Raw genomic sequence first — 144,179 nt, 5'->3', positions numbered from 1 at the left:
AATTCTGGCCTTACTTCATGAACAATTGCCTGGGCTTGTTCTAATGTTTGGGGGCACATATTAACCTAGAAAAGCAATGTTGACACATATCCAATCCAGTTGTTCAACCAGCCTTTGTATCCAAGTGTCTCCGTTAGTAACAACAGAAAACAAGTTTCCCCCATTTAAAGTTACCAAAGCCAGGTAGTCTGTGGAGATTTTATGTAATTAATGTATTCTCATCTCACACTGGTGATCATTTTACTTAATTCTACAGTATTCCTCGGGTTTAAAAGTTCATTAAAGATATTGAAATGTGTTATATTGTTTTCAATCATAAGGCTCCATCCTCCCAAATTTTAAGAGAGAGGGTGGAGGGGGAGAGGAGTCATATAAAAGACAACAGAATTCCCAATGACACAGACTCAGGAACCATTTCCAATGTTCAAGAACTTCAACTGTCATGCTGTGCTGGGTAAATTCAGGCAATGTATCCTGGCTTTCTGTGACAGCCTCTTCCCAGGAGAACAGTGACTCTGACATTACAGAATTCTTAGAGGGTTAACAAGTTCAAATCCATGAAGCCCAGTACTCAGTGAGCAACTTCTATGCCTGCTATATTGTTACTACTCCAGAATCCTGGCTTTTCTCTAGCCATTTCCACACATAGAATCTCATAATTGCTCTTTGTCATGACCATATTTTTTATAGGAGAATAAAGGGAGAGTTCACCCAGTTCCATGCCCATAACCAAGGAAAAACATTGAAATGGGTTAGCCGAGAAGTCAAGCAGTGCTGAGAAGTCAAGCACTGCTCTGAAATATAAGTAGGTCAGGCGATGGACACACAGAGGAAATCTTCCATGATCCTCAGCAGCACTGGTGCTGAGAGCATGCATTATTTATTAACAAGAAACCCATCAATAAGTGAAAGGATCGATCCTATAAGCTCACGTGAGGAGACTAAGTGCCCTCATCCTGTTTGCTTTCCTAATCGTCAATGATTTCCCGTGAAGGCCATTTTAATACCGTAATAAAAATAAGGCAGGGCCACAAGATGTTTGTTTGGACCTAAGAGAACGTAAGAATAATCAAAAGGCTTGCTGTTTGTTCTGAGAGTACTAGAGGCACAGAGGCACGGTCCTGCAGGTACCGTGGCCTGACCTCTTACCTTGTCCTCCATGTTCTGTTTTATAACTTCCTGTACCAGCACATCCGCCAGGGTCTTGAAATCTGCAGCAAACTTCTTATTCTTCTCTGTGCCTTTCTTCTCCTCGATGAGCAGTTGGAAGAGGGCCTCCTGCTGCCGGCACGCCCTGGCGATGTTAGCAGCCTTCTCAGAGACGCGGAGCAGTTCCAGGAGGATGTCTGACATTTCTAGAGCCTGCTTCTCAGCCTCACCCACCCTCTGGATCTCAGCTGCAAGAACAGGAGAATATGAAAGAGAAAGCAGCTCAGGTGCCTCTCCCACTAACACCCAGCTGGCAGCGACCTGTCAGTGAGGCAGACTTGCTAGGGAATCACACAGCACGCAAGACTGAAGTTACAATCTAAATACTGAAACTGATTTCTCAAAGTCTTGTAAAGCAATGACACTCTCAAAGAACTGAATTTTCAGTGAAAGCAAGAGAAAAACCCTTGAGTGAGAGTTTATGTTACAGGGCCATAGCAAGACAGCATCACAATGTCACTCTGTGAGAATGGTGAGGGGTAACATTCATGCTGCCATATCTATGTGCTAAGTGGGTGAGCAGCAAGTATTGTGTCTTCCAGACTCTGAGACCACTCTTGGGCAAGCACCATAAAGCATCTTACAGCCAACCCCACTAAAAACGTTCCAGTGACATACCATTTGCCACCAAGTAGCAGCCTACACCCCAAAGAGGAAACTTGCACCTTGTTGGACTTGAGAAGTTCTGCCTTCTAAGAACCATGTAGTATGCCTATATATATATTCTGTTCTCTCTTTGTGTCCTTACTTCCTTCCCTTTCTTTCTTTGTAGCCCCAGCTGTCCTGGAACTCACTCTATAGACCAGGGTAGCGTGGAACTCAAGAGATTCATCAGCCTCTGCACCCCAAATGCTAGGACTAAAGGTGTGTGCACCATTACGCCTGGCTCCTATCTACTGGAGCTGCCTCAAAATGCTTCAGTGGTGCTCTTCTTGCTCAAAGTGTGAATCATCCTGCTTCCTTTGTTGTGAAGATTACCCTGTGTGGCATGCAGTTTGAAAACTGAAGCTTAGGGGTTGAGTAACTTCTAAAAAAGGTTACACAAGACTAAAATGTGGGGCTCACCCCCCACATTAGGGTTCTTCATAGTTTCCTCTATGAAAAGAAGCTTGAAGCTGGGAATCACTCAACTGTGAAAATGCTGATGTATGTGTGTGTTTGTGTGTGTGTGTGTGTGTGTGTGTGTTTAGGGTGGTGAGCTGTTATAGCCTGTTTGTCTTAAGTTTGCTCAAAAACAATTTTTTTTTTCTTATGGTCAACTTCCCGAGGAAATGTGCTCCTCAACAAAAATGAAGGAATGGTGACCAACACAGGGAAATATTCCTTGTTACTACTGTGGTTGTTTTACTGCCCGAGGTCGTCTCTGGAGGGCAGTAGTAGACAGGTGCTAACTCCTCCCTGACACTGGAAACAGGTTTCCAGGGAGCTGCTGCATTGCTGTACCAAGTCCCCACCCAGCATCCCCTCTCCTCAGCCAGTAGCATCAAGCCTTTCTTTAAACTTTGGTAAGAAAATAAGGGTTGAGATATTTCATCAAAGGTAGATTAAAATCATTTAGGCAAGTCTATTGTTGTTAGTGGTTGTTTTTATTTTTAGGTAGGTGTGTAGGGGTGTGTGTGTGTGTGTGTGTGTGTGTACTTACTTATGCTTGCCCTTGTGTTTCTAGAGTAAAGGCATAAGCATGCCTGATAAATACTCTATACTAAGCTACATTACTGGCTCTTGGATTTTTGTGAGGGTCTCACTGTGTAGTTCAGGCCAGCCTTGAGTTCAATTTGTCACTCCCTTAATTGGCAGTTGGTTTCCCTTTTACCCTCAGGAAAGCCCTTTTCTCGGCTGATCACACTCACTGTCAAGTGTCTTGTTAGGGACCTGTTCACGGTGCGATAATGTCCCTCTAAACCAGCCGCATGGACCTGGTAATGGAAACTGACAGAGGCTTCCATCACAACAAACCCCTAATTCTTCTTGTATTTACTTTCTCATTGAGACTGGGTGGCTCCTCACCCTCCTCTGTGCCCTTACCTGACCTCTCCTTTGTGGGCATTCGACTCTCGCATGTCTCCCTCTTATAATGACTTAGTCAGGCTGTACTAGGACCCACCCAGGTGACCTCATACCACCTCTAGAGGTCCTTCTTCCAAACAGTCATCTCTCAGTATTCTTAGGGATGCGGTTTTCCACAGACACCAAAATACATGTGTGCTCAGGTCCTCACATAAAATGGCTCAATATTTGCATAGAACATAGGCACATCCCTTACACTTTAAATCATATCTAGATTACTAACAATATTAGCTCACTGTAAATAAATAATGTCCAGCTGTATTTAGGAAATAATGACAGGGAAGCGGCTGTGGCTGTTCAATCCATACACAGAGTCATCAAATATTTTCCATTCAGGGTTGACCGAATCCAGGAAGGAGGGTGGGTGAAGGCACTAGACAGTACAGTCACATTCTGCAGTACTGGGATCAGGAATTCAACATTCCAGTTTTAGAAGAGCTCAGATATGGCAGAACATTCCCCTAATGAATAAAGGTTTCAGGTGACCAATCACTGGGTGAGGAGTTGTTAGGAATTCCGGGTCTGAGAGAAGAAGAGGGAAGGAGGAGAAAGAGACTTGGAAGGAAGATGGAGGAAGAGAAACTGATCCAAATTCTGTGTGGCTTTAAATAGCCACAGGTAGCTATGAATATCTTTATAAGGGGTGGATAATTACCTGACCATTTGTTTTATCTAGGTGAGCAGTTTAATCGATTTCAATTGGCTCTGAGTTCATTGTGTGGACATTTTGTTGGGTGAGAATTTACTGATATAAATCTGACTGATAAAATATAAGCCTCTATTGTTTTGATTTACCTAGTGATGGGGGATTTGTGACAGGTAACCATTGGGAGCAGATGCCTGGGAATGTGAGCAGAATCCTCAGCACGAGAACCTCGAGATGGGCAGTCACTGCATGGGGCTAGCCATGGAGGCGAAGGTGGGGAGACTACCAGGGCCAGAGCGTAGCCAGTGTTAGTGTGGGATGGTGCCTTATTTGTTATTTCCCAAAACACCCAGCCCTGTTCTTAGCACCTCTCCTGAGAGAGGCCAATACAACCCACCCCTCTGTCCTTTGCTTTCTGGCCAGATAGTAAAAAATAGGATACATTTTTTTCTTCACTTGTATGGTCAACAAGTTTACTCCTGTGAGACAAATTTTCCAGCTAGCTGCTACTCCAGTGGTCAGCCCACTAGGGGTAAAGTGAGAACAGCTTCATCACAAGCGTTTTTCTGTTATGATCTACCAAGCCATGGCTCAGCAAAACAGGCTTACAGAAGCTTCATCCTTCACACATAACACCCAAATACCAATACATATAAGCATATATAGAGGTAAATATAATGTGTCACAATGTCAGAGGTAGAATCTCTGACTTCAGGGAAATTTTCAAGTCTAGTTGCAAAAGTATTGAAATAAAATAAAATGGGACAGTCAAAAACAAAACTCAAAAAAAAAAAAAAAAAAAAAAAAAAAAAAAAAAAAGGCAAACAAACCAGAGTGGGTACTGGGCAATGGCTCAGTCTATAAAGTGTTTGCCACAGAACAGTAAAGAACTGAGTTTTCATCCTCAGCGTTCAGAAAGCTGAGCACGATGGTTCAGGCCTGTAACCCCAGCTTGTAGCAGAGGGGGGGCAGGGGGGTATCAGAGACAGGTCAATTCCTAGGACTCCCTGGTCAGGCAGATAAGAGGAACCAGAGAGCACAAGATTCATTGAAAGACCCTGTCTCAAAGGGAGAGAGTAACTCAAGACGCAGAAAGTTGTCCTTTGATTTCCCCATGCTCCTGCACTAACAGGTGTACACACACACACACACATACACACACACAGAAATGCAACCCACTCCCTAAAAAAAGTCCAAAACAACAACAAAAAAAAAAACCTTATTTACGAAGACAAGACTTGTGTTCTACTTCTCTCATCTTATTAAAACTTTGGAGGCAAGTTAGACCTGTCAGTAGGCTTGCCTGTGATCCTAGCATTCAACTGGGGAGGGGGGAGGTCAAGGTAAATTCAAAGCCAACCTGGGCTACATACAACCCTGTCTCAAAAGAAAACCAATTCGGAAGTTTAAAATCAGATCTGGCGTTAGAGTACTTGCTTAGCATGTATGAGCTCTGAGTTCGAGTCCCCAGTAGGAAAAGAAAAATAAAATTATCAGAATACTTTACACAAACTTAAGAGGCATTGAGCAATATAGTGTGAAAGGCATAAGCTTTTCTCCAGCGGTCAGCCCACTAGGGGTACAGTGAGAACAGCTTCATCACAAGCGTTTTTCTGTTATGATCTACCAAGCCATGGCTCAGCAAAACAGGCTTACAGAAGCTTCATCCTTCACACATAACACCCAAATAATCAATCAAACTGACCTGGATTCTAAACCCAGTTCAGCTGCAACCTAGCCGTGTGGCACTGGATGATCTACTCAGCCTCTCTGAGCCTCTCCTCATCTGCAGTTAGGAGGATAAAACTTACCTCGCAGTGATGTCTAAAGATGAGATGAGGCATCTGGAAAGGCACTAGCTCAGGCTACCCCGACACAGCAGCTACTCAGCGGCAGCTCTGTTAAGTACAAACTCACAGACAGGCAGGCAAGTTATGTGGGTCACTGAAACCTTCACTTACCATTTACTAGTTCATTAAATCCCAGAGAGTCTGGCAACTATTTTTAATGCTTTGATCAACCCAGATTAAAGTCCCTTTATGTAGGCCAGATCTGCTTACTTCAGTTTCTGGAAGTTATGGGTAGAAACTCTGGCCTCATGTCAAACTATCTGAGGGTAGCCTGGGAGAGACACTTTTCCATGAAGGGCATGCTTTGTTAGGAGACTCTAGGAGGATTCTAGGGCCCAGAGGTCTGAGAAGACCCTGCTGCACCGGAAGCTGCACCGGAAGCTGGTCGTGCCTCTTGGTTGTCCACAGAGACAGAAGCACAAGACTTCATCTCTATGAGGGCCCTCAGCAAAACGGGCAGCTCTCAAACAGCTGAATAATTCTCGATGTCTCTGTTGCCATCCCCTCCTTCTGACACAATCTGAGTCTGCAGAGGCCATGTCTGTGGCCCTTCTACCCCAACTGCATCCCATCCCCACGCCCCCAGCACTAAACACCCTAGTCTCTCCTTAATCACCTCCCAAGTCGCGGTGGTGATGTGAACCAGCCTATATACACGTCCTGCTACAGGCAGCTATGGCTGAAGGAGGACAGCCTTGGAGTCCATAGAGGAATGCAGCTGTCCAGGATCTCTCTAGCATGAAGAAGGTGTGGACAAGTCTCTGCTCGGCTCACAATGCCGCAGATTCTGCCCTTTTGCTATCTTTGGGGCTTAGTGATTGCAGGCTGTCCTGGAATAAAAGAAAGGCACCTGACCAGTGATGGCTTAAAAAATTAAGAGGACCTGGGTTCAATTCCCAGCACTCACATGGGTAGCTTACAACTAAACATCCATACTCCAGCTCCAAGGAATCAGATACTCTCCTCTGACTTCCATGTGCACCAAGCATGCAAGCAGTACCCACACATATGCAAGCAAAACACTGCTACACACAACGTAAATTTAAAAAAAAATTAAAAGGGGGAAGGGGGCAGGGGAACATAAGCCAGCCCCCCCACCAGGGATTTTGGAACAGGGTTCAATCTTGTGGAGAACTTGTTAATAGTAACTGGGTTGATACCCATGAAAATGCCCAATTACCCACCTGGCCACCTGGGCCAGGAAAAAAAAAAAAAAAGACTGAACACAAACTTCACCAGAGACTGAAGATCCTTTAAAGTTTCTAGAAACTAAAATGTCTCTCTGGTTGAGCTTTCTCAGAAGCCAGCATTATGGCGTGGCACTGTTTGTTCTCTGACCTGGATGGTATCTCTATGACTCTGTCTCTGTGCTCTGGCACACCGAACACTTTCATACGCCATTCTCCCTTGTTCCCAGGCTTTCCTCTCACTTTCTCCACCCCCTTTAAGTGTCTAAAACTCTTGGGAGTTTGTTCAAAGATAAGAAACTTAAATAAGCACCTCATAAAAAGATACCCAGTCTCTGACAACAAACAGCTAGTAGTCAATAAGCAGATGAGCTCTCTGTGTGGAAGATAGTTAGAAATGCAATTAAAAGTCTCATCAGGATACATGAGGAATCCCAAAATTAACCTGTAAGTCCCACCTGCCAGAGGACCGGGTAACTTCCTGGAATTCTGGAAGTTATAGGTTCTCAGAAAATAGCAAGCTTCAAGGGAGAGAGTATGGTAGCCTATAGGTTGGGTCTTTATAAACTCTTAGAACGCACATCGAGCTACTCGGCTGGGAGATTCTAGGGAATGTCCTGACCAAAATCCATGTCTTAGTATTCAATATTTAATAACTCTTGCTTTAAATGTGGTCTAATATGGTACAACTGGTTTTTCTCTGGGGAATCTCAGCATTAACACATGCCCAGTGGCACTGGCATTAAAAAGTCTGAAAAGTCTGCATCTGCATGAAAGCATGGAGCAATGATCTCTTCAACAGTGGCAGCACAAATGGTGCAGCTTCCAGGAAAGCTGCTCCAGTTTGTTGAATGTAAACATAATCCTCGATCCAGCAATGTCCCGTGTTCACACATACCAAATAGTATATGCACATGTACGTTAAAAGATATGTTCAACAGCGTTTGTGAACACCATTCTTCCAATGAGCTAACACTGGCAATAACTCAAATAGCCACCAATAATAAAATGAAGCCAGGTATATAGCATTCACACAACCGTGATGTATGCCTGTAAGAAGTAACAACATAGAGGCAGTTCACAAAGCATTCTGCCATTAAAGGCGGCAGCTTCGCGCGTGTGTGTGTGTGTGTGTGTCTCTCTCTCTCTCTCTCTCTCTCTCTCTGTGTGTGTGTGTCTCTGTGTGTGTGTGTGTGTGTGTGTGTGTGTGTGTGTGTGTCAGTGTGCGTGTGTGTCAGTGTGTGTGTTTAATACATGTGTGGAAAGAAAATGCTCCAGCAGAGTCATTTCTGAATTCTTCAGCTCTGGTCCTGGGCTGAGCAGAACAGGAGTATGCTATAACTCTTACCTAGATCCCAAACATTTGTTTACTTATCTGTGTTCTGTTTGGCAAGATACTGAGAAAACGCGTGATTTCTTACAACTCTCAGGGCACACTCAGAGGTGTTCAATACATGCTGATGATGAATACCCTCTTAGTTTTATCACTACAGGCTCCGCCCTTGCCGTGGTATTTAGCATACTTGAGTTTTATCAGCATTACCCAGGAGCTGTTCAGCACATGGGCCAAGTTTACGTACATTCCATATTGATTGTAAGAAGAAAAAAAAAAAAAAACACAGCTCTCACTGGCAAACAAATGGACTACATTTTTTGAGCACTGAACCAGAATGTGAAATTATACTGTCTCATTTATAGGTGGCCTATCCTTAATTTAGATAATAAATCACCAAAATAGTAAGTTAACTTACTAATAGCAAGTTTCTAAGCAGGGCCCATGGAGAAATGCTGCTTACTGACTTGCTGTTTCAGCTACTGTAGTGGCTATTCCTGGTTGTCAACTTGACTATATCTGGAATGAACCACAATCCAGAATTGGGAGGCCCACCTTTGATCCTGATCTTGAGGCACAAAGACTATGAATCTTAGGACACTAAGGCAAGGAGATCTCTGAGCTCAAGGTCATCTGGGACAAAGCAAGTCCCAGATCCAGGTGTGGTGCTACACACCTTTAATCTGGCACACACCTTCCGTTGGAGACCTACATAAGGACATTGGAAGAACGAAGGCTCTCTCTTAGCCTGCTTGCCTTGTGGGACTGAGCATCTGATAGATCCTTAGATTTCCACTCACAGCTGCTGCTGACCATTGTTGGGGAGTTGGACTACAGACTATAAGTCACCATACCTTACTATATAGAGACTACGATAAGTTCTGTGACTCTAGAGAATCCCGATTAACACAGCTACCTTTCTTCTGCTGCCATGAACCACTGTCCAGGGATAGTACCACTCACTGTAATGGAGTCCTCCTACATCAGTTATCAATTAGTAAAATGCCCCCACAAACATACCCACTAGACAATCTGATGGTGGCAACTCCACAGTTGAGCTTGCCTCTTCCCAGGGGTGTCAAGTCGAAGCTACCCATGTCCTTCTGAACTCTCCGAATACTGACTTAAGTACCAACTCATTAACAGTTCTTATTGTCAATATAGACCACTCAAACGTGTTGTAGGAAAAGACCCAGTCTAGCCCATAGGAAAGAGGTTTCTAGTCAACGCCTACAAATCCTAGCGTGTGTGTTCGGGAGATAGAATGTACATCCTGTTTAGAAGGCATTTACAGCTCTGGGGTGAGGAACATGGTTCCCTAGGATCCTCTACATGATCCTGCTGTGCTTCTCCCTTTGCCGACTGACTGTATGCCCATGACCATATGACTTTATTTTGTAAACATAGCGAAAGGAAAAGATCAAAGAAGCTGTTTGGAAAGGATGATGTCTATAGTCTGTTCCAATTCAAAACCTCCTTGACCTTTACAGCTACATCTTGTATAAGAGGTAGGAGAGCACCATTCAGCCTTAAGGAGGAATAAAATCAAATACTCCATTTAAATGAAATACCTAAACCGGAAGGAGTGAACGGTGGAGGACTACTGTTTAATGAGATCGAGTTCTGCAGATGGCGGTGCTGACGGCTACACAAAGTGGCAAGTGTTCTTGATGCCAAAAACGTATGAGAAAAATGGCTGAAATGATACAGCTTACAAAACAAATTTACATGGCCACAGGTATGCCTATCTCAAATGCACTTGATACTTATCACCTACCTATGAAGGCATAAAACTTTATTTGTTGATTGAATTTTTTAAAAGAGATGGATTAAGAGTTTTAAAATTTTAGGGAGGCTGGGCATTGAAGTGCATACATTTAATCTCAGTACTAAGGATGCAGAGGCAGGGAGATCTTGGTGAGTTTGAAGCCAGCCATGTTAACACAGTAAGACCTTGCCCATGTGTGTGTGTGTGTGTGTGTGTGTTCTTTGTTTAACACACATATATGTGTATGTGGGTGTGTGTGTATTAAATAAAGAACATTGTTGTAGGTCTCAATGCTGATTTTGCATAGCAATTACACTGATTTTTAATAGACAGTGTTATATTCCCTGGTGTAGTTATGAGTGAAGGGGTTAACAGATAAGAGGGCAGGAAGTGTCTTTACTGGGGCACTTCCTGGAGCACCAGACTCTCCTCACCCCGAAGCTGTCAAATGCCTTCTCAACAGGAAACACACTCCTTCTCCCCAAGATATACTAAAGGAGTTGTCAGCAGTGGCTGATTTTTCACTCTGTTAGAAATGTTTGCAGGGATTTTCTTGAACCAAAACTGAATCTGGAAAGGATGATTCATAATTCAAACCTTAGAACCATTAGAAACCATAAGCTGAAGGAGTGCTTTAGAGCGCCCTAAATGATGGTGATGATGATGGTGATTGTGATGATGACTTCTTTCTGTAGAAATAAATAACTTGACCCAAAACACCCCTCCCAAAGGCTGCAGGTAGTTATAGATCATTAGGTTCCAAAGTGCTATTGTCAGGTACGGCAAGACCCCACCATTCTTTTTTCTTCATATCCCAGAACCAGGTGTTTATTTCAGAGGCTGTTTCAAGATATGGAAGGGAGCAACACAAAATCCCAATGAATTATCAGAAAAGGAACTGATAAAAGAATATTTATAACATCATTGGTTTAAAAAGCTCAGAGCACTAAACAATATGTCTGGCTCATCAAAGCCACAGAAATATCCAAAGAGCACTCTTGCATTCCTGCTAATTTTAACCATGAGCTGCTTAATATCTATCTCCCTGATCTCATTTTTATTTTCCCTATTTTCTAGTAACAAGGTCTACAATCACTCATATTTCTTTTGTCATTTGTTTTGTTTTGTTTTTCAAGACAGGATTTCTCTGTGTAACCCTGGCTGTCCTGAACCTTACTCTGTAGACCAGGCCAGCCTCCGACTCAGATCTGCCTGTCTTTGCCTCCCAAGTGCTGGGATTTAAAGGCGTGAATCACCACCCCTTAGCTACCACTCATTTCTAAAACAGGCTTTCACTCATTCTGAATACAAACTGGGGTTGTACACAAGTCGGTAAATCCTGAGGAGTTGAACAGAGGTAAGTTCTGAAGTTTGGTAGTTCAACTACTCACTGCAAAGGCTGCTAACAGGGCTGCGGAGCCAGTTTGGGGAGATGGAGCATCAGCTTAGAGCACCGGCCTTATTGATTGATTGATTTATTAATTATTATAAGTAGCTGTCTTCAGACACACCACAAGAGGGCACCAGATCTCATTACAGATGGTCTTTGAGCCACCATGTGGTTGTTGGGATTTAAATTCAGGACCTCTGGAAGAGCAGTCAGTGCTTTAACCACTGGGCCACCTCTCCAGCCCTAGCCTATTATCTTCCTTCTCTCACCTGCCCATCAGCTCAGGCATTGTTAGGAAACAGCTACCTTTAAGAAGCACAACTCCACACTAATTGTTTGAAGCAACATTTTTATTTCCAAATAACCCAGAGGAAAGCACAACATTGAATCCATCTGACCTCATTAGGACACCAAAAGTATTTTAACGAGGGCATTTATACAAGGACTCCCTCCAACCTGGTAAAAGTCCACTGTGTGCTGTTCTTTAAAGTGGAAGATGCTTGTTTTTAATTGATTACTGATTTATTTTTAAGCAGTTTTGGTATAACATGAAATAGAATAAGGCATCATTTTTCTAATTATTACTGAAGGTTGAAGTAAAAGAGGAAATACCTATATATTGAGTTACCTTTATTGCTTGTATTTTAATGGCCTTTTGTGTCTGAGGAAATTAGCATTTTTCTCTCCAGTTATTCTAAGTATGACTGTAATCTAAACCTCCAGCAATTAACTTCACACTACAGAGCCAGGAGTCTAAGATGTAGGTGGTGTCTTAGTTCAAAAGCTTGCATAGAAGAGTACTTAGTCTGTTCAAAAAGTAAAGTGTAGCTTTATGTGTCTTACACAATCTTCTTCATGACTAAAATCAACTGCAACAGTATTATAAAAGCCCTTTAAAGTAAGTTCTTAACAAAACAGCAAACAGGCACGTGCGGGGGTTAAAATGGGCTTTCCCATTGCCTGTATTTCCCCTTTTTATTCTGTACTTTCAAAGGCCTGACTGAGGTTATCTAGCTAGTTCATCAGTCAAAAGTAGTCCCGGGGGTTGTTTTCTTCCTTAGATTGTTACCAGGTGGGTGGACCTAAGTCTTATCAACTGATTAAAGCTGGGGATTAAGAGCAAGGAACCAAAACGAAAAAAAGAAAATTTCATTCTGCACACGGGATACACACATAAGAATCCTGTCCCAGGGCCTCAAGCTTCAGTCCTTTTCAAGTGAACACCCTCACACAGTGGGCAACCGTCCACATGTTCCGGTCCTAGTCTAAAGGACGGAAATCTCCAAAGTACACACCGTGCTTGTTAACGCGTATTCCCTGGATTCTCTTCCACACCTCATGTCTGACAGTCCGTATGATTTTTACCAAAGCCAGGTTAAATAATTTAGGTGACACCCTGCTATGCCGTCCACACCCACTGCCTAGGCACGTCGCACAAAACAAACCATGCTTCAAAATGTAGAAGAAAATTACAAGCAAAGCTGTGAAGGTTTATCAAAATATACTCCATCTGTTTAGCTACACCCATCCGATGGGTCTCTAGAGGCAGTCAACACGTATAAGCATCTCTCAAGCAAAGGGCTCCCTACTTGACAGCTACGCCACCTACCCGTAGAATCTGGGCCTCCGCTTTCGACCTTTCTCAGATCAGCTCATTCAACCTAGAGGCTAGCTAGTGGTAGGACTGGAAAGAACCGAGCAGGGGAAGAAAGTTGCTTGCTACTCTGCCGGCGATCGGATATCTTTCGGCGGCTTCTGCAGAGCTAAGGGGGCGGTGTGAGCCGCGAGCTGAGCCTCTCGGTCGGGGTTCGGGCTCTGCGCCGGTGGGCACGAGCAGGCCGGAGAGGCCTCGCTGCCGCGACCCGGTACCTCACAGGCCCAGGCGCGGAGGCCAGCAGCCTTCGGCCGGAGACAGACTCACCTGCCCTCCGCAGAGGCGATGGAGCGCACGCCGCTCGCGGGGACCCAAGTGAGCGGAGGAGGCGACGCTGGGCACCGGGGAGGAGTGGCGAAAGCAAGAGAGCGGATTACCTAAGAGGGGATGCGGAGCCCCGAAGGAGGCTACAGCCTTTCCCGAAGAAACGGAAGAGGCGGAGGAGGGGCGAGAGAGGAGGAAGGGAGCGCCAACGCCTGGAGGTGGTCGCGCTTGGGACCTGGCGCAATCGTCCTTTGGCGGGCACAGCCGGAGGGCGAGCGGCCGGCCGGGGAAACCGCGGAGGTCACCGCAGCCAAGGCGGGGAGGCGCCCTGCTTCTCTTGGCTCTGGTAGCGCAGCCCAGTTTCTGCCAGGTCCCGGCCCCGCCTCTTTCCCCCGGCGGGTGGCCTCCTGCTTCTGGGGCGGGCGAGGGCATCCCACGCCAGCCTGAGTCTGGCGTCCGCGACGTCACAAGTGAAGCGTGGTCAATTTACACGACACGGCCGGAAAACGCAGGGTTTCCTTACTCACAGTTCATGGTTGCGTTGTTTCTCCAGCACTACCCACAAACTCTGTGAATATTCCTTCTCCATTCATTCGAACCCTCGGTGTTATGGGAGGGGGGTGTGTTTCACAGATGGTTTGAAGCTGTGAAGTTGGACTTCCTGCCAGCCATATTCGAGTTCCCCTGTCCTAATAGAAGCGTTTAGGTTGCTACGTGGTCATTTAGCCAAAGCACTGTCTTCTGGACAAACACTTCATTAGCTGTGGCTCAAGGCCCAGCCAGGCAAGAAGCATCTTGGGGGGGGGGGGGGGACACTCACCTCTCACTGCAACCCTGTAACCTAATGCTTAGTGTGCCTTAAGGATATTGTTGGGAACGGTGGTTGGTGATGGATGAAGGGCGGCAGGGGTAGGAATTTTAAAAGGGCGACATTCAACTGTGGGATAGAAGGGGTTCAGAGTCTCTGAGTGCACCGGGCCCTTCAGTCCTGGTGAGATTTATCCACCGGCTTCCCTACAGTTTATTCTGTGGCTGGAACTGGGAAGCTCTTCAACAATTCTAGCTTATGCACCACGGTACACCTGTGTGCTCTCCTACACGCAGCAAGAATCATAAAAGAATCATTGTAGACCGTACCCCTTATGAAAGTTATGGTATAAAAGGGTTAGTTTACTCAAACATGTAGTGGTATTTGGTGAAGCTAAGTTGGAACCTGAAAACGTGGCTCCAGCACTCCCATGGTGTTACCTAGTCATGGTTTAAAAACCTTTCACAGACTGCGTGGTTTAACTGTAAAATGTTACCTGCCAGATCACACATGGGACCTTTCAGCCCCAGCTTCTGCCGTTTTCATGAGTTACAGAACTGATAGGAGCGGTGCATTCGCACTGGGAAAGCTGAGGAGAGAGAGCTAGGGTTCTAGCCTGGCCAGGAATGTGGAAGATTGGCGCTGTGGACCAGGGGAGCCTTAGAACCGTGCTTGAGGAGCTTAACAGGCCATTCTGGTGGAAATGTAGAAGAGCAGAATGCCAATAGGACAGACAGACAGACACTTCTCAGGAGGTTTGGGGGGGGCGGACTTGAAGGGGAGAGGAATGTCCTGGAGGCCATTTGTGTTATGGATTCACTAAGACTCTAGGCATATCTTCTGCAAATGCAAGTGAAGCTAAATTCAAACGAGTAGTTCAAACTCAAAGGAATAATTCATTTTGTGGAGGGAATTTCAAGGTGGCATGGAATTTGTTCTTGTTGCGTGTCTCTAGGTTTTCAGTGGGAGCTCTTAGCAGACAGTTAAGCGGAGTGATGCGAAGATATTCATTTGGGTCAGGAAACGAGGGAGGGCGAATTTGCAACCTTGGACAAAGCCACTGACTACTGACAGAGTGGTACAGCGAAGGGAGAACTTCCCAGCTCCCTGTGCAAGAGGCGTGGTTCCTCCAGGGAGACAGCACACACTGAAAGCTCATCTCAGCCAGCTGGGTTCTGCCGTATTGGTAATCAGAGGCATCCACAGCTTAGTGGAGAACCAAGCTATGTATTGAGCCCACAGAAGAATTTAGTACTGATTTTGCAAGCATTCGAGTTTCCACCGTTGCAGTATTGTGGGGCTCATACCAAGATTCTAGACAGCTACTGGGGACAGGTAAGATGGAGTAGGATTGGACTCCGTTCATGGAACAATATCTTGGTGGGTAGTTCGGGAAGCTTAGAAGGTTAAGCTTAAGTAACAGTGGATTTAAGGATGCTGGAGATGTTAGCAACATGAAGTGTCTGCCATTGGAAGCTGCAGCCAGAGACTGGACTTGGCCCACAAAAGACCACATGTGCTGTAGCAAACTGTTACCAGATGCCACAGGCTCCTAGGTGGTACTGTACAGGCATCAGACACCTGATATAAGGCTTCGGGTTTGGCATACAGGGGTTTGATTTTGCCTTGGATTGGTCCTTCCTTGCTATGGTCTCAGTTACCCTTTTCAGGACAGAAATTTTTGCCCCGTGTCATTGCATGTTAAGAGTAGGTGACTTGCTTTTTTTCCCCTCCACTCATAGTTAAGAAATTGCCTGCAGTCTTACTTAGATTGTGGACTTTGGCTTTGAACAGCGTTGAAGCTATAAGACAATGTAGGCCTTTGCACTTCGATGGAATCTGTTTTTCACTATGAACTGGTGATAAGCCTATAGGGGTAAGAATGAAATATCATGGTTCAAAGATAAACTGTCTCTCCTGTGTTTAAACATTCAGTATCCAGCTGGACTCACTGCTTTGGGAGGTTATGGAACTTTCTGGACATGGAGGAAGAGTACAGTGGTGGGACTTTAATAGTATAACACCTCTGCTTCTGTTGAGAACTCTCTCCCTGCCCCTTCCCCCGCCCTTTTCTTTCTTGACCTGTGAGGATGTGAAGGACCCCCTCAGGTTCCTGCTGCACACTGATATCAGGACTCTACCATGCTTTCATTGAATGAAAGTGAGCCAAAAGGTATTCTTCTGCCTAGAGTAGTTTCTACCAGACATTTTGGTCACATGGGTGAGCAAAATATCAGAAGTAATTCATCACTCTTGAGAAGAATAAAAGGTTTGAAATTTTAAAGTCTTCGACAGTGGTTCTCAACCACTGTCACGACCCCCCAAAGGGATTGAAAGACCCTTTCTCAGGGGTCACATAGGAACTTCAGAAAACAGATATTTACATTACTATTCCTTATCAATAAATTACAGTTGTGAAATAGCAACAATGTTGTGGATTGCCCTGGTGCTGTTTGTATTTTAATGCTAAGTCGGCTTCCCCAAAAGAGGCTGCCTGGGATGAGGAGTGAATCGGGAACACAGGTTACTACCTGTGAACCTTCTCCCCATTTTAACTTATAAAATAAAGGCTAGTAGAACTGGTGACTGGCAGGGAAGAGAAGGTGGAGCTGAAAATTTTGAAAGAGGAGAAGGACAACAGAGGAAGAGGAGAAGGCTGAAGGAAAATGGATCTGAAGCCTGGAGAAACCTCGGATTATAAGGGATCTCATAGCTGGGAAATAGTGTAGTGTAGTAGTAGATCTGCCCAATCTTGGTGCACAGCTTGTAGTCATATTAACTGAATTGTGTTTTCTTTTTGGGTTGGAGATTTACTGCAACACAACAAAAATAATTTTATGGTTGGGGATTGTCCTATTTAGGGTTTCCATTGCTGTGAAGAGATACCATGACCAAGGCATGGTATCTTATAAGAGAAAACATTTAGTTGGGACTGGCTTACATCTCCATGTACAACTCCCCTTGACTGCAATACAATTCTTTCTCTTGGGCTGGTTCCACTCCCTACTAGCAGCTTTCCTTAGCAGTTATCCCATGGCTCTGGCAACTTTAACATCTTGTGGTATCCAAGGCAACTTTAACTTCACAGCTTCTTGTTCCAAAGTCTGGGATTCACACATCATCTTCTGGGCTCCTACAAAGGGTTTGGGTCACGTTTCCAGCTCTGCCCTCTGCAGCACTCTAGGCTCTGGTTGACTCCACTCCGATGCTGTTCTTGGTGATCATCCCATGGAACTGGTGTATCTCCAATATGCTGGGGTTTACTGCTGCAACTAGGCTTCACCAACAGCATCTCATTGGCATTCTTCATGGTGCTTAGTGTCAGCTTCTTTGCATAGCCCCTTCAGTCCCTTAGCAACTGAGGCTAAACTTCACTAATGTCCTTACCTAGCTTCTCACAGTGCCAAGCCTGAGCTGCTAGCTCTGACTGCTTCTTGCCTTCAAAAGTAGTACCACTTGGGTGCTTCTTACACATTACCAACTTCAGCTGTACCACAATGTATAACCTTGGCTATATCTGGAGCACAGCTTCTTTGTGCTCTCAGAAAACTAGCGATGCTGGTCTCTTCTTAATCACTGCTAATTTACCTCCAGCTGACCAGCATCAATTGGCCCAGTAACCTCTTCTTCATTGTAATCCTAGAGCCATGTGACCAAAGCTCTGGTTCTGCTGCTTTCTGGGGCTGGAACATATCTCCCCCCCCCCCAATCTATTACATCCTTTACTGCCTACGGTTGGATGTCCTAACACTTGCTCTGTAAACTTACCTTGAAATCAAAAATCTGCATGCCTGTCTTCAGAGTGCTGAGATTAAAGGTTTGTAACACCATGACTGGACCTAATCATTTTACGGCCACTGTGCTTCAAGATCTGAATCAAAAACGTGTCTTTTAGCCTCAAGATCTGAGTCACAGGTGTGCCCTCCATTTTTGGATTGTAGTTCATTCCAGACTAAAACTCCACATACAAACATTAACCATGTTATAATAACTCCTAACATGAGATATCTATCCCTTGTTAAACTGCAAACAAATAAACAATCTTAGCTGGGTGAGATCTTGGCCCCAAATCACCACTCTCTTAATCTGTTTATCTCCTTGAACACAGGATTCAGCTCTACTTTACTTCCCAGTGTCTATTTAATACTTGAATCTTACATTTTGTATTTTTCCCTTTTCACCTTGCTTGAAAATGCTCTTCATAAGAATAAACCACAGGCAGAGCCTATGTTAGGCTTTTTTGAGACCTCCATTAATGCAACCAACTCTCACTGTGATATATTTCCTCCCAAAAGGCCACACCTTCTAATAGTGCCACTCCTGATGGGCTTAGTATTCAAAGAGTCTACAGGGATGGGGGAAAGGGGAGCAAACCTAACATTAGGAATCATTTTAAACAGTTTTGACATTAGGAAGGTTGAGAACCACTGCCTCAAAAAGGAAATGTGGAGAAAAAAAAATTACTAAGTAGCGATTTGACCAGTGGACTTTTAAACTTATTTTATCTGAAAGCCACACAGAGTAAAATAAAGAAAAAATATTTAAAATTTGTAATTTCTAAAAGGTTAGCAAGTAACATTCTCATTTAGATGCCTTATGAAAATGTTCTGACACCAAATGGCAAATGCAAGTTAGTTAAATCATAAACGTAAAAACTACTAATGACCAGACACTGTTAAGGAAAGTGAAACCTTGAGTGATTCACTATCAAGTTGGCTGAGAGAAAATAATATTTAGGTGTGGTTTGGGTCAGCTACTTATGGGGGACAGATCGTAGCAACGGACAAAGTTTATGTATTACTGAGAAGAGTATGAATTGGCCCAAGGATTCTGAGGAGAGTTTGTTATAATGTGATTAAAAGGCTCACAAATATTCACACCCATTGACCAAAAATTACACTTCTGGGGATTTATAATAGAGAAATGCTCCAAGCCAGGGGTTAACAAACTTTTTTTTTTTTTTTTTTTTGAGAGGCTGGATGATACTTTACATCTTAAAGACCACTTTTGTCTCTATTTGTCTTTCCTATGTGTGCTGTAAAAAAATCAAAAACAAAAACATAAACCAACCTAGAACTGTAAAAATGGCTTACAAGCAGTATAAAACAGGTCAGTGGCCTGAAATTGACGAAGGGCCAGGAAGACAGTGTGAGCAAGCCTATCCCATGTGCTTGCTAAGACAAAACACCAGTGTGAGAAAAGGAGCCCACAGTAGTTATACGCACTGTATCAGTTGGGGTTCTCAAAAGAACAGAACTGATACAATGAATCATGTGGGTTGTATTAGACGAGCTTACAGGATGCGGTCAGGGAAGGTCTACCAGACGCTGTCTCACAAAAAGGCCAGCAATGCTACAGTTGTGTGGTTCACACAGCTGGAAGTCTCAGCACTCCCAGTCTGGCACTGGGGTGCTAGGGGATTACTGGAGAGCTGCTGGTCTTGTGTCTGTTGGAACCCTGGTGGTGTTGGATTTAATTCCTGCAGCATCAGGTAAGGTGAGCTTGTTGGTCAGAGTAAGGACAGGCAGGTAAAAGGCTATGTTTCCTTCTTGTATGCCCTTTTATGTGGGCTGCCTCCAGAAGGTGTGGCCCAGGTGGGGGTGGGGACTCTTGCTTCAAATGATCTAGTTATGGAAATGCCTCACAGAGTGCCCAGCAGTTTGGATTTTAGTTGATTTCAAATGAAGTCAAGTTGACATGATTAGTCATCACAACTGGATACAAAGAAACAGACAGAAACAAAGTTTTAAACAGCTTTTAAATTGTTAAATGTTAAGTAATGGTATCTCTTGCAAAATAGCATTTATGAGTTATTTACTGAAAAATACAATTTACAAGAGTATCCATGATATTCTCCAAAATATAACATTTATACTATGTTTTATGTATGTGTTTTGTGTATATATAAAAATGTCTTTATATTGTATTTTTGACCATATAGATACTGTTTATACATTTATATGTAACACTGAAAACATCAAAAAATTCATATATATACATATATATATATGTGTATATATATATATATATACATACACATACATACACACGTGGAAGAAGATCTGGAGGTATAGAAAGGTTAAAATGATTAGGGTGGGTAGGGGTGCTCAAAGGATGAGACTATACACTGTCTTTTCGCTGCGTATTCGACTCTTCTAGTAGGAATGTGACAATTTGTTTTGAGACAGACTCATTGTATAGCTCAGACTGGCCTCTTGTGCCTTGTATTTGCTAGGATTATAGACATAAACCTCACCCTGGACTATTTATAATAACCAAGAGGAAAATTGAGAGAGGGGAAATTCACTTGTAGGGCAACAAAAGAATATCCTGTTCTCCAGATGGAGTTGGTCACTTTCTCTTTTGAGCTTCCTGATTCCATAGCGTTTTTTCTTTCTGAGAACAATTAACAGCATAATTATTTGAACCTTCTATCATTGGACATTGGTTCCATAGTTTTACTGTCATAAATTTGACACTTATTCTCTTCTTGCTCAATTCTGCCTCAAAAGACAAATCATTAATATGCCTTTCTCTTGTGTAACAACTGTGGGTGAGCAAACAGGACATTAAAGGTTGGGGTACTTTTTTTTCAAAGTCATTTCAAGCTTCTGACAGGGTTCTGACTGTGGCTTCAGACTTGTACGGGCTCTAAAGGAGTATCTCTCCCTTCAACTACTTTAGCTTCCTCTGGGAACTGGTGATATGAGTCCAGCCATATTTCCTGCAGCCTAGCTCAATTAATGTTCTTACTGAGTGTCTGTTGGTCCATGTCCTTACTACTTCCTCCCCCAGCCTAACCAAACTAAACCTTAACATCTTAGTCTCTTTAGCATAATCTCCTCGGCTTCATCATCTGAATCGAGTCGGTTCCTTTATGATAGACTCGTGTCTATTAAGAGACACTTTAGTCAGTACACAACATAGACTTTTATTCATCGTTGGCACAGGTCATAGACATTTTACATGTGCGGTGATGATTTACATGCGTTGTGGGTAAGAATTTGAATTTCTACGGTGAGGTCAGTGTTTGGGAATGTAATACTCTTGACATTGTTCCCAACTTTTCCACAAGTGTTTGTAAAACAACACTTCTTTTTATTGAGGAATTGTGTGCTACAGCACAGCGGGGTCCAAATTTGTATGATTTTGTCACCTCTGTTTTCTCTCTTCCTCTTTTCACACAATCCTTTCTCTGTTCATTCAACATATGAATTCATTATATGATGTTCTGGCTTTATTTTCATACATGTAACTAGTCAAGGAGCCTGTGGTGCTTCTGCACTCATGGAACTTACAGTAGCAAGAAGGAACACTCATTTATTTTGTAAAATTCAACCAGCAATCCAGTAAACACAGCAACACATCTTCACATGCTATAGACATTTTCATGGTTGCCTTCCAGTTTTATATAACAGTTCTTTGAGATGGGGTAGCTCAGACTGGCTGGCCACACAGTTTCTTTATCTGTTCCCACCGTTCCCTTCAGGGATGCTGTGCCATAGATGGCAACATTCCTCCTGACTTGCTTCCTTTGGTGATAAACAGCAATGTGGAAGTGTAAGCTGAATAAACCCTTTCCTCCCCAACTTGATTCTTGGTCATGATGTTTGTGCAGGAATAGAAACTCTGACTAAGAATGTACTTGTAGTGAAATGTTTGCTTTGTGTGATAAACCTAGTGTTTCCTTTAACTCCTGTGAGTGGAGAAAAATATTGGACAATCAGAAAGAGCACTTGGTTGACTCTAGTCATATTTTTTTAAACTCACCTCACATAGTTTCTTTGTCATCATTATTTTCCCTGTTTTACTAATTTTTATTTTTATTTTGGTTTTTCCCTACTCTTCCAAAGTCTGTGAAGGATAGTTAATCATTTTCTCTATCTTTTTTTAACCTCTATTTCTTCATCTCTCCATCGATGGTGATTGATAGTTTTGCTGGGTATAGCAGCTTGGGCTGGCACTTGTGCTCTCTTAAGGAGTGCATGATGTCTGTCCAGGCTCTTCTAGCTTTCATAGTCTCTGTTGAGAAATCGGGTGTGAGTCTGATTGGTCTGCCTTTATATGTTACCTGACCTTTTTCCCTTACTGCTTTTAGTATTCTTTCTTTGCATTGGGCACTTGATGTTTTTACTTTTATGTGTCGGGAGGTATTTCTTTTCTGGTCCAACCTATTTGGAGTTCTGAAGGCTTCTTTTATGCTCGTGGTCATCTCATTCTTGAGGGTAGGGAAGTTTTCTTCTATGATTTTGTTGAAGATATTTACTGTGCCTCTTAGTTGATACTCTTCTCCCTCTTCTATTCCTATTATCCTTAGGTTCGGTCTTCTCATTGTGTCTTGGATTTCCTGGACTTTTTGGGTTAGGAGCTTTTTGTTTTTTGCATCTTCTCTGGCTGTTTTGTCTATGTTTGCAATGTTGTCTTCTGCCCCCGAGATTCTCTCTTCGATCTCTTGTAACCTATTGGAAATGCTTGCTTCTGTGATTCCTGATTTCTTTATTTGGTGTTCTGACTCTAGGGTTATCTCTTTTAGCGTTTTCTTTATTGTGTCAATTTCTGTTTTAATTTCCCTCTTCCATTCCTTTATTTCTTTGGTTCTGTTTTCCTCTAGTTCTTTGAGTTCTTTGAGTGTTTTTCTTGTTTCTTCTTTAAAAGCTTCTGAATCTTTTTGCTTTTCCTCCCTTTCTTGTTTAAGTATCTCTATCAGCATCTTGAGGTATGATTTCAGGTCTGTGTCTTCTTTTTCTGGAGTGTTTGGAATTCCAATGTTTGCTGTTATGGGAGAGCTGGGTTCTGGTGTTGCTAGATTGTCTTGATTTCCTTGGGATATACTCTTTCTCTTTCCTCTTGCCATTTTGTTGTCGGTGATATGTTCTTGCCTTTCCCTTGTATCTGGTCTGTGTCCCTGGTTCTCCACTGGTCCAGGTGTCAGATGGGCCGAGCCCTGTTTTATGCCTCAGAGTCGTCGGGTGTGAACAGAAGTTCCAACGTTATGTTTCTGGTTGCTGGATCGGGCACGGCAGGGCAGGGCAAGGCAGGGTGTGCACTTTCCGTGTGCCCTCCGCAGAGATCTCTCTGCTCCCCGGCAGCCCAGGTCTCCCACCCACCAGTTGCTCATCCTCTACCTATCTACACATTCTTAAGTATAACAATAAAGCTCATAACTATGCATAAGAATTGGGCCACTCATTTCCACACCTGTTCACTATTGATATTCTGGGTCTGCATTTGTCTTGAATGTTTCTGGGCATGGACGCATTTCTTTTATTTAACAGAAACCATTTTAAAATTTCCCCTATTTTATTAATGCTCCCTTAGTGTTGGCTGTTACTAAAGCAGTTCTGTGAGCATGGGGATTGGTCGATGACCTGGAAAATAAGTCCTCCTTGTCTGACAGAGCCCATAATTTTGGAGCCTATGAACAACAGCAGTAGCCAAACAGATGGTTAGACCTCATGGAATGTTCAAGCAGCCATTCATAGTTCAAGAAGGGGCTCTGTAGTTAAGCAGACTTGCTGCTCTATCAGAGGATGCCCATTCAGTCCCCAACACCCACAGAACAGCCCACACATCTGTAATTTCACTTCTAGGTGATCTGATGTCCTCTACAGGCACTAGGCAGCCATGTGGTACACGTACATACATGCAGGCAAACCCTCATGTGGTACACATACATACATGAGGCAAACCCTCATGTGGTACACATACATACACGAGGCAAACCCTCATGTGGTACACATACATACATGAGGCAAACCCTCATGCACATAAAAACTAAATCTGAAAAAAAATGATCAGAACAAGACTGATCAGAATGCCTTAGTGAGTTTAGAAAATGAGAAACAAATTGATCAGCTAGTGAACAGAACAAGAGCTGCAACACATCAAGCATAACAATGTTAAAATGCTTTTGTGGTTATGAAGTATAGTTGACAGTAGACAGTCAATGAAGTAAAAACTCTCTTATAAGTCAAGTTGGAAGGAAGGTACCAAAAAGATACAGGGAAGAGTTTGGGAAGTCAGGTGCATTTCCTCTGCTATACTGGCTATGCTTCAGATTGAATTTTTGGATTCAAGTCTGATTATGTCATATTTCCATTTAAATACCTCTAAGGTGGTTTCTCAGGCCTTGGTAGTTTCCCAAGGAAGGGGAAATAGAATATATAGTTATGGAGAGATAGGAGGAGGGTGGGTTAAATGGGAGATGAGTAGGAAAGAGGGGAAAGGGAGCGAGTATAGGAAGAAAGGCTGAGGCAGTAAGCCTACAGACAACAATTAACTCTGGAGAATAAAAGTTATTTTTACAGTGCAATCTATGTCTGACACTGGATGGCAAAGAACGTGAGATTAGACAGACCACTGGCTCAGGGGAAAACCAAATACTATTGTTCTGCTAAAGGAACACAAAAATGAGTCCTAATGGCAGCTTACTATACCCATAGATCAGTGCCTGACTCAGCCATCATCAGAGAAACTTCCTCTTGAAGTAGATGGGAACTAACAAGAGACCCACAACTGGACAACATGTAAAAAATGCAAGACTTTGGATAATTCAATCCAAATAGGAGGCCTTTATCAAACTACTGAAAGGATATATATGGCAAGGGTGGGTATATTTGGTGGGCCAGGGCAAAGGTGTGCCTGCAACAGATCTAGTGTATGAGGTTTTCTTGGGGAGGGGAGAGCAAAAGGGAGAGATAGAGGCAGAGAGGCAGGGACACAAGGAGACAGAGAGGGAACAATGGGAGACTCAGAGGAAGAGAGACAGAGGTATGCATAGGGCCTGCACTGGTTCAAAGAACATGGGGTCCCAGTGCTGAGAGGAAGAAAAATTAACATGAGGTCTCATCCCTAACCAAGAAGCTATTTTCTAGCTACATCTGCTTGCAAATGAAAACAGTTTTGTTCAATGGAGTCTCACTAAATATATAAACTACACTTAAGGGTAGGCCTCATCCTCAGCCACAGATGTCCAACACAAACTCAATGTTTCATATTGCTGTTTGGGCAATTGTTGTCTTACTAGTCTTTTGTTTATGTATTAGGGTTTTGTTTTTCTGTGTATGTGTTTGTTTTGCCTTTTCTTTCTTTATTCTGATTTGTTTGTCTGCCTGTTTTCTAGAGAGAGAGGGGGGGGGGCGGGCATGGACTTAGGTGGGTGGGGAGGTAGAGAAGATGGGTGGATTAGGGGAGAAGAGGTCATAATCATACTATATTGTAAAAATGTTTTCAATTAAAAAACAGAAAAAGCATTTCCATATATTAGCAATTCAGGGGCTCATTTTACTGTAGGTACAAAACAAGGAGAATGAGCTAGATTCCGTCCCTCAGTCTAATGCTCCATCTGGCTGCTTCCCTGCACATGGGGGATAAGAAAATGGTGGTGCCATTAGGAGAAGTGCTGTTGAGTCTTGTGACATGAGAGGTGGGTATATGTTATCTTTTGCAGATGTATACATAGCTCAGCATTGAGCTGTAGCCAATGAGTCAAGGCCTGTTTTCTAAACATACCTGTTGAGTGCATGTTGAACTTCATATAGGTTGACTATTTTAAGACCCAAATGAAGTATTATCTATTTCAGGGTCCCATGAATGAGATGAGATATCGGAGATCAGTGCAAAAGGAAGAGGTTTTGAAAGACTTCTGCAGAGGGGAGAACCTCACTCAAGTCTCGGGATGACACAACCCCCTAATAACTCACGAGAGACCGTCCTTGCTGCAATTACATGAGGTTTATTGATGAACCAGTGCACTGGGGTAGAGACTCATATCCCACATAGGGGTAGAGGAGTCTGATCCCAAGTGGTTGGGAGAAGGGGTTTTTAAAGGAAAAAAAAAAACACAACCCAAGGGGGGAGGGAGTACATCATTGGAAAATGCCAAAAATACCAGTGAAGAATCGCAGGGGAAACACTCGGTTTCTCAAGATTGTTTATAAGGTGTTATTTTAACTTTTATGTTTTTATGGTCAGTCAGTTCCTGAAACAGTCACGGAACTGGCTATCCTACATTCTGGCTCTACTCTACCTGCTAGGGGTCTTCTATTTTACCTGTTAGGGGTCAGGATTTATCCTGGCCTTTCAGTTTATTAGTCTAGTGCACTGGGGTGACCTACATCCAGAGAAGAGGCAACCCTGAGCCCTCCGTCAGTATAGTTTTTATACACTTAGTAACAGGTGGGCTACAGTGATGGTGACCAGGCATGAAAGCATTGGTGGGTTTAGTTGACTTTTAAGTCTATTGGCTGCTGCCAACATGGGTTGTATCTAATGACCTATGCCCTACATTCCAGGGCTGCCCAGATAAGACACTTCTCCCCAGGAAGTGCTGTTAATGGTGCCTGCCTGGGTCATATATCAAGGCTCTTTTACTACGTTCCAGGGGCTACCCAGATAAGGTTGAAGCATTCTTTGGAGGGTGCAGGGCCGGAAAAAGCCCTTAGTGGGAGAGGGGAGCTGTAAGACCCTTAGTGGGAGGAGGAAGCTATGAGGAGGGTGTGAGACTGTAATCGCCGTTAGGGTCCCTCACTATCAACTGTGCACTGTGTACCAGGTCCTTACAGCCAGTGAGAAGAGAACTGTGGGAAAGAAAGCTGGCTCACTATGACTTAGTTAGCTGCACTGGGCAAACTTCTATAATCTGACCCTCAGTTTTTTTTTTTTTTTTTCCCCTTTTTGGACATAGTTAAGCACATTATTAACTTTGGAATAAAGTTCTTCTTAACAATTATCACAATAAAATGGATGGTATGGCCAAGTATGCATCTTTTGCAAAGTACCTATGACCTCTTCCATGTGAATGGGTTCGCTAGAGGGAAAAGCAATGCTCAAGATAAGGGAATTAGGGTGAAGCTTGGCCCTACAGAGTAGCAAAGATTACCAGGTTATTTGCATAACCATTCCCAGTCTTGTGGATAGAAAAGATCAGGTATGCACATCCCTTCTGTGAAAAAATGTCTTTGTTTAAAAAAAAGAAAAGAAAAACCAACAACCTTGTTTCTCTATTGCTATTTGTAAAGGGGTAGGAGTGTTTGTGAACTCCTACAGTTGGGCTGCACATAAGGGTACACCAAGACTGCCTCACTCACTGGATAAATTACATCACTGTAGGATGTATGCTGTGAAACAGCTGATCGTTTTTCTTTTTAGTCCTTGGCTAGAAGTCACCTTGATTTTTTTTTTTGTGTGTATTTGTTTGTTTTTGATTTTTTTTGATTCTTCCTCAATAATTTTGAGAATTACATATTGTAAATTGTTTCCATTGTTTCAAAAATTGACTGGCCATAAAATACTTCATGGTATGTTAACTGTCTATCCATAACATATATCTGTCCCAGGATAGTAAAAAACAAAACAAAACAAAACAAAACAAAACAAAAAGCACTTCAAGGTTTTGCTTTTTTAAATCACTTGCTAACTTATCAAAAAAGGCCTTTCTGCTTCTAGTCTGGGCCACTTTTCTATTCCTGATAAGAGTGTTAAATATGGCCTGGTTGTTAAAATACTTTATTTTCCCCATGCAGCATCTCAGTGTTGCCTCTTGATATCTACACCATAACAATTCAACCCTGATGCTGGTTTCTGGATTGTTTCACATGCTATAGGGACTTAACTGAAGGATTACCTGGCAGCTTGACAAATTTTACACTCTTATTTTTTTTCTATACAACCAGGTGTACCCTATTGGGTATCTTTCTGTGCATGGGGTAAAGACTGTCTTTGTACTGTTCAAATACTGATTTCTGTGGCAGACATATGAGTGCAGGCTGGACTTCAGAGTTGTAAACATCACCCATCTTGGTGTTTTGTAAACACTCCCTCCAAACCTTCTGATTGGTTTAATAAGGAACTGAGTGGCCTATAGCAAAGCAGGAGACAATAGGTGGGACTTCTGGGCTGAGAGATTGGAACTCTGCAAGAGAGTGTGAGGTGGGAGTTTTGCTATTGAGGTTCAGGGGAGTTTGAGCTTATGAAACAAAGGAAAGGTAATAAGCCATGTGGCAGATCATAGACTAATATAAATGGGTTAATATAGGTGAATTAACGAGAGCTAGTTAGGAACAAGTAAACTAAGGCCTAAAGCTTTCATAATTAATGAAAGATTTCCATGTGACTATTGAGAAGCTAGCAAGTTATAAAAAGTCCAACAGTTCCATTACCCCAATCAAAATGTAAGCGTTATTCATACACAAATCTCTTGCATGATCAGCTAAATGACACTTACAATATGTAGTCTGAGGAAGAAAATCAGTGGCTCTTGAGAGAGAGAGCCCAGTTGGAAAATGTTTGCCATGCAAAGCCTGAGGACCTGGGTATGATCTAGGATACCCACGTAGAAAGACTGGCACAGTACCAGGCTTATAATCCCAGATCACGAGAGTCAGGGACAGATAGATCTTGAGTCTGGTAGTCTCTCCAGCCTTGCCCAGTGAGTTCCAGGTCCAAGTGAGACTCATTGTAGAGAAATTTTAATCCAGCAGTATGGCTGCTCTGGCAAGGGATCACACCCCAAAGACCTAGGTCTTGTTGTAAGACCCCGAGGAGTCTTAGCTCAGGAGCATAAACCACAGAACACAATTAGATGATAGACCACTGTAATAAGAAGAGGTTTTTATTCCATGTACATGTAGTTGCTCATCCTTGCAGCGAGAGTCAACCCCGAACTCAAAAGCATACATCATATATATATTGTGTGTGTGTGGGGGGGGTGAACTACTATTTTACCATTAGTCAGCAGTATAATTTTCAGGAAGAGGAGAGGAAGTGGGGAGGAAAGGAGGGAGAAACTTTGGCAGTAAGGTTGTTGACAATTCGCAGTTTTCCTTGGAAATCAGTATAGGGGAGCTGTTCCTAAAGCAGTCATTTTTGTTTTGTCTTAACTTGGCTTGGTCAGTATAGCTTGACCTGTACACTAAAAATTTGTTTTTACATTTTCAGAAACTTGTTTATATATTTTAAAACTTTTGAGGGGTTTTGTCCTTGTTTTGTTTCTCAGAATTGGGTGATTAGAGCATGAGCTAACTATGACATGCATTGGGACCCTTTCTAGGGCTTTCAGTATATTATGTGGGTTTTTTTTTTTTTTTTCTGAGAATTACTCTGGGCCACTGTTTTTATTTGTCAGGCACAGGTGGGATCTCACAGCCTTAGGATGACTGGAAAAGTCTCTGAGTCTGACTTTAACCATTTCTGTGTCTTTAGGGTCTCACATTCTAAGAATGGGGTGTTTTGGAAAAGTCTCAGAGCCCCTAAAAACTTTGTTTTTTACATCAGTCTGTGTAATCCAGCTGGAATGCAAACATGCCACACACCTTTAAACCCTCTGGTTGAAATACAAATATGACCTTAGTATATTCCTTTAAGGTAAAATTAGTTTGCAGAACAAGCAGGCATGTTGGAAAGTGACATTTAATTGAGGGTCAGATAAAGTGACAAATCAGAGAAAGATTTGACTTAGTGAGTCAGAGATAGGAAACACCCAACTCTCCTGAGAACAACAAAGGAAAGAGAAACTATTCAAGAGCAGCACTGGGAGAGAGTCATTTAGGAGTCCACGCAGTGTGTGCAGTGAGTTCGGGCAGTTCAGGGCGGGGCAGTGGAGGTAGCTGACACCAGAGTATAAGAGGAAACCAGAAGATTAGAACACATTACCACTTAGTGTAAGGCCAAGCAGAGCAATTCAGTGAGAGACTGAAAGAAGCAAGATTGAATCAGTTACTTGGAGAGGAGTTTGAGCCAAACAGCTGAGTTGAACCAGCCAGCCCAATTTAGAAATGACTAGAAAGGGAGAGTTTATTCAGCAGTAAATCCCTGTAGGTTTATGTAAAGAAGATTCGTGATAGGATAGTGGAGAGGTAGGCTAGGAAAGAATCTGGAGGAGCAGAAGAGATTGAAGGAGGTGGAGATTTGGGAGGAAGAAGACGGAGGCAGAAGTGTATGTTTCTCTTGGTGTATCTCTAGCTTGATCAGGTTGTTATTTTTATTTCTAAGGGTTTCTGTGAGTCATTTTATCTCATATAGAAGGGAAGTTTATATCTTCATCCATTGGTTGTAAGCTTATTGTGTAGAGGGTTTGTGGATTGAGAGTTTAACATATAAACCGGTTTGATAAGTTAATGGTTGTGGAGTTTTGTTTTTATCAGGCTGTGGAGAATATGAGCTGAGTTCTGGGCTGGTAGAGGTGCACCTGGGGTGAATGGTTTCAGCGTGATGGCCTGCAGCTTTGAGCAGGAACTGGTAGCCAAGTTCCAGACTAAAAGAGAGACAGCTGGGAGAGGGCAGTGTGGGAACTGCACAGTGTGTGCTGGGCTCCTCACTAGAGTGGTGTTTGTAGAGTGAGACCGTGGTGCCAATAACAACAAAACCATTTTAATGTTTACGGCAACAAGTCCTAGAGGATGAAACATTCTAGGCCTAGGTTAGCAGACAGATGCTGGAAGATTCTAGGCCTAGGCCAAGGGTTAGGTTAGAACTGAGAAACAGTTTGGGCTCAGCTCAAGCTGTGAGTTCTTAGATACAGCTCATTCATCCCTTCTTCAGGTAAAATCGACATTTATGTTTACAACTCATCTAAAGAACAGATGGACAGCTGCTGAGGAATGGTGCTCAGGTCACCTGTGGCCTCCACATGCAATTGTATTCATCAGTGCACACAGACTTGCACACGGACGAACAGACACATTCATGTACATACACAGGATTAGCATCCAACAGTCAAGAAGCAGCATCAAGCTCTACTTATTAGAAGTATACTTAAAATTCAGAAAATGGAAGCTCAGTGCAGGCTAGGGTAAAGACAATTTTGGAAGCTCATGTCTGAATGCCAGGATGTCCTTTAGGAAGGATAAAAATAGAACAGCTTCTGTGATATAAGGCACCACGTGAGCTAAGGAAATCAACATTATGTGAACAGGGACCTCCGGGAGAGATACATGTGTCAAGAATAAGGAGAGTAAATGGAAAACAAGGGCAGATAACTATAAGTTGGAGCCTGGATTCTTATGGCCCCGATTGAGCAGGAATTGAATGTGATAGGCCACTGTTGACTAATACAGATAAAATTAAGTCACGTATTAAATTAAAAATGTCTCCGAAGAAAGAAGAGGTATGTAAAGTTAATTCTCATGACAGTTTCCTTTCCTCAACATAGCTAAAATATTGTTAGTTTACCATGTACTAAATATAATTTTTATACTGCTTTCAGTTTGAATTATAAAAATTTAAGACTTTCGTTTCCTCAGTTAGTTTAGCTTCATTTCAGTTAGATTATCTCAATTTCTCCATTTGTCTAGTCTTAGCAATACACCTACACATAATTGTGAGATTATGTAGTAGCTAAGAATAAATAAAATAGGGTATCTTAAGATTGCTTCTGCATGTGAAATGCATATTGAGCCGTGCCTGGAGCAGATGTGGACTTTGGGATGGATTATAGGAGGTGATTAGCACAGTATTGGACTTTGCGATGGATTATAGGAGGTGATTAGCACAGTATTGGACTTTGCGATGGATTATAGGAGGTGATTAGCACAGTATTGGACTTTGGGATGGATTATAGGAGGTGATTAGCACAGTATTGGACTTTGGGATGGATTATAGGAGGTGATTAGCACAGTATTGGACTTTGGGATAGATTATAGGAGGTGATTAGCACAGTACTGGACTTTGCGATGGATTATAGGAGGTGATTAGCACAGTACTGGACTTTGGGATGGATTATAGGAGGTGATTAGCACAGTACTGGACTTTGGGATGGATTATAGGAGGTGATTAGCACAGTATTGGACTTTGGGATGGATTATAGGGGGTGATTAGCACAGTATTGGACTTTGGGATGGATTATAGGGGGTGATTAGCACAGTATTGGACTTTGCGATGGATTATAGGAGGTGATTAGCACAGTATTGGACTTTGGGATGGATTATAGGAGGTGATTAGCACAGTATTGGACTTTGGGATGGATTATAGGAGGTGATTAGCACAGTATTGGACTTTGGGATGGATTATAGGAGGTGATCAGCACAGTATTGGACTTTGGGATGGATTATAGGAGGTGATTAGCACAGTATTAAATGGGTGTTGAGCAAGAAAATGTGAGAGGTCTTTTGAGGAAATCAGTTAATTTCATTGAAATCACTGTAACAACTGATTAGCAACCAGAGAAGAGAAAAAGAAGCAAGTGTAATAATAACCAGTTCCCAAACAACCCTTAAGGCTTTCTGCCTCCTAACAAGTCCTTCTATGTGGTCTCAGGTTGCCTTGTGTGCCCAATAGAATACACAGTGGTAAATCACTTCTAAGATAACGTTATAAGAATACCTCACTTTGGAGTTGGGGTTTGTCTCTGTAGGATCCCTTGCTCTGGTAGGAGGCAGTTTCTCCATAAGAGCAGCCCCCTGGAAAGGCCCAATGAGGAGTTGAAGCTTGCCAATAACCCAAGAGTTTAGAAGTTATTCTTCCTGTCCAAGATGGGCATTTGGGAGATTTCAATCCTAGCCAGCACTCTGCAACCTTATAAAACCTTGATCCAGGATCACCCAGTTAATCTCTCTGGTTCCTGAGCTACAGACTCTAAAAGACATAAAGTTACTGCTTTAAGCAGATTAATATGGGGTGACTTGGAACAACAAAAGATAATTATAATATAAATGGATAACAAAAGATGATCCAACATAAATATGGACAAGAAAATTAAGTAGATACTTAAAATGGTAACAAGACAATGAAGGAAAAAGTGTTCAGCCATAAAAATAAAGATTCAAGCCACAATGAGATAACAATGCACACCCCAGCATGACCAAAATTAAGAGTAACACAAGATTTTGATGAAGATATGGAACAACCGGATCATTTTTCATTTCAGCTTCCAGCCACTATCTCAAGCAATTAATAATTACCCCATGGCCCAACCTCACAGGTATGCCCAAGATAAACCAACACAGACCATGTAAAATATTACATGAAAGTTTACAGCATCAGTATTCATTGTAGCCCAAAGTGGAGACAGCAAAATCCTCATCATTTCATGAAGAATTAAAAATAATACAAAACAAAATAGCTTTATATCTGGTGCTTGGGATGAGGTCAATTGGTAGAGTTCCTGCCTGCCATTCATGAGGTCCTTGGTTGAATCCCCAATGTCACTTAACCAAGGCATAGTGGTACACAACTGTATTCTTTAACACTTAGAAAGTAAAATATGAAGAACAGTTCAAGGTTATCCTAAGCTACGTAGCAATTTCTAAGCAAGTCTTCCATTCCTGCTGCTAGTTAGGATTTTAAAAAAAAGATTTGTTTACTTATTTTATGTATGTGAGTGCTAACAGTCAGTGTTCTTAACCACTGAGTCATCTCTCCAGCCCCACTTAGTTAGGGTTTTATTGCTGTGACAAGACACCATGATCAAGGTAACACTTAGAAAGGCAAACATTTAATTGGGGCTGGCTTACAGTTTCAGAGGTTCAGTCTGTCCATTATCATCATGGCAGGAAACATGCAGCATGCAGGCAGACATGGTGCAGGAGGAGCCAAGAGTTCTACATCTTCATCTGAAGGCAGCAGAAGTGGACTGTTGTTTTCTACAGACAACCAGGAGGAGAATGAATTCCACACTGGCAGAGCCCACCTTACACATTGATCCACTTCCTTGAACAAGGCCACACCTACTCCAGTAAGGCCACATCTAGTAGTCCCACTCCCTTTGGGCCAAGCATTCAAATACAAGAGTCTATGGGGGCCAAACCAAGTCAAACCATCACATTTTTCTTGTCCTCCTCCCTCTCCCATACAATCCCACTATAGTCAAAGTATTGTTCACTCAGAAAGGAAGTGAATGAATCTTGGAAAGTGCTATGTGGAGTAAAATAAAAGCTATTGCAAAGGTCCACAGATAGATTATACACTATGTGCCCAAGGCGGGCATATGTGCCATCAAACAGAGTTCCTCTGTGGTGTCTGCTTCCCTTGAAGTCGGGGCAGTAACTATGTATAAACTGTAAGCCAAAGTAAACCCTTTCCTCCCCAAGTTGCTTTTGGTCATGGTCTATCACAGCAATAGAAAGCAAGCTAGGTTAGAAATGGTGTCCTTATGGAATAATGAAAATGCTATACTATCAGTAGTGATGCTGAGGGTAGGGCTGATTTCTTAATGTACAAAGTGAAAATGCATGGTCCTTTTTTGTTTGTTTTTTTTTTCTAGGAAATTAATAGGGGCTATCAAGATAGTTCATTGGGTAAAGGCACGGCCTCTAAGCCTGACAACCTGATTTCATCACTGAGACATACATGGTGGGAGGAAAGAACCAGTTTCTGCAAGTTGTCCTCTGACCTCTGCATATACACCAGTGAACTTGAATGTGTATAGCTACACACAATAAAATAAATAAACAAAAGTTTCTATGTCAGAGAATTAAATCAAAATAGGGCCCCTCTACACATGAAGACTGTGAAACATAGGCCCTTTCACATGAAGTCAGGAAAAGGATAATTCGGCTCTACTTACAATAAAAAAGCTCATCTTTCCAGTAACATATGCTGTAACAGATTCTTTCTTTCCCTGAATTATTAGGACATGATGCCTTTCAACCGTGAAGCCAAATGGTAACCACTTGTACTACTACTGGAGGACTAACTGCAGGTCAGGAATTCTTTGTGTCTTCTACTCGTATGGTGTCTGTTGGCTTCCTCTGTTCTCTAGCTATTATTATATTTGATCCAGGGCAGAAAGATAATTTCTGACCAAGTATCTTATAATGTGCAAAAAACTAAGAATAACTTCTTTAAGGTCAGAGTATACTTCAGTGGATGACACACACTTTAATTTCCCACTCTCTGAAACTCTTCTCGGAATCCCTCATTTCTTATTAATATGACAATACTTTTTTGTTCATGAATTGCTTACAGCTAAACATCTTCGAGAGTCTAGAAGAAGCTGAAGAGTAGCATTTAATTGGGGCTGACTTACAGGTTCAGAGGTTCAGTCCATTATTATCAAAGTGGGAATATGGCAGCATCCCCGCAGGCCTGGTGCAGGAGGAGCTGAAAATTCAATATCTTGTTTGGAAGATAAACAGCTGAAGATTGCTTCCAGAGAGCTAGGATAAGGGTCTTAACCCCCCATCCCCCATCACACACTTCCTCCAACAAGGCTACACTTACTCCTACAAGGCCACACCTCCCTGGGCCAAGCATTTTCAAATAACCACAGTAGGTAGTTAAATATGGGTTTTATTTAATAAGCTGCTTTCCAGAGTAGGTATGCTTTCACTGAAAACAGCGATTTCTAGTTTGTGAGCATTCTCTTAATCAGATATTTTGTCTGTTAGCGGAAGACTGAGGGATCTGTAACTTTCCCCAAGATAATTAGCAATGTTTCAAAGCAAGTTCAGCTATGTAGAGTACTAAAAGATACTCAGCTGTCCTTGGTATCAAATGCATCTCATCTATTTCTGTCTTAAAGAACAATTAATTTAATTATTTTTTTCCTAGACAGGATCTTGCCCGGTAATCCAGGTGACCATTCTCCTGCTTCAGCTTTTTGGGTGCTGGAATTACAGGAGTGTGTCATCGGGTCTGATTTAAATTTACCTTTCATTTAAAAATTATTAAAATTACCCGAGACTCCTTCAGATCAATCAATACCTGCTGGTTAAACTTAAAAGCCGATCATGAATAACTAATTGGGCGTTTCCCATGACAGCCTAGTTAGTCTAGGGAGCAAACTCCCTTCCTTTTGATCTAGGTTTTCTCCCTTTTTCTTTGCTTTGGTTACCCACCTCTCTGCTTTGGTTTTGGCTCCTCCCTTCCCTCCTCCCCTCATCTGGTTACGCCCCTAGCCAGGCCCCGCCCACCCTTAACCGGATCCTAGCCCCGCCCCGGCCAAGTCTGGCCCGGCCCTGCCCACCGCTCTTACTCGGTTCCGCTCGCTCCTGTTTTGCCCCGCCTGTGAGCGTAGCGCAGCGGAAGTGCAGGCAGTGGGCCGCTCTGGCCCTCCGGCGGAATTGTCGTTGGTGACCCCGGCTCCTCTCTGTTCTAGTCGGCGGTGGGCGGGTCTGACGAGAAAAGCCGGTAGAGCCGCTACGCTCTGCTTCTTCAGCTCTGAGTTTTTAGGCCATGGGGCAGCAGTACGTGTGGCGGCTCCTGCCGAGGTGAGTTGGTGAGTGAGGCAGTACTAAGAGCCGGCTCTCCGGGGGGAAAAGGCTCGCGAGTGTCATCGCAGGCCTGGGAGATCTAGTCGCCCTTGTATGGCAGCCCTCTGCTTCCCTGGCTGGCTCGCTGCCGGCAGCTGCAAGCGTCCTCTGACCTTGCTTTTTTTTATTTTTTCCTTTTTTGCAACAGCACCTTTATTTTCCGACCTCTCACTTCTATTCGGCCTTGATGTCCCACGACTTTTCCCCCACCTCCGTTTGACTATTTTCTAACTTGGAACTGGGTGCAGTGTGGGGACGAGCCACCGTATTTTCTCAAGTCACACAGAAGTGATGGTTGTGTACCTGGTGTCTGGGTAAGGGACGTGGTTAGCTTGTCAGCCAACTGTAGTAGCAGCGCGGGTAATTGGGACTCCACAGAACAATGTTGTGGCCCTTTAACGTGGCTTGACGGGAGCATTAAGTGCAAATATTAACTTTTGAAAAGTACCTCTCACTGCAATCGGACCTCGGCAGAGGGAAATGTGGTAGCACCTATTCTAGGAGCTTTGGCTTGTGTAATTTCTTTTCCCCAGTATCATATACAAAAACTTCAACTGCCCCTCACTGAAATGCTTTACTGAAGTGCTTTTTGGGTGATGGAATGTTTACTGTCAGACATCTGTGTGGTCTAGGAGCACCTCAGCAGTGGAGGTGCACCCTTGTTCCCTCTGCACATTCCTTAGCCTTACAGTCAGTTGTGGAAGGTTCCTGCAAAGGCATAGAATGTTTTCTTGTTCTAAGTTAATAGTTACTCTTGGAACTAGAACAATGGCTCAGGACAGGCTGAGAGGACAAAATTCTGCTTCCTGTGTGGCTCATATCATAAATACCTTTAACTTCGGCTCCAAGGAATCTTTTAGTTTCTTCTGGACTCATTGGACACCTATACTCACATGGACACACACATATACATAATTAAATACACATTAAAAAGAATGGTGCCTTTTCAGTGGAAAGCACCAACATTGTATCCAATGATTTGATTCTCGGGTATTTTTGTTACACATTGAAGTTGCCTTGCTTCCCTCTTTTCTTTTGTGTTGAACAGTAAGGTGTGCTCACACATTCATTGTTTTTACTTGATGATGGCAAATTCTAAATTATTTGAGAACCATGCAGGAGAGGAACGTATATTAACAAAGCTAGTTTCATTATGAAAGATTCTGTCATTACTGTGGTTCAGCTTGTCCCCATTTCACTCCACATTTTAACATGCAAACTGCCAGAACCAAATTGGACAGTATTGATCCGAGGTCTCCCTTTTCTAGATCCAGTCCTGGGGATGGATATTACCCTAGCAAAAGGGATTGGAACCAGGGCCATGCGGTCAAGAGGAGCAGAGACTGTTTCTTGTAGGAAAGGATGTGCCTTGGTTGATGTGATTGGGCAATGCCATTGAACTTAGCCTCCCTTTGCTCCTCTGGTGTTGTCCTGTGTTCCTTCCACTGCCCTGCCAACTTAGCAGTTGGGTGGTTTTCTCTGTCTCAACATCATCTCTTTAAAGAGAACTTTCAAATGTACTGTACACTTGATTATTCTGAGTCCTATGCTGAATGCTTCAATTGCACTTCAGATGTGTGCACTAGATTCCCAGTGACCTCTATCACTCACTTTTGTCTTTTGGATAAGCTGACTAAGTTATGAGTTTGATCATGGCAGTGGTTTGTACAGTTTCTGTTGTTGGTTCTCTCCCCACTCTCCTCCCCTGGCTTAGTGTGCTGGCCAGCCCTCCTCCTTCACCCCTTAGCTCTTCTGCTTCTCTGCATTTTAGTCTTTTACAGCCATCTCCTCCCTACCACGCTGCAGCCTTCCCTTCAGACCCTTTTCTGCTCTCATGGTCCTGTTTTAGTTTTATGACCTACACTACATGTCAATCTAGCATCCACAAACATGCTGTGTTTGTCTGAGCCTGGGATACATTGCTTAACATAAGAAAATCCTGTAGGGCATTTTCTTACTTAGTGATTCACATTGGAGGGCCTGGCTCGTTATGGATGGGGACATCCCTTGACTGGTGGTCCTGGGTGTCATAAGAGAGCAGGCTGAATAAGCCATGACAAGCAAGCCCCATAAGCAGCCACTCCTACATGGCCCTTTCATCAGCTCTTGCCTCCAGCTTCCTGTCCAGTTTGAGTTCCAACTCTGTCTTCCTTCAGTGGTGAACAGGGATTGGAAAGTGTAAGCCAAATAAACCCTTTGTTCCCTAAGGCACTTCTGGTCATGATGTTTCATGAGCAGTAGAAAAACTAAGGCACAGAGTAAGTTCCAGTTCCTGTTTCCCTGCATATGCTGTGGCTTTCCTGCTATAGGATTCTGTTGTGCCCACATGCCACAGTTGTCTAGGCTGCTTCCATTTGTTTGCTTTTGTGAATGATGCAGCAGGAAACATGAGCATCAAACCGTATCTCTTCTTGTAGACTCAAACTTATACATTATGCTCAATTTAGCACTTGTACATTTTGCAGAAACTTGATGGGCTTACTTCTTCCAGCTCGAGTAAGTTCTGTGTGTGAGTGCTACATAAATCTTACTGAGTTTTACTTCAGTGCCTGCTCTAATTGGCTCAGAAGCTCTCAGAAGTTCCTTCCTGGTAATGGAATTAAATAAACGTTTACTAGCCTGGATCTCAAGGATTTGAATCTGAGTTTACTTTATGAGTAAACTGGAAAGCACTGTTCTGGGCACTGGTTATTCTGTAGGGAGAGTGGTATTCCTTCCAATCCTTAAGTAAATACTTAGAGTGGCATTTAGTTACTGACCTTGATAAGTGTTTTAAAGGAAAAAGTACAGATTGTGTAAAGCCAGCTTTAGATAGAGGAGGCTAGCTAATTCTGTAAAAAGATTGCTGTTAAGCAACATACCTGCTGCCCTCTGCCTACCTACTTTGTTTGACTCTTGATGCTTGCTGCCTCTGTCCTTCAGGCCTGGTGAAGACACAAACCCACATAGACCAAGCAGAAGCCTTTAGTGATGGTCATTACATGATAGCAGTGGGGACCAGGAGGGGACTGCTGGGTGAAGGAGAAGGCTCTTTGCTTCAGAGACAGCTTCTCGGCTCTGGCATTGATGCTGTTGGTAAAATGTAGACCCACGGTTCCTGCAACTATCAGGGTGGCTTTTAAAATCTTTGTACCCCCCACCCCACTCCGTTAAATGGCTGCTTAGGCAAAGTCTCTTGATTTAAGCAAAATGTTGTTTTAAGGTAAGTGTTGACTATGATAATAAAAGATAGTCACAAACCAGGCATAGGGTCTTCTTAGCATTCATTGTGAGCTACAGTGTTTGTATCTACTTCTAACAAATAGGTACAGGTTCTGGTGCCTCTGTAGTGGTCTGTGCATGTCCCCTCTTGATGTGTCCTCAAGTCCTCACCCCTCTGGGACGCTTTCTTCATTTGTTATTGAATGTTTCTGCAATCTAAAAATCAAATTTGTATTCATCCTATAAAGCAGCCAGTGCCCTTCTAAGTGTCTCTCCTTCCTATTCTTGTTTGAAGTCCTCTGTTTGCAGTTTCCACTGTTTACATCAGCCCTAGTTGCTTATTTGCCTTTTGTCCTATTTACCCTGAGGGCTGCTGGGGCAATCTCTTATCAACCTAAGTTGCTTGAAAAGTTTCTAATACAGCTGTGTGATTTTTGTAAGCTTGTATTTGCTTTATTGGATAATTTGTGAAGAAGTTTCTGACATCTTTCTTCTACTAAGATTGTGGTGATTTGTTTTTGTTTGTTTGAGATAGTTTCTCTGTAACTCTGTAGACTGGGCTGGCTTTGAACCTGCTTCTGCCTTCCCAGTGCTGGAACTAAATGCTTGCACCTTAGTGTGTATTTCAATCACCATGATTTCCATGTCCTGCCTTCAGCTTCTGCAGGTCTCTGATGGAGGAAATATTCTACATTTTGAGCCAGGTTCCCGTGTACACATGATTCTTGTCCAGGCCACAGTAGAGAGACTAATTTCACACCCCCTGCAGGGATTACATGGGCTTGGTAATAACTGAACAACGACTTCTGAACTCCCTGAGATGTGTGGAACCTGGAGGGCAGCTTTGGAGGTAGCAGAAAAGGGAGAGATGATAAGTCTGGAATTATTTGTAGCTTGAACTCTCAAATATCATATTTTGTTTTTGTAACAGGGATTAAGTTAAATGTTGTATCATTGAGCTACATCCCAAGCCCCAAGATCAGTTTTTAAATAATAGTTTAGTATGCATGGCACTAAATGGAAACACTGTGATCACTGTAGACAATAGAGGATTTAATTACAGTTAACTTTTCTTCCCTTGTCATCCCTTTGTGTCGGTAAGTGCCTTGCTAGTGCTTTGTACTTGCGTGTGGTAGGTGTGGGTTATCTTATTTTGATTCTAACAGAACTGTATCTTAAACTGCGATTTGAAGTTAGGCCCATATATTTCATGCCCTCATGTGTCTCAGGTAGTGGTTAAATTGTTACTTGACTTTCTCCAGTCTTGCAGCACCTTCTGTAGCTTTGAGCTGGCATTTAGGCACTGGCCTTATTAAGGACTCCGGAATATTTTGGACAACTTGCTTGTAGTTTAAAGTAGACATTTTGTGACACTTTAAACAAAGTCCCCATGCCTGTGCCTCACCCATAATTTAAAATTTAACTGGGGTTGTTATGACCAGAGTTTTGGAATATTTGCTGGACTTTTCAGCAAATCCTATAGTGTACCCACATGGGGAACACTTGAGTCATTAGCAAATTCTAGTGTGTACTCACATGGGGACACTTGGATTTTTAGTAGATTCCAGTGTGTACACACGGGGACACTTAGATATTCAGTAGATTCTAGTACACACACACACACACACACACACACACACACTCAACACTGTTGTCTTTAGCAGATCTAGCTTACAGATGCACGGGGGACATTGGGGTCTTCAGTAGAGTGAAGTATTGCATCCTTACCAAATTAAGAAAAATTATAGATTCCACATCTTCATACACAAAATGAATAACCAAAGTGTAAATTAAAAATTTATAGACTTTGATTTGTAAAATATATTTAGATTACAGAAAATTAAATGGAAAATTTTTGCAAAATGTTCAGTAACTATCTAATGGCATGTACAATGTTACACAGATTAATTTGAACACATCTCCACCATTCACTCCTCTCTCCTCCTAAATATGACAGCTGTCTATCTATCTTTCTGTGAGTTTCAGAATGCTGCCATTTTAAAAATATTCTACAGCTGAAATCTCACAGTATTAGTCTTTTCAGATTAAGTTCCTAGGAGTACACATTGTTTAATTTTCATTCTAAAGTTTTGTGGGATGTTTGTGTCAGTAGCTCATTTCTTTTTTTGGCTTATATTGTATGGATTTATTTAAGGACACCTTGGTTATGCCCGTGTTTTGGATTTATTCATGAAGCTGATAAAATGCATTTGTAAGTTTGTAAGTTTTCTTATTTTTTAAAGGTTTATTTTATATAGGTGAGTACACTGTAACTGTCATCAGACACAATAGAGGAGGGTGTCAGATCTCATTATAGATTGTTGTGAGCCACCATGTGGTTTCTGGGAATTGAACTCAGTATCTCTGGAAGAACAGATAGTGCTCTTAACAGCTGAGCCATCCCTCCAGCCCCATTTTTTGTTTTTTGTTTTTGTTTTTAAATAAGCGTCCAGATCATTTAAGTCAAACTCAGAGTAGGATTATTGGATTATATAGTATTGTAGAGAGCTATCCTCAAGTATAATGACAACCATTGTCTTCACACACACACACATACACAGTGCCACTGAGCCCAGGCTTGTTGACTGTTGACAATCTTCTGTAGAGAGTTTGAGAGACTTAGTGGACTCCCAGTTGAGATTCCAGCCTCTCCTTCCTGTACCCCCCCCCCCAGCCTTTTGGCTGTAATTCTGTGCTAATGGCACATGACCTTATGGTCTTGGAAGATAACAGATTGTATAGATCATGGAAGGCTAACAGAAGCAGGACTTCATCTATATATCTATGGGAAAGTTAAGGTCTTTGTTAGGACAAAACATTCTGGTGGTGTGGCTGCTTAAGATTACTCATTCTTAAGCACTCTGTAAGTAACCCTTTATACACGCTCTGTAAGTAACCCTAGCACAAGTGTTGATTCCCCAGGTGAAAATAATGGAATTATTTTGGTTAATCTTTGATGTCCTGTACGTAGGGGGTTGACATTTGTTTCCATCCTCAAGAAAGTTCCCAAAACACATGTGTGGAGGGTGTTAGGTTAGGAAGAAACTGCCAAAGTCCTTTATAATGGATGCATCATTTCATCACTGTGCCTGTCAACAGTGAATGAGTTTTAAATCTGCTTTTCAAGGTTTGTTTCAGTAACCTTAAGAGGAGGCTTTAAGGCCTTATAAAGTGTGTACATCACAACATAATAACCTGTTACCCTGCTCCTCTACATCTGTTTCAGGCTCAGCTCATTCAGAAGAGCCAGTGTTATTCTGCAACATCTGGTAAGTTTGCAGCTTCTTTTGTCAGGATTGATAGTTTATGGTACAGTTTAAGAGTGTCACCACTAGGGAAACAGACAGCATTGGGTGGGCAGGTACTGTTGTCAGTCTCCCAACCACTTGCCACCTCCTGTACACTCTGTCTTGTAAGGCTTCTATAATGAATGTGGGTAAATCCTACCATCCCGGTTTTAGATACTGACTGTACAACCTAATCTTGAACAAATTCTTGGTTTCTAGCTTGTCTTTTGATATATCACACACACATACACGATATATCTATATCTTTATATCTATGTATATGATGAAGATAGTATTTACCATATAGAGCTCCCAAATGTTAATTGTAAAAATTTAGCATGAGGGCTAGAGATATAGCTTAGCAGTGGTTAAGATACTGGCTGCTCATGTGGAGTACCGGAGTTTATTTCCTAGGACTGATGGGTCACAACAGTATATAAGTTCATTCCAGTGTATCTGATGCCCTCTTATGGCCTCTGTAGGTACTGTAAGAATTTGGTGCAAAGACATACATGCAGACATAGCACCTGAACACAATATGTAAAAATTTTAAGCTGATACAGTGTATAGTGTATAAGTGACATGATACTTTAGCAGCTGTTCTGCCTGTTGTAGCTTGCAAAGTTAAAAACTTTATCACATTATATAAATTTTTTATAAGAAAATAATTTTTATTCAGTTTTATATCTTTTGAGGAGCCTGATGAATACCTTAGTATGAATAAGCCCCTTGCTTTAGCACTATATACAGGTGCTATGCTTAGTACTTCATATATGTGTTAGCTCATTTAATCTCATTATAGTCCCATGAGCGCCTATAGCTCTCGTGTAGTTCTAAAGCCTCTTTAGTAAAGGTTTCTGTTGTCAATTTGTGGTAAGGACTTTGTGACCCTGGCACTTGTGTATGTGTGTCCGAATCATACAAAGCTGCTGTGTAGTTAGACTCATGTCCTTACAGTACAGTGCTCGCTTTGCGTAACTCATGTTTCTTGTACCCTCCCACTTTAAAACAGTGATGCTGAAGCTCTTAGGGCATTAGTGTACATACATACAGGTGTACATACAGATGCACGTTAGTGCATCTAATCCGCTTCTACATGACAGTCTATGGGCTGAGGACAGCTCTTTCAGTTCTGCAGTTACATGAATGGTGACGAAGTCATCCTGTAGACCCTGAGCCAGTGTATAGACAGCATTTTTCCAATACAGAGCATGCAAACCTGAAGCTTTGTGATTGGCCTTGCAGCTTGTCTGTCTGTACTCCAGTTGTGCATTTTCTTGTCCAGCCTTTGTTGCACTCATGGTTACCATCTTAGTATTTCCACATACTTAAGTGTGTGGCTAGTACTTGCCATTGTCCTACTAGAATTCTCACCTCCCCCTACGTATGTCAAGGCTCAGGCCAGAGGCTATTTTATCAATAGCTATTATATAGTAAGATTATCTGCTCTCCATTTTTTCAGCGCCTAAGGTAAAATTTGAAATTTGTAACAAACTACAAGATTTAAGAGTATTTCATCATCTAGGAGGAGGCTATATTGTAAATTAGTTGAGTCTTAGAAATAAAATATTAAAAATTTAGGAGGTATGCCTGGTTTGCTTGGAGACTCCATCTGTTTAATCTGAGAAACATTTGTTAGGCATATCTAGGTAGCCATTCCTCAGGTTATTGCTAGATAACACTTGATGTGATTTTGCAGTGGGTGTATGATGAGATTTAATGAAGTCATTCTTTGTTCACTTAGAGGATGTCCATGCACACAGAGGCCGCAGAAGTGCTGCTGGAGAGGAGAGGCTGTGCAGGAGTCATAACACTCAACAGACCCAAGCAACTCAACGCACTGAGTCTCAATATGATCCGGCACATCTACCCACAGCTAAAGGTCCATAATAGTCTGAAAGCATCATGCCCAGCCTTCTGAAGTCCACTGTAGGAGAACATTCCTGGTGTCTCACTGTCCTGCTCACTGTCTCAGGAGACACCTCTTCCTTCACACAGCTCTTAGGTTTCATGTTTCTGTTTGTGTTCTACCACTTTTCATCTCACTGACCTTTTAAACAGAGATCAATGTACTGAATGAAAAAAAGAAAGCAAAAGGAAGGACATGATTGCCTTATGGTGGACAAGAAGGTTTACTGTAGATAAATGGAGCAGCAGAGCCAGAGGCAGGATATTGGGAGAGTCCAGTAGACTAGCAGAGTAACCAAAATGGCTGCATTGTATAGGAAAGGGAAACTGGAGAAAGGACAGTCCAGTGCCTAGCCTAGAGCAGTTTAGGTTAGGGGCAGAGTATGCCAGCTACACCCTGTAAGAGGACTCAAGGATACTGGGAGAACCTGGCAGCCAGGTCCTCATTCGTAAGTTAAATAGGTACCTCAGTTAGCCATTTGTCTTGGATTTGAGACCTAACATACCCGTCTGATCTGCTTTACATGGCAGACTTTTGGATTGGAGACAGCTTTGTCTTTCTGTTTTTAAGACAGAGTCTAGCGAGGCAGCCCAGGCTGGACTCAAACTTAAAATCTTCCTGCCGGTGCCTCCTCCTTGCTGGGATTGGAGTGTGCTCCTCCATGTCCGGGAGTCAGCTGTTTTCTGTTGCTTTCTTCTAGACTTTGCTGCTTGTCACCCTTATTCCCAGCCTCTCCCGGTGCCTGCTAATTAAGTATTGTACTGAACCACATCTCAGTCTCTTGTTCTTTATATTTCTTAGCCACCCTTAGATCCTTAGGTAGGTTTTTAAGGTGAGATGCTTGGGACATTAGAAAGTATAGTAGTGAAAGTCAGGAATGCATTAAAAACTTGGATTTCTGCGCATTAACTCTATAGGCTGGACATGCACATCTCTGTATCCCATATTCCTCATCTGGGAGAAAATGAGGATGATGATCTATTTCTGCCACTGACCTGCACCCCACACTCTCATTGTGCTGAATTTATTACTTGACTTCATGAAAGTCTCATCACCCTCAAACTTAAAAAACTTTTTAAGAACTTGCCTTGTAAGAACTTGGGTAAACAGACTACTGTCCTTTATGAGAGGAAGGTGATTGATGCACAACATGTCAGCATTCTTTGGGTTGATTTGTTCCCTAGACTCATGACTGTACATCACACCCGTGCATATGTTTGTTTATCTTATCTCAAAGCTCTGACAGATATTTCAGACTGTACTCAGAAAATGAAATGAAATGGCTGGGACCCATTTTTCTGCATGTGTTTTACGAAGGCCACCTATGTGCCTTCGTATCTTAATAAATAGTAAGTATTAAATATATAGTAAATGAGCTCGTATTTACTATGCTCTCAAAAGCCACTGTCATCTTTTATGTTTGGGTAGAAGTGGGAACAGGACCCTGACACGTTCCTGATCATCATAAAGGGAGCCGGAGGAAAGGCCTTCTGTGCTGGAGGGGACATCAAAGGTAGAGCGCCTGCCCGCTATAAACTTACCTCACTACAGCTAATAAGTATGGAAATGCTTGGGATAATTTTTATTTGGCTTGCTTTTTAGAATTGTTTGTGTATGTTAACAATTCTTTAAAAGTTAAAAGTTTAAAATATAGAGAATTTGTTACCATTTGAATGAGGATTTTATTTTACTACACATGTCCACTGCTGAAGTTTAGACCTTTTGTTCTCCTCTTGTGGCATGTGTCTCACCCCTAATACCACCAACATCATTGCCATGTGAAGGACTTACTGTTTTCCAAACCGGCTGTGTGCGGACTCCATTACTTTCATACCTCTCACAGTTGAGCGCAGGTGCCTTCTGTGAATGGAGTTTTTTTTTATTTTTGCTCAATTCAGTTTATGTATCTAACTAACTAATAAAATTTGTTCTCATGAGAGTTTTGAACTCATTGCTGCCGCTGATGGTTGTCCCTGCTGAAAGGCATTTTTACAGTATGTCGCTTCTCATGGGATTGTTATGGGTTGGGGATTTTCCTTGGTGTTCTAATTTTACATATTTTTGATTATTTACAAATTTGTTTAATTATTAAAAGACAACCTTTGTTTGCCAAATTTGTAAGTTTATGTAAACCATTGCATTATGAGTAGAAAGGAGGAACATGTAGATTCAGGATCAGATTCACATGCTCACCCAGTTTAAAGTAAGTGAAAGTTAAAATTGCTTCATAAGGGAAAACTTAATTGCTTGAAGTGATATGTTAACTGAATTGTGGGTTTGCCCACAACATTAATTCTCTGGGTGTGTATGCATTATACATCTGTGCCTGTGTGTGCATATGTGTGACTGTGTGTATGTGTCTATATACTGATGACTGTGTATGAATGCTGGAATACTTGTGACTGCATATACATGTGATATAAAATGTGTATGTGTGCATGTGTATGTTTATGTGCGTGAGACTGTGTCTGTACATGTTCCTGTGAACCTATGTGTGTGTATATATGAGATACTATGTTTCTGAGACTTAGTGTGAATGTAACTATATACCTGTGTGTGTGGCACCTGTGTGTGTGTCTCTGTGCCTACGACTGTGGACTGTGTGTGTATCTGTATGCTTTTGCGTATGTGTGTGTGTACACTTATATGCCTGTGCCTGTGTGCTTTGTACCTGGGTGTAGTGTTTGTGATATGTCTTTGTGTGTGTGTACACATGTACAAATATATGCATACTAAGAGTCAAACCTGGGTCTTATACATGCCTGTGCTGTATCTTTTAATGAGTATATCATGAATATTTTAAAAACATTGTTCATTTCCCCTGGGAGTGCCTTTTTAGAGTGGGGCTACAGTCTTGGCAGTCTCTAATCAGACACCTAATGCACTGATTGAGGTTAGCTACTTTGAGTTGTAAGCAGTTTCTGAAAGTGAGTTGTTCTAGTTTGAGTCACTGTTCTGTGATGAAACCCTGTTACCAACTTATAGGAGGAAGGGCTTATTTTAGCCTATGGCTCCAGGGGAGTGTTGGAGACAGGAGGAATGGTAGTAGGCAGCCAGAGGGTATAGCTCTGAGAGAGCTGGGCTTACCTTCATCTTTAAGTGGGGTGAAGCTGTGAACCCTTAACACTTACCCCATTGACAGAGTTTCTTCAGCAAGATTGCAACATCCAGACCCTCCCCAAACAGTACCGAAAGCTATGGCCAAGTGTTCAGATAACTGAGCCTATGAGGGATGTTTCTAATATAAACCCAACCCAGGACTAACTTTATAGTCTTTTTTAGAAATACAGTAGAAACTCCAGAATTTTTCTAGCATATATGTGCAAAATAGTTCATATAAATTCTAGAAAATTCTACAATAAATAGATACTTTAAAAGGTGAATATAATTTAATTTTAACTTACATGTAACTAGTTGGTTTATATAAAATTAGCTTAAAATAAAATTAGAAGGAACTCTTGAGAAAGTTTGGGGGTCACGTTAGATGCTTAGAGTTGGTTGGTAAGACTCCAGCTCAACAAAAAGCAACAGGTAAGGTTTTACCCCTTAAGGAAAGGGTCCCGCATTAGCGTTAACAGCACAGTCAGGACAGATCTTTCTCAGGAGAGTACAGTTGGCCCTTGGTGTCTGACTTCTGCCTCACGGATTCAACTCACTGTAGATGGGAAATATTTGGAAAAAGATATTTGTACCAAACAGGTACAACTTTTTTCCCTCATTTTTCCCCTTGATACCACGTGGCAACAGTACACACTGGGTGTTATAGATCACATAGAGGACATGGACACACACAGTATGCTGCCATCTCCTCCAAGAACCTTGGGCATCTGTGGGTTTTGGCCCCTGGCTCAGTTAGTATGCTACAGTGGTCAGAGAATTTGGAATGCTTTGTAGATGTGCTGTCCTCTGTTACATGATACAGGGTAGGATAAGGCATGGGGGGCGTGTCTATGGAACTTGAATTTCAGAGCTCAGAGAGAAGCACAAACATAAGCCAATGACATTGTTCAGGATATGTTCTCTTAATAAATTATCTGTAATTGTTCTGGAGCCTTTGGATTTTCTGAAGGCTTCATTATGTAAGCATGAGTTAAACTTAGAACATGCAGAAATGTGATTGGTGAATAGGTCTAAGCTAATGCAAGTAAACCAAGTGGGACACTGCTTTCTCTGCTCCTTTTTTTTTTTCCCTCTAATGTGGAGAAGGACTCTTCAAATGAGGGTCTTGTGATCCAGGTCAGAATGTCCCCATGACTAGCTCTAAGTGGTGGGAGGGGAAGAACAGAGACTGTGACCTCCTTTGAGGTTCTAGTGTTTGTGACCTACTTTGAAGAGGGACTTAAGGAGCCAGGAACTGTGGGTAAAAAATCAGGTGTGTGTGTGTGTGTGTGTGTGTGTGTGTGTGTGTGTGTGCGCATTTACAATAAGTAAAAGAAAATTTTTCATTGAAAATTTGACGTTGGATCATGGGACTCTGCCAAAGGGTAATGTGTCACCAACATGGGTAACTTCAAACATTAAAGCTATCTCAAAGTTCCCTTTCTTTCAGCACTTAATGATTACAAGGTTTTTCGACATCTGAGACTGCATTGACTGGAGCCATCTTTATGATTTGTAATTCATTTTCTTCTTTTTCCTTCCTTCCTTAGCACTGTCAGAAGCTAAAAAAGCGAGACAGAATTTGAGTCAAGATTTGTTCAGAGAAGAATATATCCTGAACAATGCCATTGGTATGTGTGTGATCTGCTGTGAGCTTTGGACATGGAGTCCAGAGATGGGATGGCTCTGTAGTCTGTTAAAATGCCACCAATAGGCACTCTTTATGGAAACATTTATTATTACATAATGATCATCATTGTTTCCAAAATTTCCCAGATGCCTCTTTTTATACACATCTTTTGTCTTGACTATGCTTGGATTTTCTTTTAACTTAAGAATTGTTTTGCCTAGTTATACAAAAATTTCTGTAGAAACCTGGAAATATGTAATACAGAGGCCTTGAGTTCAATCCCTAGGCTTGAGATGACAGGCAGGCAGACAAGCAAGCAGGCAGACAGACAGACAGATGTCCAGAAGAGGAGAGAATATACAAGAGTGAGTGACTATGAGAAAGCAAGTAAGCATAGCTGGTTAGCAGCTATGCAGGCTCAGACTGGAAAGACAGAGACTTGTTCCACATGATCAGGGAGAACTGAGCTTTTGTAGTATTCTCTGCATGAATCTTTATGCTCAATTATTTTTAGAAGATTAACAAGATGTGTAGCTGCATGTGTGCTGTCCATTTCAAGAGCTACTGAACTTTCGAAATGTGGCAAAATGTAACCAAGAAACTGAATTTTAAATGTTGATATGTTGTATGAAAATTTAGCTACTCCACTTGTTGCTCCTGGTGGGTCATGCTTCCAGTCACCCACCCAGCAGCTCTTTGAATCCATGAATGAAACACACACACACACACACACACACACACACACACACACACATGTCAGTTAATGTTAATATGCCTTGACTGGACTGGCTTAAGGCTGGGCAGTTCTAATCCTCCGCCTGGCTATCATAGATTTCCCTCTGATACTCATGACTCAACTACCTATAAATCTATGATCTATCTTTGTGCCCTGTTCCTTCTGGGTGGCCTGCTATCTTTGCTGCCTAAGGCGCTTCTGAGCAGCCCTTCCCGGGGCTGCATTTCTTCTTACCTTCATTTTGGATGATCTTCCCTCTGCAGCTCTAAATCTGATCTATCTTCCTCCTAGCCTCCAGCCAAGGAGATCTCATTTCCTCCTCTCTGTACTCGCCCCTGCGACTCTAAGGGTCCAGCACCATCTCGTGTTGCCCAGCCATTGGCCACTGGCATCTTTATTGATCAGTCAAAAACCAGTTGAGGGCATGAACCTTCAGCATTTAGACACACAGATTTACGATTCAATCAAAGCATTAGAAGCAATCCCCAACATTGATAAATTATAATTTTAATAGAAATTGTTCCATGTGGCCAATAAGTACTCAGTTTTTTCATGAAATAAAAAGAAAATAGAAAACATTTAGGTAATATGAAGATGGTATTTGATAAAATATTAAAAGTATATATACAGGAAAGATATATATATATATATATATATATATATATATATATATATAGAAAGTCAACAGGTAAAATTTCTATACATTGTGATATTATAGTAAACAAGGACTTTGGCAGACTCTGGCTTCATGACCTGCATTAGTTATTATATTTGAAATATGTATGTCTGTAGTAGTTGCTGTGGGGTATGTGTCTATATCTCTACCACAATCAATTTCTTCTGTAGCTTCTAAAGAACTTCACATATGGACCTTGTGAGTGTGAAGTCTGAGCTGTGCTTTGTCTGTGAATGCTTTGGGAATTTCCAGATGGGTCAAAATACACATTTGTCTAGGCCTTCACCAGTAGAAGTTAGGTCTGGTTCTTCCTTCTAGCCCCGTACTTCCAGAAATAAGACTCAGACTCAAAATATAGTTACAAATACCTTGGCCATATAGCTAGACTCGTCTCTGATTAGGTCATAACTTAAAATAACTCATATATTCTACATTCTGCCACGTGGCTGTTCCCATATTTTCATCTCATGACATAATTTCAGGCAGATCTCCTGTGCTGGGCACTCTTCCAGAACTTTTTCTGCCTGCTAGATGTCCCACCTCCTATTTCCTGCCTAAGCCATAGGCATCCGTTTTATTATTGACTGGTGCAATATCCACACAGACACAGTTTTCTCTCTGCAGTTATCAGGCATAGTGTTCTTAGGAAACTGACAGAACCTGTACTTTATGTCTTTATTATGTTCTGCCACCTCAGAAGAAATCCTGTGAAAGGAAATAGAGACAGTAAACGTTTATGTGATTAACAGGGATATCTGAGGACACATGTTATCTTATAGATGAAGACACATGTATGACATACATGAAACACTCTTATCTAATATGTCTGTGTCATATATCACTCACATGTCTGTCACTCAGTGCCTCTTCACTTAATGGTGAATTGAGACTGGAGTCTGGGTCTGACCCTCCTGCTCTGTGTTTGTTCTTCTACCATGGGGGTCTCAGAGTGTCTCCAGGTGCTGTCACTGTATAGAAAGCAGACATGTTCTTTAAAGTACTGCTGGGCGTGTGGCCTATAAGGTAGATATTAGTTATTTTTCTTAGTTGCCAAATAATAGAAAACTTGCTATTTGTTTCTGACACAAGACTGAGTTGTTAAATGGTAATGAGTATTTTTACCATGATTGTATGTGACTTGATGTCTAAGTATCATTTACATTACAGACCATGTAATAGTCATGATATTTCTTTAAACATTATCTAAGGAAACTAGAGTACACATGGTCTGACTTTTAGAAAAGATGTGTTTTAGATTTTCTAACCAATGCTCTTTTCTCTAGCGTCTTGTCAGAAACCGTATGTTGCCCTTATTGATGGAATCACAATAGGTGGGGTAAGTGGACCTTTTTTATTTTCATTCTGTGAATGGGTAATATTAAAATAATAACTATTTCATTAAAATGAGACAGTGAATATAATAATATAATACAGCTCACTGGGACACATGCTCATTTCAGTTTCAGATTTTAGAAGATTTGGGATATAAAATGTATTGGAACACTTTGACTCTAACTCCAAAGAATGTTCTTTATGTTCTTAATTATGCTATAATCTATTTTAATATTTGTAGTTATCAAACTTTTTTAAACAATAGAATCTTATTTCAGTTTTAAACACGTGTGTGTGTGTGTGTGTGTGTATGATGTACAGGGGTAACATATAAGAGTATATGGGCAAGCATGTGCCATGGTGCATGGGTAGAGGTCAGGTCAGCCTTGTTTGTCAGCTTTCACCTCTGCCTTCTGTGAGCCGAGCTTCTTGTTTTCTACTGTGTATGTCAGGCCACTTGGCCTGCAAATTTCAGAGATTATCATGTTTTGTTTTGTTTTGTTTTGTTCTTGTCTCCTCCTAGGTTGCAAACGTGTGGCTTTCTGTGAGTTTTGGAGATTCATCCATATTGTTATGCTTGCATGCGAAGGCTTTGCCCACCGCACCCTCTCCCCGGTTCTGATTGCACTGTTTTGTTTACACGTGAAACTTTCCCCTCTTTTAGAGTATTGGGCATTGAACTCAGGACCATATATACCCTAAGCAAATGTTCTACCAATGATCTTCATCCCTATTCCTTGTTTTTTGAGACAGGGCTTTGGTATGTAGCTCAGGTCAGCCATGAACTTGTCATGTACCCCAGGGCAGCCTTGAGCTCAAGTTGTTCCTGTCTCTGTTTCCTAAGTGCTGGTTGGAATTTCAGGTATACACCGCCATCCGCCCTATTGCCCCTTTTTCTCCTTATTGACCCTGGAAAGGCATTGAGAAGGCCACCTGTATGAACATCTATTTATGTTTGGGGAGAGAGAGGGGCAAGGGTACCATGGTGAGCAGGGGAGGCCAGAGGACAGAGTGTGGGACGTGGTTCTCCTCCTTCCACCATGTGAATCCTGGCACTGAGGTCAGGTCCTCAGACTTTGGTAGCCAGGGTCTTTATACACTAAGGAATCTCTCAGCAACTGCTTTTTATGTCTTTGAAGTAATGGCTGACAATCCCATGTGGTGGCCCATAGGCACCTATAACTCCAGACTCAGTGGATCTGACCCCTTCTGACTTCTACAGGCATCAGGCATACATGTAGTACACATACATATATGAAGGCAATGCATGTGTACATGCACGTGCGCACACGTACACACGCTCACACTCTAACCACACCCCCCGCCCCCCAGTTTTTAGAAGGCAGTCTATTCCTTGATCCTTGAGGGCAGATAGTAGTATCTTAGCATGTTTGGTTGTACTCTGTCAAGGCAGCATTAACTTGGGAATGTAAAAGCCTTGTTATTGCTGGAAGCACAGGCTTGTAATTCTAGCACCCAGGAGACTGAGGTAGGGGATCATGAAAAGAAAGACAGACTGGATTGGGTTATGTGGTGTGGTCCTGTAATAAAAAAAGGAAAGGAAAAAACCCACCTGAACAGTTGTGCGGTGTCGAGAACTGCCCTGTGATGCAAGAAGAACTGGGAGAAACCAGAGGACAAATCCAGGCATACCCAAAGCACAGGAGAATGGAGCCTTAGGAAGGAGACCCATCAGTAGACAGACAGGCGGACAGGCAGACAGATGAAAGGGTGGAAAGGGCTGATGACTTTAAGGAAGGATGACTTCCATTCTGAAGGCAATGTAAATTGAGTGACTCACTGGGTAAAGGTGTTTGCTGTATAAGCATGTGAACCTGAGTTCCAAGCCTGTGTAAACCCAACAAGGTAGTTTTACATCTTTAGTCCCAGTGCTCTAGGTAGGATGAGAAGTTCCAAGGAAGGCCAGGTAACCTGGAATCTCAGTGGCAGACAGCAAAGGGACTGTCTCAAACAAGGTAAAAGGTGAGGACCAATGCCTAAGCTGTCCTCTGACCTCCACATGCGGGTTGTGCACACAAACATGTGCACACAAACATGCATACACTGTGAACTTGCATTCTCTTGTCTCAGCCTCCTGATGTTGTTGGAGTTCCATGTATAATCTATCATTGGCTACTCTGTTTAAAAATTTAAATGTATAGGTGTTTTTTTCTGCATGTATACCTATGAGTTACATGCATGCCTGGTGCCTATGGAAGCCAGAGGAGGGTATCAGATTCCCTCTTAAGATGCCAGTCTGTGGATGGGGACAGTACTTAGTCAGAAGAGGCTGAGAGGTCTGACAGGCAACTCAAGCAGCCAGCATTCCTAGGCTGAACAAGAAGCAAAGAAAACTGCATTACTCCAGGTTGGTCTCTCAGTTGAATACACACTGTGTCTGAAGCTCAGCTGTTAGCCACAGAAGCATTTTCCTAAGTTAGATAAAGTTTCAGTGCTAAGATTGCATTTTGTTAGTCAATTATATGAGATCTCAGAGGTCAGTGACAGTCTAGGCCAGTGGCCTTCTTGCTTTTTTATTTTACCAACTCAGTTGAAAACTGAGAATAACTTGAGGAAATTAAGACTTAAGAAGAATGTATTGTTAGTGAATCTTTGTTTTGACTTTGGTCATTAGTTTTGTTTTTTTTTTTTTTTTTTTTTTTTGTTTTTTTTTTTTAATTTAATCTCAGTTTAAAGCAGAATGTGACCCAGTATTGTATCCCCACTTACAAGTCTTGCTGTGTTTCAAGACCTAGGGAAGCTTAGTCCTTGGAACACAAAGCCATGTGGAGAATTCCTGTCAAGTTGTGTTGGCTTTTGTTCTTACTTCTTACACTTCTACAGCTTTAAAAAGCAGATTCTAGAAGATGAAACTCAAACCTTAAAAAAAAAAAGATGTATCTTAGAACAGTCCAGTGACTAAGGAATCCAGCTTGACAGCTCACTACTTCAGATTGCAAAGCTAACAATAGGTTATGGTACATCTTACAGCACATGGTATTCCAACCTGTTGAAGTAAGCCTGCAGTATCACAGTACCATGAGTAGAAAGAATGAACGAAGGTGAAGCTTGGCCTACTTCGTTCCTGATGAGATGCCGGCATCTCCTTCCAGGGCTGGCATTTCTTCTGACAGCAGCACAGAACCACCTACAGTAGGACCACCTTCATCAGAACCTAGACCAGGCTTGAGCATCCTGTAGATCCCATTAGCATGTGTCTAGGGACCTTCCAGACGAAAGCTAGAGGCAGGAGCGCTGCAAGATAACCTGACTCTTCGAAGGCACCATGCTTGTCAGCCTCTGTTAAGCCTTTTGCCTTAAGGTCTCAATAATGGAGTGATCAGGGCTTATCTCCAGGTGTTCCTTTGCTGTCAAGTATCCTGCTCTTGAGATGCCTCTGAGGCCGAGCTTTCTTGATTCCCTCTGTGTCTGCTGCCGCCCACACATACTGTGACAATGCAGCATGGGGATGTCACCAATCAGTGTGACACTTCACCTTTTCACCTTTCCAGCGGCACCTTTCATAATTTTGTTGAGGTTTTCAAACATTGTCCTTCTCTCTCCTGTCCCTTTTTCTCCTCTTCATCGTCTGTGAGTTCCAGTCTCTTTTGTAACTGACACTAAGGTCTGCCCTCAAATCCTTCAGCCCTTGCACAGGATGCCCAACAGTGCTCTCAGTCCTATAGGTCATGGCCTAGCCGAGCTTTCAGAGACTTTCCGAAGGCCGCGTTAGCCACCTGCTCCCTGACATCAGCTGTGAGGAAACAGTGGTGCTTCCTGTTCACCTTTGTTCTGGTGCAGTCATTCTGGAGAGAAACCATTGCACACCCAGGTGTTTAGTGTCACACAGCCCAAAAGCTGCTGCTGATTGTCAGCCTTTATGAATCCCAAGCTTTATATATTTTTTTGAGAACTGCCTATAAAACTTTTTTGTAGTTCTGTTTATTTTCTGTAGGTTCAGTGAGTGCTTCTAAGAATTGCTTCATCAAATTCTTTCTTAAAACTTTCAAAATTTTGTTTTGCTGCAGTATCTCACAGGAAATATTTAGAAGAAAGTCCTTAGAACCCAGCACACCTCTAATAACTTAAGTTTGTTAAAAATTTGAGCAATCCACAGGGTGGCGCCATGAGCATGATCTCTCCACACACACACACAGACACACACACACAGACACACACACACTGACACACACACACACACACAACACACACCACACACACACACACATAACCAACACACACACAACACACACACACCACACACACACACACACACACACACACACACACACACACAACATACACACACACTGCTGTAGGAAGTATTTTTTCCCAGTATGAAAATGATCTTTTCACTCTGATGTTACCTATCATGAGGAGTAACAGCCCTTTGAAGAGGAGATAGCTAATTTCATTATATTTCATATTTCTGAACTTAAAAGTCAGTATTACTAAGAGGTTCTTCATACAGTTGATCACATCATTTAAAAGTACTGTTTTTCTGGTATTCATGAGAATAAACATTTATGAGTAGATTTCTGAGATAAAAGTTAATACTTTAATTGAGAAACAGCATTTAAAATCTGGTTTGCCCTTTCAACTTCTGACGTGTCATTTCCTCAAGTAGTATATAACAGTGAGGTGAGTTAAAGCTCACATGGTATGCAGAGAGGGAATCCACATGTCTGAGATGCACGTGTGTGTGTGTGTGTGTGTGTGTGTGTGTGTGTGTATGTACTGTACCACTCCTACTTCTGTACCCTAGGAACTGGTTCCTGGAAGCCAGCTTAAATTACACACAGAGCATGGCATTGCTTTATATTTCTTGAGGTGTCTTTATACAGGGCTACCAGAAGGCTTGTGGTTATAGAAAACCAGATGAGGGCCATTCTACCATACAGATTGTTGTTAGAAACATCGGGAACCTGAACAGTCTCTTCTAAGAAAATCAAGATGTCTTTTGTATGCCAGGAAGCTAAGGATGAGTCAGTCACCAGAAATTCTAACCAAGGGGAAGGTACCAATTTTTAACCTGTAAAGCAAACTATTGTTGCCATGTTCTGGTCAGCTGTCCAAGGCGTGCCTCCACCACATCTTTTAGTCAAAAAGGCTACATGAGCCACATCTTGGAGATTTTTTAACTTTTCCTGGGATAGCTTCCATATGTATATTTTTTTTTCTTGTCTATCATTTTGTTGTTGTTAGACCCCAACTTAAAATTTAGAAGGGTTAGTATATGACCAAAATGGAAAATTAAAAGTTTTTAAGCCTTTGTCAGGAAGGCTTTGTTACTGAGTTACGGCAAATATATGGGTCCTGTGTGTTGCATGTAGGTTTAAACTACCACCTTTGGTCTGGGATCCAATATGCTAGCAGCCCCCACCTGGCATACCTTTTGCTCTACATACCCCCCATCTCCACCCTCACTTTAGCTTGGGGAGGTGTCTACACTACCAGTTCTCTCCCAGTTTCCCTTTTTTCCTTGACAATTTGCCTTCTTGATACAGTTGCTGGGTGCAGATATCTTCCACCAGGAAAAGCGTGTCCTTACCAATTTATATTCTCTGTCTCTTCACCCATATTAATGGCTAGTCCCACCTAGCTCCTGTCAAATATCCCTGGCCACCTGCCTGTAGTAGTGGCCACAGGCCCCAGCTACCCCTGAGACCTTACATGGTTGCTGTGTTCTTTCCCTTCCAAAGCATGGCAGAAAAACCTCTCTCTTCCCTTGTGGCTGCCTTTTTTCCCGTGAGACTCAGAAGTTTGGCCTGTATCTTCCTCCCAGAAACTGAACCCCTGGCTTTCGTTACCAACAAATCAAGAACCAAGACTATAACATCAGAACTGCTCCCTCCAAGTGTGTGTGTGTGTGTGTGTGTGTGTGTAAAGGGTAGTTAATGGAGTTCCTAGGTGGCCTTAGGGCACAGACCATCCATAGAGAATTATGACTCTGCTCAGTTAAGTGTGAATGAATTGGTTGCAGCTAGCTACTGTTATCAAGTGAGACTTGGTCCTGATATAAGAAGAAAACAAACAGTCCTAAAGTCACATTAATGCCTTTAAAAGGTCTGTTAGCTGTTGTGATGGTTTGTATATGCTTGGCCCAGGGAGTGACACTATTAGAGGGTGTGGCCCTTTTGGAGTAGGTGTGTCCTTGTTGGGAGTAGGTCACTGTGGGCATGGGCTTTGTCCTAGCTTCCTGAAAGCCAGTCTTCCACTAGCTGCCTTCAGATGAAGATGTAGAATTCTCAGCTCTGCCTGTACCATGCCTGCCTAGATGCTGCCATACTCTCATCTTGATGATAATGGACTGAATCATTAAACTTGTAAGTCAGCCCCAATTAAATGCTGTTCTTATAAGACTTGGCATGGTCATAGTATCTGCTCACAGCAGTAAACCCTAATGAAGACAGCTGTAATAGCAGCCCTTTTTAGTTTTAAAAGGTATTCTGTTCTTGCTACTGTTACTGACAATTGAGAAGATGACATGTTAAGAACCTTTTCTTATTATAATAAAGAACTGAACTTTTCTTAACATCATTTAGTGGAAGCTGGAGGCTTAATGGAACTTGAAAAAAATGAAATAATTTTATTAACTACATTGAAGATTTTTTTGTGAGAAACTTTTGAATTCTGCCTCTTTGCTACAGTTCTTCCCACTCTCTGAATTTTAAGTCTCCAGTGGTATATTTTTTTTTCCAATCATTTTAAAACTTTAGGAAAAGAATCAAGCCCCTCTTAAGACTGTAATTTTAGTCTTGTGTATACTGGCTCGCTTTGATGGCCTCTGCTATGTGATGACCCAGCAAAAAGGACCAGATGTGGCTCTTCAATTTTGGACAGTTCACTCTTTGAGTCTTTTCCTTTGTACATGGTAACTTCCTCGTATGTATGTGGATATATACACACATACATGTTCAACCCAATATAAACCTCTTCTCTTTGTAAGTTGATACCCTTTGTTACTTGTTACAATAACAACATTCTGACAAACACAAGTTCTCAAAGCATGATCAGGCTAGCGACTTTCTGTAGATGTCCAATCTCTTTCTCTCTCTCTCTCTCTCTCTCTCACTCTCTCTCTCTCTCTCTCTCACACACACACACACCTCAAATGAAGAACTCATTTTAACAACACATTGCAGAAATCATTAAGTATTGCTATGTTTTCCTCTAGCAATCTTGTCACAGTCACTCAAAGATCACTGATTAGCTTCCGTAATGCCAAGATATGAATCTGGGTGTGGATGTACATGCAGACAGATACACAAAGGGATACTCACTGCCTAGAATTATTAATGTACTGAGTGTGGTTTGCCACCACCTGCAGTGAGTAACAACAGAAGGGTGCAAATACAGTTTGGATGCTGCAGAATGTAATCAAAGTAAGAAATAACTTCATATTTTAAAGACTCAATTTATTCTTTTCATTATGTGCACACCTATATCTGTGTGTAAGTATGAGCATAGGAGGCATTACACATAACTGTAGTGCTATCATTCTGGTCAGTAAGATATATCTCTGATCAAAGAATCAATGTAAGATTGGCTATTATTTTTAAATAAAACATTTGGCAAATATATATTTTTAGTCTAACTATAGATTAGTTATATTAATATGTATGGTCTCTTATTTATTTATTTATTTATTTATTTATTTATTATTGGATATTTCTTTCTTTACATTTCATATTATCCATTTTGCTTATTTCCCCCTTGGAATCCCCCTATTTTGTTCCCCCCTAACCCAGGGTGTTAGCCCCCCCCCCACTCCCTCCTGTTGCGCCGCCCTGGCATTATTCTCCCAAACTGGGGCATCGAGCCTGCACAGTACCAAGGCCCTCTCCTCCCACTGATGCTCAACAAGGCCATTCTCTGGTACATATGTGGCTGAAGCTATGGGTCCCTCCATGTGTACTCTTTGGTTGGTGGTTTAGTCCCTGGGAGACTCTTGGTGGGGGATCTGTTGGTTGATATTGTTGTGCTTCCTATGGGGTTGCAAACCCCTTCAGATCCTTCAGTCCTTTCTCTAGCTCCTCCATCAGAGACCCTGTTCTCAGTCCAAAGGTTGGCAGCAAGCTTCCGCCTCTGTATTTGTCAGGCTGTGTCACAGCCTCTCAGGAGACAGATACATCAATCAGGCTTCTGTCAGCAGCACTTCTTGTTATAGAGCAATATTGTCTGGGTTTGGTGACTATACATGGATGGATCCCCAGATGGAACAGTCTCTGAATAGCCTTTTATTCAGTCTCCACTCCACACTTTTTCTCCTTATTTCCTTCTATGAGTGTTTTGTTCCCTCTTCTAAGAAGGACTAAAGCATCTGCACATTGGCCTCCTTTCTTCTTGAGCTTCATGTGGTCTGTGAATTGTATCTTGGGCATTCTGAAATTTTGGGATAATATCCACTTATCAGTGAGTGCATATTATGTGTATTCTTTTGTGATTGGGTTACCTCACACAGGATGATATTTTCTAGTTTCATCCATTTGCCTAAGAATTTCATAAAGTCATTGTTTTTGATAGCTCAATAGTACTCCATTGTGTAAATGTACCACATTTTCTGTATCCATTCCTCTGTTGAAGGACATCTGGATTCTTTCCAGCTTCTGGGTATTATAAATAAGGCTGTTACGAACATAGTGGATCATGTATTCTTGTTATATGTTGGAGCATCTCTTGGGTATATACCCCAGAGTGGTATAGCTGGGTCCTCAGGTAGCACTATTTTCAATTTTCTGAGGAACGATTAATTTCCAGACTGGTTATACCAGCTTGCAGTCCCACCAACAATCTAGGACTGTTTCTCTTTCTCCACATCCTTGCCAGCATCTGCTGTCACCTGAGGTTTTGATTTTAGTCATTCTGACTGTTGTGAGGTAGAATCTCAGGGTTGTTTTGATTTGCATTTTCCTGATGACTAAGGATGTTGAACCTCTCTTTAGGTGGTTCTCAGCTATTTGATATTCCTCAGTTAAAAATTCTTTGTTTAGCTCTGTACCCCATTTTTAATAGGGTTACTTGGTTTCCTAGACTCTAACTTCTTGAGTTTTTTTGTATATATTGGATATTAGCCCTCTATCGAATATAGGATTGGTAAAAATCTTTTCCCAATCTGTTGGTTGCCATTTTATCTTATTGACAGTTTCCTTTGCCTTACAGAAACCTTTCCATTTTATGAGGTCCCATTTATTGATTGTTGCTCTTAGAACATAAGCCATTGGTGTTCTGTTCAGGAAAAAATTCCCCTGTCCCTATGTATTGGAGGCTCTTCCCCACTTTCTCTTCTAGTTTCAGTGTATCTGGTCTTATATGGAAGTCCTTGATCCACTTGGACTTGAGCTATACAAGGAGATAAGAATGGATTGATTTGCATTCTTCTACATGCTGAAAACCAGATGAACCAACACCATTTGTTGAAGAGGCTGTCCTTTTTCCATTGAATGTTTTTAGCTCCTTTGTCAAAGATCAAGTGACAGAGGTGTGTGGGTTTATTTCTGTGTCTTCAGTTCTGTTCTATTGATCTACCTGCCTGTCTCTGTACCAGTACCACCCTGTTTTTTATCATGATTTCTATGTAATACAGCTTGATGTTGGGATGGTGATTCCCTGAGTTCTTTTATTGTTAAGAATAGCTTTTGCTATCCTGGCATAATTGTTATTCCAAATGAATTTGAGAATTACTCTTTCTAATTCTATGAAGAATTGAGTTGGAATTTTGTTGGGGACTGCATTGAATCTGTGGATTGTTTTCAGCAAGATGGCCATTTTTACTATTCAATTTATGAGCATGGGAGACCTTTCCATCTCCTGAGATCTTTTTCAATTTCTTTCTTCAAAGACTTGAAATTCTTGTCATACTTTGCTTTATGGTAGCCAATGCCCATAATCTCAGGACCTGAAGGAGAGATATAGGAGGATTAGGAATTTAACTCCTCTCATCTAGATAGCAAGTTTGAAGCCAGCCATGGCTTTATGAGACTCTGGGGGAAAAAACAAACAAACAAAGAAAAACAACAGCAAAAACAAAAGGGAAAAAAGGAAAGAAAGAAAGAAGGAAAGAAAAGAAAGGAAGGAAGGAGGAAGGAAGGAAAGAAAGAAAAGAAAGAAGGAAAGAAAGGAACCTACTTTTACTCAGGTGCATGGATTCGTGCCTTTAATCCTAGGCCTTAGATAGATATGGCAGGAGAACTGCTGTCACTTCACTGACAATGTAGACTAGTAGTGACTTCTAAACCATTCAGGGGACTGTGAAAATCTATCTGAAAATCAACAACTTTTACTCTCTGGAAGAGGGGGAGAGCTATTTTCTTCAGCTGTGTATCTGTTGTTAAGCCCACATGCTCCAGTACAGAGTCTCTCTCTCTCTCTCTCTCTCTCTCTCTCTCTCTCTCTCTCTCTCTCTCTCTCTCTCTCTCTCTCTCTCTCTCTCTCTCTCTCTCTCACACACACACACACACACACACCTGATATAATAACAGCAGGAACAGGAACACTCCTGCTCCTGGATTTCTAGGAAAATAATATGTACCAAAGGCAAGAGAAGGAGTCTGCTGCAGGAAACTTTTGGAATGTGCTCACATTTGGAATGTAAAGCAGGTAGGGGTTAAGTTCTGAAGTCTTAGCATCCTCTTGCATAAAGGCAAGCTGAATAATTTATCCTGCTGTCATTTTTGAAAACCCCTTAAGAGCTCAGCAGGGGCTTTACTAGAGCATCTTTACATTTTAGAGAGAGCTCTTTTATGAAAAGATCAGATTGCAGGCGAGTAGGGCTGGAAGAAGAGAGATTATTTAGGAAACTATTTTAGGGTCCAGGTGAAATGATATGAGGGTTCAGGTAATTAATGAAGAACAGGCAATGGAGTGGATTTCAGAGAGTGGGTTAGGAGAGATGTGACGAGATGTGACATGGGATGTATGTGAGAGATCACGGAGGAGAAAGAGGCAAGGGTGGTATTCAGGTTTCTAGTCAGGGCCATGGTGATGGCACTGTTCTTTCAGAGGTGGGAGGAAGCATGGGTGGGTTTGGAGTTGTGGGGAGCGGGATGGGAAACTCTATCTACTGGGGCTACTTAGTCTGAATCAATGTGTCTTACAGGATATGTGGGTTTGAAATTTGGGTTACTGCACAGGCAAGTAGTATAACTTTGAGATGCAGGTAGAATGTGCTTGCTCCTGATGTGTGAACTATCTCACAGTGGCTGATAAATGAGGGACATAGTATTAGAATAATGCAGAAAAGTTCATTTGGTTCATATGTAGGGTTTTGTTGGGGCTGGTTTTGCTAGACAAGGGGTAGATGGGATTGAGACTGTCAGCTAAGAGAAAACCTTAATTCATTTGTACTATGAACAGGAGTGGCTTTGTCTGTTTAAGAAAATTAAAAACAAATGTCTTTTCTAGGGGCATCTTCTACTGACCAAGTCTTAGTCCCCACAACTGGGGTGTTTTGTGGTGGCATTGCTGGCTCATAGCCAGATGTTCCAGTGCTATCTTGGCTCCTTGAGTTAAGCTTGTGCCAATATTTAAGCAGTGCCCTTTCTGCATTACTTTTATGTACATTAATCACCTACAGTGACTATGGAGCTGTGGAGCGGCCTTACTGGGAGCTTCAAATTGTAACCACCAGGCCATTTATAGTTTGAGTCAACACTATTATTCAACCTTTTTTCTATTCACTCTATGCAGTTTAATAGCGTATGAGGGGTTTTATTGGTTTATTTTAGGAATTCATTGTTTTACTGTTGAGAAGCCTAGTATAGAAAATAGAAGATTCTGTATAGGAATATATGGGAGTGTGAGTTTTGTTATATGCAGAGCTAAGTCCAGGATGAAATTCTTATGCACACAGTATTCTTAACCAGGGCAGAACATGAAGAGTCCACAGAAGACACTGAGGAAAGAGAGTGGGTGGAGGACTGGAAGATCAAAGCGAGCCAAGAGAGTGACCGTGTCTGAAACCTTCTTGTTGGCTTCGTGCTCCAGAAATCTTTGAAGATTCCTTATATTGCCATAAGCAATGCTTTTCAGGTTCATTCTATGCACTTTGTTCTCAGACCTCAAATTCCCCTGTTCTCCGAGGCAGTTCGTGTTATTTAATTAGAAAATGGTGGTGAGTGCTTACATATACTGGGCACTAGTAGCTTGCTAATTGTTTTTAGGCCTTTCAGAAGAGTAACTATGAATATATTTTGTTTTAAGATAAAATAAATAGGACATCAACTCAATATTCCTTATCAAAATTGAAGTTTAAGACTTATTTAATGTTTGGAATCTTTTTAAATGTTGAAAGTCTGTTAAGAAATGATTTGTTCAGGCCACTCCTGCCAGGAAATCAGGTGCCAAATGCAGATCTTCACCTCTCCCTCCATCCCACTAAGTCCAATCCCCCAGTCTCATCCCCAGCTCTGCAGAGCACCTGCAGCAGCTTCACCCCACTTCATTTGTAATCATTTCCCACAGATTTTCTCCTTGTTTCCTCTCCTTCATTGTTTATTCCAGCCCCCAATTTCTGTAGGCCCTCCCTGGGAATGCACAGGCCACTCTGGCTATGGAAACTGGTGGCTAAACCTTCACCTCTCCTTTTGTTCTTCCAAATTAAGTCCCCAGTCTCATCCCTCGCTCTGAAGTAGACCATCTAATGCAACGTTCCCCCTCCCCCATTTACACTGGATCACACAGTTCTCCACATTTCATTATACCCACTTGTTGTTTTGACCCAGCCTCCAACCCTAGCAGGCACTCCCTGGGAACCCACAGGCCTCTCTAACCAGGGAAGCAAGTAAACTAACTGCAAATCTTCACCTCTCTCCATTCCTTCAAGTCCAGTCCTCAGTCTCATTCCCAGATCTATATCAAACCCGCTATGGTCTCTCTTCACTCTCTGCTGTCATCCCCAGGGAACTAAGTAAGCAGATTCTAGTGGAACACCCTTCCTTTCTCCCTCGTGTGGAGGCCCCCCACAGCCCTTCCCTATTCCTAAGCCTCACACCCCAATACCTAGAAACACATTTTATGTGATATTTGTATCAAATGTCACCGTAAGAGCCATTATTTAGTAATGCAAAGTGGTTTTTTAGTTAGACCATCAGTTGAAGGTATAAAAGGTTAAACTTTAAGTGAAATGGCCTGAAGCAGTAGCTGATGGAACGAGCACAGGAAGAATGGAAGAAGGTGACATCCCTGGTAGGCTGGGCTGGAGTGCAGCCCTGCACAGGCCATGGGATGGAGTTTTAAAGATATATGCTGCACTCATTATTAGAACATATATAATATAACTGTGTCTCTGTGTGTGTGTGTGTGTGTGTGTGTGTGTGTGTGTGTCAGGGTACACGGGGAGACTGAAGAGTTTTGATAATCACTGTATCTTTTGGAAGAACATGTTAACACTTAGATTGAGAATTATAGTAATATTTTAGCTTGACATGTAAATAATAAAGGTCATAGTTATGTACTGCTTGTGGAATTGTGGTAGTTAAAAGACAAGGGGCAATCATTAGATAGAGGAGAGCTGAGCCAGGGCCTGTGAGTGAAGACCTGGAGTCTTCTGTGTCTAGGGCTCAACAGAAGCCTACCTTAAAGCTGATACTTTCTTTTAAAATTCATAGCAATACACTTCAGAAAAATTCTAAGTTCTTGGCTACAATATAACAAACTAGAAGTACAGAAAGTAAGGGAAAGACTCTTAAAACAACAAAGGAAATCATCACTATTACATGTCTTACTTTCATCAGAATTTTAAGACTTTATGGCTGTTTTGAAGTGTATGGTTGGTCTCATTTGGGCAGTGTTGTCAGTTGACCATGTCCTAATGCAATGATAAGAATAAACAGATGTGCCTACTCAGTGAATCTAGTATACCTTACAGGTGTTAACCACAAAGGACATAGGAACAAAATTTGTCCTTGATTGATGTGTATATGGCCATGATTATTAGACTTTAAACTTAATTTACAGTACAAAACTATATAAGAAATAACATAGGTGTTTAAGTGTTTTCTTAATGAGACGCTTAAAGGTTTTAATAATGTACAAGTGACAGAACTTAGGTGGCAAAATGTTATTTTAGGAAATATAGGATATTTAGGAAATTTTAATGAAAACAAAAAGATTCAGATATTGAGCCCTATTTAGCTAGTATGTAGCACAAAGAGCCTGGCATTGTTCTAAATGCTTTGCATATGTCACTGGTTAAGATGGGAATGAGAATGGGGAGGTTAGGAACAGCATGAATGGAGTAGAGCAAGGGTAAGGACAGTGACAACAGTCAGCACACAAGTGACATCAGTCAGCACACATAGTGACAACAGTCAGCACACAGTGATAACAGTCAGCACACACAGTGACAGCAGCCAACACTCACAGTGACAACAGTCAACACACAGTGACAACAGTCAGCATACAGTGATAACGGTCAGCACACATAGTGACAACAGTCAGCACACAGTGACAGCAGTCAGCACTCACAGTGACAACAGTCAGCACACAGTGACAGCAGCCAACACTCACAGTGACAACAGTCAGCACACACAGTGACAACAGTCAGCACTCACAGTGACAACAGTCAGCATGCACAGTAGTGACAACAGTCACCTACACAATGACTGTACTCAGCACACACAGTGACAACAGTCAGCACTTAAGTAACAACAGCCAGCACACACAGTGACAACAGTCAGCACTTAAGTGACAACTGTCAGCATACCCAGTGACAACAGTCAACACACAGTGACAGCAGTCAGCACTCATAGTGACAAAAGTCAACATGCGCATGGACATCAGTCAGCACACACAGGGACAGTGGTCTTCACATGTACCTCCCTTTCTAGCATTTGCTCTATTCGGTGTCTTCCCTCTTCCATGTCATTTGTTAAGCCTGAGGTAGACTTTCAACCAAATCTCATAGTAGCCAATTTGGAGGAGTTTTAAAATGTGTTTCATTAAATGCTGCATGTAAAAATAATGATGTTGCTAATTTTATTTTATGAAGTAGGTAAGTAAAGAAATATATTACATGTTCTTTTTCAAAATTACTAAATTCTCTGAAAAACTTGATCATTCTCTCTTGGTTATTGGTGCCAGTAATAAGAAGTACTCAGCTTCCCGGGAGAGTCAGTGTCCTGTAATGCTGAGAAGGACCAGAGCACAATACAAATTGCTGAAAGGAACTACTCACTTAGAGCAGGTTAGCTTCACATGTCAGAGATGCAAATTCATCTGAAATTGTGAGACTGAGAGTCATTGCAGCCCACATGCAAACAAATTTCTGTAGAATATAACCATAATGTAAAACCTGCTTGCTTTGTAATATTTGTGTGTTAATGCTGTCAATTTATTACCACATTTTAAAGCATCTTTTTTTTTTCTTTTTTTTTCCCCTTAGGGAGTTGGTCTTTCGATCCATGGTCAATTCCGAGTGGCTACAGAAAGGTCTCTCTTTGCAATGCCAGAAACGGGAATAGGTAAAACTACCAGAAGGTTTTTGCAATTACTTTTGAATTACATTCCTTTCTACATTTCAGATATTTTATACATTTACACATGAAGCCAAAGGACTCCATGTGAGATACCATGATAAAAGAACTTAAAAACAAAACCAAGACACGATGTGTTAGCTCAGGATGTATATCACATATAAGAATATTCACACTATGTAGTTAATCTTAGATAAGGGAAACTTTATTCACAGTTCTATCTGTGACACACTGTGTTAAGAAGAATCATCCCAGTGGGGTGTTTTGAATGAGCTCTTGTTTACTTACCGAGTCACCTTGGTCAGATGCCTGTGCTGCCTATGTTGATGTCCTGCCAGCATGCTGCCATCTTGATTGCTATTGCCTTACAGTAACTCTGGAAATCAGGTGTGATAACCTCCAACTTTATCCCTTCTCCCCAGGTTGTCTTGGTTAGACAGATCACCAATATTTCTGCATAAAATTTAGTTTGTAAGTTTCAACATAACGTTCAGCCACAATTTTTTTCACTTCTTTGATGTGTGTGTTCTATGTGTATGTGTTTGTATGAGTGAGGGTGTGTGCCTGTGTGTGTGCACATGTGTAGTGTGTGCCTGTGCTTGTGGAGGCCAGAGGTCTAACTTAGGTGTCTTTCTCTGTTGCTGTCTAACTTAATTTTTAGGTAGGGTCTTTCACTGAATCTGAAGCTGGTCCATGTAACTAACTGTTTGACAAACAAGCCTCATGGTTTTTCTTGTGTCCAGTCTCCAAGAGTTAAGATTTTAGGCATGTGCCACACCATACCTAACTCTGTACATAGGTGCTGCACATCTAAACGCTGGCACTCACACACGGCAAATACTTTATGGAGTGAATCAGCTCCTCAACCCAAGAATTGGCATCTCAATAGGATGGTGTCTTTAGACCTATGAGAAAGTAGATTTTTTTCAGTTTTAAGTTTTCAAGGTTTTTCAGTTTTCAGTGTGTAGGTCTCACACATACTTTACCAGAATGTGTCTTCTACTACTTTATATTGTAAATAACGTCTTCAATTTTTTCCTTCTCTTGCTTACAGATCTCTGAGCCTTGAGGGAGAGGGGTTCCAAAGTTTCCTTCACTCTGCACATTATCTTCTTCCTTGGGAGAGCCTCTCCTCCCTTGTCTTTTATTAGGTACCAGCCTCTGTAGTTATTCAGATTATAGTCCACACATTGAAAGCTTAAAAGCTAACACACACATAGAAGAGAAAAGTTAAAATTTGTCCTTTTGGTTCTGGGTTGCCTCACTCAGGATGATTATGTTCGAGCTTTATTGTGTAAATGTCAGTTGACCGGTATATTGGTATTCCAGCCTTCCTGTTCAGAAAGTCCTTTCTTGTGTAAATGAGTTCAAGACTGCATCCCACTTTCTGTGCTAACAGATTAAAGGTGTCTGGTTTTATCTTGATATATTTAGATTCTAGTCTGTGCAGAGTGATAGGGATCTACTTTATTTCATTATATGTAGCCACACAGTTTGACCAGCACTGTTTGTCGGAGATGTTGTTATTTTCTCCAGTGTGTATTTTTTACTTCTTTGTTAAAAATCAGGTGTCTGTAGGTGTGTGGACTTATGCCCGGTTTTTCAATTCAATTCCATTGATCAGCATGTCTATTTTTATGCCAGTACCATGCTGTTTTTATTATTATAGTTCTGCAATACAGCTTGAATTTGAGGATTATGATAACTTTAACAGTTCTTTTATTATTCAGGATCATTTAGCTATCCTGGGATTTGTGTGTTTTCATACAAAGTTAAGTTTTTTTTTCTATTTCTATAAAGAATTGGTGGAATTTTGATTGATTGCATTGAATTTGTAGATTGCTTTTGGTAAGATGGCCGTTTTCACTATGTTAATCATTGTAATCTATAAGCATGAGAGATCTTTCTTCAGTTTTTTTCTTTAGTATCCTAAAATTTTCATTGTACAAGTCTTTGACTTGCTCAGTTACAGTATCCAGTATATTTTTGTTTTGAAGATATTACGGAAGGTGCCACTTTTTCTTTCTCAGTATGTTTATCATTTGTATAGAAGAAGGCTACTCATTTCTCTGTGTTAATTTTCTATCCTGTTACTTTGCTGAAAGGTTTAATTAGCTGTACAAGTTTTCCTGGTGAAATTTTTAACATCATTTATATATACAATCATATCATCTGCAAATAAAGATACTTTAACTTCTTCCTTTCCAAATTGCATCCCCCTAATTTCCATCACTTGTTTCATTGTTCTAACCAAGACTTCAAGTTCTATACAACCTTGTCTTGTTCCTTATCTTAATAGAAATGCTCTTTATTTAAGTTAATGCTGGCTGTGGGCTTGCTGTAAGTTATCTTTCTTAAAAAGAATGGCCCATGTATTTCTTTCAACTATGCCTACTTCTCTGGGATGAAGCCAAGTTATCATGATAAATATTTTCTTGGATTTGGTTTGTTTTAATGAAAATTTTCACATCTAAATATATAAGGGGAATTGGTGTGTAGACTTTGTTTTGTGGTTGGGTCGTTGTGTGGTTTGGGTATTGGGGTATTAGTGGTATCATAGAAAGAACTAGAGAGTGTAACTTCAGTTTATATTTTGTGAACTAATTTGAGGAATATTGTTGTTAATTCTTCTTTGAGGGATTGGTATAATTCACTGAATCCATCTGGCTCCACTTTTTGTTGTTGTTAGGAGATTATTTTTTATTCACCTTACATCTCATTAACTGCTCCTCAACCTGGACACCCCTTCAACAATCCTTCCCTTGTACTCTGAGACAGTGGAGGCTTTCCTGGGTATCCCCCTCTTTGGCACATCAAGTCTCTGTGACTTGAAGTTCTTATCATGTAGGTCTTTCATTTGCTTGGTTAGAGTTATACCAAGATCTTTTATATTGTTCATGGGTATTGTAAAGGGAGTTGTTTCCTTAATTTCTGTCTTGGCTCATTTATCATTTGTATAAAGGAGACTACTGATTTCTTTGAGTTGATTTTGTGTCTGGATATTTTGCTCAAGGTGTTTATCAGCTGTAGGAGTTCTCTGGTAGAATTTTGATTCTTTATATTGTTTTCTTTGCCTCTAGCTCATTGGTTTCAGGCCTGGTTTTGATTATATCCTGTCTTCTACTCCTTTTTGGGGTCCTTGCTCCATTCGTTTTCTAGAGCTTTCAGGTATACTTTTAAATTGTTGATATGAGACCTTTCTCATTTCTTTTTGGAGGCATTTAGTGCTATGAACTTTCCTCTTAGCACTGCTTTTATTGTATCCCATAAATTTGGGAATGTTGTGCCTTCATTTTTACTGAATTCTAGAAAGTCTTTACTTTCTTTCTTTTTTTCTTCCCTGACCCAGAGATTATTGAGTAGAAAGTTGTGCAATTTCAACTAGTATGTAGGTTTTCTAGTGTTTCAGCTGTTGTTGAAACAACTTCTTTCATCTGTGGTGGTCTGATAAGATACAAGGTGTTATTTCAGTTTCTTGTGTCTGTTGAGACTTATTTTGTGACCAACTCTATGATTAATTTTGGAGAAGGTTCCATGAGGTGCTGAGAAGGTCCATTGTTTTGAGTTTGGGTGAAATATTCTATATACGTCTGTTAGGGCCATTTGATTGATAATGTCTTTTAGTTTCACTGTTTCTTTGTTTAGTTTTTGTCTGGATGATCTATCAGTTGGTGAGAGTGGGGTGTTGAAGTATCGCACTATTAATTTGTGGAGTTCAATGTGCTATTTAAGTTTCAGCAATGTTTCTTTTACAAATGTGGGTGCCCTTGTGTTTGGGGCATAAATTTTCAGAATTGAGATCTAATCTTGACAATTTTTTCCTTTGATGAGTATGAAGTATCCTTCCCTGTCTCCTTAAGTTAATTTTGGTTGAAAGGCTATTTTATTAAATATTAGAATGACTACTCCAGCTTGCTTCCTGGGACCATTTGCTTAGAAAACTTTTTTTCAGCCCTTTACTCTGAGATAATATCTTTCTTTATTGCCAAGGTGGATTTCTTGTATGCAGAAGAAGGATGGATCCTGTTTCTGCATCCATTCTGTTAGCCTGTGTCCTTTTATTGGAGAACTGAGTCCATTGGTATTGAGAAATATTGTTGATGTTGGTGGTGTTGGGGTGGTGGTGATGGTGTGCATGTGTGTGTGTGTGTGTGTGTGTGTGTTTCTCTGGTTTTTGCTGGCTATGGAGTTATTTATTTCCTATGTTTTCTTGGATGTACTTGTCTTCCTTGGGTTGGAGGTTTTTTTTTTTTTTTGATATTTTCTGTAGTGTTGAATTTATGCATAGACGCTATTTAAATTTGGATTTATTTTGAGACACCCTGTTTTTTCCATCTATGGTGGATTTTTGCTGGGTAGAGTAGGTTGGCATTTGTAGTTTTCTAGAGGTTGCAAGATACCTGTCTAAGCCCTTCTGGAGTGTCTTTTGAGAAGTTGGGTGTAATTCTGTTAGGACTGCCTTTGTATGTTACCTTGCCGTTTTCCCTTGCTGCTTTTAGTGTTCTTTCTTTGTTCTTTATACTTAGTGCTTTCATTATTATGTGGTGGGAGGATTTTCTTTTTTTGTCTAGTCTGATTGGTGTTCTCTAAGCTTCTTGTATGTTTATAGGCATCTCTTTCTGTAGGCTGGGAAAGTTTTTTCTATGATTTTGTTGAGAATATTATCTGGGCCTTGGAGCTGGCAGTCTTCACCCTCTTCTATCCCCACCATTCTTAGGTTATGTCTTTTCCTGGCATTCCAGATTTCCTAGATGTTTTATGTCAGGAGTTGTTTTAGCTTTAACAGTTTCTTTGACTGATACATCAGTTTCTTCTATTGTATCTTCTATGTCTGAAATTCTCTCTTCCATCTCCTGTACTCTTTTGGTGATGTTTTTATCTGTTGTTTCTGTTCTCTTCCCCAGATTTCCCATCTCCAGGATTCCCTTAGGTTGTTTTTTGTTTGTTTGTTTGTTTTTATTGCTTCTATTTCCATTTTCAGGTCTTGGACGGTTTATTTCCTTCACCTATTTGTCTTTTTCTGTATTTTTTTAAAGGAATTTATTCATTTTCTCTTTAAATGCCTCTATCATCTTTATAAGATTGGATTTAAGGTCAGTTTCCTGTGCTTCTGTTGTGTTGGATACCCAGGCAGTTGTGCTCTGAAGGTGTCATGCTGCCCTGGCTTTTGTTGATTGTGTTCTTTCAAGGGCCTGTAGCCATCTGGATGGCTTTGGTCCCTGTATGTTCCTGTTGTAGTAGGTATTTAGAGGGGGGTTAACCTTGATGGTCCTAGTGCAGCAGGTCTCTGATGGGTATCCTTTGGCTGTATGGTTCAAGTCTCAGGTGATGAAGGTAGGTAGAGAGGTGGCAGGAGAATGGAGGTCTCCAGTGATAATAGAATGTTCAGGGAAGCTGGGGATGCCCCAAGGACTCTGTGTGGGGAAGGGAAGCTAACCTGTATGGTTCAGGCACCACAGGCCTGACGAAGGTGAGGAGAGGTGGCAGAGGAATCTCTTTGGAGATCTTTAATTATTGCTTCTAACTCACTCGGGTTATGGGTGTTTTTAAATTGATTATTTTGTCTTGACTTAATTTTGGTAGTTTATTTATATCAAGAAATTCATTCATTTCTTTTAGATTCTCCATTTGAGTAGAATACATACTTTTAAATTGTCCTTATGCTTGTCTGATTTCCGTGGTGTCCGTTGCTATGTTCTCCATTTTATCTCAAATTTTATTCCATTGGACCTTCTCTCTTTATCTTTTAGTTTGCTTTGGTGTGGGTGTGTCATTCTTGTTGATTTTTCACAAAGAACCAACTGTTCAAATTGATTCTTTATATGATTTTGTTATTATTTGTTTCTGTTTTGTTGATTTTAGCCCCCTGTTTATTTCTTTCCATCTACTTTTTGGGGAGTATCATTTCTTCTTGTTCCAGAGCTTTCAGGAATGTTGTTAAGTTACCAGTATGGGGATTCTCTACTAAGTGTGAAGAACATTCTTTCCAGTAGCAGAAGAAAAAGTTTCGACTTTGTCAGTATTGTTTCTGCATCTATTGTTAATGGTAAATTATTTGGTTTTTATGTTCAGATTTACTCTATGTTACATCTTCATCTCATATTAGTAATCCTTTTAATATGTTGTTTAATTTGATTTGCTGAATGAGGGGTTTGCAGTCTTATTTATAATGACCTTTCTTTGAAGAATGCATATTGGTAACACTGTTTCCCTTTTATGGATTAGTTTGTGTAGAATTATTATCATTTTCTCTGTCTTCTAAATGTTTTGTAGAATGTATGGGTAAAGCCTTGGAGACTGGAGTTCTCTTTTGGAGAAAGTTTGTAATCATAGATTTGAAGCCTCTGGACCTTGGCCAGTGCAGTGACCCTGAACAGGCACTGACAGGATGAGTCTGCAGGGATTTGTACAGCAGTGTAAAGCTGCCCAGGATACTCTTGTATGTGTTAACTCCATAGTGTTCTGTCTCTCTTATTCTTGATTGATTATTAGTCTGTTCCTTTTGCCCCAGATCATTCTAATTTGAAGTTTGTCATCTATATTTTTATCTACTTTAGTTTTCATTTGCAGCTCCTTTTTTCTTGTCAGGTAAAAACAGGTTAATTGGCATTAAAAAAAATCACTCTTTATCTACACATTTGTTAGAAACTGCACTCCAAATTTTGAATTCCGCTTTATTCCCTGGCAAACACTATGTGACGAGACATTCCTGTGCTTCTGGGTTGCAGCTCCTGGTCGGCCACGTGGTCATAGGATGCACAGCTGATGCTCTGTGGTACATAGTGCTGTGGGGCTAAGTGATGGTGTCCGATGGGTTAAGTTTGTTCAGTGCATTTCAACTTAGGTTTTTTTTTTTTTTTTTTTTTTTTTTTTTTTTCTTGAGTAAGATGCTCACCATTACATAGTGGAGCTGGTTTGAATGTGTTCTATCAGACTAGGATGTTGCTGTGTTTCGAGCCAACGAGCTCCTGCACTTTGAAGTTATGATACAATCTTGTAGTTTACATTGTTTTCTGCATGTCTCTGGATATTCTTAAGACTTTCTCTTAACCAATAGTTTTGAGCTATTTGGTGACAGTGTATCTTGGTCTGGTTCTCTTTATCTTTCATGTTTATGTGTTCTTCTTGGTTCCATTCTCTCAAAACTGGAATTCTTTTCCAAATATTTTTCTCTCTTTCTGTTTTCAGATATGTTTTTTACACCTTATGTTAGACATACTCTTCCTGTGTGTGCACATGCATGCACACATCCATCTTTCTCTCTCTTCCTCTGTGTGTGTTTGTGTGTGTGTGTGTGTGTGTGTGTGTGTGTGTGTGTGTGTGTGTGTGTGTTTTGACAGATTGAACTCAAGGCCTTACAGTCCTAGGCAAGTGCTCTACCACTGAGAAATAGGCCCTTACCCTGTGTTTTTTTAAGATTAATTTATTTTATATATGTGAATACACCGTAGCTGTCTTCAGAAGACATACCAGAAGAGGGCATCAGATCCCATTACAGATGGTTGTGAGCCACCGTGTAGTTGCAGGGATTTGAATTCAGGACCTCTTGAAGTGCAGTCAGTGTTCTTAACCACTGAGCCATCTTTCCAGCCCCCCCCCCATTTCTTTATATAAATGTTGAGATATTGTTGTAAGTGCCTCAGGCCAGCCTGGTCCCCATTCTGTAGCCTTTGAGCCTGTGGTTCCTGTGCCTGCCCCTCAGAAGCTAGAACTATAGACTAGGTACCAAGCCCTGCTCTATGTTCATTTTAAATTATTTTGTCTAATTCTGTTTCTACATTTTAAACCTTTTCCTCTCTGAAAAGTCTAATCTGTTCTTAGTGTTCCTAATGCTTTCCAGTATATGTGTTCATCTCAGTTCATCTGTGGGATAGGATTTAAGTTGCTAAAAATATAACTTCTACGTCTCTATAATTTTTGAACATATGAGTGAATTCTTACATTTATGTCTGTTTCAATTGATTTAGTCTCACTGTGTATTGTATTTTCCTGCCATATTAGATGTCTAGGTTTTGTTTATGTCTTTGAGATAGGGTCTATGCGGACTTGACGGTGTTTAACTCAGAGATCTACCTGTCTCTGCCTCCTGAGTGCTAGGACTAAAGATTTATACTACTAGATGGCTTGTGTGTTAGACAGTGTTATGGCAACAGGATATAAGCTAAAGTCATCTGAGAGGAGGGAGCCTCAATTAAGAAAATGTTTCTGTTAGATGAGGCTGTAGGCAAGCCTGTGGGGTATTTTCTTAATTAGTAATTGATGTGGGAGGGCCCAGCCTGTTGTAGATGATACCATCCCTGGACTGGTGGTCCTGGGTTCTATGAGACAGCAGGCTGAGTAAGCCATGAAGAGCAACCCAGTAAACAGCACCCTCTATGGCATAAGCTTCTGCCTTCAGGTTCCTGCCATGTTTGAGTTCCTGTTGTGACTTCTTTCAATGATGAACAGTGCTGTGGAAGTGTGAGCCAAATAAACCCTTTCCTCCCCAGCTTGCGTTTGATCATCATATTTCATCACAGTAGTAGAGATCCTAACAAAGAAAGTTAGTGGTTTTTTATTAGGTCTAAAGTACAACTCTTCTTTTGTAGGGTGTTAGATACTTTTGAAGAGTTTCTGTTGTTTTATTTTATTTTTCCTCCCTTCCTAGCTTGTTCTGCTCCTATCCCCACCCTTTCCATTTGTTGACATTATGTATCCCTTACTGGTCCTGTCTGCCTATACTTGATGGCTGGGATTAAAAGTATGCACTGTTACTCCTGGTTTGAGGTTTTCAGTTCTTACAAATGTTCATGCACTTCCTTCTCAGATGAATGTAAGTTGTTTGGAACCCCTTTGATCTAGTTAGATGTTTTAGGTTTGGTTGGTTTTGTTTCCATGTAGGATGGGGGATGGGAACGATGAGTTAAGTCACTGATGAGTACTTCTGAACACAGAGGCAAGACCTTTCTATGTCTGCTGGGGCTCAGACCCTTGCTCTTTGTCTAGTTGGTGGATCTGGTGTTCTCAGGCCCCTCTGGGTTTGCACTTAGCTCCTTTATCCCTTCTCCAGGCTCAGATCCTCTCATCATATGCTAGCTACGAGGAGTTCTGAAGTGGGCCCCAGATGGGGAGAGCTGGTATAACTGGGATAGCATCAAACTGCTCAGTTTGTGTTTGGGGGCAGAGGCTGATCAGAGAAGAAACATAGTTAAAGACATTCAAATCCAGTGCTGAGGTTTGCCACATAAAGATACTTACTAGCCATGTGACCTTGTAAAAGGCAGATTTAGAGTTTGGTATTAGGGAAAGGCACAACTAGGTTTGAGACTGTCAAATTGAGCCTCTTTGACAAAAACATAGACCGGTTGGTTAAAAATGACATACTGATTCTCACATTTCTAAAAGATGAAAATCAAGGTGTTGGCAAGCTTGCTTTCTCCTGAGTCTCTTTCCTTGGCTTTTAGATGGCAACCTCCTTGCCTTGCCATGTCTTCACATGCCTCTGTGTGTGTTTCTTCCTGTAAGAATGGTTCTTTTGGATTAGGGCATCCCCCTTCCAGTACAATGTACCCAAAGCCCAGTCTTTAAATAATGCAGTTACATTGTGGGCTAATGCCTCAACATACAGAGTCTGGGGTGCAGTCCCATTAATAACAGAGTGATAAGCACATGGATGTTACTTAAAGCCACTGGGCTGAAGGAAGATAACCATAGGTGGGCATCCTAGTAGCAGCTCTCAGAGGTCAAGCCAAGGAGAGAAAGATAAAAAGTGCTCACTGTGTCAGGCTGCAGCCATGCCTTAAAGGATAAGGGGATGTTTCAGGAGAGGAAGGTCTTTCTGCATTCAGTATGCCACTGAAGCTCAGGTAAGTTGGTGTGTGCTCAGTAGACAAAAAGACAAAGAATGACTGTGGTTTAGGGGGTGATTGTGAGAGATGAAACTAAAAAGTGTTTGAACATTTAAGACTTGATTAATGTGCATTTTAATAAGAGAAAATGCAACCACTGAAAAGATTTTAATAAATAAGAAGTAAAACTCTACTTGCTTTTAAAAATATCACACTTCTTGAGCATGGTAACCCATGTCTGTAATTCTAATACTGGGGAGGGTATAGGCTGAGAAAGAGATCACATGTTCAAGACAACTCTGGGTTATGTCACAAGGCTCTCAGATTAACATGCTGTTCTGTATATACTCATTGGAAAGAAAATATATTTTGTCAATTGCATCGGGACCATTCACCTTTTGTTTTGAGACAAGGTCTCCTCACTGGCCTGGAGTTCACCATCAAGCTAGTCTAGCCGGCTCTGGTACCTCTCTGGTGTTTGCTTTTCCAGCTCTGGGGTTGCAATCAGATGCTGCCACATCTGGATTTTAAAATATGAATTCTAGGGATCAAACTCAAGGTCCTCAGTAAGCCACCCAGTCCTGCAGCACCAATATTGCGAACTCCTAATATATAAGACTTTCTACAGTCACATACATTGCTAGCTTCTAGAGCAATAAGAAGCAAGGATTGTGAAAATTTCCAAACTTAGCTAATAATTTATAACATTTTTTTGTGATTTTTGGGTTTATTGTATAATAGATAAGTTAATATTCCTAGCACAGATTCAGTCTGTACAGAATGGCAAAGTGGGTATAAGACACTATCTCCACTTCTGTTCTGAATTATTCTTTTTGCTATACTTAATTACAGGTCTGTTTCCTGATGTGGGTGGAGGTTATTTCTTGCCAAGACTTCAAGGAAAACTGGGCTACTTCCTTGCACTGACTGGATTCAGACTAAGAGGAAGAGATGTGCACAGAGCGGGAATTGCCACACACTTTGTAGATTCGGAACAGGTAATTATTTCGATGTTTGCTGTTTGAGATGATCATAAGTTTTTGATGTGTTTGGTTATGAGTGCTAAATTTATTGCTTTAGCCATGTGACCTTGAAGAAAGCACTTAGCCCCCAGCGCCACCCTACTCATATTCCTCACCTTCCCTTCCCTTGCCACACTGTCCAAGCAGAACAGAAACTATACACACCTGCCCTCCAGGGCTGAAAACATTAGTGTATGTTCCTGTCACCATGCTGGGCAGGGCACCTAATCCTTCTGTCTCTTATTCCACAAGCAAAACAGAACTACCTGAGCTGGTACCTTCAGTGGATATTTCTGAACATATAGTGTTGGTTTAACAACAAAATAGTGCCTAACTGGTATGTAAAACCAAAACTTATATAGTAAAATGATGAGTTTTTTAATCTTGAGGGAGGAATGTTCTAGAATAAAGGAAGGAATGTTATAAAATGATATTTGGAAATGTATATTATATGTTTAGGTTAATAACTGATGTGTAATATAAGTTTAGATAGTTTCATTATGTAGTCTGGCCTGATCTTGAACTCCTGATCCTCCTGTCTCAGTCTCCCAAGTTCTAGGATTACAGACATGTAATAATATTACAAATAATTAACGTTTTCAACACAGCTGTGTGAGGGAGTGTGTGTGAATGAATGTGTGTGTGCACACGCTTAGAATGGCTAAACTTTTTTGAATCAAAATTTATTACACTATATAGGGTGGCCCATTGTGTCTGCCTGCCCACCTTCTAGGATTTTTCTTCTTGGGGCCATTGATACCAGTGACTGCACTGACCATTGCTCTGTTTCATGTTACGTTCTCTAATCTGATCCATCTTCTCTGGTCTACCAGCAGTGTAGTTACAAACTATATTCTTGTAGTTTTTGGTTGGGTTCTCCTTATATACTTTATATTTAGAAGGTTAAAATTTTCTGCTTAGTAAACCTTGGTGTTTTCCTCACACTACATATTCTACACACTATATGGAAGTTACCCCAGCCACCATTGTGAGCCTTCGATCACAGTTGGAGTTTCAACCTTTGCTCCATGTTGTGGGTGTTTGTGGTGTCACTGAGTATCTGTCATGTCATTCCACTGTCCTCTGAAAGGATCGGTGGTTATTTGTAATGTAATTTAGTCAAAGGCAGGTGGAAGCTGGTTCACAGCCCGTGCCTTGCGCTGTCAGCTTGCCTAGGGATGTTACCTGCAGCAGGTAAGTATCCATTCTCAAGGCCTACAAACTACAGAAGATAATTATACTCAAAGGCTTGATTGAAAAAACAATTACCTGTTAGAAAGAGCCATAGGTTTTTCCTCAGGTTGTGGTTTGGCCTTGACGTGAGTATTGCCAGAAAGGGAATTTCAGTGAAATCATGGCACAAGAGTATATTGCCCACGTGGATAGGAAAATATTGGCTGTTTTTTAGACAGAGATGTCTGTGGGCTTTGTGCATTTTTTTAAATCATTCAGTTTGTTTACATCTCAAATGATTACCCCTCCACCAACTCCCCATCCCATGATATCCCACTTCCTGGTTATCCCTCAACTAGCCCCAACATCCCACATCGGCCCTCCCCACTACCCTTTGCCTGTATGAGGGTGCCCCCCACCCACCCACACTGTCCTGTGATTCTGTAAGACTATGATCCTGTGATCCTAGGGATTCAAAATGCAACTGGGGTGTGGGCTGAGTGGGATTGGGTCCAGAGCAGGAGGTTTGGTCCCCAGTACAGGTGGGACCAGGAAGGTGTGCAGGTCTCTGGCTGGGCAGGGAATCTGCTTCTCTGGGTTGCAGGGTTCCAGGTACACAGGGTTTTGGGCAGGGTTTAAGGTCTTAACTGTGAAGCTGGGTATGTCAGAATACCTGGGGATTTGAGCTGCACCTGGGTTGTGGGCTGCCTTGTGCCCTTTCTTAGTTAAGGTTTCCGTTGGTGTGAAGAGACACCATGGCCACAGCAACTGTTATAAAAAAAAACATTTACCTAGGGCTGGCTTGTAAGTTCAGAGGTTTATTCAGTTATTGTCATGACAGAAGCATGGTGTCATGCAGGCAGATGTGGTCCTAGAAAAAGAGCCAAGAGCTCTACATCAGTATCAGAAGGTAGCACGAAGAAAAAGACACTGGGCCTGGCTTGAGCATTTGAGACCTCAAAGTCTACCTACATTGACAGACTTCCTCCAACAAAGCCCCAGTTCTTAATGCTGCCACTCCATGGTTACTGAGCATTCAAATCTATTAGTCTGTGGAGACCCTTCCTATTTAAACTACCCTATCCCCTCACAAGTCACCTGACAATGCTAAAGTTAATTTACAATGAAATGTATACATAGGATCTTCCAAAGGCTTGGCCCTTGCAATGCCTCAGTTTTGAAGGAGGGATGCTAAGCTGGTCCCACAAAGGCTCCTTCATTTCCCATCCTTGTCCATCCTTCAGAGGTAGCATCTGTTGTGTGGCAATATGTGTACATAGCTGCAGTCCAAGTTTCTTTTAAGGGTTATGTGGAAAGAGCATGGATTCTAAGATAAGGATCCTGAGAGGGTTAAAGCTTTCTGTACTTCTGTAGAGTTCCATGTCTTGTTTTCTTTCCATTTAGTTGCATGTGTTGGAGGAGGAGTTGTTAGCTTTGAAGTCGCCTTCAGCTGAGGATGTGGCAGGTGTCTTAGACAGCTATCATGCCAAGGTAAGTGGTTTTGAGTCACTGGGAGCATGAAGTGTTTAACAGTGAGCAGTAGTAAGGACTAGTTTGTGGGTACAGAAGGCATATTAAGCATCATTTAGTTTAAGGCTTGGTGAGAGGACCAAAGGTCTGAGTGAGATATCAGTATATCGGAAGCTTCAAAGAAGGCTCTTAGATGTAAGATTGTGACATCATCCTCCTTCAGTGTGGGAAGCTAGCTGGAGCAAACTGAGTCCTGCAGAGAGCCCTTTAAGGAACCATGAAGACTTTTGCATTAGGTGGGGCATAGCACAGGGGTGGAGTTCAGCATATGCAGGGCAGTGGCAGGGGCAGGGCACAGGGTGGAGTGTTTGTTCAGCACTGCAAGAATGAGGGAAATAGTGGGAGAAAGGAAAACTAAGAAAAGGAAGAGGTGATGGAGAAACTTAGAGGCAGGACAGGGATGCCTGCCGTGCACTGGGGATTTCTAGCATGGGTACAGATTTGACAAGAAGTCAGGTCAGGTCTCATGTCCTAGACCCATTCCTTAAGTTCACAGAAAGAGTTAATGATGAACAATAAATAAAAGAAATTTTGCCTTCGGCACTTTTAGGAGCTTGTCTGTAGTTGTACAAGTTTTCTGAATTTTGAACATATGGTGGCAGTTATTTAAGAGAGTGTTAGATATAATTTGACTAGAAGTGATAATCTGTCTCAAAATGTATCTTGAATGTGAAGAACTTTTAAAGGGTTTAATTTTTTGTGTCACTTCAAATTACTTCTCTTCAAACAGTCCAAGATGGATCGAGACAAATCTAGTGTATTTGAGGAACACATGGACAAAATAAACAGGTACTTAACAAAAGGTCCTGGCTGCGCTGCCCCTTTGGGAAGGCTTTATTAACTCTATTTCTCTTTGTTGTGGTCATGCTGTTAGCGGTGCTCCTCAGTTTGAGATGGGTGGTGTCATGCTTTTGTTTTAATTTTCCTTTGAAAGTAATATCCTGCCTATTCCTCCAGAAGGAAATAAGCATTACTAGTTTATTCATTTTAGTGCAGAATTAGTGTCCTGTGGCTATTTGTATTTTAATGTTAATTCCACTTTGCCCCAAGGCCTGGATAGTCATGTGAGTCCAACTGAACATTCCCATTTTAATTAGTAAAATAAAGGAAAGCCAGTGATTGGACTGGGCAAGGGAAGTAGAGAAGACTGAGAGGTCTGAAGAAGGTCAGAGGACAGAGGTTAGAGGTCAAGGCAACATAGAGCTTCCCAAGGACCAGCTGGACCCAGGTGGGATATATTGGTGTTAAAAAGCTATGAACATTAAGGATTTTACAGATCTAATATCTCATACAGAAGGGCAGTTTGTATCCTTGTCTGTTTGATGCAATCTTGTGTAGAGAATTTGTGGATTGAGAGTTGAATATAAAAACTTGTATGAAAAGCTATCAGGCTGTAGAGTTGTGTTTGTGTGGGATTTTGGGGTACAGAAATACCCTGGGACAGAGGCGGAGAACAGTCAGTAGAAAACGGCCAAGGGAAGGGAGTTTCGTGGATGAGTTGAGCCATGGTGATGGCTCAGACCAGGCGCCAGAGGAGTGTGCAGCACGGAACTAAAACCAGGCTTAAGGAGCGAGACCTCAGGGCCGGTGAAGAGATAAACCAATTATTATTTTTTAATATTTACTGTAACACAGAATACCTCTTCTTTAAAGTCTGGTAGAAAGGCCAGAGGATAATAATTGAACTAACTTCCTCTTGTCTTCACTCACCTTCCTCAAAGGTACTGATTAAGCCAGTTGGGAAAGACTTTGTGCTGTGATCTGGGAACCTACCTAAGGGAAGAACAGGAGGAATGCAAATGAAGGGGAGCCGGTTTTTGTAGTGTGGATATGTATTTAAATTATAAGTATCAGCAATGCATGAAAACAAGCCAGAAGCCAAGAATAGATTTGATTTTGCACTAGTAGTGATAGATGCCGAATGCACTTACCCAGGGAGTGTGTGCAGGTCCTCTCTTGCAGAGCACACTGAAAAGTCTTCTTATTGAAGTGGGGTTTGGGGAAGACAGTGCTCAGGCTCACTGGTGATTTGGAAATAAGAAATCACTTGTCAATGGTGAATTTGTGTTTCTTTCTTTATAGTTGTTTTTCAGCCAATACTGTGGAACAGATTATTGAAAACTTACGGCAAGATGGTTCACCTTTTGCCATAGAACAGATGAAGGTAATGCATGGATTTTTTTTAATGCCCCAGCTGACTGTGGACACTTTGGGACAGGGAAGCCTGTCTGAGGGTTGTCAGTAGTCCATGGTGTGTGCTAATAAGCCTTTGAGAGCATCTTTCCTAAACCTTGACTAAACACTCTGGAGTAATAATAAGTATTAACATTCCAGCCTAGGGTTTCCAGCAGGCCTTTAGTTACTGGGATTCTGAATAAAAAAACACACAGCCTTTATATTTTTAGTCTGCCTTAAGCAGTATAGCACCTTCCTACCCTTCATGCGGTTATAATCCACTAACAACTCCACCCATGTCTCTTCTTTATTTACCAATTACAGTTAATGATGGGCAGGGTCACTTTGTCTTCTGTATGATTTTTCTCATCTTAGGGTCAGCCAGTCTTGGGAATCCCAAATTAGCACTAGAATATAAGCAACATTAGACCAACCCACTACAATACCCAAACATCATGTGTGCCTGCTGGATTTTGAGGACCACACAAAGCTGGTTTTATGTCCTCTGACTGTAACAGAAGTCACTGGTAGCAGCATTGCATTTCCAAATGCCCCTGTGCATTATGGAAGAAGCATGTAGAAACTCTTTTATTAGAAGAGTCAGACCACTGAAAAATATACAGACCTATATATTTATAGATATATCTATATGGTGATCTAACCTATAATAATGTTTAATATTTAAGATTATTTTTTTTGACCAAGTGGTTTAATAAAGAAGGGATCTTGTTTAAGCTAGCAAGTCTCCATTTTCTGTCACTGCTGAATTTTAAGTAGTGTTTCTCAGAGTTAGCAACATTTCTACACATAACTGATAACATTGGAAAGAAAACCATTTTGGGGTAAGTGTCAGGTGCACTGGTGCTTGATATCCTTGGACCTATCATTAGATTGATTATGGAATGAAGTATTTCAGAATTCTAGGCAGAGTAAAAACAGGTTATGTTTTTTAATATTCAAAGGTGTTTTAGCTTGTCTCCATCTATCGATTAATCTACATTGTGCTGCACAGCAGTCAGTCGGATGCTGATTCTGATACAGTAAGGCACTTCATTATATGATACATCAAACTGACTTTTCCTGCTGTCCACATCTGGTGTGATTTTCAGGTTTTTACTGTAAGAATTTGTGTGGCCATAAATGTTTCTATATATGCTTTATGATAGCACAGATTCATATATTTGTTGGGTGTATATCCATAAGTAGCATTACAGAAACCAACTACCTTGTGTATTTATACATATACTTATTATTCTAAACACTCTTCCAATATTGTTGTTTCTGATTACGTTTGAGCATTGGCTAGCTCCACATTCTTAGCAATATATAATGCCATTTCTTTTACATTTTGGTCATTTGGGAGTACATAAAATAACATTGCATTGTGATTTTGATTCGCATTTGCAATGAAGTCAAATGGCATCTCATATGTTTATTGACCATATAGGTATTTTTTATGTGAAGTACCTGTTGATAATGTTTGCTGCATTGCTGGTGTTTAAACAAACTGAGTGTAAGTCCTTCAGATGGCATCTGCATTGCACACATCTTTCTCCTTTATCATCTACTGTGTCTTTTTCTTCCTGATGCCACAAGAAGAACAGGAAAGTTTAATAGTAAATCCAGGTTGTCTTTTTCCTCCCTTTATTGTTTGTTCTTTTAGGCCCCTTTAAGTTATTGGATATACTTGAAAACTTTCAGATAATAAATTATTTTATATATACCAAGGCTCTTGATACCTTCCAAAGAGAAAAGTCAAATGTATGTTTATGTTTAGTCTCCAAGCACTTCTGCCAGTCTGATGATCTGCAGCAGGACCCAACAAGACTTAGACATAGTGAAGACAAAGTTGGAGTCACCCAGGATCTTCCTGTTCCCTCAGCACAGACTCAGTGACAACACTGTCCCTGGGGGCTAGGCATGTCATCACGCTGCACCTGGCACACATGACCATTCCAGGCTCCTTAAGGAAAGCCCATGTGGATTCTTCTGTACTCTTAATTACCATAGAGGGAGACACCAAGATATTCTATAACAAAAATAAATGTGCACAATAGCTTTCCACAAATCCAGCCCTATAAAGCATAATAGATGGAAATCTCCAACACAAGGAGAGAAACTACACCCTAAGAAATGCAAGAAAATAATCTTGTAACAAACCCAAAAGAAGATATCCACACAAATATAATTCCACCTCTAACAACAACAATAACAGGAAACAATATCTCTTAACATCAATGGACTCAGTTCCCCAATGAAAAGACATAGACTGGGTTGTTTTGCTTTGTTTTTCAAATTAGTTAATTAATTAATTTATTTATTCATTTATTTTTCCTAAAAGTACCCAGTTGGGCTTTAAAGGCTGCCACACACACACACACATCTACAGTAACAAGGCCATTCTGACTTTTGTGAAGTAGAATCTCAGGGTTGTTTTGATTTGCATTTCCCTGATGACTAAGGATATTGAACATTTCTTTAGGTGCTTTTCAGCCATTTGGTATTCCTTAGTTGAGAAATATTTGTTTAGCTCTGTACCCCATTTTTTAATAGAATTATTTGATTTTCTGAAGTCTAATTTCTCGAGTTCTTTGTGTATATTAGATATTAGCCCTCTATCATATGTAGGATTGGTAAAAATCTTTCCCCCGTTTGTTGGTTGCCTTTTTGTCCTATTGACAGTGTCTCTTGCCTTACAGAAACTTTTCAATTTTATGAGATCCCATTTGTCAATTGTTGATCTTAGAGCATAAGCCATTGGTGTTCCGCTCATGAAATTTTCTCCTATGAGTTTGTGTTAGAGGCTCTTCCCCACTTTTTTTTTTCTATTAGTTTCAATGTATCTGGTTTAATGTAGAGGTCTTTGGTCTAGTGTATAGAATGGATAAATTTACATTCTTCTCCATGCTGACCTCCAGCTGAACCAGTGCCATTTGTTGAAAATGCCCCAAAAGCTCCTAATACCCAAGAAACATTTCATAGACGTGAAGCTCAAGAAGAAGGAAGACCAAAGTGTGCATTCTTGAGTCATTCTTAGAAGAGAGAACACAATACTCGGGAGGAAATACAGGGGCAAAGAGTGGAGAAGGGACTGAAGGAAAAGTCATCTGTAGTCTGCCCCACCTAGGGATCCATTCCATATGGAGCCACCAAACCCAATCACTATTGCAGATGCCAAGAAGTACTTTCTGACAGGAGCCTGATATGGATGTTTCCTGAGAGGCTTTGCCAGAGCCTTGCTGATACAGATGAGGATGCTTGCAGCTAACCATCTGACTGAGCATGGGAACCACAATGGAGGAGTTAAAGAACTGAGGAGCTGAAGTTGTTTGCAAACCCATAGGAAGAACAACAATATCAACCAAGCAGAACCCTCCTAACCTCCCAGAGACTAAACCACCAACCAAAGAGTACACATGGAGGGACCCATGACTCCAGCCCCATTTGTAGCAGAGGATAGTATTGTTGGCATCAGTGGAAGGAGAAGCCCTTGGTCCTGTGAAGACTTGTTTCTTCAGTGTAGGGGAATGTCAGAGCATTGAGGTGGGAGTGGGTTGGTGGGAGTATCTTCATAGAAGCAGGTGGAAGGAGTAGGATTTTGGAAGAGTGAGATAATATTTGAAATGTAAGTACATAAAATACCGCCCCCAACCCAGTAGCAATAGAAAATTGGTTAAAAGAAATGAAAGTTCTGCGGTGCAGGTTTTAATATGGCTTTCATAGAGACTTAAGATAGCTTGTTACGTACAGCAAAGAATCAGTTGGGTAACAAGGAATGTTTTTCTCCAAAGGTAATCAATAAAATGTCTCCAACATCACTAAAGATCACACTAAGGCAGCTTATGGAGGGTGCTTCAAAGACTTTGCAAGAGGTACTGACCATGGAATATCGGTTAACTCAAGCATGTATGGTAAGACTTTTATATAGAATATTGTTATTTTCTAGTTAGGAAAATCATTGTAGGACATGTAAAATTCAGTAGAATAGGCAAATAGAAGACCATTATCAAGGCTTAAAGAAAAGTTAGAAAAATTGGGTCACTTGGACATAAAAATTGATCAGTCTTTTAAAAATGAACATGCAGGACCTATGAGCCAAATTTATAAATTAATTATAGGCATCAAAAAAGAAAAAAGCAGATCAAAGGTATAGAAAGTATGTTCAATAAAATCACAAAAGAAATATTCCAAGTCTAGAGAGGTGCCATCTGGGCAAAAGAGGCATATAGACCACAGATAGGACCAAAAAAGAAATTTCCCACACCATGTACCAGTCAAAGCACTAAAGGACCAAAACTGTCAAAAGAATGGTGAGAGATACAAGAGAGAAGGACCAAGTCACAGGGAAGAGTGGGTTATCAGAATAAAAGCTACAGTGTAGTAATTTGCAGTGTAGACTTTAAAAATCAGACAGGCTTGGACCAAGATGTGGCAACCCAGATTGTTTCGCCCAGCCAACAGTCCTGCATAATTGAGGGTGGGTGGGGAGCTATACAATAAGAGCAGGTGATTCTTGACCACCAAGTCAGCCCCCCAGAGGCAACTGAAGAACTGCTTCAGACTGAGGAGAAAGATTAGCAAAGCCAGGAGGTGACAGGGAAAAGTTGATGTTACATCAGTGGTTATTCAAAGGACGAGGAAGAAAACAAACACCACAAAATCAGCAATAAGTTAGGAATCAGGACACACACGTCAGCAGTAGCTAAGTATCAGTGATCTCACCTCCCCAGCTAACGATACAGCAGACTACATAAAACAGGACCCAGTATTTTGCTGCTTCTGAGAAATGTCCGTTGCTGGTGGAGGCAGAGATGGGAGAGTGATAGAGCACCTGCAGCCAATTAGTCCATGCAAAAAACAACAGACTTTTAATTTGAGACTTCAAATTAAAGCCAGTCAGAAACTATAAAGAAGGTCACATCATATTGATAAGGGAACAATCTATTGAGAAGACATAGCTGTAAACATGCCTACAATAAGCTTGCTACTCCTAATTTCACAAAACAAATACTACTAGACTTAAAGCCAGCTACCCCTAATACATTAATAGTAAGTGACTTATTACCCCACTTTGACCAAAGGACATGTCACCTAAAAAATAAACCAAAAATTATTGGGTCCAAACAATATCAAATGACCCTGCTATCTGCAGAATATTGAGCCCACACACTAGAAAGAACACTTTCTTTTCAGTAGCCTATGAAACTTTTCCCCGGTTAGGCCACATCTTGTGAGCCAATGCAAGACTCAACAAATAAAATTGAATTAGTTCCTTCCGCTCTTTCTAAGCACAACGGAATGAACTAATTATCAGATGTGATAGAAAATAGACAAGATCTGGGAAACTGAACTGCACACTGTTGAGTGATGATTGGATCATGAAGGAAAGAAATTACGGACATTGTATGAGAATGAAATATAACATGCCCAAGACTATGGGAAACAAGGTAACACTGGGAAGACAGTTTATAATCAGTTAGTGAGTTTTGGCAAGCCCTTTCAGAGTGGCAAAGGAGGCCATTAGAGCCATAAATTGGAGATAAGATGAAGCAGGTGGGCTGTGAAGTGATATTACACTTACACGTATACAGATTTTATTTTTCAAAATAGAACCGGACACTGAGGTTCATTTGTAAGATGGGAGATATTAGAGCAGGGTCACGAAGGAAGGAATTTCCCAAAGAGAAACAAGACTTTTGTAGATGAACCAACAACAGCATTTACTGAGCACTTAGTACCACTGCACCTTTCAGACACAGGTTAGAACCATATCATTATGAACTGATGTAGCCACTTCATAAAGGAAAACACTTGCCAATGTAACATGGCCACTGTGCAGTAGATAGTTCCAGGCATTTGAACTTCATGAACTCAGCCACTTGGTGCTGCAGCTTCCAGAGATGGTACTAGGAGAGAGCTATGGAACCCCATTCTCAAGTAAAGCTCTTGGGAGGCAGAGGAGGTGTGGAGACTGGGATGTAGGCATAACTGGACCTCAAAAGGAAGGTGTCCCTCCCTGGAGTCTTGAAAAGGAGAAGAAACTAGAGGCTATGTCAGCTGTGGGGATCTTGATGCAAACACATCATATCAGAAAGGTTCTCCTTTGCTAATGGAGGCTACGTCCTTACCTGAATGTAGTAGAAGCAGAGAGTGAGTGAGAAGTAGAGAAAGTTGAAATAGTTCATCATTACTTTGAGAATGGGGAGGACATCATGGACCATGAGCAGTTTTCTGTGCCTGTTTGAGACTTAGAATTATAAATCATGAATTTTAAATGAAACTATTCACACCCCTAGATTTTCCAATAGGAAACCAAGGATGCAAATAGTGTAGGGAATTTGCTGGAATAGTATAAAGGTTTGAAGGCTGAGGACATATTCCAGAGTAAGTGGCCATCTCAGTGGCTTCAAGGGCCTGACTAGAAAAAGAACAGAATAAAGGCAACATGGGTGGGGGAGACTCACAGGATGCCTGACCTGAGGAGGGGCAAAGATATGCTCAGTGGAGCTCACTGGCTGGAGTCAGTGAAGTTGGAGATGCTCTAAAGTGAGGGGTCTAGACTCTGAGTGTTGTGAGCGTTGCCATACAGGGTGAAAGGCCAAGGTGGGTGGAGGAGAGAGCACAGGAACTAGAGGCCCATACTTACTCCATCCACTCTGACTTTCTTTCAGGAGGGCCATGACTTTCATGAAGGTGTTAGAGCTGGTAAGTGATCAGTGTCTTCACTTCTTGACTGTCATGGGAGGCAGATTTGGGAGCATTCTCATATAACTTCAATGGGTGTTTTAGTGCAAACTACACTCTTAGAACGGTGTATGCTCTCTGTCTGTCTCTCTCTGTCTCTGTCTTTCTCTGTCTCTCTGTCTCTCTGCCTGTGTGTGTGTGTGTGTGTGTGTGTGTGTGTGTGTGTGTGTGTGTGTGTAACATATGGGAAGGTGTCTCTAAAACTGTTTCACGTTCACGTCTCAACACTATTGTCTGGTGTGTATGTATGTCAGACGCCCTTCTGCTCATGGGACTTATAACTTGTAAACATGCCCTGCTGTTTTTAAAAGGTTTATCAATTCTGAACCAGAAAGCTCTCAGCTGTTCCTCCTCCTTCCTTTGTACTGTTCTAGTATGAGTGGGCAGTGTTTGAATCCGCCACCCACTTCCTTCATGTGTAGCCAGTTATAATGTCTTGGGAGAGTACGTTATACTTTCCTTTTTTACTCATCAAGCCAGCAATTTAGAAAAAGCATATGTTGTTTTTTTTCTAGCAAATTTGTAACCATTCCTTTTATGAGTAGTTCTTATGTTTATAAAGAGCCTTATATAAAACAAGTTGTTTTCTTCCACACAAATTTTTCATGTCTCTTCCTGCCTCTGTCTCCCAAACTGATCAGTTTCTTGTTTTATTAACCATTTTAATAGAGTACAGTGCAGTGTGTGTGTATGTGCATGTGTGTATAGGCTATAGGGTTAGGGTATAAGTCAGGCTCTACCACTAACCTACATACTCTCTAACCCCAGAAAATTTTCTCTGAGTAAAAGCTTTGTGTTTTCTACACCATGAGATTTGGTAAATTCGTACTGTTATCGTAGAATTCTCTTAATTTGTAGCATGATCTATCTACCAGTCAGCACAAGGTGCAGTCCTTTTGGAAGGCTTATGGGGTTGATTCCAAGTGGGTGGCTGTATGATTAGAACAATATGCATATTTTCTACTAATTCCCTATGTGTTTTCGATGCATGCAGGTCAAAGTGGTGGTCCCTGCTTTCAGGAGACTTGGACTGCTTAAGAATTGTTCCTAGAGTATTTGCTAACTATGTGATGGTCCTTTTGCAAATACAAAATATTTTTTAGATATTTTAGATAAATATTCTCAGTTACTTAAGGAAAAAGGAGTTGAAGTAGGTCAACATTAGAATGTTACATCAAAAAGCAAGTACCTGTGAGGTGTGGTGGTGCACACCTTTAGTCCTGGCACTCATGAGGCAGAGCAATCTGGTTCTCTCTGTAAATTCCAGGCCAGCCTGGTCGACTCAGCATGTTCCAGGCCAGGCAGAGCCACATAATGGAGATACCCTTTCTCCAAAATAAAAACAAAAAGCAAAGGATTGCTTATCAAGCTACTTTTGTTTCTAAAATTGAAAAACAACTTTTATCATAAGACAAGGTTTTACTGTATAGGCCCAGCTGGTTGGCTTTCTGAGTACTGGGATCACCTCCATGTACCACCAGGTCTGGCTCAAACTTTTTGTTTTTAGTGAGACAAAAATGTTGCCTCTTATTTCAGCATAGACTCTCATTCTGAAAGCAATGTCTGTTCTGGGTAAAACTGTTTAGTATTCTTGCTGCAATTTGCTAACTATAAAAAATATGTCAGAAAATTATATAAAATAATCTAGCAAATTGGGGGTGTGGTTCTTAAGCATTCTTACTTTTAACATCTAGGATGGACTCCTCTCTGGCTACAGAAGATAAAAGGAACTGTTAGGGAGCCAAGGATTTAAAGTTCTGGCCCTGCTGCACTGACTTCCTGCAGGGGCTACACTTGCTGTCTTGCAGGAATGCAGCCCAGATATGCTTGGTGCTTTCTCCTGTGTCCTTTGATAGAATCTCCATGAGGTAGACAGTGCCAGCCAGACACTTAAAAGAGATGCTTTAGGAAGATGTCCCAGAACTAGTCTTTTGTTGACACTGGCTAAGAAACACAAGCTGTAGGGTGGAAATTAGCTATTTCTAATTTGCTTCAGAATCCCACTGCAGGCAAACATACAGTCTCCCATAGAAATAAGTCTGCATATCCATAAGTCCGCAGCTGTCCTAAGCAAAACACTTCTCCAGTACCCACATTTAACTGTGCATAAAGCTTTCTCTAGCCAACGTCCTTCTCTTTGGTTCACAGGTTACTGCTCCAGATGCTTAATGCTCCAGACTTAATTTGGGTTTTTCTAAGTGTCTATAGAATGTGTATATTTAAGGATGGAATACAGCCTAGGGACAGAATGCTTGCCTGGGGTACCTGAGGCCCAAGGTTTAATTCCTATATTGCCACCTCCAAACAACAATGCAAACTCGTTCCTCCCCCTCCCCATCCTTCATTAAAGTTATATATGTTAGGCATGGCTGAGATGTGCTACCATAACAATGCTTTTCTAGCTGTTTTCAAGTGTAGATTCATATGTACTTATAGATTACATGTGATTCTGAGGATCGGTGTGGAACTCCTACATACCCTTCATCCATGCTCTTGAATAGCATTTGCATAACTGTAGTGCACTAACACCAGAAAATAGGCATTCTTTTTATTTTTTTTTAAGTGCTTCATAGATCTCACACTTAGAATCCTCTGGGGATAGATTGTGGCTATCCTGAGTGATGTCTGTACTGAAATAGGAGTAGATTTGGTGATTACCTGATGTGGTGTGGTGGTCATTGTTTTCACTCAGAGCTATCTAGACTAGAAGATTTGGTTGAAGGGCAGAATCTATATTTAATTATGTATAAAATCTCCTTTCCTCTACTTCAAGTAATTAATTTTCCTCTCAAAACCTGGTTAAAAGCCAGGCCCTTGCATCAATACTGTGTTTAGCTTGTCTATAACATGGAGATTTCATTTATAGTTTTGTCTGAGGATAGAAGAGGAATGTTTGAGCTGCCAGATTAGTTGACTAGGTTTTATTAAAAGCATAAATTTTTCAGAAAAAAATGTGTTATAAAAATATGCCTAGTAAGACACAGTTGTTAATTCAGTAAATAAATCTGGTAAGAGCAGGAAAAGATGTGCTAATGTCTCTACCTTCTTTTGACAGTTCTTATTGACAAAGACCAGACACCAAAATGGAAACCAGCTGATCTAAGAGATGTTACTGATGAAGATTTGAATAGGTATTTTAAATCTCTGGGAAGCAGGGATTTGAAATTCTGAGGTTCACTGTGGAGTAGGGTCAGCACACCACAGCACAAAGACCGGGCCTGGCATCTTGCCCATCTTTGTGCAGCCTGCAAGTTGGACATGGTTTTCTCATTTTTAAATGATTGGGAAAGAAATGAAAAGACAGTGGTTGCCCAAAGTTTAAGCACCAGTGTTTATAACTTTTCATGATATGGTAGCTGGAGTTCAAACACCAGTGTTTTATGGAACCTTCCTGCCATGTAGCAGTGTGTTCTCTGTGGCTGCTTGGAGTGGCCATGGCACAGACTCTGACCCATAGCACCTCACGTGTCTGTCTCCTGTAATCTTCAGAAATGGTTTGCTGGACCCTGGTTTATAAGAAATTCTCAAGCGCTCCAGAGAATCCCGAGTTATTTCTCATTAAAATGGTAACTTTGACTTCTACTTTATATAGTAATTAACTAATTATGTACAGACTATCAAAAAATTAAGACCCCAAATTTGGAGGGTGTATGTTGATGCCTTAGAAATTTTCTCTTTTTAAACATGAATATATTTTAAAACAATACTGTAGCAGAAGAATTACTTTGAAAACATTAAAAATCTCATGCCAAAAAGAAAAATGATTGTATAAAGTTCTGTCTCCAGAATGCTAAATAACTACTAATCCTCGACCTTTCCCAGTCATCAGAACCTGCACCCGGTAGAAATGGAAATACTGTTCTTGTTATTTGCAGTATTTGCTAACTTGAAAAGATGAGGAATTAAGAAACCCTAGTCACTAAGACAGACATCCTTTGTTCTTTATAAATTTTAGCAAACATGTATGTGATAAGTGAAAAGCAGTTTAAAATATAAGTATCTTTAGTAATTGGAAGGTGACATACTTTTCAAATATTTTATGTACATGTACATTTGCCTGCATGTGTACATTTACACTGTCTGCCTGCAGAGCCGTAAGAGAACCCTAGGTCCCCTGAATTTGGAGTTAAAAGATGATTGAGATGCCATGTGTGTTCAGGGAACTGAACTCAGGTCCTCTAGAAGAACAACCAGAGCTCTAAACTACTGAGTTATCTCTCCAGCCCCTGGAGAACATTTTTTTAAGGTATGCAAGAAACATCAGAGAATTCCTGACTGAAACCTGCTCATTTCTAAGATTTCTAAGTCAGAATAATTTCTATATTAGAGTCAGCAGCTAATCATTTATTTTCTAACTTGTTAGGATTTCTCCTTCATCCCAGGTTCCTTAAAACTAAGAGAGACAAGAACAGAACTGAAAGGAGCAGTGGCCTGTGCCTGCTTCCATCCCTGAGGATACCACTTTTACATGTCCTCAGCTCTTAATCTACTTGTCATAAAGGATGTTTCCTGCAAACATTAAGAACATGTCTGAAATAGTTTAGTTGTCAACACTCCTAGATGAGACTTTAATAACCCATGAGCTTGTCTGTATAGATACATGTCCCTTTACTGTGCACATGTAAGCAGTACAGAATAGAGCTGAGACATCAGTGAACCACAACAAAAATATTTGCTTCATTAAATAACAGCCGACAGATAATTGCAATTAGACTTTTATTAGTTACAGAAAAACAAAACAAAAAACCAACATAACCATTTTCACAAAAAATATTTGGGAAAAAATACTTCAGAATTAACTCCTACAGTGAAGGGAGTTTGTCAACAAAGCTTGAGTTTTGGGACTAAAGTGACAGCTGATTCTTTAGAGCTGGTGTTATGGCTCCAAGGAAGAAACACCTGACTTGCTGGGTCATTTCACATAGACTTTCTATTTGTGTACTCAGGTACATTACTGTTTTTGACATCATTTATCATGTCTAACTTCTGGTTTCCAAAATAAATCATTCAGAAGTGTACTCTGTCCCCTCTCACCAAATGCCAATGGTGACTGACTAGGATGTGCCTATCATGTGACTTCTGTACACTTTTAGTGCTTGAGACAGCTTCATACAAATTTCTTTGGGTTTTCCTCCTTCAGAATTGTGCTTTCAGTGTAATAACCATAGGTGGGCTGTAAAGAACTGATAAGGCAACAAGGATGGGAGGATTCTAGCGTCCAAGGCCTCTAATCAAAAGGCAGCAGTACAGAGATACAGCGGGAGGGGCAGTAAGCACACTGGCATTTTCAGTCTCAGTAAGTAAGGACGTTCCACATGTCCCTGTCTAGTAGCTACCGAGTTGTTCAAGCTTCTGTTTATGAGCCCCTCCTTCTCCTCTCCTCCTTAATGAGACCTCAAATGAGGCTCAGTTATTTGAATGTAAAGGCATGAAAGAGGGCTGATTCCTCATGAAAGATTCCTAATTCTAATCAAGGCCAAACTATATCCTGGTACTATCCAGTGTGGTATAAGTTTCTTCAATTGTTTTATCACACATAGTTTACCCACTACTTACTGTGTAAGCCTTGTGGTTCCTTGTTCCTGGGCTGACATACAGTTCTTATGATATGTGTGTATATATTAATATAGCAGCAGGGAACAGACCTCTAGCTAGATGAGGCCTTGGCAGGCTCTACCCTTAGACAAAGAAGAAATCTGAAGTTGAAATATTCAATCCATACCCATTACATATATAATTTTATTTACTTAATTATGTTTGTTAAATAACAAGAAACTTTGCAACAGGTGTCTTCATATGAGAAACCAATTGAATAAGAAACAAGCTTTTGCCTGAATCATCAGTACAGACATTGGAAAGTGCTCTATGAACTAAAGATTATACTTATGGGAGGCATAAGAGCAGGAGTAGATGCTTACAGTTCTGTAAGCCGTTCTGAGCGCTGTGTGTGGTGGGGTGCTGTGTGTGGTGGGGTACTGTGTGTGGTGGAGCACTGTGTGTGGTGGAGCACTGTGACTTGCTGGATTTAGTGAACCTAACAGAATGAATGGGTGTCTGAAAGGAAACTGAACAATGGCCGTCACTCATTTTAACAACTTATCTGCTTGGAGAATCCACGCGGTTTGACTTATTTTTCAATAGATTATTAAAATACTAGAGGCAGCATTTCCCACTATGAATAAAGTCAAGTGCCTGTTTAGCTCATAATGATACCAAAAGCCATTCTTCAATGGCTTTGGATTTCAAGAATGCTGATAAACCATATCCTTGAAGGACTGGTGTTGATGGGCTCCATTTTCTCTTACTCGGTGTTTAGCATAGCTTGGTAATAATTCTAGACACTCAGTCCTCTTCTGTTGACTTTGTTCTAAGTCTTCCGTTACTGTTGAGCTTCAAACAGTTAAGATTTAAAAAATGAAGCATATAATGGTCTTTTAAGTGCCTAATTTATAACAATTCTACAATATTGCTAAAAGTATTCTGTGAGCATGCATGGCTGCTAAAACCCACACAGGTTCTCCATTCAGAAGGAGATTATGTGGCTAAGAGTGTTCTGGGGGCACGAGTGACTGCTGAATCCCACAATTTCCCTTGGGGAAGTGTGGGAGAATTCTAAGTCCTCTTGTGTGAACTACACATCCACCCCGGTACCAGCACTGCAGTGAGGCTTTATATATGGTTAACCATGAAAACCAGGCTCAGATTTTCACCTTGCAGACTAAATTTCTGCCATTTTTAAGATTTACTGAATAAAAAGTACCAAAGAGCTTTTCCCAATGTGATAAACTGTCACGACTTCTATAAATTATCTGTTAAAGATGGCTGTAACATGCAAAGTTTATATCATCCATTAATAGCTGTGGCATGACCCTGAGGCTGAGAGTGGTTGCTAACCTTTCCATCTACGAAAATAGACTTCCTTCTCAGAACAACAGTCAAGGCATCCCTCTCCATGGTGGTTTTCTAATGGTAGGCTACAGGTGTCAGGAAGTGGGCAGTCCCTGACACAAATGGTTTTGACAACAGACATGCTGTGGATCTCTATGGCTGGAGTTCTGGTCCTTTTTTTTTTTTTTTTTTTTTTTTTTTTTTTTTTTTTTTTTGATTTTAAGAAAACTCCCTTTTCATGTCCTGGGCTTTTTTTTTTTTTTTTGGTATAAATTAACAAAAATAATCATTTTAAAGCCAACCCCTTAAAATAACCATTTGGAATTTGGGCACTTTTTAGTCAACATTTTCTTTGGTGATGTCATTCCTGACCCTGGAGGAGCATGGTATGACAGACAGCTAATGGCTGGGTTGTGTAAGACCTCTTTCCAGGCCACCTATAACCAACATTTGAGATCAAGCAGATATACATTGATGTTAAATAGGAGAACTGCTTAAAACTATATTTCATTATAAGCATCCCTACACTACTATCATAGACATGGTTCAACATCTAGTTGGAGTTTGAAAACTTATGTATTTAACTAGCACCAACTACATCCAGAGCACAGTCGAGTATCATCAGTCAATGATGGTTTCAGAACCCTCACTCTCAATGTACGGGATGTTGTAGTATTGGATGTTTTCACATGCCCACTGCTGCAAGGCATCCTCCACAATTTCGTTAGCCAGACGGTCTGCAAATTCAAGGATCACGGCACCAATCACGGCACCGGGCTCTGGGCGTTTCTTCCCATCCTTCTGGTCTTGCTGTTGTTCATCTGGGGAAGGTGTCCTATATTGGCAGCTGTCATCTGGCATAAAGGCCTCTTCGCTCTCATTTAGCTTGTCAATGTCCAATGTGGTAGGAAATGGGAATGTTTCCTTTGACTTCATGCAGCCCATGATGTAGAGCTTTGGCAGGTGAAGGCAAGCTGTGTTAATGAGGACTACTTCAAGAGCATCTTTGGAAAACAGTGCAGGGCTGTCCACAGGGTGTTGACCTGGCCTTTCTCTCAGGCCCCTTTGGCAAGCACTGGTCCCTTTCACTACTCTTCACGTCTTGTTTTTAACCTGTTAAGAGAAGGGAGTTTTCACTAAGGTTCTGTGTGATGTAGAAGCTCTTAGTCCCTTGAAATAAAAGTGAAGTTCTCAACAAACAACCTGACCAGCCAAAGCTGGTGAAATCACTCAGGAATGTCAGGACATGCAAACATTTTTTTCAAGCTCTTGAAAAAATTTAAAACTAAACGAAATAAGATTTTACATTAGTAATGGGTTATTCTTGGGCCAAATTCTCACAACTGGCTATTTTTTTCCTTTTTAATTCTTTTACAGTTTATACATATATAAAGTACTTTGATGATATTCTCCCTATTACCATCTTACCCCAGCTTTTCTGTATGTGTGTCTGTCATTAGTTCATTCCCTACTGCCACGTGCCCAAAGCTGTGCAGGCTAAGGCAGCCACTTGTGCCACAGGAAGTTAAAAACAAAACATGTTTCTTTAAAGAAAGTTGGCCAGAACACAACTCCTGAATTGTGTGTAGCTGAGTTTTGCTAACAATGGTAAACCTGCATAGTTAGGAACAGCTTTTGCTTGCAAAGTCTAGAATGCAAACACTTGTTCTTGGCAGCAAGTGTTTGCCAATTCCTGATCCTTCTACTAAGGGTTCTTTTACCATATTTTTATCCTATTCTTATGTGGTGCTTAAACAGAAAATAGGTTGTACTCTGGTGTGCCTTGTTTGCATCCTAAGTAGGTTTTGTTATTGAATGGTCATAGAGAGGACTTTAGGGTTTATATAAGTGACTACTTTAAGGAACTGCAGCCATATGCACTCTCGCAGGTAAAGTCCCTGAACGAAGTCAACACAGACCTCAGAAGGAACCCTAAAAGTCATAAAATGAAGATTATTGTTTCTAGTACCACTGATCCTTAGAAAATAAAACTACTGTATATCTACTTACTTTTAATAGTTTGTAATCAAATGAGGCTAGGAAAAAGTTAACCTTTCTTGGACTTAACTGCTATACATTTATTTTCTATAAATACAAGGTTTTTCTCTTAATTCTACTCCCAATCCCTACCACTAAGTAAGGATGATAAGGGAACAAAAGGAAATTCCAGGCCTCTGTCTTTACATTTCTTATCTTCATTTTCCAGATTTCAGGGATATCTTTCAAAGGGAATAGAGAATGTGTTTAGTGTCTGTCTTATTCTGCTGAGCTCCTTGAAAAATGGGTCTACCTTGGTTACACATCTCTAACACAGAGCAAGATAGGAAAGGACAAAGCAGTATGTTCTCTCCATCATCTACCAGTCATTTAGAAATTTTTTCTAATAAGTATCACCTCGATGAACCCCAGGAAACAAATCTTAAAAGAACAATCATAGATTCTGTTGACGAATCCAAGGAGTTTAAAGAAGACAAAATTAGCTCAATGAATGTAGAATGAACACAAAGAGAAAAGTTGTGAGTACTACTCAAGAAAACAAAAGTAAGCCTGAATGAAATGACAAAGGCAGTCTAGGATTTGAAAACAAAATTCAGTAGAAAGACAGAAGCATTGGAGACTCAAACTAAGATGAAGACAGAACTGGAAAATAAATTCAGAGGAAGGTCTTACAAATAGAATGGTTTCAGTAGGAGATCAGAAATATCAGTTCTTGAAGACAAAGGAAACTACACAAGCAAAGATCATGAAGAAAAATAAGTATAAAAAGGGCATTCAGGAACTGTGGGATACTGTGAAAAGACCATATCTAATTAAAGGGATGAAGGAAAAAGAATTCAAGTCAATGGCTAGAACAGATCTTAAGAATATAAAAGTAAACTTCTCTAAGGAAGGAAGACATCCTTACAAATATAAGAAGCATACATAACACCAAAGAGACAAGACCAGAAAAGAAAATATACAAAAGAGAAAAAGTCACATAGAAAGGAAAACTCACCAGAATAGCAGCTGATTTCTTTATGGGAGCTTTGTAAGCCTTAAGAACCAGAAGCAATGCATAATTCTAAAATCCATCATTCTGATGGCCAGCCTCAACTACTGTACCTAGGAAAACTATGTAACATGATGGTTACATGAGGGCAAAGAACTTTTCATGACACAAACAGCCGAAACAGTTCATGTCTACCAAAACAATCCTAATGAATACCAGAAGCAGTACTTAAGGCTGAAGAGAAGATTACACATGACAAAGACTAAAAAGAAAACAAATGAAGCTATAACTAAATACAAAGCATGACCAAGAAACAGGAAAAGCCAACACAATTATTGCTGTATACACACATTTGAATAGTAACTTGAAAAAAATAATGGACTCAATTCTACAATCAAAATACATAGGCTAACAGAGTAGATTAGGAAACAAAAGCCATGCTTCTGTTGTTTATAGGAAACTCAGTTTTAGGAGCCACTTTGAGTTAAAAGAATGGAAAAAGTATTCTAAGCAATGAGACCAATAGGAAACAGGAGTTGCCATCTAAATATCTGATAAAATGAGACATCAAACTAAAGCTAATTTGAAGAGATGAAGAAGGTATTTCATTCCTAATCAAGGGAACAATTAACCAAGGAAACATTACAATACTAAACATGCATGTTTCAAACTCTGGTGCACCAAATTTCATAAAAAAGCATACTGAAATTAAGAACAGATTAATACTAACCCAATAGTAGTAAGTAATTTCAGTAACCCATTTTCTACAATAGATATCTGATCTGAACCAAAAAAAAAAAAAAAAAAAAAAAAAAAAAAGACAAAACTCAAGACTTTTTTTTTGTTTGTTTATATTGAATGGACCTAACACATATATAGGTTATTGTGCCTAAACACCAAAGAATATATATTCCATTCAGCATCCCATGGAAGTTTCTCTAAAATACACTACATCCTAGGACACAAAACAAATCTTAAAGTAATTTCCATGTGCCCTATTTGATCACTATACAATAAAATGTAAAACTAAGAGCAAACAAATTTCTAGTGAATGCAAAACTCATTAAATTTAAACAACTCAGTGGATGATGAACTGACCAAAAAAAGAAATCAAGACAGATGCTTTTTTTTAATTTATGGAACTAAATGAAAATAAAAACAACAAAATCTTTGAGATTCATTAAATACAGTTCCTCAAGGAACATTTTAACTATATAATGCCTACATTTAAAAAAATAGAAATAAATTACTTGATGTAACTCAAGAATGTAGAAAAACAAGACAAACCCAAATTCAGTAGACAGCAAGGAATAGTAAAAATTACAGCAGAAATTAATGAAATAAAAGCAAAGACAATATAAAGAATAAGTAAACCTAAGAACTGGTTCTTTGAAATGATAAACAAGATTGACATACTCTTGGCCCTACATAGCAAATAAAGAAAAAAAAATTACAGGATCAGAAATGAATAATGAAACCTTTACAACAGCCTCTAAAAAAAAAATCAGAATCTTACAAGGGAATATTTTTAAGACCTGCACTCCATCAAGTTGGAAAATCTAAAAAAACAAATTCTAAATACAACAAAACATTAAAGTTAAGCCACAAAGAGATCAACAACCTAAAACACAATGAATAAACTGAAACGGCAGTAATAAACCTTCTGACAGGGAGTGGGGCAGGAGAAAATGCCCAGGCCAAACGAACTAAAAGCAGAATTCTATCTGATTTTCAAAAATCTACAGATAAACAACATCAGATGGAACGCTTCCAGATTCCTTCTATGGTTATGAAGTCAGTATTACCCTAATACTCAACCAGGTACACACACATACACACCAAAACTGCAGATCAATTTCTCTGAGGAATACAAAATAATTATGACTAGAATACAAACACATATCAAAAATATCAACTATGATCATCAACCATGCAGGATCAAATTGACTTTATCCTAGAAAGGGAGGAATGATTCAACATACATAAATATAATAAAAGAAATAGGTTGGCTTAAAATCATATAATCTCAATAAATACAAGGGAAAATGAGAAAATCCAACATACTTTCATGGTAAATCCTAAAAGAATAGGACTGGAGGAAACATACCTTCACACAATAAAAATGACCAAATTACTAAAAGCCATCTGTAGATACAATGCAACCCCAATCAAAATATACACAACAGTCTTCAAAAGGGATAACTTCATACAGGACCAGAGAAGGCACCAGAGAGCTAAAGCAATCCTGACCAAAACTATCAGGGCCAGGGGGGATAGAGAAATATTAATAAAGCACCCTGGTACCAGCACAAAATCATACATATAGACCAATGAAGAAAACAAAAGACCCAAACATGGTCTTTTGGGCCTCTTTGTCATATATTAGACATCTGGTAGTTGAAAAAAGACAGAGGCCAAAAATGAGCACTGGAGAAAATGTAGTAGCATCAATAAGTTAATGCTGAAAAAACTGATGTCCACATACAGAAGAAGGAAGCCAGACTAGTGCCTATCATGCTACATAAAAATTAGCTTCAACTGAATCAAAGACCTGAGTTTAAAACCTGAAGTGCTAAAACTATTAGAACAAAACATAGGCATCACCACACAAGGTATAAGGGTAATATAAGAAATCCATCAATGTAATCCACCATATAAACAAACTCAAAGAACAAAATCACATGATCATCTCACTAGATGCTGAGAAAGCATTTGACAGAATTCAACACCCCTTCATGTTAAAAGTCCTGGAAAGAACAGGAATCCAAGGTCCATACCTAAACATAATAAAAGCAATATACAGCAAACCAACAGCCAACATCAAACTTAACGGTGGGAAACTTGAAGCAATCCCACTAAAATCAGGGACAAGGCTGCCCACTCTCCCCCTACCTATTCAACATAGTACTGGAAGTCCTGGCTGGAGCAATTAGACAGCAAAAGGAGATCAAGGGGATACAAATTGGAAAGGAAGAGATAAAAACATCACTCTTTGCAGATAACATGATAGTGTACTTAAGTGACCCCAAAAATTCCACCAGAGAACTCCTACAGCTGATAAACAAGTTCAGCAAAGTAGCTGGATACAAAATTAACTCAAATCAGTAGCCTTCCTATACTCAAAGGACAAACGTGGAGAAAGAAATTAGGGAAAAGGTACCCTTCACAATCATCACAAAAACTATGAAATACCTTGGTGTGACTCTAACTAAGCAAGTGAAGGACCTGTATGACAAGAACTTCAAACCTCTAAAGAAGGAAATTGGGGATGATTTCAGAAAATGGAAAGATCTCCCATGCTCATGGATTGGAAGGATCAACATTTTAAAAATGGCCATCCTACCAAAAGCAATCTACAGATTCAATGCAATCCCCATCAAAATTCCAACCCAGTACTTCATTGAATTGGAAAGATCAATGTGCAATTTCATATGGAATAACAAAAGACCTAGAATAGCGAAATGCATCCTCAACAACAAGAAAACATCTGTGGGAATCACTATCCCTGACCTCAAGCTATATTGCAAGCCAATTGTGCTGAAAACTGCATGGTACTGGTAGAGAAATAGGCATGTGGATCAATGGAATAGAATAGAAGATCCAGGAATGAGCCCTCAGGTATATGGTCACCTGATTTTTGACAAAGGAGCCATAAACATTCAATGGAAAAAGGACAGCCTCTTCAACAAATGGTGCTGGTCCAACTGGCACTCAGCATGCAAAAGAATGAAAATAGACCCTTTCTTATCTCCTTGTACAAAGCTCAAGTGTAAGTGGATCAAAGATCTCCACATTAAACCAGACACACTGAAACTATTAGATGAGAAAGTAGGGAAAACCTTAGAACACATAGGCACAGGAGAAAATTTTCTGAACAAAACACCAATGGCTCAAGCTCTAAGGGCAAAGATTAGCAAATGGGACTTAATGAGATTGCAAAGTTTCTGTAAGGCTAAGGACATTGTCAAGAAAACAAAATGGCAGCCAACAGAATGGGAAAAGATCTTTACCAACTCCACATCAGATAGAGGTCTAATATCCAAGGTATACAAAGAACTCAAAAAGCTAGTCACCAGAGAATCAAACAACCCTATTAAAAAATGGGGTACAGAGCTAAACAAAACATTCTCAGCTGAGGAATATCGAATGGCTGAGAAACATCTGAGGAAGTGCTTTACATCCTTAGCCATCAGAGAAATGCAAATCAAAACAACCCTGAGATTCCACCTCACACCAGTCAGATTGGCCAAGATCCAAAACTCAGATGACAACAGATGCTGGCGAGGTTGCAGAGAAAGAGGAACCCTTCTCCACTGTTGGTGGGGTTGCAAACTAATACAACCACTCTGGAAATCAGTCTGGCGATACCTCAGAAAATTGGACATTGTACTACCTGAAGACCCAGCTATTCCACTTCTGGACATTTACCCCAGAGACACTTTAATACACAGCAAAAATATATGCACCACAATGTTCATAGCAGCTCTATTTATAATAGCCAGAAGCTAGAAAGAACCCAGATGTCCTTCAGAAGATGAATGGATACAAAAATTGTGGTACATTTACACAATGGAATACTACTCAGCCACCAGAAACAATGACTTAACCAAATTCTTAAGAAAATGGGCTGCATCTAGAGAATATCATCCTGAGTGAGATAACCCAGTCACAAAAGAACAGACATAATATGCAGTCACTGATAGTGGGAAGCTAACCCCAGAGGCTCACACTGCCCCAGAAACAACTCACAGACTGTATGAAGTCCAAGAAAAAAAGAAAAACAAAACAAAAAAAAAAAATAGTCATGCTCACTCCTTACCCACCAAGAACACATTGACAAAATTCCGGGTTGTACCCTGTATTACATGTACTGACTGCTCATTATTAAAAAAAAAAATCTTAAACACCAAGAAAACTTTGACTATTTCCAGGTTGCATCTTGTTTTACATGTACTTTTTGCTCATTGTAACTGGTGGGATCTTGATCACACTATCAAACCTTTAAAAAAAAAAAGTACTGAAAAAAATGTATTATATACTTTTATGCAAAAAATGCTTAAAATCTGTACATTTATCTTTGTTCTTTAAAATAAAGTTGTTAAAAATTAAAATTGTAAAATGAAAAGTAATTAGAAAAGTCTTTTGATGTCGCAATAAATAATACCAAACATTAATTAAAGCAGAAAAAAAAAAAGCCTGAAGTGCTAAAACTATTAGAACAAAACATAGGCATCACCACACAAGGTATAAGGGTAGGAAAGGACTTTCTGAGTAGGACTCTGTTTGCCCAGAAATTAAGGTCCCCAATTGACATGTGGGACCTCATAAAACTAAAGAATGTCTGCACAGCTAAAGAAACAGTTGTGTAAAGAGGAAACCCATGGAGTGGGAAGAATCTTCCAGATATACATCAGACAGAGAGTTAAGAAGCATAACATAAAAAGCAAAAATACCAAAGAAAGAAAAATGACCCATTCATAAATGGGTCTAGGACTTGAACAGACAGTTCACAAAAGAGTAAATGCCAAAAACAAGGTTTGCCAAAGGTCTTAAAGAACCACACTGTGCATGGCTTAGATTTCTGAGTCACGACTTGAGCCAGTGCTTATGTCCTTTCCCCAGGTGTCATATTGACATGTGATCCCTCACATTACAGTATTTAAAGTGGGGATTCTTGGAAATAGTATTGGAGTTGTCCTAGTCAAGGTTTCTATTCCTGAACAAAACATCATGACCAAGAAGCATGTTGGGGAGGGAAGGGTTTATTCAGCTTATACTTCCACATAATTGTTCATCACTAAAGGAAGTCAGGGCTGGAACTCAAGCAGGTCAGGAAGCAGGAGCTGATGCAGAGGTCATGGAGGGATGTTACTTACTGGCTTGCTTCCCCTGGCCTGCTCAGCTCTTATAGAACCCAGGTCTACCAGCCCAGGGATGGCACCATCCACAATGGCCTGGGTCCTCCCTCCTTGATCACTAGCTGAGAAAATGCTTTACAGCTGGATCTCATGGAGGCGTTTCCTCACCTGAAGCTCCTTTCTCTGTGATAACTCCAGCTTGTGTCAAGTTGACATAAAACCAGCCAGTACAGGGTAATACTTCCTTCATAAAGAAACCTCAAGTTCCTGGTCCTTCACTGCCATGAGAGAATAATGCATAGAGGTGCCATCTGTGAATCAGAGCCCTTTGATTGCAGACTCTGATCTGCTGGTGTCTGGGCTAAAATTAGCTTTCTACCATACAACTGTGATAAGTTCCTGTTATTTGCAACTAGTCTATGGTGTTTTGTTGAAGCAGTCTGAACAGACTGAGGCACACATACAGCATATGTCTCAAGTGCTCATGTCTGTGATTATAGCACAGAAGTATCCATAGACAACAAACACATAAGGAGAAAGTCACATTCCAGTAACACTTTAGTTATAAAAAGAGGCAGCCAGGCATCAGTGTAGGGATAGCAGAAGTAGGCTCATATTAAGAATAAAATTGCCATCTAAACAATAATGGCATAATCCAGACATCACTCAACATATTCACAACAAGCAACATCCAGTACCAAAAAAAAGTTGCAGAGAAGTGAGAAAATGGCCTATGGTCAAGAAAAAAGGGAAGCTGTTTGTCCTAGTTAGGCTTACTATTGTTATGATGAAACTTTATGATCCAAAGCAGTTGGGGACGAAAATATTTATTTGGCTTCCACTTCCACATTGTGTTTCTTCATTGAATTCAGGACAGTAACTCAAAGAGAGGAAATCTGGAGGCAGATTTCAGTTGTTACAGTTGGGTGCTGCTGCAGGGGTGCTGCTTACTTGGTTTGCTCCTCATGACTTGTTCAAACCTTGCTCTTATAAAACTCAAGACCACCAGCCTGAAATGGCACCACCCACAATAGACTGGACCTCCCCCATTAATTGCTAATTAAGAAAATTACTATAGGCCTGCCTACAGCCCATGGAGGCATTTTCTTAATTGAGGACCACTCCTGTCAGATGACCTTAGTTTGTGTAAAGTTGACATAAAACTAGCCAGCACACTGCTAGACCCCCAAATGCCACAGCATTTGATAATTAACAGAATTTAATATAATTTATTCAAACTTTCAAATAGCTAATTAAATATATTCAAAGACATAAAAAAGTGATCAAAGATTAAACAGGATCTCACCAGCAAAATTAACATCGTACAATTAAAACAAAAGAAAAATGCAGGAACAAAAAGGTACAGCATCTGAAGTCAATAATCTAGGGATTTACTAAAATGTGAGAAATGAGAGGGAACCACTAAGAAGAAAATATCATTCAGTATTCAAGCTGTTAAGCATTTAGACCCAGAAGATGGGAAAGGGGGAGCATAGGAAAGAGAGAGGGGAAAGAGGAGGAAAGAAAAGAGAGGAAAGAAAGAGGAATGAAAGAAGGAAATGAAGGGAGAAAGGGAGGGAGGGTGGGAGGATAAAGCTTACTGAAAATGAAAGTGAGCCAAGCATGGTGATCCTCTTATTCTCAGTTGCTCAGGAGGCAGACTAAAGGATTCTGAGTTTGCAGCCTACTTAGGAAACTATGCCTAATAAAGGTTGTTTACAAAAAAAGGACCAGAGGAACTTTATGTTAGAGTCTCCTTATGGTATGAGCAGTTCAACCTCCAGCATCACAATTCAAAGGGGCAGCTAAAGCAAAGATAGCTGTCCACATTCCACATTTAAAAAAATCACTCAGAAGGAAACAGACAAATTATTGTTAGTCAAAAACTAAAGTCCCAGGAAACAAGGCCTTCTAAGCACAGCATGTCTGACTGATGCACATATGAACTCCCGGAGACTGTGGCAGTATGCACATGTCCTGTAACAGGTCGGTACCAGATGGGGTGCCAGTGCTGAGAGAAGTGGATACAAGACCCAATGGTAGCCCAGAAGCTATCTCCATCTGATAACCACTCACAGATAAAAAAATAGTTTTCTCCCAAGAGATGGATGAATAAAAATAAGTAGATAAATAAAATTAAATTAAAATTAAGCAAATGTAGCTAACTGATGTGGGGCCAAGGCAGAAAAACAGAGAAAGCGGTCTTCAGCAAATGATCTAAGATATGAATACACACATGCAAAGAAACAAAATAAAATGAACTCAAAATTTTGTGTAGACTTGAAACCTAACATGCTTATCACAGTATTAAAACAAAACAAAACAAAGAAACAAACAAAAAAACCCTATATATAAATTCAGGTTTGGTCTAATATGAAAGGCATAACCAAAAGAAGAAAAGCACACAAACATAATTCTACCTCTAACAACAAAAATAACAGGAAATAACAATCACTATTCCTTAATATCTTTTAACATGAATGGACTCAACTCCCCAATAAAAAGACATAGACTAACAGACTGGATATGTAAAGAGGACCTAACATTTTGCCCCATACTGGAAACTCACTTCAGTGACAAAGACAGATACTTTCTAAGAGTAAGAGGCTGGAAAACAATTTTCTAAGCAAATGGTCCCAAGAAACAAGCTGGAGAGTCCATTCTAATATCAGATAAAACTGACTTTCAACCAAAAGTTATCAAAAGGAAAAGAAGAACACTTCATACTCATCAAAGGAAAAAAAAATCTACCAAGACAAACACTCAATTCTGAACACCTATGCTCCAAATGCAAGGGCAAGCACATTCATAAAAGAAACTTTACTAAAGCTCAAAGCATACATTGCACTGCAAACAATAATGGTGGGAGACTTCAACACCTCACTCTCATCAATGGACAGATCATGGAAACAACCTAAACAAAGACACAGTAAAACTAACAAGTTATGAACCAAATGGATTTGACAAATAGCTATAGGGCAGTTGAACTCATCCTAAAACAGAAGAATATAGCTCCTTTTCATCACCCATGGTAGCTTCTCCAAAACTGACCACATAATCTGCTACAAAACAGGCCTCAACAGATACAAGAAAATTGAAATATTCCCACACATCCTATCAGAGCACCATGGACTAACGCAACATACACATGAAAGCTGAACAACTCTCTCCTTAATAATTACTTGGTCAAGGAAGAAATAAAAGACTTTAGAATTTAAAGAAAATGAAGGCACAACATACCCAAACTTATGGAACACAATGAAAGCAGTGCTAAGAGGAAAACTCATAGCTTTGAGAGCCTCCCAAAAGAAACTGGAGAGAGCACACTCTAGGAGCTTGACAGCACACCTAAAAGCTCTAGAACAAAAAGAATAAAATAAGCCCGAGAAGAATAGAAGGCAGGAAATAATCAAACTCAGGGCTGAAATCAATCAAGTAGAAACCAAAAGAACTATACAAAGAATCAACAAAACCAGGAGTTGGTTCTTTAACCAGCAAGACAGATAAACCCCTAGCCAGACTAATCTGGCACGGGGTAGTATCCAAATTAACAAAATCAGAAATGAAAAGGGGAACATAACAGAAACTGAGGAAATTCAAAAAGTCATCAGATCCTACTACAAGAGCCTATACTCAATAAAATTGGAAAATCTGGATGAAATGGACAATATTCCAGACAGATACCAGGCACAAAAGTTAAACCAGGATCAGATAAACCATCTAAACAGCCCCACAACCTCTAAAGAAATGGAAGTAGTCATCAAATGCCTCCCCCCACAAAAAAAAAAAAAAAAGAAAAAAAAAAAAAAAAAAACAACCCAGGACTAGTTGGGTTCAGTGAAGAATTCTATTAGACCTTCATAGCAAACCTGATACTAATACTCTCCAAACTATTCCACAAAATAGAAACTGAAGGAACACTGCACAATTCGTTCCTATGAAGCCACAATTATGCTTATACACAGAAAGACCCAGCAAATAAAGAGAACGTCAGACCAATCTCACATATGAGCATCAATACAAAAATAATAAAATTCTCAAAAAACAAATCCAAGAACCCATCAAAATGATCATCTATCATGATCAAGTAGGCTTCATCCCAGGGATGCAGGAATGGTTCAATATACACAAATCCATCAATGTAATCCACTATATAAAAACTCAATGTACAAAAGCCACATGATCATCCCATTAGATGCTAAGAAAGCATTTTGCAAAATTCAACTTCATGTTAAAAGTCTTGGAAAGATTAGGAATTCAAGGCTCATATCTAGACATAGTAAAAGCAATGTATAGCAAACCAGTAGCAAAAATCCAACTAAATGGAGAAAAACTTGAAGCAATCCCACTAAAATCAGGAACTAGACAAGGCTTGCCCACTCTTTTCCTACCTATTCAATATAGTACTTGAAGTCCTGGCCAGAACAATTAGACGGCAAAAAGACATCAAAGGGCTACAAATTGGAAAGGAAGAAGTCAAAATACCACTATTGCAGATGATATGACAGTATACTTAAGTGACCCCCCCCAAAAAATCCACTAGGGAACTCCTAAACTTGATGAACAACTTCAGCAAGTGGATGGATATAAAATTAACTCAAACAAATCAGTAGCCTTCCTCTACTCAAAGGATAAACAGGCTGAGAAAGAAATTAGGGAAAAACACCCTTCACAGTAGTCACAAACACTATAAAATACCTTGGTGTGACCCTAACCAAGCAAGTGAAAGATCTGTATGACAGGAACTTCAAGTCTCTAAAGGAAGAAATCAAAGATCTACAGATTCAATGCAATACCCATCAAAATTCCAACTCAATTCTTCATAGAGTTAGAGCAATTTCCAAATTCATTTGGCATAAAAAAAAAAAAAAAAAAAAAAAAACAGGATATCAAAGCCTATTCTCATCAGCAAAAGAACTGTTGAGGGAATCACAATTCCCAACCTCCAGCAGTATTACAGATCAATCCCATAAAATCTGTATGGTATTGGTACAGAGAAAGGCAGGTAGATCAATGGAATAGAATCGAAGACTCAGAAATGAACCTACACACCTGTGTTCACTTGATCTTTGACAAAGGAACAACAACAACAAAAAAAAAAGGCAGCATTTTCAACAAATGGTGCTGGTTCAACTGGAGGTCATCATGTAGATGATTGCAAATCGATCCATTCTTATTGTTCTATACAAACCTCAAATCCAAGTGGATCAAGGACCTCCACATAAAACCAGATACACTCAAACTAATAGAAGAGAATGTGGGAAAGAGCTTAGAACACATAGGCACAGGGGAAATTTTCCTGAACAGCACATCAATGGCTTATGCTCTAAGATCAAGAATTGACAAATGGGACTTCTAAAAAATGCAAAACTTTTGTAAGGCAAAGGTCACTGTCAATAGGACAAAATGGCAACCAACAGAATGGGAAAAGATCTTTGCCAATCCTACATCTGATAGAGAGCTCATATCTAATATATACAAAGGATTCAAGAAGTTAGACTCCAGAGAATCAAATAACCCTATTAAAAAATGGAGCATAGAGCTAGACAAAGAATTCTCAACTGGAAAATATCGAATGGCTGAGAAGCACCTAAAGAAATGTTCAACATCCTAAGTCATCAGGAAAATGCAAATCAAAACAATTCTGTAATTCCACCTCATACAAGTCAGAATGGTTAAGATCAAAAAATCAGGTGACAGCAGATGCTGGCCAGGATGTGGAGAAAGAGGAATACCCTTCCATTGCTGGTGGGATTGCAAGTTGGTAAAACCACGCTGGAAATCAATCTGGAGATTTCTCAGAAAATTAAAAATAGTGCTATCTGAGAACTTAAGTTATACCTCTACTGGGCATATACCCAAAAGATGCTCCAACATATAACAGAGACACATGCTCCACTATGTTCATAACAGCCTTGTTTCTAATAGCCAGAAGCTAGAAAGAACCCAGATGTCCTTCAACAGAAGAATGGATACAGAAAATGTACATTTACACAATGGAATACTAATCAGCTATTAAAAACAATAACCGTGAAATTCTTAGGCAAGTGGATGGAACTATAAAATATCATCCTGAGTGAGGTAACCCAATCACAAAAGAACACACATGGTATGCACTTAATAGCCCAAAAGCTCAGGTTATCCAAGATATAATCCACAAACCACATGAAGCTCAAGCAGTTGGAAGACCAAAGAGGGAATGCTTTACTCTTTCTTAAAGGGGGGAACAAAATATTTACAGGAGGAAATAGAGATGAAATTTGGAGCAGAGTGAAGGAAAGACTGCCCCACCTGGGGATCCATTTTATATACTGTCACCAAATCCAGACAATATTGTGAATTGCATGAAGTGCATGCTGACAGGTACCTGATATATCTGTCTCCTGAGAGGCTTTGCCAGAGCCTGAGAAATACAGAGTCTGATGCTCTTAACCAACTATTGAACTAAGAATGTGGTCCTCAATGGAGGAGTTAGAAAAAGGGTTGAAGGAGCTGAAGGGGTTTACTCCACAGGAAGAACAACATATCAATCAGCCAGACCCCCTCCCAGAGCTCCCACAGGGTAAACCACCAACCAAAGTGCACACATGGAGAGACCCATGGCTCCAGCAACATATATAGGAGAGGTTGGCCTTATCAGGCATCAAGGAGAGGAGAGGGCCTTGGCCCTGTGAAGGCTTAATGCCCTGGCATAGGGGAATATCATGTTGGGAAGATGGGAGGGAATGGGTGGGCAAACTCTCTCAAAGAGGCAGGGGGAGGGGTGATGGAATAGGGAATTCCAGAGGGCAAATCAGGAAAGTGGATAATATTTGAAATGTAAGTAAAAATATCCAATAAAAATAAACTCAAAAAAACCTAAACAATCTGAGCAAAATGTACAAAATATCACTGTAGACTCACAGAAGGCAGGTAAGCATGTAAGAAAACCATACCTGCCTTAAATAATGCAAATATACACACACATACACACAAACATACATACACAAGCACACAGGCACACACACACATCTTGTACATATAGATTTATATAGTATCAGTTTCTATGTTAATATTCTTAATAAAGTTATAATTCATCAAAAAAATACTTGAAGGAATTATAGAGGGCTCAGTGAGTAAAAGGTCTTGCCATGCAACTGTGAGGACCCTGGTTCAATGCCATTACCAAATACATAACAAACCCAGTACTGGGTTCTACAAGAAAGTAAGCTGAGCAAGTCATGGGAAGCAAGCGCTCCTCTATGTCCTCTGCATTAGCTCCTGCCTCCAGGCTTCTTCCCTGCGTAAGTCCTTGACCTGACTTTATTTTGGTGATGAACAGCAATGTAAACTATAAGCTGAATAAACCCTTCATCTCCAACTTGCTTTTTGGTCATAATATTCAGTTGTAGCAAAGGAAACCCCAACTAAGACAGTCCTGGAACAAAGTGAGATGTATGTATGTAGCTTCTCATCATTAAGTTAAGAAAGAATGATGTAGAATCTCAGACAACCCACCCCCCCCCCCCCCGCCATGTCACATATGTTGCATATACATGTGGTAAATTCGTTTCACATCAAGATGCCTTTTAGGGATTCTTAAGCACTATTCACTCACAAGACAGCAAAGAATTTTTTATTTCTTCTTCTCTAAATTCAATTATAGGCATTATGTTACAAGGTGAAACCAATTCAGATACTTTAGAACAAGTAGGAGGTGCAAATAATGGGAGGAATTAAGTGCTGAGCATTACCTTAACTTCCAGACAGCAGCCTGTCTAATCCTGACCTCTGGAAAGCAGCATTAGTCTCATTTGGAGACACAGGAGAACTCAGGATTCAAATGCACTTGGACTCCAAGTCAGAGACCAAGAACTCAGGAACTTTTTCAGTTTAAGGTTTAAGAATTCTTCCATAGCGCATACTTGATACTTCTTCTAAGAAGTTAGCATGATCTGCTGCTGCCTGTAGCTGATGTTGCAGTATTTCAGGAGAGAGAAAGTTCGCTAAAACATGTTTAAAAGCACTGGCTTTCCCACTCCTCCTTGGAGCTGGCCTGTTTCCAGCATCTATGTTCACCTGCATCTTCTAGTCCTCAGCTTGAAACACCCCATCTCCTTATCAGTACCTAGAACCCTCTCCTTACACCACAGGTTACTTTCAAGGATGGGGGACACTCTAGCTTCTTCCTACAAACTTCCCAGAATTCCCCTGACCCTTCTCCAGAAGCTCCATGCTGTGGAGTCTGGACTATGGAAACTAAGTATTGTCTGCCCAGTGAGAACATTCCTTACTAGGCAAAACCCATTTCCCTTTTATTTGACTCAAAACATTGCCCTACATCAGAGCACTTGAGTGTTTATTAAAGTGTGGTCACTAGCCACATACCTGTGTTTACAGTATGTTAGATGTTGGAATAAGCCGTGGATTTCACTCTGCTCTCTTTCTCTTATACAAAGGCCACAGAGCAGAAGTGTTTGGATGCAGATAAATGCTTACAAATGTTCTGATGACATACTTCACAAGACTCTGATGACATCCCTGTGTCGTTGCAATCTTGCTTCATGGATCTATTACCTTAAACCCCTTATGAAAAACGTGATTTTGGTCACTCTTCATTTTAAAGAAATGAATTAATTCTTAAACTATAGTGTTTCCATACCACACACTGTTTAGAGTTATAAACTATTACCAACACTTTGAACGTACCAATGTCACGATACCCCAATTTAGTGCACAGTCTTCATTGTGCACATGCTGTGGGGCACAGGGACTGGTCCTAGAACCTAACGTGTGGTGATGTGTTAGAGAAAGCAAGCAGCTGTCTTCCTGCCTTGTGAGCTTCAGCTGGAAAGGATGGATGAGGAGAGAGAACTGAGGAACCAGCTGAAGACAGACGCCTGTGCATTCCCATTCTGGTCACTCAGAATCCAGCACCCGAGAGAACCTGGGGTTGTGAGCACAGGGATATCCCAAGAGAATCTCTTGAAATCCCATGAGGAGATGGTCTCAAGAAGCTGCTGTTGCTCACACAATGTTGCCCAATGTTAATCTCTGATACTAAATACATGAGGAAATGAATTAGGATTCCTAAGCTTTATAGACCAGTTTGACATCAATCTCTGGTAAAACTAGACTTGAGCAGGCAACCCTTGGGCGGGGGGTCAGTATTTCTAGGAGTTGGAAGTGACTGGTTACTCTGATAAATTACAAGTAAAACTTAGAGTCTGTTTTTAGCAAGACACTTGATTAAACTTAACTTTCATGAGACCTTTACAAAAAAAGACCAGTCTATGAACGAGGACAGTTTAAGTGCAGAATTCATCTGGCTCACAAATTTGAGCAATATTTACTAGAGACCAACCAGACTTCTAGCCACTACTGTACTTGGCTTTTTCAGCACTTTGAATTTCAGCAACCATCCTGAAAGTGGATGGCATTAACCTCATTTCTGGAAAAGGAATAATATGTACCAGACTTCAAAACCCAGGAGCCATCTGTGCTATGCCACTGGCTTCTATCTGTGCAGCCTTCAACATGAAAGGGCCTATCCTGTGCATTACATTGACTTGCAAGTCGAGTAAACCCCTCAGGTGTAGATTGATGCAATGTATGTCAGGATCAAAGTTGAGAGAGGCCTATTAAAATGGAAATTGGAGGTTTAAAGTAATATCAACCAAGAGAGAACGAATTCCACTCAAGAACCACCAAGCTGCATAGGTTAAAGAGGAATCTGCTAAGATGAATTTGTATTCATTGAATATACACCAAATCATGTAATTGCAGTGATGAGCACATTGCTTAGCACATGTGTGTAGAATTTCTGTATGAGAAAGAATGAGCAGAGTGCAGACTTGTTAATAGTCCAGGAACATCAGTTGGCCTAGGGTTGCATGTTACCACAGGCAGACTCAATGAGTTGATGCTAATTAATATACTTTTACCTCACTCTAAGGTAAATGCTTGATAGCAACAGTAATACTCAACTTTAAAGATGTTGGCCCAGTGCTGAGCTCATAATAGGTGCTCAGTGATACTGAATGGACAGATTTGTAGCACGTGACATATTCCACCCGACTACTTGTTAGCATAGATTCTGTAAATCCAAATGCACATTAAAGCCTGTTTTCCTAAGCCAGGTGTAATGACCAACACCTTTAGTCCGAGCCCTTGGGAGACAGTGGATCTCTGAGTTCAAGACCAGTCTAGTCTACAGAGCTACTTCAGGACAGTCAGAGTTACAAAGTGAGACCTTGTATCAAAAGCCAAAAATAAATTAAACAAAAAATATGTTTCTGAAATTACGGCATCTAAAACATTTGTAGAAAATCGCTGTCACAGCTGATTTGATTGTTGGTGTTTTCTTTTGCCATTGCCTTTGATGCTGGCTTGTGTTGTCTCTTCATTGTGTGTGGTGGTGATGGGATACGCAGCTCTACGTGAATCATAAGAACTCCTCAGTGATTATTGTTCAGAGTCATTACATGACTCTGTTTGGTTGGATTTGGCTGGGTGTAGCAGTTATTGAACCTCAAGAGATCAAAGGACTTCTTATAAATATCTTCCAAACAGTCAGTGCGGTAACCCTGGTCAGAGGCGCATGCGCACTGTCACTGAGCAAAGTAAACTGAAACCGGCTGCTACGTTCTCTATAATTGCTTCTGCAAGAGCCCACTTTTGAATACTAATATTTGACATGGTTAATTCTTATTAATTTGTTGGAATTGTTTATTAATAATACAAATAGATAATTTTAATTTTCCACAAGTAACATTTCACTATTAATGGTTTGAAATGGGTGATAAGCAAACCAATTTGAAATAAAATATGAGCATGCGCCATTGTATTATAACACTATACACTTTCTCGACAGTTTAAGTAAATTTTTTAAAAATGAAAAATAATAAAGAGGAATCTGCTTGAGAAGAACAAAGATGTGTGAGTTTTCAGTCAAACTCAGAGTATTTGCTGGATGGTAGACAGGCATGTGCTGTTGGCTCAGGATAAGCTGGTGTGTTTCACTCAATTTTGGTTACTCATTAAAGAAAAGTAACATTTTCTGTCTTCTGAGCACCAGTACGAACTGTGTGGATAAACAATTTAATCCTCACAACAGCTGAAACAAACACAAACTAGCTCTGTATCACTGCAAACTTTTCATTTCTCTCCTGTTTTCTCCAATTTCTTTTTCTTTCCTTTTAGGGAGTGAGGGGGATGAACTCCGGATTTAAAGTTTTAGATTTTCTTTTCAAAAAGAAGTGGAAATCCTGAATGTCCTCTTGGAAGTTGGAAGGTTATCGGCTAGGGCAGGGCTAAGGAGAAATGACTAGATGTCAGCTCAGTGTAAACGCAGCCTTCCTGACAGAAACAGGATATTAACTCCGAACAGTGAGCCTCCTCGCACTAAAGTGGCTAATCAAAACCTGGCTTCTATCAGAAGCAGCCTGTAGACAGTATATAGGTATATTGAGACTGCCCAAGGGCAGACCACAAGTTTAAAGTACCCTTGTTATCTCACAGGGTTCCTAAAGTTATTTTTCTTTCACGGCAAACAGAAAAAAGAAAGAAAGAAAATAGTAAATCTGAGGTTACTATTTTTCCAGAACCTTTCTTCTTAAATAACTTAAATAACACCATTTTCCATCCATACATACAAGATAGCCATATCAGGAACTCAAACCCCATTCAAAGGAATGACGAATTATCCACCTGCTGATCTTGATTTGTGCTTAGCTGTAATAAAAGTAGAACCTTTATCTCCCTAAAATTTTACCAAAAATCTCCATCTGATTTATATGGGCAGCGGTGGATCTTTAAAAAAAGAGGTGGACAGTTTACTCACTAGTTTATGATGTTATGCTGCCTTCAGTAAAAGATGGGGGAGGGGTCAAAGCAGAGATAGAAGAGAAATGCTGCCTGCTTCTGTAGCTTTCCCTAGCAGCTGGGCTCCCACTTGTCTATTCTTTCTTTCTCTTTCATTTGCATCGTTTCCCCAAAGATTCAGTCTCCCACAGCTTCCAAGAGTACAGGCACTCTGCTAATCATGTGCCTCTCTCGGCACAAGCCTGACAGCTTGACTTGAGCATGCAGTGTCCTTACCTGGAAGCCTTCATTCACTCTTCAGGTGGGAAGGAGGATGAACCTACATCTTGCAATGAAACACTTTAATTTGAGGGCTCGCACAAGATCGGGAGGTGGAGCTAATGGCTCAATTAAGGGACCTAGGATGTGAGGATGTGTTCAGGACAGCCGGCTGCGAAATGTTGGATAAAATTAACGGTTGCAACTCCGGCTTTCCTGAGTTGGAAAGTTAAAAGGTCACAGCATCTGAGCAGGACACCCCCAGCTCCCAGATGTTCACTTACCCTACACTGCGGCGGGCCTGCTGCTCCGCCATCGCAAGTCTGCGCGGCCTCGGCCGAGGAGGCGCAGGCTCTTGACTGTTCTCATTCCCCTGGCCGCAGCCTGGGCTCCCGGGGATGGGTGCTGCTCCCCAGGGCGCTGGTGTCAGGGCGGGAGCCGAAGACTGAAAAGGTGCGGCTTGGCCAGGCAGCTCAGACAGCGTCTCTCCCGGAGGAGGGTGGGCGTCCTTAGGTTGTGCTCCCGGCTCCTCCCCCTGGGTCCCCCTGCCCCCGCCCCTCGCCCCGCACTGCTCACGAGTTCGCGTCCCGCACCCTGCAAGTGGAACCAAGGGACCGGCGGCCACGGAGCGCGTTGGCACTGCTAAGGGCTACGTCCGCCCAACAGCGCTCGGTCCCAAGCACGACCAAAGAGACCCAAAGGGCTGGGCCACCGCTCGCATTCCCACCCGGGTACCCAATCCACGCGACGCCACCTCCCAGCAAGATCTAGAGCACCAAGTGTGAAAGCTTAGTGAGCTAGCCGCCTCCCTCTCCTGCCCCACCTCCCCAGAGCCACCTGGACAGAGACATCACCTGATCTCCGTCCACGTGGGAGCAGGCGCGGCTAGCCCAGTGCTGCAGCGTGGCGCCGGCCCGGTCTCCTGTCGCCTGGCCCCCGGCCTCCCCTGAAGGTTCCCCTGTTCAGGTGCCAGGTTCGCAGTCAAACGTGTTTTGATCCCAATGCCACACCTCGCAGCTCTACCCCAAGACAGCGCTGAACCTAAGTACTTTGCCCGTGTGCACTCAGAGCAAAAGTGCACGGAGCACTTTTAAATTTTAAAAATGTGTCCAGTATTGCACTTTTCTATCCTCGCGTACCCAGCAATCGAAACGCTTGTTTCTCAAAACAAAACATCACGAAAGACTATATGCTTACCCTTTAAGGAGGCAAGAAGAGCCTCAAAACATTTATTCAGCTAGACCTTATTGTCACTCATTTCATGTGACGCCTGCATCTGTCTGCGTGATTCCCAGGGATAGCAACAGCCCCAAGAGAATGACAAAAGAACCATTATTTCATCCTGTTCTACAATGGATTGTCAATGCAAAATTCATGCCCCAAGGGACCTCAGTGAAAACTCTCCCAGATCCTTGCGTTTCAGATGCTGAGGTTGAGCCCTGCCTTAGGAATGTGGAAAGGATGCAGAGATGAATGGATTTCTGGGAACCCAAAAGCCAAAGGGGCAACCTTCATGTTCCATGAGAGACCCCGACTCAGTGAAATTAAGTCCAGAACAGTTGAAGACGCTACCCAACCCTCCACACACACACACACCAGCACTTTCCTCTCTCCTCCTCCTCATCCCCCTCCAAAGAAAAGCCTGAAGCCTATAGGCTAACATGAACGGGGCTCTTTGAAGATCCACTTTAGTAAAAAATTAACTCAGAGGGCAAAGGTTCTGAGAAGTCCCTCCAGACCTAGCTCAGCTTTAAGTGACTAGCAATTTTAGTTTTTGTTCTGTGTAAATCAGCCAAGGTAATTTTGATCTGAAAATATTGTATTGTGCCTCAAAACATAATCAATCTTGTCATTTAGTGTGATTAATGGCATCAGACAAACAATGTAAATATTGATTTGTTTGATAAGCAACTATTGCAATGCATAAGAATTGATTATATATAAATGGAACATGCATTCACATACAGGTCAAACACACCATGCTAAATAATTATGGTCAAATACAAGGTTTCATCCTTAGGCTTAATTCCTGTGTTTTTTTGCTTGCCTTTATCTTTCTCAGCCTTAAGATTCAGTCAACCTACGTTGCTATCATTTCAAGTGATCTCTAGCCTGATCCTGAGTGGTGCATGTTAGGATGGGCTCTGGGAGAGAAGAGAGAAATTTGTGGTGATCCATCCTAGTTAGCAGGGCAGAGAAGAAAATGTTATCCTCTGGCTTCCATACTAATGGAATTACTTTCTCCCATGTGTGGTGTGTGTGTGTATGTGTGTGTGTGTGTGTGTGTGTGTGTGTGTGTGTGTATGTGTGTGTGTGTGTGTGTGTGTGTGTGTATGTGTGTGTGTGTGTGTGTGTGCATGTGCCTGAGTGCACACGTGCTCTCGCACACTCCTGTGTGTTTGTGAAATATGAACATGAGACATTGGCAAATCTTGAAATGATCATTGTTGCCACATACATTATTCAGATGTCACACTGTATTACATGTCTTGTGTTTTTTCTTGGGGTATATGTGCTTTTCAGTGTGACTCAATTTCCATTACCACACTGCCTACAGTGTTTAAATCAGTTTGTCTGATGCTATCAAAATACTCCAGTCTCTCTGTGGAACTCCGTTCTCCAGTCTGTACACCACGAGAGGACGGGGTGAGTCTCACTGTGGCCATTAGCCAAGAAAACAGTTTTGTTTTATTAAAGATTCTCCTCAGAAATCAAATCAACTGCCAAAGATCTGATAAGTTGGTACTTGAAGAACTTCAGGTAATTCAGCATAAGAGACTGTTTGCCTACCTAGAAATATTTTATGGCTTAGGGTTTGTCACTTAGCTGTTGGCCTCTGATGGAAAACAAGCGACTGTAACTCGTAGTCAGTGGTAAGTTCTAGTCATGGAGCAGCTAGGAGTTGAGACCAGCAAAGCCCATCCAACCCTGACAATCTTCCATGCATCATGATTTCTGTTTTAAGCAGAAGGCAATGGGAAACACAAAGCAACTGCTGATGTGTGCTTCCACTTAAATTTGAACCCAGGCCTGAGCCAACGCTTTTCATATTGCTTTCCAAAACCACACTGGCCTGTTAAGGTTCTAAGGAACTGTTAGCATTTTGTCTAAGCTTATCCCCACAGTTACCTGGCAACAACCAGGTATGCCTGACACTATAAAAGGAGCTACTTGCCCCCTCCTCGCTCTATTATTCTCTCTTGATCTCTTGCCTTCCCTTCCTCCCTTTCTCCCCATTCACTTTGCCCCCTTTTCCACAAGCTCATGCCTGGCCTCCATTTCTCCTCCCTCTCTCCCTCTCTTTGACATTCCTCCCCATGCTCTGAATAAACTCTATACTATACCATCATGTGTCTGGTCCCTCAGGGAGAAGGGATGCCTCCGCATGGGCCCTTGGAGTCACACCCTTCCTCCATACCGCATCACACCTCTATAGAACATACTCCCCCTCTCTATATCTTTTTATAAACACATCAGTAACAATCTCTCCCATCTAGCTCATATTCCCTCAGCTCATGTAGGCAATATCCCCTGCTAAGTTGAGTTACCAGGATTTGAAAAATGGGCTGCTGCCAAAGCTTTTGAATCTCTAGTGGCTGATCACATGGTGTAAACAATTCAGTAAAGCCTTCTAAGCCAGGTGCTATGGCATAGCTTACAAACACAGGACCTGGGAGGATGGGGAGTAGGATTAGGAGTGAGTCCAATCTTGGCTACATACTGAAGCCCATCTCAACAAAACAAAGCAGAACAGAACAGAAAGTATCCAGTAGTTTGTTTTTCTGTTGCTTCTATATTTCTGAGTGAGGCTCTAGCTCACTTTCTGTGTGAACGCCATCAGCAGCAATGGTGTGCAGCCTCTGAGGTATGAGACACTTCTGAGATGACTAATGAATAAGCTATGAGGCGACTCATCTAAGGTATAAAAGCAAAATCAGTTATGCTTGGTGGGAAGTGAGAAAGCTTTCATCAGGCCATGGAACAGATATCTCAGTTGTTAAGAAAGGGAGTAAGTGCCAAGAGCAGGGGATGGCCATGTGCATGAACATTTAAAAGGGAAGAAAATGAAGTCTAAGTTGGGGCCCACAAGCACCAGGCTAGGTGATTTGTTAAGACTGATAATAGAATCCTAGAAAGATCTTGAGTTACAAAGGCAATGTAATAGAACATTCTTGAACAGATGGATTTGCAATGGCAGTGCTGTGCATGAGCATAGAGTTTAGTGACACAAACCAGTCATGCTGCTGAAATACCAACCAAAGCGCAATGGTCTGGGGGAAAGACGTGGGCATGCTTTGCTTGTCCTAACAAGTTATTTCCCTCTATAGCCCATCAGTCTGAGGTTATTTCTGCCTCAGTACTCTAAGATTCTTAGGCTTAATGGGACTACTTCTTATTGGGTTTGAGTTTTCATACTTTGAGGAAAAAGGAGAAGAAACACACACACACACACACACACACACACACACTCCCCAGTTGTAAACATATGCAATGGAGATGAACACAAAAGATAAAGGAATCCTCTATGTCTGTCCCTTGAGTGGAATGAGGTAACTGAGGCAGAGGGAAATGAAGATTTAATAGAAATATGCGCATTTTCAGAGCTTTAACACCTTTTTTACACTGGGGCTGGGGTTTAGGGATCAGTCAGGGAAGTGCTCACTGTCTGGATTGTGAGGACCTGAGTTTGGATCCTAAGTACCCATCTAAAAAGCCTGAGGTGGTCACTCATACCTGTGATCCCAGACCCTTGGGATCTGTGGGGTCTTCCTGGCCAGCTAGTCTTGCAAAAATAGAAGCTCCAAATTCAGTGAGAGGCCCTGTCTCAAGAAAACAAGGTGGAGAATGCCAAAGAAAGACACCCAATGGTGTCTATACACATATGCCACACACTAATCAAAATTTTAAAAAGCTTGTAACAATAAACATTAATTCTATTTAATCACAATAAAATAAAGATTATTTTTTCATGGCAAAACAACTAAATAGGCAAGGTTTGAAGGCCTCTGAGAGCCCAGGGTCATGTTAAGAAGGGACCCAATGGTGACTTCTTAAGAGGTAGGTAGCCACCCACTGCTGCTGCACTTACCTTGTGGCCTCATTATCTGGGTTTCCCGACATTTGGTAAAATCTCTTAGGCAGTATAAATCTCTTATTGTTTTATCCTTTTATCTTTTATTTGAAGCTTTGTCATAGGAACAGTAGCTGTATTAGGTGACACATGTGTGACTTGTTTGCTAAGTGCTTTGCCCCTTTTGGCGGGCTCCATGAAAGTTCTCTTAAAACCCTGAAGTCCTAAGAACCCCCTAAAATCTTTTCAGGTCTGAAATAAATCACCACTTCAATCTAGGGACTAGCCTCCAGATTAAGGACAGTTACTGATAGGGATGGATATTTTGATTAAAATTCTGTCTCTAGGGAATTGCTGAATCAATTCCAAAGAGAATCTAGTTACAGGCAAATTTCAGCTCCATCTGATGTGGGGCCACCCAGTTTTTGTGAACAAGAAATTCAATTTAGTTTATCAACCTATTAGATTCCCAGCCAGCCTGATCTCTGAGTTGAGATTGACTACAAGAATTCCAATTTAAGTAAAGAAAGCTCTGACCCTAATGATAAGATTACTAGACATCTCCATCCTAACTGCGTCACCTTATAGCCACAAAGGACAAAGTAACCAGTTTTCGCTTTTATAAAATGCACATGCATCTGTTCTACAGGCAACACTGATTATGTTTTCTCTTTAAGAGAAAAATTAAGTGAAGCAGTTTTCACATTTATACATTCTAGCTGATAGCGTACAAGGAAGGGGGATCAAAGGAACAAAAAATAGTGGGAATATCACTGGTATCAAACAAACAAACAGACAACCCCAGGAAACATGTCATTTGTGAAGGGATGAAGGTGAAGAAAAGGTTAGGGGGCCTAAGTATGTCTTTGTTCAGTTCCAAAGCCCTTGGCAGTGCATACTTGGTGGAGAAAAAGTCATCAAATATGATTCTACTAAATATCGAGGATTCAGCTTTTAAGGCTGCATGGCCAAAATGGTTCCCACCCTACACGGTAGAGCACTTGGAGATGAGGACATTGTAGCATAAATTGGGTCACAAAAATAAACCCTCCATAGCAGAGTGAATAGCTCCGATGGTTATTATTGTTAATGGAGCTATGGGAATATCTATGAGAGATTGTCTAGATTAAGGCTAGTCTCTGAGAATGTCTATAAAGGATTGTCTTTATTATCTTGATGTGGGAAGACCTATCTACCATGGGTAGGACCATTCCCTAGGCACGGGATTCTGGACTGTATAAATAGAGAAAGCAAGCTGATCATGCATGCATACATGACTCTCTCCTGACCGCACATGTAATGTGACTGTGTACTTCAAGCTCCTGCCACACATGACTTACATCATGAGCTAAATAAATCCTCTCTCTCATAAGTTGCTTTTGACTGGGTCTGCTGAGACAGAAAGAAGCTGGTAGTGAAAAATGGGTTTGTTGTGATAAAGCTGACCCTGTGGCTTTTAGGCATGTGAAACTGTTTTGTGAGAGGAATGTATAATAATTTTGAACTTTGAGATAGAAAAAACACTGAGTGTAATAGACAGTTTAATAGAATGTTCTCGTGGCATCTCTGAAGACAACAGTGTACAAAGAAGTGCAGTAACGGACAGTGAAGCTCTGGTTCATGAAGATTCAAACACACAACCAAGGACTGTCATGAGTATCTTGTCAAGGAGCCTCTCTGTTTTGTCTGTGCCCTAAGAATTTAAGTGAAGTTAAATTTAAAGTTGGTAATCTAATTTGTTTAGTGGAGGAAAGGTGTTGAGCATTTTAGTTTGAGTTTTACTGCTGTGAAGAGACACCATAACCAAGGCAACTTTTATAAAGGAAAACATCTGATTGGGGCTGGCTTACAGCTTCAGAGGTTTAGCCCATTATCATCATGGTGGGAAACATGGCATTGTGCAGGCAGATTTAGTATTGAAGAAGGAGCTGAGAGTTCTGCGTGTTGATCTGAAAGCATTCAGGAGGAGACTCCCATTCCACACTTGACAGAACTTGAACATAGAAGACCTCAAAGCCCATCTACATATTGAAGTACTCCAACAAGGCCACACCTCCTAATAGTGCCACTCCATGTGGCCAAGGACTGAAATACATGAAGCTATTTAAACCACCACACTGGGATACGGGAACTTTTAAGTTGTAATGAGTATATTCTTATAGTATAAAATGGTCATAAGTCTATGGGGCTAAGAGGTAGAAGGTTATGGGTTAAAAATTATATGCTTATCTGGACACTGGTGTTACATGCCTTTAATCCCAGCACTCGGGAGGCTGAGGCAGATCTGGGTCAAGGTCAGCCTGGTCTACAGAGCCTGTTCCAGTACAGCCAGGAGAACACAGAGAAACCCTGTCTTAAAAAAAACAAAGGTGCTGTGTTTGGAGTGATAGGGGTAGATTGTGATGGTGAGTATGGTTAACTAACTACCTAGGAGGCAGAAACTGTGAAGGATTATTTAGATTAAAATTAGCCTCTGAGAATATCTGTTAGGGGCTGTCTTAACTACATTAATTGAGGTGGGAAGACCTGTCCACTCTGGGCAGGATCATTCTTTAGAGATCCTGGACTGTATTAAAGGGAAAACAAACTGAGTAATGGAATGGGCAAGCTGCTACATTCTCTGGCATGCTTTCACATCATGATGGACTGTAACATGGATCTGTGAGCTAAGTAAGCCCTTTCACCATTGAGTTTTGTCATGGTTATTTTATCATAGCGTAGGAAACACCTCAGACAGTAAGTATCCTTATGAAAGACACTAGGAAGCTAGTTCACCCTTTCTTTCCCCACATTTGCAGGAAACAACAAGGAAACAGCAATTTATGAATCAAAAAGTGTCCCCAATAGAGCCTGATGCATGTCACCACCCGTATCAGACTCCTCCAGAGCAGAGAGAAATATTTTTATTATAACACTAGTCTATGCTGTCTTGTTTTATTGTTATAGTACACGTGAACTAAGACAAAGACTTGCTTTTGTGATTACCTGTATTCTTGTATTCTCATCTTCAGAGACAAGATGTATCATGAAAGCCTTGTTCATTTCAAAACAAACTACAGAATTTTAATGCTATTAATATTTTTCCATAGAGCCCTGTGTGATAACAGCTCTATGACGGAAGAGGAAAGACATTATCCTTAGGACATCCAGCAAGTTTGTTGTATCTTGGCTCAGACAAGCTGGGTCTCACTGGTGTTGCCAGGTGGAGTCATATTAACTGCAGCCCCTAGAGGCAATGACTATTACCTCACAGAGGGAGTAGCCAACCACCTTCCATATGCCTACACACTCTCAATGGGGAAGGGCAGAATGGAAAGTTATCCAACTTAGCTTTTCTACTAAATTCTCATCAGAAGCTAACTTTCTGTCCCTCCAATGTTCAAATCCCAGACTTTCCCCTGATCATGGCAAGCATTAATTATTTGCTCTGTCCTCAGTGAGAGTGAATCAGTCAAATCCTTATCTTCCGCACCACGATTAGAATGTTTCTGGTTCTTAGTCCCTCACATTCACTCCACATCAACCTCTCTGTAAGAGCTTAAGAGATTGTACAGTTAATCTATGACATGGTATCTGTTGTCTTCATGTTGACTGGAAATGAACAAAAGTAGCAATAGGGACATTCTTCTACCAGATTTTAAAGAGATTGTTTCTGTTTTAGTAGAGCAATTTTTCCCTCTTTTTTTGAAGCAGAGTCTCATGTATCCCAGGCTGGACTCAGATTCTCTGTGTAACTGAAGCTGGCTTTGAACTTTGGATCCTCCTTCCTCCATCTGCAAATTGCTTGGACAATAGACAGTCATTACTTTGGGAACTATGCACATCAGGGAATGGAGCCAAGGCTTTGTGGGTGCTCAGTAAGCACCGGCTGAGCCATACCTAGGACTATAGTTTTCTCTCCTTTATGCACACACATGTGCATGTGTGCATGTATGTATGTATGTATGTGTCTTTGTGTGCACGCATCTGTGTGTGCATGTGTGTGTGTGTTGTACGTACACAGATATGTGCACAGAACAGACAGACATAAGGTGTTCTGCTCTATCACACTCTTCCTTAGTCCCTTGAAACAAGGTCAATCAGGAAACCTGAAGCTAGGTTGGAGGTCAGTGAGCTTCCAGAAGCCCTCCTGTCTCTGTTCTCCGAAGCACAGGGGTTTCAGGCATTCATGCAGCCATGCTGGGCCATCTCAAGATTTGAACCCAGGTCCTCACAATTGCACTCCTACTCACTGAACTATCTCTCCAGCCCATTGTTTTTATTCTTAAATTAAAGAAGCTTCTTACTTGTCATTTTCAAGGAATATATATATATATACACACACACACACACACACATATATGCATCTGTATATAGACATATAATATATACACGAGTAACTCATCTTTAAAATGCTTTCCCCCTATCAAGACAGTCAAATTGTTTCATCATTTTGATCTGTTTTGTGATTTTTCCAACGCTAAATTACTTTATGTTCATTTTAAAAATAAACAAAACTTGGTAACAATAATTGGTTGATTTGATTTGCACATATATTTTCACGGTACTTTTGGATTATGCTTATGAGTGCTATCTATAATTTTAAATCAGTTCTTTTGTAGTTGATTAATTTCTGGGTAAGTTTTACAGAATAAGTTAGAATAGTCTATATGTGGTCCCACGTTTTATTTAAGACAATATGATCAACATTCTGGTTCTTACAAGATGAAGTCAACTTTCCACTATATCTCTTTTACATGGATGGAGCAATGAAGCCTGGACAGACGGCAAGCATCTCTTTGAGGACATTGAAAGATGACCAAAAGGCCACAACCAAACTAACAACTGAGTTTCCATATTTCTTCCTCTCCTCTGGGTTCAGCCTAAGTCCCCAAAGAAGAAATAGGTTCTAGAGAGTAAACAAGAGAAATCAAGTTTGTTCTTTATGAGGTCACTGTGAAAATTATTCAAATTTGTCTTCCTTGGGTATTTAGTACTGAAGTGTGTGTTAGCTCATCCCATATTTGTAGATTTTTTTGGCACTCTTTTGGTTTCTAAGCCTACCACACTGACTTGCTCTACTGAATTTGAAAGAGTTAAAATTTTAAATTGGCCCCACTAACCCTTCCTTGAGAACAAGTATGTCTCAAGGCTGAGAACAAAAACCATAGACCACCTGGTCTCCATAAGATTTGACTCTGCAGTTCTGAGAAAAACAAGTATGAAGGTCAGTGTGCCCCAAAACAGGGTGGCTTAGAGTTGAACCATGTCCAAAATAGGCAGAATATGCCAACTTGAATGAATCAATAAAATTGCTATGCAGCTGTTGCTAAGTGCTTATGTGATTTTCCCTATAAATACTTTTCCCGTTTGAGTTTGGGTCAACTCCTCTATCTCGTGCGTGAGATATGTGTTGTCCCCAGAGCGTGACATGAGTTCTTGGGTTCGAGTTCTCCAAGTACTTGAATGAGGGGCTTCCCCAATTCGGGGGTCTTTCAAATCCACCCATGCTTTCTGCAGCAACCGAGCCATCTGCTGCTGCTTTGGCTGTGACTCCTCAGGTGCACTTCATTCTGCATTTTCTTCAAATGCTTTCCTCCTTTAGCTCCTATGAACAAGGAGGCTTCTGACCTGCTTCTCATGCCTGACATTCCTACACTGTGCTAATCCTACCGGGTCTGAGAACATGTCTTTTTAAATTTACAGTATTTTTTCAGATTTTTTCAGGTGAGATTATCTCTTTACATTGGTCTCAAATCACCTCTGTGAAAATCCAAAATTGGGCTTTTTTGGTTTTGTTTTGTTTTGAGGGAAAGTTCTAAGTTCTCATTATGGCTGGCCTTGAGTTCCAGGCTCACCTTAACCTCTTAGGAATTTGGTACTACAGGCAGATACCACCACACTCATTGAAAACTAGAGCTCCAGACAGGCTCCTGCTTCTAATTTCTCCAGTTCAGATGGTAACTGGTGGCAAAGTCAGAAAGCTGACTCGCGTTGCGGTTTTGACAGTATGTGTGAGTTCTTCCTGTTTCAAGGTTCACTAATTGTCTCCAGGGCTGTCTTTCCACACATCTAACTCGCCCTGCTGACTCTACCCCAGAGCCTTCCATTTTATTCCCCCCTGATTTCTACTGTTGCACTTAGCTGTCCCCTTCCTACCTTTCATGTCTTGACTCAAGCATCACCTTGAAAAAGGCTTTCCTGATTATCTGAAATTTTAATAAACACTTTACAAGAAAGTATATGTAAATGTCCAATTAACAAGAGAAAATGTGGGAGTGGAATAGGATAGGGGGTGGCCAGAGGGGAAACCAGAAAAGGGCGATAACATTTGAAAAATAAATGAATATGAGAGAGAGAGAGAGAGAGAGAGAGAGAGAGAGAGAGAGAGAGAGAGAGAGAGAGAATGTGCCCAAGTTATTAGCCTCACCACAAGTGCAAATTAAGATCAACACCAAATCCTACTATATAATCACCAGGTTTGAACACCAAGGTCAGTGTGGAGATAAACTGCCCTCTCACCCCGTGCAAATGGGAGGAGAACCAGTAAAGTACAAAGTTTGCACTTGGAAAAATTTTGATATTAAACAAAACAGTGCTAAACATAATTATATGGTATGACTTCTCATCCCTAGGGGTATGGATTGAGTGAAATGCATGGGAACACAGGTGACTTCAATTTCTTTTTCTTAGCTCTTTAAAAAAAATTAGTACTGTTCAAAGATACATGATGAGATCAACATCTGAGCAGAAAATTAATGTTTATTTCATGTATAACTACAGTCTATAAGAAATTTTGTACAGCATTCCCCTTATTTCAACCACGATTTGTCATGTAAGGTCAGATATGGAATTTTCAACTTATAGTATCATGTAGAAAAGTTTTGTAATGAGATCATTTTGGATTTTATATTTTTCATTTATGTTCATTCAGCATGTATGGTTAAAAGTTTATGAACATTTTTTACAAAGGGACAAGAATATTCGTAGCATCAGTTTGTGTGAGAGAGTCTCAAACCTGAAAATGCTTACTCATGGGTGTCAGGCAGTTTGCAAATAGTATACCTTCAATAAAGGTAAAGAAAAAAATATGCAACTTTCTTTCCATGTTTTTTTTTTTTTTAATTTACCAAGCAAGAACCAATAACATCATAGAGACATGTAACTAACTGTGTTTGGAAATAATGATGCCAGGTATAATGGTGCATATGCTTGTAATTCTTGTACTTGAGAGGCTGAGATGGGAGGATTGGAATGTCAGGAACTCTGTGAATCTCCTGCCAGCTCAAGGTATATAATGAGTCCCCAGGGTTCTTAAAGTAACTAATAATGACTCTTCCTTCAACCTGTGTAAAAAATTCATGTAGAGTTTATGACTAAACTATCAATATTCTAAAACTGGACACAAATTAGACTTTTTAGTTAAATATGTATGTGCTTCTTACCTCTATTTTCCTATTGAATTGTAAAACTTAATTCCTTAGATAGATGTGTATTTAAAATAGATAATTTAAAAATTATTTCTCTATAAATCAGCAAGTAACATATTCACTCCATATATTAAATCTGAGCAAAAAACTTGAAGCATCTCACTGCCAGTCTCGCCGGGAGGCTGCCCACCAAAGTGTATGGTTTTGTGGGGGATAAAACTATGGCTCTGCTTTCTTCTAAATGAGGCTCACAGAGCCCTGACACCAAAACTGGATACAATGCAGAGACCAACAGGTTGTGGGGAGCCCAGCCTGGGTTGATACATCTGCAACACATTTCCTGCATCAAAGCTCATCACAGAGAAGACTGTAAGAGCCAGAGAACCAGGAAGTCTGCTATGAGATTGTATCTTCTAGAAATAGCAGCTTCAACAAGACCTGAACAAAGGTAATATCAGTAGTCATGCTAATAGGGGGTTAGAAAAAAATCTCATGGGGTCTACCCATAAACAAAGAGCTACAGGCAACTAATAACCACAGAATCAGTGAAAATTACCCTCTTCTAAGTATGAGCCCCTTAATTGGTTATCCAATGCAAAGTGGTCAACCCTAAGACAACACACACACACACACACACACACACACACACACACACACACACACACCAAAACTGAAATGTGTAGGTTATAAATACAAGAAAAAGAGGTCAATAGCTTAAGAAGGTTTGAGTGGGGAATAGGAGAGTTTGAAGGTAAGAAAAAGAATGAAGGCTCTTTTGCTCCCAGTCCTGTTGCTGTTCTAGAGTGCGACTGGTGCTTCTATCCAACTCACCAACAGTAGCCTGTCATCTGCCTGCTCCTTGTAGCTGCAACCTCTCGGACGCAGGCCTGGCGAGACTGTGCTGCAAGTACTCCGGGCACAGAGAGGTCTGGGACTAGCACCCAGAAAGCGCGCTCCACCCCCATTGGTTCCGGGGAGCAGGAACTCTGCCATAGGGACTCGGTTTCCACCTGGAGGGCCCTTGTTTGCAGAACAAACGCTCAGGCCATCTGCCACCAGGAACAGCAGAGATCCAGGAACACAGGCCAGGTACATGGGAGAGACGGGAACCAATCACTGACAACAAGACCACATATAATCACAGACAAGGTGGCAAGAGGAAAGCGAAAGAACTTACCCAAGGGAAACCAAGATAACCTGGCAACACCAGAACCCAGCTCTCCCATCACAGCAAACAGCAGAATGCCAAACACTCCAGAAAAAGAAGACTCAGACTCGAAATCATACCTCAAGATGCTGATAGAGATCCTTAAACAAGAACGAGAGGAAAAGCATAAAGAAATAGAAGCGTTTAAAGTGGAAACAAGAAAAACACTCAAAGAACTCAAAGAACTAGAGGAAAACAGAACCAAAGAGATGAAGGAATTGAAGAAGGAATTTAAAATGGAAATGGAAACAATAAAGAAAACACTAAAAGAGACAACCCTGGATATAGAAAACCTAAAAAAAAAAATCAGGAGTCACAGATGCAAGCATCTCCAACAGACTACATGAAATGGAAGAGAGAATTTCTGGGGCCGAAGACAACATTGAAAACATAGACAAAACAGTCAGAGAAGATGCAAAAGCCAAAAAGCTCATAACCCAAAATGTGCAGGAGATCTAGGACACAATGAGAAGACCAAAATTAAGGATAATAGGAATAGAAGAGGGCAAAGAATATCAATTAAGAGGCACAGTAAATATCTTCAACGAAATCGTAGAAGAAAACTTCCCTACCCTTAAGAATGAGATGACCGTAAGCATATAAGAAGCCTACAGAACTCCAAATAGAGTGGACCAGAAAAGAAATTCCCCCAACACATAATAGTCAAAACGTCAAGTGCCCAAAGCAAAGAAAGAATACTAAAAGCAGTAAGGGGAAAAGGTCATGTAGCATATAAAGACAGAGCAATAAGAATCACACCTGATTCTCAACAGAGACTATGAAAGCTAGAAGAGCCTGGACAGACATCATGCAGACACTGAGAGCACAAGTGCCAGCCCAAGCTGCTATACCCAGCAAAACTATCAATCACCATAGATGGAGAGATGAAAATATTCCAAGACAAAACTAAATTTACACAATATCTGACCACAAACCCAGCACTACAACGAATTATAGGTGGAAAACCCAATACAATGAGGGGAACTACATCCTAGTAAAAACAAGAAAACTCCTAAGCAAGAAAACCAAAAGGAGAAAGAGACAAACCCATAGTCAACGTAAAACTTAACGGTGAGAAACTTGAAGCAATCCCACTAAAATCTTGGACTAGACGAGGCTGCCCACTCTCCCCCTACCTATTCAACATAGTACTGGAAGTCCTGGCTGGAGCAATTAGACAGCAAAAGGAAATCAAAGGGATACAAATTGGAAAGGAAGAAGGTAAAACATCACTGTTTTCAGATGACATGATAGTTTACGTAAGTGACCCCAAAAATTCCACCAGAGAACTTCTATAGCTGATAAACAAGTTCAGCAAAGTGGCTGGATATAAAATTAACTCAAACAAGTCAGCAGCCTTCCTCTACTCAAAGGAAAAACATGAGGAGAAAGAAATTAGGGAAAATATACCCTTCACAATAGTCACAAACAATGTGAAATACCTTGGTGTGACTCTAACTAAGCAAGTGAAGGACCCGTATGACAAGATCTTCAAACCTCTAAAGAAAGAAATTGAGGAAGATCTCAGAAAATGGAAAGATTTCTCATGCTCATGGATTGGAAGGATCAACATTTTAAAAATGGCCATCTTACCAAAAGCAATCTACAGATTCAATGCAATTCCCATCAAAATTCCAACCCAATTCTTCACAGAGCTGGAAAGAGAAATGTGTAATTTCATCTGGAATAACAAAAGACCTAGAATAGTGAATTCCATCCTCAACAACAAGAAAACATCTGTGGTAATCACTATCCCTGACCTCAAACTATATTACAGGGCAATTGTGCTGAAAACTGCATGGTACTGGTACAGAAATAGGCATGTAGATCAATGGAATAGAATAGAAGATCCAGAAATGAGCCCTCAGGTATATGGTCACCTGATTTTTGACAAAGGAGCCATAAACATTCAATGGAAAAAGGACAGCCTATTCAACAAATGGTGCTGGTCCAACTGGCACTCAGCATGCAGAAGAATAAAAATAGACCCTTTTTTATCTCCTTGTACAAAGCTCAAATGCAAGTGGATCAAAGATCTCCACATTAAACCAGGTACACTGAAATTATTAGAAGAGAAAGTAGGGAAAATCTTAGAACACATAGACATAGGGGAAATTTTCCTGAACAGAACACCAATGGCTCGTGTTCTAAGGTCAAATAGCGACAAATGGGACTTAATGAGATTCCAAAGTTTCTGTAAGGCTAAGGACACTGTAAAGAAAACAAAATGGCAGCCAACAGATTGGGAAAAAATCTTTACCATCCCCACATCAGATAAAGGCCTAATATCCAAGGTATATAAAGAACTCAAGAAGTTAGACACCAGAGAATCAAACAACCCTATTAAAAAATGGGGTACAGAGCTAAACAAAAAGTTCTCAATTGAGGGATAGTGAATGTCTGAGAAACATCTAAGGAAGTGCTCGACATCATTAGCCATCAGGGAAATGCAAATCAAAACAACCCTGAGATTTCACCTTACACCAACCAGAATGGCTAAGGTCAAAAATTCAGATGACAGCAGATGCTGGCAAGGATGCGGATAAAGAGGAACACTTGTCCTCTGCTGGTGGAGTTGTAAACTGGTACAACCACTCTGGAAATCAGTCTGGTGATTCCTCAGAAAATTGGATATTGTACTACCTGAAGACCCAGTTATTTCTCTTCTGGGCGTATACCCCAGAGAAGCTCCAACACACAACAAAGACACATGCACCACAATGTTCATAGCAGCCCTATTTATAATAGCCAGAAGCTGGAAAGAACCCAGATGTCCTTCAGTAGATGAATAGATACAAAAATTGTGGTATATTTATACAATGGAGTACTACTTAGCTATCAGAAACAATGACTTTATGAAATTCTTAAGAAAATAGATGCATCTAGAGAATATCATTCTGAGTGAGATAACCCAATCACAAAAGAACAGACATAATATGCAGTCACTGATAATTGGATACTAACCCCAGTATGCTCTGAACACCCCAGAAACAACTCACAGACTATATGAAGTTTAAGAAAAACAAAAGCCAAAAAAAAAAAAAAAAATAAAGAAAATGAAAAACCATTATGTTTAATCTTTACACACCAAGAAAACTTTGACTATTTCCAGGTTACATCTTGTTTTACATGTACTTTATGCTCATTGTAAGTAGTAAGATTTTAATGCACACTATCAAACCTTTAAAAAAAATCAAGTACTGACAAAATGTATTCATATACTTTTATGCAAAAATGCTTAAAATCTGTACATTTATCTTCTTTTTAAAAATAAAGTTGTTCAATTTATAAAAAAGAAAAAGAAAAAGAAAAGGAATGAAGAAATGGTATAACTACGTTTTAATTAAAATACATCAAAATGTTTGGCCAATACTTAGTATCTTGAATGCTAATCCTAAAAAACAAAACAAAACAAAACAAAACAAAAAACCCCATGTATATAAAGTTTACAATTGTGAAATGTAGGAATTCTGGAATGTAGTCCTATCACTGAATTTATGTAAGTTGTTACGATAATCATGAAAATTCTTTCTGGAAAAACATGAAGAAATGAGTCATTCAGTTGTTGCCCAAAGATCTCCTGCTCTAAATGATTGATATACTAGATTTTTTCTTGCTCTTTCTTTACATTTCATATATGTGCTTATAATAAATACTGTATAATAATAAATATTTTATATTTATGTTTCCTCCCTGCAATGGAAGGATGACATCCTTAGGGATTCTCAGTTCCCAGGTAGTTGCACGATCCTGGTTAGTGGAGAAAACAAGGGTCAGAGTGGGCAGCTCTTTTAGGCAGAGCATTTGCCTTGCGAGCATGAGGAGCTAGATTCGCGTCACTCACATCTACATGCTGAAACCATGTGCATCCCTGCACCTCAGCACTGAGGGGGACAATCTAAGTGAAATTTGGGGGCTCATTGCTGGGCCCGTGTGCTTACCTGCACCTCAGCACTGAGGGGGACAAAACTAAATGAAATTTGGGGCTCATTGCTGGCCAGTCAACTGGCCCACTTGATGCATTCCAGGTGACAGGGAGGCACGGTATCAAAGGTGGTGCATACCATTCCTGAGGACGATGCCCCAGGCTAATTCTCCCACCTCTACACTCTCATACATGTGCATGTGAACACACACACACACACACACACACACACACACACACACACACACACAAATAGGTTGAACCTGAAAGGAGTTGTTAGTACCTAAAGGAGAACTGTGAACTCCAGACTTATGTGTAAACCATGGAACAAAACAGGAGTCTATAATGGTGGATCAATAAATATCAACTTTCTAAAATGATAAAGCCCAAGGCATGCCTGCTGACTGACTCACAGTGATCTGACCAGGCTCACCACGTATCCATATTTATTATCAACTCTTTTGTTTGATTTTTAATAGCATTTGATTTTAATTTTTTAATTTTTTGTGTTTTATGTATATGTTTTGCCCGTATGTGTGTCTGGATAATACTTCTGTGCCTAGTTCCTGATGAGGTCAGAAGAAGGTATTGGCTCTCCTCGGATTGGAGTTTCAGATGGTTGTGAGTGGCCATCTGGGTTCTGGAAAATGAAGCTGGGTCCTCTCAACTGCTGAGCCATCCATCTCTCTAACCCCGACTATTACTTTTATAAGAACTTTTATCCCTTTACTTCAAGTGAGATATAAAAAATAAATTCTATCTAGACAAATATATATATTTATTATTGTAAATTGGACTTCCTTTTCTAAGGAAACATTTTTGTTGTTGTTAAAATGTCTCTAGAAAAAAAATGTTTCCATGTTCCCAGCATCTTAACCAAGAAATCCTCCAAAAAGATTTTCTGAGACACTCTTGAGTCTGACTTGTGTTCAGTTCTGATATGCGTAGCTCTTACGTGGAAGCAGGACACTGTTCTGGTCCTTCTTTAAAAAGATGAGACCAGCACCAGCCCAGTTTCATTCGTGAGGAAAGCAGAAATTCTAAAGCCTCGGTGCTTTACCTCTCAGCGGTCATAAATGTGATTATTGCAAGGTTGCTTTCTTTGAGTGGCTCCTGATACATGATAGCTGTTGCCCTCACTCACTGAGAGTCCTCTGCAGTCTCTCCCTAGTACAGATGCTGCTGCAATACACAGCAGTGTGTGCACTCTCATGTACTCAGGACTTTATTTCCTTGGGATGGACTCCAAGGAGAAGGTAGGCTAATGTGTTTATTCCAGAAGCTTGCATTTTCTCTTGTTTTGGTTACCTAGGCAGGGTCTCATTTTGTAGTAACATGGTGGCTCCAAACTCAACAACCTTTTACTTCAGCCTAGATTACAGTTTTAAAAGGCTGAAACATTTCTGCATGCTTGAAAGACACCTCTCTGAGTCTCCTCAGCAGGGCTCTTCCCTCTGTTGCTGCTGGATTCTTGCCTGTCCTTCATTCCTAGCAAAGTTGAGTGCACACTCAGTTATTAGCCTGTTGTGTGTGTGTGTGTGTGAGTGTGTGTGAATGTGTGAGTGAGTGTGTGTGTTGTGTGAGTGTGTGAGTGAGTGTGTGTGTTGTGTGAGTGTGTGAGTGTGTGTGTGTGAATGTGTGTGTGAGTGTGTGTGTGTGAGAGTGATGTGTGAGTGTGTGTGTATGAGTGAGTGTCGTGTGAGTGTGTATGTGGGTGTGTGTGTGAGTGGGTGTGTGGTTGGTTATGTCTGGTTCATTCACTGTAAGAGCTATTGTGTACTTGGGCAGTTCTTTATCTGTATTCCAGAAAAGTTCCCTTCTCTATAATTTCTCCTCTAAAGCCAAGTTTCTTTTAACACAATCGTTTCCTTTTGATTTCACACTTCACCCTTGGTAATTGCGGGCTTAAAACTATTTCTGCATCCTTTCCTCTTAATAGCTTCCATGTGCTATCTTGCTTATTCAAGTTGAAGAATTCTCGTGTATACATAGACAGTCTTTGTTTTCCTTGTCTTTAATCAGTCTGGAATTATTGTAACATACATTCTCTCCAGATTATTAAACCACTAGATCAGTAACATTTTAAAAATAACCTATCATGTCCTTTTCCCTAAAATACCACTTTTGTTATATATCAGATAGCCACATGCACTGAGATCTATTTCTGAGTTCTTTTCTTTGATTTTTTTCTAAGCCTAAATCAAAGCCAATAAGGAGGCCATGGCATGCTTCAGTGTGAGGAGGTTCCATGCTTCTGTCTCCTCTCATGTGAACTATTTTGCATAAACTTAAAAAAAAACTTTATCCAACCTCTCTCAGACTGCATTCATATCAAAATTACAATTGTTTTATATTTACTTATTTTAGAAATAATTCATATTTTATTCCATTTCATTTATCTAAGAACCTACTACTTGATTTTCTTTTGTAACATTTTAGTATTTTTTTTTCTGACAATCCTTAGTTTTGTAAGTACAGAAGAAATTTGTTTTCCTATTATCACTTTTGGGTGGGACAACCCAAGGTTGTTGGAGCCACAATGATTCACTTAATAAGCCCAAATCTAGATGTGAAACTATAGGACTTGATGTTTGTGCTGCTGGGATCTGGTGTTAGTTTGGTTCAATCTTTCCTTGCTGTGCTTTATTCTTCCCATTTGGAATGTGAGTGCCTTTTATGTGTCATTTTATGTCGGATGTATGTAACTTGTGTTTACTTAGTTTTAATAGTCATACGGGCATGCATACGGGCCTTGAATCTCAGAAGAAATTCAGGGCTTTTAAACATTGTAAGTATTGAATACAGTGACCAGTTTTGAAGTTGCATTGGATGTATTTTGCATCAAGAAGCTAAGTTTACAAGGTGCAGACTTCTGATGGCTAATACTGTCAATTTTGATAGGATCTAAAAATCGATTACATTGTAGATTCTCGTAGATATCTTACAGGTTCTAGGAGACAAACCACTCAGTCAATGGTTTTCAACCTTTAATACAGTGTTCTAGTGACCCCCAGCCATAATTTTGTTGCCATGTTATGAGCATAATTTTGCTACTGTTATGAATCATAATTCAAATAGTTTTGGAGTTAGAGGTTTTCTAAAAAGGGTCCTGACCCACAGATTGAGATACACTGTGAGGTATTATTATCTAGAATTATCTGTGAGGAAGTTTCTAGACTAAGTTAACACAAATTGAAAAATTCTCCTGAAATATGGATACCACCATCCTGTTGGCTGTGTTCCTGGACTGACTAGAGAGGAGACAGTGAGCTGAGCACCAGAGTTCAGAGTTCAGAGTTCAGAGCTCACAGCTCTCTCCTTGAATGCAGATGCAGTGTGTGTAACTGTCTTGTGCTCCAGCTCTATGCCCTCCCTGTCACAATGGACTGTACATTCAAACTGTAAACCAAGTTAAACTCTTCTGGGAGTTGCGTTTGTCCCAGCACCAGGAAAATAACTACCTTCTCATCCCAAGTCAGCTTTCTTGGCTCCTGTCTATACATCAGCTTTCCAACACTCATCCTAAATAACCTTCCCCTATGGCATCCAGATTCTACTGACATCCCTGGCCCTTGCAATTATATCATGGAATGTCATGTTTTATTCCAGTCTGTTGATATTACCTTGTCCCCTTGTCTCCTGTTCTTCCAACCTCTATTTCTTTTCTTCCTTCTTGCTTTGTTAAATCTTTGTGTTATAAAGATTTAAAAGGCATCTAGTAATTTCAACTACTATAAGTCCATCTTCCCTCAGTTCCTCTCCCTTTCTTCCTTAAGAACAGCACCATAGCTTAGAGCGAGAAAGAACTGCAATGTTTCTCTACCTGCAGATATTTTTTTTTAGCTCTTACACAGGCAGGGAACCTCATGACTAGAGTAGATTCTAAGTCCAATGGACATAGTAGTTTGAAATTTATCCCCGAGAAATATGCATATCATCTCTTTGTATCTGGACTCAGCCATATAACTCAGTTTTGTCCAGTAGAACACAGGAAGATATGGTTTTTGGACTTATGCACATGACACAGTTTATGTTAACATTATAAAAACCTATTTTTTGCTGTGTACAAGCTAAGAAAATACAGTTTAGTAAAAGCTTTTAAAAGTATGAACAGAGAGAAAATCTCAGAGCCAGTCAAGAGGAGCTATAAAGAGTGGACTCTGGAGTTATGGATATCACAACAGAAGTCTGAAGTAGGAGTAGTGGCAGACATAATCTAAGGGTCATAGCAAGAGGTTGGAGTAGAAGACTTATGTGTCATATACTCAAATGTAGGAACCAAGGTTGCATGGACTACAGCTTAGTTTACTAAGTAAATGAGTGTGGTTCAAGACCTGCATAAGATGGAGCCAGTCACAATTCCAGAGTGAGCAGAGGTCACTGTGCTCTACCCCTAGCTGAGTAGCTCTTGGTAGTTAATGACAGCTGGTGAGGCAGGATTCTGTTCTTCAGGTATGTGGCCCCTGGTAGACCCTGTTCTATTACACACCCCAATATCCATGTGCATCCTGGTATGCTAGAACTACTCAAAGTGAGTTAGAGAGAGAGAGAAAGGGGGGGTTGGAATATATGGTGGGGGAGATTCTGAGACAAGTTGGAAGGACATAAAGTGTTGATATGATAAAAAATACATTGAAGAAATGTATGAAATTTTGGAATAAAACATATTTTTAAAGTACTAGAGAGGCTGACTGCTCAAGTTCACCAAGATCTCAATCAGCTGGTAGCTACAGTGTTGACTATATTGCTCTACATTTTTAAAGTACTCGACTCCCCAAAGAGAATTCTACTCTGTTAACATGCTCCTTACATGATCCTCTAGAAACTTCCGTATCACTGCTGTAAACTGATCTCTGTTCTGAAGCAAGGGTGAAGAGCATGTGTAGGCCACCACCAGGAGAGGAAGTAGGTTCTTTGGGAGGTGTCTAAAAAGTTCCCACGGCATCACATATGTGTGTTTAACATCATACCCTATGCTCACAGAAGTATGTGGGAATGGGGTTAGGGTCCTGGACCACTTAAGAAAGTGAGAGTTTAAGTTGAGAAGAAATCACCAAGGTTTTAAAAATATTACAACCTCACCTTATAATGAAATATAATCCATTCTATTTCAAAATCTGTATATTTAAACAGAGATAAATGGGATGTAGTAATACAGGTTAAAGGCATCAATCAGTAACAAAATATTTAGAATTAATTCTTGCTAAGAACTGTACCTTAACACTGGAATCCCAATATCCAAAACAGATATCCTGTCAGTATGTGAAAACAGACTGCTGGCTCTTGGAAGGCAGTGGCAGCTGAGTCCCAGCCCCCTTTGCCTGGAGACAGTTGCTAGGCAGTACCAGATTTGCTCACAAATGCACTTTTCACCCAGTGAGCAGTATTATGATAGCACACAGGCCACTTCCCAACAATTCTTTCTGCTCCCATTTTATTAAAAGGCACTGGTAAAACTTGGCAACAGGACTCATAGAGCTACAGAAGCAGATTGTGCTAGGCAGTTTCTTGGACAAAAAGATGAAAATCATAGCCATCTAGGTCCTGGAGTATTTTATGAAAATCTGAAAGTTCCATGATACTCTGTTCTCAGGTTGATTATAAACATTGCCCGGGGACTAGAATGGAATAATGGAGTGAAGACAAATTCACTTTTAGGATGGCTTTTGATTCATAGAAGAAAACAAACTTCATCTCACTCACATGAACTTTAAGCAACACAGGTAGTTAGTCTAAACTTTGCTATATATAAGGGAGAGTTTCCTTTTGACGGAAGTATTTATGGTGGTCCTCTCCCTTCTTGGAACAACCACAGTTGTGACATTTATTTCAATTACCATTTATCACAAGACACCTTTTAATTTCCCGTTTGAGTCTCTGCCTCACTGGATGTTCAGGAATGAGTAACTTCCAAAACAATGCTTATTTATCTGTCCTGCATTCCTTCTCCCTCCCTGCCCCCTTTCTTGTGCTCCTCTCTCTCCCTGTTAGGGATTGAACATCAGGTATTTCTTATGCTAGGCAAATGCCTTACTATGGACATATTTTTCCATTGCCCTACAACTAATTTCTAATCTGTGATTAGGAAAACTAGTTGATATATTTTCAACTTTTAAATTGTTTAGACATTGTGTATGGTACAGCTGAGGTAATGTTTCATACCCTATTTAACCTTTAAAATGAAGTTTATGATGGATTAAGCATTCCCAACAACAAGGCAAATTACATATAGTCTGTAGCTAAAAAGGACACCCGGGTGAGGAAAGGAATAGGAGAAATCATTAGTGACAGAAAGTGGCCTCAGATAAATAGTGAAAACAGATGCTGTCTTAGACAGAGCAGAAGCCTTTAGGAAATACAATAGCAGCAATAAAATCAAGGATGCTTTACAACCAATTGCTTGTGATAACAGTGTTCATCTTTAGATGTGCATGGCACTAGAAGGGATGAGACGATATAGTTGCCCGGCCATGCTCTGGATGAACAGAAAGTAACCAAATCGTAATGTGAAGTCGAGAGGCATATTTTATCTCCTCTGTCACATGGAAACTTAGAACTCTCTCCCACCCATGGGTGGGGACACAAAGGCAATGGTGAATGTACTGGCAGTTACCAAGATGAGGTCATCTTAGGAGTGATTATGGAGAAGTCACTGACATGTAATGGGCGTCACAGAGGCAGAAGAAAATACACATTGACACTGACAAAAAAAACTCACTTTAAAGTACATTATTCTAGAGCAATAAGAGAGGATAATAAATTTATGTGGAAACTGAAATAACCCATGAATTCAAGGTCTAAAAGTTAACCAGGGTAAAAAGAAAAGAAACTCACTACGCAGGCAGAAGAGCTAAGATATTGTAAAAGAACAAAAGTGAACCTTTAGGTCAGGAATTCTGCCAAAACAAAAAATAGGGAGGAATATCTAAAAGCTGATAGTGTAAAACTTTGATGCCAAATATTGAAGGTCCATATAGGAGAAATGCTTGAAGAACAATAAAAATGTGAACATTACTGATTGCACTGGGGAGCTTCAGCAATTTGAAAGACAGAAGAGGGTTATCCTGGAGTGAAATCTAGATTGTCCTATCAAGTACATTTGTCTTTCATTAAAGTTCACACCTTTATATTCAGAAATAATTGTATATCAAATTCCAAACATCTTTTCCATTGAGGTAAGACTACATTGCTATCTGAATAAGAACATACTTTTATGAAAATAGGATTAAAAGTCAACATTCTCATTAAAAAGCCAAGAGCAATGGTTTCTGTTTTTTCTCATTTATAGTTTTTCAATTAAACTAATCTGAATCAAATCACTAAGAGAAAACATTATGCTTAAGAAAAAACATTTGATGCATAATTCATACTAAAAGCTTGTGGGCTTTGAAGAACAGGTAAAAATTTCTTCTCTTAATTTTACTAAATCATAACATTTACCAATTTTTATTGGATGTTCTCTGTATTTACATTTCAAATGCAATCCCCTTTCCCCCCACTCCCATTGCTCCCTCCTCCTTCACTTGCTTCTATGAAGATGCTCCCTCTCTCAACTACCCAATCCCACCTCAGCACCTTGGCACTCCTCTACACTGGGAAAATGAGCCTTCACTGGACCAAAGGCCTCTCCTCCTATTGATGCCAGACAATGCCATCCTCTGCTACATATTTAGCTGGAGCCATGTGTACTCATTGGTTGGAGTTTTAGTCCCTGGGAGCTCAGGGTGGGGTTGGTTGGTTGATATTGTTGTTCTTCCCATGGGGTTGCAAGCCCTTTCATCGCCTTCAGTCCTTTCTCTAGGTCCTCCATTGGGGTCCGGATGCTCAGTCCAATAGTTAGCTGCAGACATCCTCATCTGTATCAGTATGGCTTGGCATCAGCAATAGTGATTGAGTTTGGTGGCTGCATTTGGGATGGATGACCAGGTAAGGCAGTCTCTGGATGATCTTTTCCACAGTCCCTGTTCCTCTATTTGTCTCTGTATTTCATTCTGTGAGTATTTTGTTCTCATTTCTAAGGACCGAGGCATCCACATTCTAGCCTTTCTTCTTTTTGAGCTTCATAAGGTCTGTGAATTGTTTCTTGGTTATTACAATCTTTTTGGGCTAGTATCCATTTATCAGTGAGTGTTTACCATGTGTGTTATTTTGTGACTAGGTTACCTCACTCAGGATGATATTTTCTTGTTCCATCAATTTGCCTAGGAATTTCATGAAGTCATTGTTGTTAATAGCTGAATAGTACTTCGTTGTGTAAATGTACCATATTTTCTGTATCCATTCCTCTGTGAAGGACATCTGGGTTCTTTCCAGCTTCTGGCTATTATAAATAAGGCTGCTATGAACATAGTTGAGCATGTGTCCTTGTTATATATTGGAGCATCTTTTGGGTATATGCCCAAGAGTGGCATAGCTCAATGTTCAGGTATTACTATGTTCAATTTTCTAGGAAACCACCAGACTAATTTCCAGAGTGGTTGTACCAGCTTGCAATCTTACCAACAATGGAGAAGTGTTCCTCTTTCTCCACATCCATGCCAGCATTTGCTGTCACCTGAGCTTTTGATCTTAGCGATTCTGACTGGTGTAAGGTGA

At 40.6% G+C, this 144,179-nt stretch overlaps 3 protein-coding genes across 6 annotated transcripts in view; 1 reads left to right on the top strand and 2 right to left on the bottom strand.

Annotated features, from left to right (window-relative positions):
* Positions 1-13,688, bottom strand: part of INPP1 (inositol polyphosphate-1-phosphatase) — a 22,782-nt gene extending 9,094 nt beyond the window's left edge. The window contains exons 1-2 of one of the 3 annotated variants that reach the window (XM_080933344.1): positions 13,372-13,688; positions 1,150-1,397 (exon numbers count right to left, since the gene is read on the bottom strand). In XM_080933344.1, the coding sequence (XP_080789470.1) occupies positions 1,150-1,353 (204 nt within the window). In that variant the 5' untranslated portion in view covers positions 1,354-1,397; positions 13,372-13,688. Of the gene's footprint in view, positions 1-1,149; positions 1,398-5,733; positions 5,799-13,371 lie in introns of those variants that run through there. The other 2 variants (XM_080933345.1, XM_080933346.1) reach the window with 2 other exon arrangements.
* Positions 13,689-36,188: 22,500 nt separating this feature from the next.
* HIBCH (3-hydroxyisobutyryl-CoA hydrolase) lies at positions 36,189-93,929 on the top strand. Of its 2 annotated transcripts, none has more exons than XM_080932689.1 (14): positions 36,189-36,321; positions 42,791-42,833; positions 44,596-44,733; positions 46,189-46,273; positions 49,410-49,490; positions 52,185-52,237; positions 67,616-67,694; positions 78,386-78,531; positions 81,133-81,219; positions 81,989-82,047; positions 83,341-83,422; positions 87,225-87,305; positions 90,105-90,138; positions 93,233-93,929. In XM_080932689.1, the coding sequence occupies exons 1-14, from the start codon at positions 36,287-36,289 to the stop codon at positions 93,346-93,348; spliced, it is 1,119 nt and encodes a 372-aa protein (XP_080788815.1). In that variant the 5' UTR covers positions 36,189-36,286; the 3' UTR covers positions 93,349-93,929. The 2 variants fall into 2 exon arrangements, with proteins under 2 accessions (XP_080788815.1, XP_080788814.1); XM_080932688.1 differs by having other exon boundaries at positions 87,225-87,344.
* Positions 93,930-97,686: 3,757 nt separating this feature from the next.
* LOC308433005 (small membrane A-kinase anchor protein) lies at positions 97,687-98,010 on the bottom strand (the record flags this gene model as incomplete). The annotated part of the gene is made up of 1 exon (XM_080932885.1): positions 97,687-98,010. One exon carries the CDS (start codon positions 98,008-98,010, stop codon positions 97,687-97,689), a length of 324 nt encoding a protein of 107 aa, XP_080789011.1.
* Between the last annotated feature and the right edge of the window lie 46,169 nt (positions 98,011-144,179).

Source organism: Micromys minutus (genome assembly GCF_963924665.1).
Source record: "Micromys minutus genome assembly, chromosome: 19".
NCBI lineage: Eukaryota > Metazoa > Chordata > Mammalia > Rodentia > Muridae > Micromys > Micromys minutus.
The sequence above is the reverse complement of the archived record's forward strand: the minus strand, read 5'-3'. Positions and strand labels throughout refer to the sequence as shown.

What these genes read in the sequence shown, in the direction of transcription:
- HIBCH (XM_080932688.1), top strand. Translation starts at nt 36,287, where the DNA reads ATGGGGCAGCAGTACGTGTGGCGGCTCCTGCCGAG. An exon ending in GGTTAACTCAAGCATGTATG is followed by an intron (nt 87,345 to 90,104) that starts GTAAGACTTTTA and finishes ACTTTCTTTCAG; the next exon opens with GAGGGCCATGACTTTCATGA. An exon ending in TCATGAAGGTGTTAGAGCTG is followed by an intron (nt 90,139 to 93,232) that starts GTAAGTGATCAG and finishes TTCTTTTGACAG; the next exon opens with TTCTTATTGACAAAGACCAG.